Source organism: Pagrus major, chromosome 4, assembly GCF_040436345.1.
Source record: "Pagrus major chromosome 4, Pma_NU_1.0".
Taxonomy (NCBI): Eukaryota; Metazoa; Chordata; class Actinopteri; order Spariformes; family Sparidae; genus Pagrus; species Pagrus major.
Window position 1 is genome coordinate 2,171,149 of NC_133218.1, and position 144,179 is coordinate 2,315,327.

At 40.2% G+C, this 144,179-nt stretch overlaps 8 protein-coding genes and 1 long non-coding RNA gene across 10 annotated transcripts; 4 read left to right on the top strand and 5 right to left on the bottom strand.

Moving 5' to 3' along the window:
- Positions 1-8,397: 8,397 nt before the first annotated feature.
- LOC140994648 (uncharacterized) lies at positions 8,398-12,525 on the top strand. Its single transcript, XR_012178741.1, has 2 exons — positions 8,398-8,524; positions 10,157-12,525. It is a non-coding gene; the product is annotated as an uncharacterized lncRNA (long non-coding RNA).
- Positions 12,526-14,286: 1,761 nt separating this feature from the next.
- On the top strand, positions 14,287-17,934 carry LOC140994641 (zinc finger protein 414-like). Of its 2 annotated transcripts, none has more exons than XM_073464374.1 (5): positions 14,287-14,372; positions 14,611-14,721; positions 15,182-15,287; positions 15,366-15,898; positions 17,538-17,934. In XM_073464374.1, the coding sequence occupies exons 1-5, from the start codon at positions 14,321-14,323 to the stop codon at positions 17,705-17,707; spliced, it is 972 nt and encodes a 323-aa protein (XP_073320475.1). In that variant the 5' UTR covers positions 14,287-14,320; the 3' UTR covers positions 17,708-17,934. The 2 variants fall into 2 exon arrangements, with proteins under 2 accessions (XP_073320475.1, XP_073320476.1); XM_073464375.1 differs by having other exon boundaries at positions 14,287-14,369.
- A 528-nt stretch (positions 17,935-18,462) lies between these two features.
- On the bottom strand, positions 18,463-37,252 carry LOC140994642 (mitochondrial carrier homolog 2-like). The gene is made up of 13 exons (XM_073464376.1): positions 37,134-37,252; positions 35,823-35,907; positions 29,826-29,932; positions 28,677-28,703; positions 26,682-26,738; positions 25,502-25,559; positions 25,281-25,332; positions 25,129-25,188; positions 24,008-24,101; positions 21,199-21,246; positions 21,039-21,106; positions 20,878-20,953; positions 18,463-19,312 (listed from the first exon to the last, which is right to left on the bottom strand). Exons 1-13 carry the CDS (start codon positions 37,218-37,220, stop codon positions 19,226-19,228), a joined length of 906 nt encoding a protein of 301 aa, XP_073320477.1. The 5' UTR covers positions 37,221-37,252; the 3' UTR covers positions 18,463-19,225.
- Positions 37,253-40,259: 3,007 nt separating this feature from the next.
- LOC140994647 (hatching enzyme 1.2-like) lies at positions 40,260-43,613 on the bottom strand. Its single transcript, XM_073464382.1, has 7 exons — positions 43,511-43,613; positions 43,242-43,397; positions 42,273-42,393; positions 41,994-42,172; positions 40,772-40,853; positions 40,543-40,667; positions 40,260-40,399 (listed from the first exon to the last, which is right to left on the bottom strand). Coding segments are annotated over exons 2-7 (570 nt in total). The 5' UTR covers positions 43,303-43,397; positions 43,511-43,613; the 3' UTR covers positions 40,260-40,397.
- Positions 43,614-49,969: 6,356 nt separating this feature from the next.
- On the bottom strand, positions 49,970-54,573 carry LOC140994643 (low choriolytic enzyme-like). Its single transcript, XM_073464378.1, has 10 exons — positions 54,480-54,573; positions 54,015-54,045; positions 53,859-53,924; positions 53,531-53,683; positions 53,223-53,340; positions 52,387-52,565; positions 51,876-51,957; positions 51,438-51,562; positions 50,602-50,667; positions 49,970-50,218 (listed from the first exon to the last, which is right to left on the bottom strand). The coding sequence occupies exons 1-9, from the start codon at positions 54,540-54,542 to the stop codon at positions 50,612-50,614; spliced, it is 873 nt and encodes a 290-aa protein (XP_073320479.1). The 5' UTR covers positions 54,543-54,573; the 3' UTR covers positions 49,970-50,218; positions 50,602-50,611.
- An 8,863-nt stretch (positions 54,574-63,436) lies between these two features.
- LOC140994772 (high choriolytic enzyme 1-like) lies at positions 63,437-69,928 on the top strand. The gene is made up of 8 exons (XM_073464548.1): positions 63,437-63,455; positions 64,898-64,906; positions 65,145-65,222; positions 65,752-65,907; positions 66,435-66,555; positions 67,052-67,230; positions 68,671-68,752; positions 69,796-69,928. The coding sequence occupies exons 1-8, from the start codon at positions 63,437-63,439 to the stop codon at positions 69,926-69,928; spliced, it is 777 nt and encodes a 258-aa protein (XP_073320649.1).
- A 689-nt stretch (positions 69,929-70,617) lies between these two features.
- On the bottom strand, positions 70,618-75,781 carry fadd (Fas (tnfrsf6)-associated via death domain). The gene is made up of 2 exons (XM_073464066.1): positions 75,484-75,781; positions 70,618-72,174 (listed from the first exon to the last, which is right to left on the bottom strand). The coding sequence occupies exons 1-2, from the start codon at positions 75,779-75,781 to the stop codon at positions 71,897-71,899; spliced, it is 576 nt and encodes a 191-aa protein (XP_073320167.1). The 3' UTR covers positions 70,618-71,896.
- Positions 75,782-92,827: 17,046 nt separating this feature from the next.
- On the top strand, positions 92,828-109,707 carry ubap1lb (ubiquitin associated protein 1-like b). Its single transcript, XM_073463727.1, has 5 exons — positions 92,828-92,947; positions 96,576-97,178; positions 99,375-99,554; positions 109,298-109,399; positions 109,573-109,707. The coding sequence occupies exons 1-5, from the start codon at positions 92,843-92,845 to the stop codon at positions 109,705-109,707; spliced, it is 1,125 nt and encodes a 374-aa protein (XP_073319828.1). The 5' UTR covers positions 92,828-92,842.
- Positions 109,708-111,831: 2,124 nt separating this feature from the next.
- On the bottom strand, positions 111,832-113,310 carry kbtbd13a (kelch repeat and BTB domain containing 13a). Its single transcript, XM_073464549.1, has one exon. It carries the CDS (start codon positions 113,308-113,310, stop codon positions 111,832-111,834), a length of 1,479 nt encoding a protein of 492 aa, XP_073320650.1.
- Positions 113,311-144,179: the final 30,869 nt, after the last annotated feature.

Sequence of the window (144,179 nt, forward strand, 5' to 3'; positions counted from 1 at the left end):
GTGTAGCCTATACTTGAACACCTTGTACCACTCTGCAGGGTATCTTTCAACACCTGGTGAGTTATCATTCATTAATGCATTTATTGCATCTTTCATCTCTTCTACTGTAACATTGGCTGTTAGCGTCTAATTTTGTAGATAGCCAGTTAATAGCAAATCCAGTGAATTTAGAAACGCTCCATTTAGCAAGTTAGAAATGTTGTCTTCGTCCGCGGATGGGGGTTGTGTACATAGTTTCTTCGTAGTACCTGTGAAAGATTTTCTTTATGTTCTCTGGTATATATATGTTAATTCAGTTGTATGAGGGTTCCTGATTTTATGTATATTATTGATTACTTGTTGTTTACGTACATTTTGCTAACAATTTCGTGGCCCTTGAGCCTGCTTCACAATAATTTTGTTTCAGAAATGAATTCCTTTTTCAACTTCATCTATTAGTATGTAATTTATCTTTTTTTTAATTGACTTTAATTTGTTGATATACCTTTGGATCATTTGTATTCTGATGCGCCTTCTCTAATTCCTTCAGTCTCACAGTACAGTAGTTCTATATGACTCTTGTTGAATCAATTTTCCCCTAATGACCACCTTCATGGCATCCCAAAATATTGTTGGTCTACCATCAGTTTCTGCTTTTACCTTCTCTTTTCTTTGTTGATTATCACTATCCCCACATTCAGTCTCTATACAGTATGTAATTTTCTGTTGCTTACACTGTGGCTATCACCTACATTTATAAAAAAAAGTATTCGATCCTTGAATAGACTTTATGTGCAGCTGAATAATGTGTAAAGATGTAGGTTTTGCCATACATTCATCATCTCTGTGCAGGCAAGACAGCCCATCTGTGATTTTCATCTGAAGTGTTACGTTGTATGTAACTGACGTTTTACGTCACGAATGTGCCAGAAACAGTTGTAACAGAAGAGAAAACAACGACCCATTACGAAAAAACTGTCTGTAAAACGGTGGATAAATTCTTTTGAGTGTCACAACCCCTGTGAAATGACTCGTTTAACTATCATAATTTGAGCCATTTGGTCCAATAACAGCTGGAAAGTCTAGAAGGCACGATTAAATTATTTTATCTCAATTTAAGTTAGCTGGGCACTAAACCGTGCTGGATTTGGTGGTGCTGCTGCTGCTTGTTGCCTGACCTGCAGCTGTATTCAATCATACAGTACATCCATACTGTTACACCACTGCATTATGTCTGTTGTGTCTTCATATAAAGTAGGCACTGTACAAATATGCTTTATTTAATTTGACAGCATTTATTTGTAGCAAGGTAACCTGGTAAGACCACAAATCATTTTCTGAACTTACATGCTTCAGAGAGTGGTATACATGGCAGATTAGCCCTTCTCTAGCAGCTGTCAGAGGCTTCTGCAAAAATGTCCTGAGTGCATTTAGACAGTTATAGAGAAGATTAGCCTGACTATTACTGTACAAGCAAAAACATGCTTCTTGCACCAGTGGGTCAACATAACACATTATAACCAATTGGCTGGAACTCTGTTGAATTAGGTCAGTCACTTTAAGGGGGTGAATACTTATTTTACATTATATATTTTTAAATAATTGACATTACTTTGTAGAAATGTGTTTTCACTTTGACATTAAAGAGTTTTAGAGAGTTTTTTTTCACTTATATTTATTTATTTTTTGTCAAAAAAGCCAAATTATATTGACCATGACTCCATTTATAAAAGCAATAAAAGGGGGAAACATCCAAGGGGATAAATACTGTGTATAGGCACTGAATATACAGTATATATTTAACACATTTGTAAACAGTTCACACACTGCTGTACACTTACTTATATATTTTTTACTTAAATGTATTTGCTTATTTTTACTTTTTGTGTTTATTGTGTTAGCATCATGGCTATCAGTGGCAGCCTGGCTACTGTCCAAAGCAAATAAAACAACTGTAAGAATCACAATTTGAGTAGAAAGAATGTCAGTTTTGATGTTCTGGTGGTAAGGGGGGACACTTATCAGTGGGGTTCTTTTTCTTTTGCAATCATAGTTATTCCATTTGTTCCACCGTTATCTGGAGATAGCGACCTGGGAAAACAATGCCTTTTTCTGTTTGGGTTGGGCTATGGCAGACTTGCTTACTGTATGCCAAAATGCGACCTTCATTTTTGCAGGAAATATCAAGTCTGGTGGGCAAGCCTAGACGCATTGTGAAAGCGAGGTTCATAGGGAACAAATCCATATATAATAAACGATTAACAACAAATTTGTCGGACTTACTCTTTTATTTATTTTCACTTCAGTTTCACTAACAGTGGGCATGGGTTCGGTTAGTCGCTGATTAAATTTAGAGAAGTGAAAGTGAAAATAATCCATGTTTTAATTCAAAAAGTTGAAAAAATACAGTCAACTCTGTGCTCTCCACGCCTCTAGTTGATTATTGCTCCAGAAGCTCCTGGCTCTGACCTCGGCGGTCTGTTCCAGAGCTTGCCAGCTCTAGCAGCTGTCTGCTGTGAAGGGTCAAAGTAGCAAAAATGAATTGATAAAAATGGAGGCATGTGAAATAAAAAAATGCAGTGATCAATCATCAAGTGATTTGATTCATTTTTAAAGCTGATTTGATTCAAATGGTTGTGATGCAATGAAATCAGAGCCATGTTTAATTTTTTTCCCCAATCTTACATTCATCATTTATCATTCATCATTCACAGCACAAAAAAGATCATTTAAGGCCTAAAAAAACTAATTGAAAGAAAAATATTTACAAAAATGGGAGTGATGAAAATGCTTGCAAATATTATAGTTTATAGTATATTATACATTATTAGTATTTGAATTGAAACAGATAAATAAACTGCCAATTAAATAAAATTGATTGACATTATATTTATATAACAGTGTTGCTCTGATGATCAACTGGCTGTTACTGTCTACTATTTATCATTCTCAACACCTAACCAACATTTATCATGTACAGCACAGCAAGCAATTTTTGTTACTTCTGCCCTATCAACGAAAAAAAAAAGAAAAATACCGATCACGCCATACCCTGCCTCTGATTGGTGGTTTTCCACAATGCATTGGTCTGCTGGACAACAAGAAGAAGGGAGATCAGTGGGGCCCATGCCCGTGGCCAAGTGCTTATTCTTGGCTATCATCCTGTGTCCACACAAACCCTGTAGTGCTTTGTAAGTCCGCTGGACAACCAGAAGGGGGCAAGGAGAAGGGTCAGTGAGACATGAATTTACTATTAAAACAGGCCAAAACTGAAGAAGAATTAGCTTGCTAGAGTGCTATTTTCTAACTGTATGTCCAGTGGTTGTCTGGTGCTGATGGGTTATGTCTGTGTTTTTCTTGCAGTTGGTTTGTAAAACAACAGCCAGTGGTGGAGCTGATATAGTGGATTGTGAGCTGTAGTTTTCCCAGTAAACACAATTACCTGTACATGTTGATGAAGGTTTTCAGTCATCTAGGTCATGGTAATTCTAAGTGCTGTATCGTAGGCAACTGGACTTGTTTCAGTTTCTTGAAGACGTTTCACCTCTCATCCAAGAGAGTTCTAACTAACTGGAGGGGAGTTGCAGGCTCTTAAACTATGTGTGGGAGTGTCCTTACAGAGTCGTTAAGGACACGTGTGAGCTCTGAGTTTCAGAGTCGTGAGGGCCACTTGTGGGTTGTTGACCCAACCGGCCTTCGTGTGGGGTGCTAGGGCTAGGTGAGCCCAAGTGTGAATGGTTGTTAAGCTGTCTGGGGAGGGAACTCAGTACTACATTGTAGGTGGGTGATAACTCTGCACCAGAGACATTGAGCTACTAGCTGTTAGCATTCGGCCATACTATCTTCCGAGGGAGTTTTCACATGTAATCATCACAACTGTTTACATCCCTCCCTCGACGGATGCTGCTGCAGCCTGTGAGCTCCTCCACACTGTTGTTTCTCAACTTCAGACTCAGCACCCACAGTCCCTCCTCCTCATCTCCGGAGACTTTAACCATGCTCCCCTGTCCTCTACTCTCCTTTCCTTCACCCAGTATGTGAAATGTCACACTAGGGACAATAACACCTTGGATCTCCTGTATGCAAACTTGAAGGAAGCATACACATCCACCCCCCTCCCCCCGCTAGGTCGCTCAGATCACAACCTGGTCCATCTGCTACCTGACTACATACCTGTGGTGAATAAATATCCGCCACAGGAAAAAGTCAGTGAAGGTTTGGTCTGAGGAGGCCAGGAAAAGGCTGAGAGACTGCTTTGACACCACAGACTGGGAAGCACTCTGCAGCCCACATGGGGAGGACATCAACAGCCTGACAGACTGCATCACAGACTACATACATTTCTGTGTGGAGAACACTGTACCCTCCAGGAAAGTACGGTGTTTCCCCAAAAACAAACCCTGGGTGAACTCTGGGATCAAAACCCTACTGGATGAAAAGAGGAGGGTTTTCAGATCAGGAGACAAAGAGGAACTGAGGAGAGTCCAGAAGGAGCTCAGGCAGGAAATTAGGAAGGGGAAAAACAGCTACAAGAGGAAGCTGGAGCAGCAGCTGGAGCAGAACAACACCAGAGATGTCTGGAGAGGACTGAAGAAGATATCTGGTCATGGAAAAGGTGGAGGGAGAGAGCAAGACATCGAAGACCAGGACTGGGCAAATACTCTAAATTACTTTTTTTGCCGTTTTGAGTCCAACCCCTCTCCCCCCTCCACTCACCCTGACCCCCCTTCACACCTCTCCAGAACAACCCCCGCTCTCCCCCCTAACCTGTCTTCTTCATTGACACCCCCCTCCCATGACTCCACACCATCCCCCACTCCCCCCAGCCTTCCATCACTCCCTCCCCCCATCTCCCCCATCTCCTTGACAACTGAGCAGGTGAGAATGGAAATGAGGAGGATCAAGGCGATAAAAGTCACAGGCCCTGAATGCATCAGTTCCAGAGCATTAAAGGACTGTGCAGACCAGCTCTGTGAGCCTTATTCTGGAGAGAGTCCCTGTCCTGTGGAAGACTTCCTGTGTGGTGCCAGTTCCGAAGTCTGTGCATTCCAAGGAGCCTGACCACTTTCTCACCTGATGAAGACCATGGAGAGGATTATTCTCAGGCACATCCGTCCCCAGGTGAGCATGACACTGGACCCCCTTCAGTTTGCTTACCGTCCTGCAATTGGGGTGGATGACGCAGTCATCTACATACTGCACAGAACACTTTCAAACCTGGAGTACACTGAACGCACTGTGAGGGTCATGTTTTTTGACTTCTCCAGTGCTTTCAACACAATACAGCCGGCACTTCTGAGGGGGAAACTGGAAGGGCCGGGAGTTGACCAACACCTGGCTGCACGGACCATAGACTTTCTCACCAACAGACAGTTCTATGCAGTACGGGGGCCCCTCAGGGTACGGTGCTCTCTCCCGTCCTTTTCACCCTCTACGCATCGAACTTCACGCACAAACACCATGAACTGTCACCTCCAAAAGATGATACAGCCATTGTTGGATATGTGTCTGAGGGGAACGAACAGGAATATAGGGGGGTCATCAACGACTTTGTTAACTGGTGTGAATACAACCACCTGCATATAAACACCAGTAAAACAAAGGAGATGGTGATCAACTTCCAGAGGAAGACACCACAGATCACACCAGTGAACATCCAGGATTTGGACATAGAGATGGTGGCAAAATACAGATACCTGGGTGTTCACCTAGACAATAAACTGGACTGGACTGACAACACGGATGCCCTGTACAAGACGGGCCAAAGTCGCCTCCATCTGCTGAGGAGACTGAGGTCCTTTGAGGTGCAGAGGACATTACTTCGTACATTTTATGACACTGTGGTGCCATCAGCGCTCCTTTATGCAGTGGTCTGCTGGGGAGGTAGCAGCACGGACAGGGACAGAAAGAGACTGAACAAACTGGTCAGGAGGGCCAGCTCTGTCCTGGACTGTCTGCTGGACTCCATAGAGGTGGTGGGTGAGAGGAGGATGTCAGCCAATCTGACGTCAATCATGGACAACTCCTCTCACCCCCTGCACCAGACTGTGGAAGCATTGAGCAGCTCTTTCAGCAGCAGACTCTTACATGCACTGTGTAAGAAGGAGCACTACCACAGATCATTCATCCCCACAGCCATCAGACTGTTCAACTCAAGCACTACATGAACAGCCACTTTCCACCCACTTGTTTGCATTTGTAAATATTTTATTGTTTTTTGTAAATATCTTGTGTTTTTCTATTTATTTTCTATTTAATATTTAATATTTCTATGCATATTTTTCTGATTCTACTTGTACTGTTGCACCTCGAGCTATTTGTAACATGTGAATTTCCCCGTTGTGGGATAAATATAGATAATCTTAATCTTAATCTTAATAAACATCATTTCCCGGTTCACTTCAAATCTACGAACACACTGAGGCAGAAACTTGTCCATCCTAAAGACAAAACTCCCAGGCATAAACAGAATAATGTAGTTTATGCTGTTCAGTGCAGCCAGGACTGCACCATAAACCTCTCCATAAACAAATGGCACAACACAGGAGGGCCAACTCCTCAGGTCAAGGCTCCTGCTGTCCACTTACATCTGAAGGAGAAAAATCATTCCTTTGAGGACAACAATGTAAACATCTTCCAGAAAAGACAGATGGTTTGAAAGAGGAGTAAAAGAAGCCATCTATGTCAAACTGGAACGACCGTCTTTGAACAGAGGAGGTGGCCTACGACATTACATATCACCCACCTACAATGCTGTACTGAGTTCCCTCCACAGACAGCTTAACAACAATTCACACCTGGGCTCACCTAGCCCTAGCAACCCACATGAAGGCCGGTTGGGTCCACGACACAAAGTGGCCCTAACGACTCTGAAACTCAGAGCTCACACGTGTCCTTAACAACTCTGTAAGGACACTCCCACACATAGTTTAAAGCCTGCAACTCCCCTCCAGTTAGTTAGAACTGAAGAAGCCTCTTGGATGAGAGGTGAAACATCTTAAAAAACTGAAACATGTCCAGTTGCCTACGACACAGCACTAAGAAATAGGACAATCTGGTCATGGGTCACCTCTCCTGCCCGCGTCCTGGTGCTATCTCACTCCCTCTTCCTTTCCTTCAACGGGCTACCACAGTAAAATGTTACCAGAGGGGACACTGCGGATTAGGCATCAGTTCGGGGACCCTTCAGACTTGGTGTCAGGTGGAACCATGATGTAAAAATAATCAATAGCTCAATTCAAAGTGAACTTTGTTTTTTTTTATGTCTCACAATTTCTCTTGTTCCCATGCAAGGAATGTGGGAGCAGGACAGGGCTCAGTCTCACACATGCACACACACAGACATATACACATACAGCTGGGTGAAACGTTAAAGGAATAGTTCAGCATTTTGGGAAACATGCTAATTCACTTTCTTTAGTGCTAGATGAGAACAATGTCATCAATCTCGTACTTGTGTCTGGAGCTGGAAATACAAAGATATTGGCCTAGCTTAGCATAAAGACTGGATCTATTTGTTTAATCACAAGCAAGCACAAGAAAATATTTATGTCATACAGTCCTCCCAAAGATGTTAGATTCTCGAGAATATACATAAAATATGTTTATAGGCTGTAGTTGGTGGTATTTTTTTTTTACCTGGCCTGCTGAATGTCTGTGAAAATGTTTAGTCGCACTTGACAGATTTTTGGACAGATATGCGACCAAATGGTTGCAACCTGGAGCCCTGACTTTCAGCAGGATTCTTCTGACATCCACTGTGGATACTGCTGGTGGCGGGCCCTCTGGAGGTGAAGCAGAGCTCACAGCAGACTCTTTGTTGAGGAGATCAAAGCAAGCATAACATGTTTTCAGCATGGCCTCACACAAGATGGGGGTGCTCCTGCTTTTGTAGTCTGTGATGCCCTGGTTTGCCTACCACATATCTTTAGCGCTGTTGGTGTTGAGGTCCTTCTCCAGTCTCTGCTGATGTCTCCTCTTTGCCTCCTTGATCCCAGCTTTCACTCTTGCTCTGGTGGTGCTCCCTTGTCACCTGACCGAAAGGCAGCTTTTTGGCTCTGGATACAGCCCTCACCTCTCCTTCCATCGAGGCCTTCTGGTTGGGGAATGATCTTCCTGTCTCTGTGATCACCACGTCATCAACACTTTTACCAGTCTTTGCACTCAGAACAGTCCTGTAGGGATGCTGTAGCTTCATCTGTCCACACTTAATCAGTTTTTCTGATGGTTTGACCCTTTTTATCAGCTGAGAGTAAGCAGGCAGAAAAAGCAGGGAAATATGGTCTGATAGGCCAAAATGGGGGTGGGTTATGTAAAGCATGAAGGAGCTACAAATGAAATTTCACAAATTGTAAAATCACAATAACTTTAACTTGATACCTTGATGTATTCTTATTCTGAATTAAAACTCTAGATATGAAAAGCTTCAAAGAGCATGGTCACCGAATGCTGTTAATCTGGCTTCATGGAGTCGTGGTGGCGGGGGAGAACCCAATCAAAGGCCTCTATGAAGGCCTGGTGGAAATCTCACGGACAGACTTGGCAGGTGAGCCCATTAAACTGCACTGTGGTTTGTAGTCATGTTTAACTGTCCATAGTGGTATATGGACCCTCTGAAGGCTCAGGATGGTTACCAAACTCAGTACAAATTATGTCCGAAAAAGAGGTTGAAGCCTCCTGCATGAACAATGAGGCATCAACATCTTCATGGACATCTCTATAATAATTAGCTAGTTGGAGAAGTTGTTGTTGGAAATAACTTGGCTTTTTTCTCTTTCTTGGTTGACATTATCTTGTCATTTGTACTAGTGTTAGCCAAACCTCAGCCCCTGGCTGCCTACAAAATTCAACCTTTTGTTTAGTACACTAAAACAGTATTTAGGTACTTCAATATGTCCGAAACCTTCATATAAAAGTGATAGTATATGAATTGCATTCTATTTATGGGGAAATAGTACAGTATGCAAACACTGCTGTAGTGACAATAACATAACAAATCTCCAGTGTTCCTTCTTCTTTTCTGGATCAGGCAAACTAGACACTGCAACGACATATTGCTGCCCTCTACTGTTTGTTATTAATGCTCCTTTTTTCAGTAATTTATATTTAGTCCAATACTGTGCTGATATTCCATCAGTTTCTACATTTAAGTCCAGTTATCCAGGTCAAGTAAAGTGCACAGTGTAAAAACAGCTTCCTCCTTTGAAACAATGCAGGTTGATTTGGTGACTTATTTTTTACAACTGAAATTATATTTTTCTCATTAAACAGAGAGTAAAGTATTGGCAAAATACTGAAAGTACCAAATTCCAGGTGCCGGAACCAGTATCGTTTCAAATGTGAACAGTATCCAACTCTATCTTTTCTACTAATAACATGTAGGGATTGCATGGGCTGCTGATTGACATTGTTGTGCTGGCTCAGTGTTATATTGAGGGCGCACTCATACTTGGCCCAATGCTCTGTACCGTGCTGGTACGATTGTCCCTCCTCCCCAGTCTGCACTCACATTGCTCCAGCAGCAACCGGGCCTGAGCACAGTTAGCTCTTGTACATACATCATCTCGTTGTAGCACGGGCATGGCACAATGGAGAGCAACACAGAGAATATGTCACTTTACTGACTTTTTTGTGCCTATTTTGTGTCATTTTGGTCACTGACAGCCCTCTCACATTCCTGGATTTCTTGATTATGCAAGGCGGCGTAATACGCATGATTATACTTCATATCCACGTTGTGCTACCTTGCTTGTGCTTGTGCATGAGCAACCATACCGTACCGAAGCACGACTGGGCGCTCACACTAGTTAAACAATCTGGACTTTGGGGGTCAAACGTGCTTGGGTACGGTACATATGGCCTAGTGTGAGTGCGCCCTGAGACTACTGTTTGAACTTCTGTGGTGTATTGTATTGTATGTAAAAATTCCCATTGTGATCCTTCACTCCAAAGTGCTATGACAAATGTATTTATAGTTTTATATATAGTTGTGTGCCAGTGATTATGATTTGGACAAACTTCATACAAAGACCAAGAATGCCCAGTAATGTAGCATCTGGGATGTTGTTTTCGCTTGTCCGTTCCTAGTTTGTCACTGTCTTTGAGGTAGTAAGTGTGGAGTGTCAATGTTGGGAATGTGTTGGTGCATGATGTCTCCTTGTTGTTTTGATTCATCCAGAGTGCATCCGGCAGAAGGCAAACGCAGAGACCAGCTCTCCCAAAATGTGCTCTGCAATGTGATCACCACTTTGAGGGATTGGGAAAGCAACACAACAAATCCGAGATTTCACTTCACATCTGAACTTAAGTTAACTGTAAATATCCAGAACTGAGCCCAAGAAAAAACTTTGTATGGCATGCCTTGTTTACATATTCCACATAATATATTCTGTGATTGTTTTAAATTGAATTCACAGAGCTTTTATTTTCTCTTAGGGGGGGAAAATGATGGGGAAATGATGTGTGTAACCTTTAAAATACCTGGTGTAAATGTAAAATAACACTTTTTTATGCATGGAGTGAACACTTGCTGACATCAGTCATACTGTACTGGATCTCTACAAAGGGCTTTTTTCTAGCACATTATGACTACCTGCTAATCAGTGTGATATAATAAATGGTGCTAATTCAGAACAGGGAGAAAGAAAACACACAAATGGAAAAGGATACATCAGAATGCTGTTTGCTTTTCAGCTCAGCATTCAACATAATCCTCCCCATGAAACTGATTGGAAAACTGGAGTAAGTAAGCTTGAGTAAAGCACTCTTAGACTTTGATCACAAACCGACCCCAGACAGGGGCACTCACACCTCCTACGCTCTAAAATCTGAGCCCCTCCAGGGCTGTGTGCTCAGCCCCCTCTTATTCTTTCTGTACACCCATGACTGCACTCCCAGACATGGAATAAACTCTATTATCGTTTTAGGTACCTGGGAATGAGCATATAGTGAACCTGTCACGATCATTCTGGTTAAAAAAAAGCCCACAAATAGCTTTATTTCTTAATGACACAATAAAACAATATGCCTGTGCCAAATTATTGTTAGTTTTTACAAAGGAGTGATAGAAAGCATCTTGACCGGATTAACATCACAAATGGGCATGGCACAGGACAGGAAGACTCTGTTCTGATTACAGAACATTATTGCTACCATCTACAGAGCATCAGTGACATCAGTGAAGTGAGATGTCTGCACAGAGCCCAAAGATACTAAAAGACAACACCCACCCAGCCACAGTCTGTTCACCCTGCTGCCACCTGACAACAGATACAGAAGTATCTGCTGCTGTACCACCAGACTACAGAGCAGCTTCACTCCTCACGCTGTGAGACTCCTGAAGTCATCCTACCCACTCAAATATAAAAACACGTTTATTTTTATGACTTAATTATTATTGATCCATTTATATAATTCCCTTTTTTAACAGTAGCATAAAGGTACTACAAACTACATGTCCTTATACAACCTTGTGTTATAATATAAAATAAATTAATCTTGTGTCTTGCATCTTCTCAGCTGTCATAATTATTACAGAATTTTCAACAGAATATTAAGCACTTTGGTTTGTTACAAATGGAAGACACAATTTAATTAATAGGGAACACCCAAATACTTTGTCTTAACTAGATAATATTACCATAAGATAATACTTCAGATTAACTTACACTACTTTCTTACTGTACATAATTACAACAAATACTAAAGTTTTACAATATAGTGACATTTTAAGTCACATATTAGAGACACATTTTACAAATGTAAGTGGCATCTGTGGCATATATTGTAGATACTCTGTGTCTGTGGAGTGACTGTGTTTATAGACCGAAGGACCGATTTGTTACCAATGCAGTTTTTAGAAGTTGCTTAACATTTAATCTGAACACGTACAAGGGGGTTAGTGAGAGCTGCTGGGAAGCAACCACAGTAAATATAGACTAGAAACCTAGGAGCTAAAAGTTGAGTGTCAACCATTCATATTCCTAACTTCATTATTTAACTGTGGCTCAAGATGCTGTAATCACTTTAAGACCTCTGCATAATCAGGCTTCCAGCAACTTTATATATAGTATAGTACTGTTGTATATACTGAAGTCAGTTACTGATGTGTTCTGATCAGGGCTTGTGCTGTTACCTCGCTTAACACTAAAATATACTGTGGCACCTAAGCTATGGAGCTCCAAAGTGTTCAACATGACATTAATAAAACAGTATACAGGACAGGAATATTTTAAGAAATGAAGGAAGTTTTGCCTAAACGACGACAACACTTACAGCAGCTTTAAGTTTGTTTAAATATTCCACTGTTCTATTATGTCTGTCTGTTGTGTTTGTCTTTCATTGTGAAGCACTTTGTGATGTTTGCTCTAGAGTGGTGCTATATAAATACACTTGAATCACTCACTTTTGCTTGGAGAGTGACAACACTAGCCATGTAATGCAGCAGCTCTCACAAACATAAAATACACTGTTGCAGCTATAATTTTACATATAACCACAGAAGCACATGGGAATATACAGATAAACCCACCAGCATATTTATAATTATTCTTGTTGATGTGTTTGCATTGATGTCAAGTTGTTAAGTGTTGCAGTTAAACTACTCGTCTTCTCTTCAGGCTATGCACTGCCACTGTCTTTGTGGCCTTAAAAAAAACGATCTTTTTTCTATATGTATTACATTGTGTTTTGGTGGTGTAATGACTACATCATTCACTTAGGACTAGCAACATGAGCAGACCAGTTTAGTTCTAAGTTTAACCCAGTTATCTAAAGCACAATTGGGAGGGAAACGACAGCTTGTGTTTAAAACTATTACTCAAATTGTCTGCTGATAACATCCATTAGATCATGCAGTGCTGGGCTTCAGTTCAACTCTTATCAATTGTCCTTACCACAACTGTGCATGCATGCTATAGAATGAAAAAATTGTGAAATGTTGCACAGAGTTTAAGAGAGAAAAAAGACAGAGCATGTTGACCTTTGTTTTCACTATTCCGATTAAGTGTTCACAGCCCGAAAGTCAGACCACCTTATGGAGTCATAACATAAATTTGAGGTTTTGTATGTTGATTAACAGGACAGCAAAGCAGGAATCAGACTTGTGTATAGTAATACTGCACCATCAATTCCTTGTTTTCTTATGTATTATTGTTGTCTATGTTTTGCTCTGATCAAAACAAACTGAATGACAGTTTCTGGGGGCACAGTGTTTTGGGAGGGCTGTAGAGATGTATACTGTGTATTTCCATTTTTACTTAACTGTTTTTTTTGGGGGAACCTCTTATGATGCATTTTAATGCCAGGTGTATTTAAGGTTAATGGTTTTATATAATAATTGCTATTTTTGCATGAATACATATCTCTTCCTGAGTACTTTTACAAAATAATGACACTAGTTGTTGTAATGATTTGTATAAGGGTTTTATAGTACTCTACTCTATTGTGCCAGTGTACTGCTGAATTTCAACATGAATGAAGGACACCTTGTTGAATAATCATTACTGGTTTACAAAATCTGAACTATCAGGAGCAGAGTGAGCATGCAATGAGTTTGTTGTCAAGTAGCTGAGTTCTCCATCTTAAATATGGGTAGGGTGTGCCTATAAGCTGTGTGTTTGCATGAGTTGGAGGAATTTCCTGTGCAGAGCATCAGCTTTCAAATTGCCTGGCTAGTCCTCAAACTCACTCATTAGACATATTATGAAGATAACTTTATTCAAAATCAATCATTTTTTCCTGCTCCAATACAATTTCTTTTTAATTTTCTTTTGTATAATTAATGTATGAACTTTAAATGCAGCTGTGTACAAGTTCATTAGATCAATAAAAAATCTTTAAAAACAAATGTTCACATTGCATTTACTACAAATCTGGACCATCAGCTACACTCACTGATGACAAGCAATAAGTGACAGATAGAAGATTAAAAAACACTTTTGATGGTATTTTTGTTAAGGTGGGGGGTTTTCTTAGGACCCAAATGCAGATATCGGAGACAGGAAGTTAGTGAGTAAGGATTTTTTTTTTCATGGGCGCAACCCACATACTCAGCTCTGCTGCTCATCCCACAAATGCATGTTCCTTACTAATGTGGCACCATTTAAAAGTGAAATAAACAGGCTTTCCAACGGTATACGATTTATTGCCGAGAAGCATCGTTACAATAAAGAAATACTCTACCAAACACATTTTCCTTATTTTTTGTATTATGTTTATATAAACCAAACTTTATTTAAAAACACGCAAATAAACTTGTTTGCCGCATTGCATTATGGTACTTGTAGTTAATTTCTGCGCTTCCTTTGTTGTCGTTTCTGCAGCGCTCAACTACTCCGCCATTATGATGTGTGCAGACAGAACGGTGTCGCAGACAGCAGAACATGGAAACGGTGGTTTGTAATTTCACTCAAACATTGCAGACAGAGGACAGTTCAGTACTTTTGTTTTATCGCATTATACGCCACAACACCAGCTAACTCATGACACTAAGCTAGCCAGTCAGCTAGCTAACATCAGCATGCTAACCTGCTCGAGTTGTGTTGCCATGTTAATGACGTCATTTACGCTGTTGGTGTCACAAAACAAAATAGTTTAAGTGACATTTTATAAAGTTGTGTTTGTCAATTTCAGGAAACAAGAGGACACCGTGTCCGTTACACGGCTGTAAACGGGTGTACGCAGACTTGGCCGCTCTGGAAAACCACATCAAGGCGCATGAGATCTCAGCTCAGTCCCTTCCTGGTGAGCTCCCGGCTGTGCATGTTGGCAGTAAATGAGATAACTGAGCAGTCACTGGCCTGTTGCTGTGTGGCATTAACGTACACAGCCCGTCAGAGCAGCTGCCACCATGTTCCCCACACAGCAAGAAAAATTCGTCTGATTAAGAGAAGACCTGACGCCTCTAACTCAGTTCTGAGCTCACACCATGTCACTGCTCATTCTGATGCTAGGCCTGTCTGACCCTGACAGTTAGAACATGCCAATAGCATGCTCATAACATTCTAATAACACGCTAATAAAGGGCAGGTTTGGATTTTTTCAAGATGCTAAAAGAGAAATTATTAATTAGAATAATTTTTCCTGTCCAAACTGATACACTGGTATCACTGCACTTTTTTGGTGTACACAGAGCAACACTGAATAAGCCATGGCAGGATAGGATAGGACAGGATGGCTAAACTACTTTGTGTCCTCTCCACAGGAAAGGTCTTGCTGTGCTCCACTGTTGGCTGCGATGGTTCCTTCCCAGACATGCAGAAACTGATGGAACATATGAGGCATCATCACAAGCCCAACATATTCTTCCTGTGAGTTAATTTCCTTTATTTTTTAGTAAAATTAGTAAAAATGGTTTGAATAATGTGACGTTGCTTCTTTTTCTGTAGGTGTGAGAGCTGTCGCACAAAGTTGCGATCCTACCGTGGCCTCCTGACTCACCTGCACACCTGTTCCAAAGTGCCACGGGGCAAAACAAAGTCAACTGAACCTATGCCCCCTCTGGCTACTGCTGTGACCAACCCAAACATGACTCCCATGGCCATAGACCAGAACCCCCCTCTGCTGGACTCGGTGTCTACACCCCAGGAACTACCCTTCCAAATCCCAAACCCAGAAGGTTCCTTCCCTGCTGCTGTCCCTCAGTCAGACACTGCTGAACCGCCTCACCTCGGTCCCCCCTTCTTGTCTAACCCAGAGATCTCCCCTCCCCAGCTTGCTCCTCAGCAGCTCACAGAGGTAGCTCCCCAGCCTCAGCTCAAGAAAGATGCCTCTGCTCTGCCTCATTCTCTAAATGTAGCTGGCCTGTCAGCAGCTCCTGATCCTGCGGATAACCAGGGTCAGCACCAGACACAGACCAGGTCTCCTGGATCAGCTCCTCACTCTCCTCCTGGGTCTTCAGCTGTCTGGAAAAAGAATCAAGGTGAAGCATCTCTTAGCCTAAAGCACAAAGCTGTAACCTGCCAGATGTGGGGACATGTTTACTTGGTTCATAATGAAATCATTCCAGGTGCCAAAAGTCATCTAAGCTATACAAAGCTGGACACAAGCAACCCACCTCTGATTTTCTCAGTGTAGGCAGCTGTGTGAAAGAATGTCTATGTAGTTTTGTATAATACGTACATACAAATCTACATTGACATTTGAGGCTGATCTATTAAGAAATGAAATAAGTATTCTGACAATCAAATTTCAGCTGATGATTATGCCCAAAATGTGGACCCTTGGGGACACCACTCTGGTCCGGAATGTAGCTTTTTTTTCTCTCAGAACAGAGAGAATTAAATTAACTTTAAGTTTTGATTAGATTTGACAACAACTCTGCTGATTATCTGTCAGTGCAACAAAATCCACAGGCAAGGGAGACAGTATAAACAATTTATAACCATGCAGAACATTAACCCCCTCAAATGTAATGTCTTTGACTACAGTCCTCGCTGTCAACTCAATGTCCGCAGCAGTTATGTGTTACACAGCCATACTGACCTTGGTATGCCGATGGAGAAATGCTATGAAGAAGCTAAAAATGGACGATAATTGTATATAATGGCTAACTTGTGTTGCACTCGCTTTTCTAGTCTACTGACAGCTCAAAGCACTTTACAATATTTGTAATATTCACCCATTCACACACACATTCATACACTAATGGCAGAGGCCACCATGCAAGGTGCCAACCTGCTCATCAGGAGCAATGTGGGTTCAGTATCTTGTTCGTTCTGCCTGATAAGCCAAAATGAGCCCAGTAGTGAGGTGTTCACATCAGCAGCAGAGGGGGGAGGAGAGAAGGCGCATCATGACACAGGACTGTTGTTGTTCTAAACAGTGGAGTCCAGGAACCAGATGCTTAAAACCGCTTAGATTCATGAAAACTGTGTACACATAAAGACAGAAATATGCATACATTCAGATTTATAAAGCTGTGTGTATGCCTGATTCTGTTTTATAAATCTCAACCATTAAGGAAATGAGTGACATGTACAAGCTTCAATTCCACGCCGACAGTTATTCATCAATGGATGTAGAAACACTGTTTAACAACTGTTTGCATATCAGTACTTGTGCCCTCTCCACCACTGATTACACCTGTCAATGATGGGAACAACACAGAAGAAAAAAAGTCACACTGATTGTGTCGTATCATTGAGGTTTAACAGTATCAGAACAGCTGCCAGTACATGTTCCTGTTAACCTCAGCTGTGGCTATTTATAGCACCCACACTTGTACATGTAAACCATCTTCCCACCATTATCTTGGTCATTATTTTTATACATCAGAAGAATGATCAGTGATTAATGTCTAGAGCGCCTATTGAAACAGACGTTACAACGATACTTCCAGACGGCAGCAGGGTCTTTAAGCATCATCTTCTAGGTTGTGTTGATACCTTTCTGTAGCTGGGGTCTGTAGGGTGATGTGAATGTTCTCTGGGCCAGAATGCAATATCTCCATTGTTTTGTGATTATGAGTCAGTTTGATGACTGAGAAACAACTTTTTGAATTGGAAAGTGTTACATGCAGTTCCTTTATTCAGACATAAATTTGTCCTTTCACCCATTAGGTATGGCCTGCAACAGACGAATCCTCTGGGAGCACACTAAAGGCCGTTACACATGTGTGCAGTGTGGCCACTCAGTAACCAACCGTAAGGAAATGACTCTACACATCAACACTCATCACAGCGGTAACAAACCTGCAGAAGACACAGGGAACTCTGCCACTAGCACATAGTGTGGAACCAGGATGACTCATTTAATTTGGGAAGCAAATGCTGTCTTTTTGATGTCCTCTCGAACTTATCTTTCTGTTGATGGAACGTTCTTTCAAGAGTTTAACCAAGGAGTATCCATATTGTCTACACATTTGAAAACACTTACAGATAGGTCCTTACCACTATGTTTTTATGGCATGTTGTAATAATAAATAATATTTTAAATAATAAAAAATAATGTCATTCATTCTAGTTTATTCATTCAATGTAAACAAGTTGTTGGAAGTTGATGCTGTCAGGCCTGCAAATTCCAGATGAACTGAATTTGGGTTTAAAGGCTCAAATGCACTGAAAGAGACTACTGTGCATGTTTTGAAGTACACCCACTGTTTAAAATGGCCAAAAGCACGGTAGATTATTTTCACCAAAGTCTTACTAGAGTGTTGTACTGGGTGACATGTTCAGTGTGGCGCACTGATGTTTGTAATAGTTTTTGAAAAACAGTGCAGCTCTGCAGCACAGCAGATCAAGCTTTGATACACACACAAGTTTATAGATACATTCACTGTCTGTCACTGAATGTAATAGACTTGGTCTAGTGACAGTTACATCAAACTTGCCACCAGTGCCAGCCAGTCATTGAACTCTGAGCTGCTCTTAGATGCCATACTTTGCTTTTGTGCAGGATCCTTTTTCCTAGGTGCATGTACCATCAACATGTACTTTTCAAATTATAAACCAAGCCCCTTAATAAGAAAGACAAGGTAAAAAAAAAAACAAAAAAACAAAGCAGTTTTTATTTGGGTCAGTCAGAATGAGTTGATACAAGCACTTGCCTGTTCAGTGCCAAGGGATTTTGGTCAGCTCAGGCTTTTCACCATGCCTCAGTTCATCTAAACATGCCCCTGATTAACCACCATCTCTAACTCTATTCTTTCCATTTGATTAGCATTACATGCCCACCAGGCAGTGAGCTTTACAATAATTAACACATCAAGACAATACCACATGACAAGAGGTCCCACTTGATCATTAACATGTGTATTATAAGACATTACCACATGCAGACTGAAGTGCTGTTTTCAGCAAACAAATTCCATCACATGGATGAAGGACAGTCACTGTCAACAAATAATCTATGTATGTATTTGTTAAAAAGCATGGGGGCAGGGGGCTTTCTCATTGGTCTGTCATAACATTTTTCAGACAGTTTGTTTGACAGCACGTCCTCCCATCAATTTTTGTACATGTGGGTTTTAAAAAGAAGCAATGCATTTATACTCCATCTTATATTGGCTCTTGATCCTGTAGTTTCATTCTGTAAATTTCTGTTAATAAATCAAAACCTGCTAGAAATCAACTGGAAACTAATGCGCTTTTATTTCACGTGATGGCAGGTTAAGAGAAAAAGAAATAAACTTAGTAAACAAGTGAATACAAAAAAGATTAAGTGCCAACTGTCCAACCCCCAGATCAGGCAATGTTGATTCTTTCTGTTTTATTACCACAACTTTGTTCAGCTCAGTTCTCTTGAGGCTTTAAAAAAATCTCTTCTCCTCAATTGCGTACATCTTTCCTGCTGGAAGCTTCCGGAAAAATAAACTGTTGCCTCTGCTCATGTTGCCCTGAAATGAAGAGAGAAGTGTTTAGTAGTTGCTGGTGTTGCAGTATACATGTAACCAAAAGGCCAACTCTTTTTTGTCCATTTGAATTTTGACACAACTAATATGACACCCAGTGGTTGTATGTCTCCACAACTCATGTTGCAGTTTACATCCATGTCCAGACTCATAATATATGTAGTGAAGATTTTAAAGTAATTTAATATAAAAGGTATTAAGTGTATCTGGGTGCTAAATGGATGCATCAGTGTATTGACATGTATAATTCTAGTGAGAAACATGCAGTCCTCACTTGGAGACTTTTATACTGTCATGTTGGTCTATGTGCAACATCTACTGCACATCTGTCAGCCCTGGAAGAGGGACCCCTCCTCTAGGGTTGAGTATGTTTCCAGTTTTGCCAGTCCGATCCAGTGTACAAGCTTAAATCAGTCTGATTTTTTTTCAGTGAACCAACTGAGCCAGCATTTATCCGGTGTAGGGGGAGAGAGCTGGCAAAATGCGGCTCGTTAGCAGGAGCCCTGGGATAGCCAAAAAAAGCAGCCCTTTTTATTTTTATTTTATTTTTTTTACATTTGCAGGGATTTATTGTGGAAAACTCATATGCACTTGAAATGTAGCTACTGCCATCCTTTCTCAAGTTGCACTGAGCAGTCTTGGTGGAACGGTTGGTGTGAGATTTATGCAGATAATGTGTCACAGTTGTCCTGAGTTGTGGTGCATTTATAATGAGCACTGGTTACAGTGTCGGAGGAGGAGCCCCATTCATCACCTCGAGCCCAGCATACTCCAGAAGATGTACAGGTAAAGTTTTAATAGGTAGGATCTGAGGAGTTTGTTCTCATACGGCTGGACAGTTTATAATTGTGGTCGGTTGACCCTACTCCTGGTGTGGGGGAAGCTGGGCTGGAGATGAAGCCGTTTGACTCGGTCGAGTGGTCTCCTGGTTCAAAGGTAGATGCCCAGATAAAGCTCAGGATAGCCTGTTGCTCTACAGCAGGAGAGGAGGGAGGAACAAGAGTTTCAGCTCCGGAGGGAGTTGGAACTTAGGCAATTGGAGGTGGAGGCAGAGACTGCCATTAAGATGCACCAGCTGATGCTGCGAAAGGCTATGGTCTGTTCTCCTGTCGGTGCCCGGTCTTCTGAAAACACTTTCGACGTAATTAAAAATAGTTCTCTGGTTCCCCCGTTTCTTGTGTGGATTAATAGAATTAAAAAACATTAAAAACATTTTTAATAACTACCAAGATGCCCAAAGTTGGCACGAAAGTTAACCAGCACTATGGTAGTAATTTATTAAATAGATGACAGAAATGAGAGGTTCTGTTTTTATCTCCCGGTCTTGTTTGATGAGCCTAAATTTAAACGGTAAAAGGAATAAATATATATATATATATTAAGAAATTAATTATGTGAACTGTCAATGTTTACATGTTGTGATCCATGTGATGGTGACTGATTACAAAACAGTGCACAGTAGCGCACCCTCTGCATCCTACAAACGCAGTGCTTTACATGACATCTGCATTTCTCCAGTGTCTGTGGCACAGGTGTTTGGATGTACTTACCTCTTTGCTTAGATGCCTCCAGCAGTCCACCCAGGTGGGATATACTGATGCATAGGGTGGCAGGCCTCCAGCAAGCCTGTGGAGACAGTGTAAGTATGACTGCTTGATTTTACTCTTGGAGGAGGATTCACAACAGCAAATAATCTGCCAAGTCAACTCACCCGCAGTTATTGACGGCCATGAGGTTCGACACCAAAACAAAAGGGTACGTGAGCATACTGGCAAAGAACTGGAAGAAAAAAGCAGAGGAGGAACATGAGGACTACAAGCTAAGGACAGACTGGTGTGCTGCTGTTGTAGACGGCCATGTTTGTCACTCACCCCCGTCACAGCCTGAGAGCAGTTCTTGATTTCTCCTGTGTGACTCATCTGGACACAAGAACAGATGAACAGTGTTAATTCTATATTTTAGCTTGAACTGAAGACGGCTAAACACAAGCCCTCAACCCTCAACGCACTTTTACATTATTTTTTGGTGCACCGTGACTTTTTGTCGCAATTGTCTCAAGCTGCTGGTGCTCTTTTCTGCACATATCAAGTTCTCAAGGAGATTCTTAATGGTCTTTGATAAACTGCATTACCATGCGGCACTACATAACAATTACGTTTACGTACTCACCTGCCTACACTTCTCCATCGGGCTGACTGTTGCTTTGTTTGTGTGACACACTACAAGTAGAGACAGTGTCCAAGGATGCACAGGCCAACAGTCAGACTGGCTAGCAGTAGCACACTACAAGTAGTAGTGTGGGAAAATCCTGGCGTTCCTGATGTCCATTCTAACACTCAAGTGGGCAGCTCTGAGAGCCGCTTGTAGCGCTGAGAGTATGTGAATATGGACTTTAAGCAGTGATGGTTGAAGGAAAGGCTACAGCGTTCGAGAAATAAAGCTCCACACTGCACATGCGCAATTCTATCGCAACACTTCTTGACGTTGTAGAACAGTCTACTACGGGAGAACGCCTGGTGTGCCGTACTCAGGAGTATGTCAAAAAGTGTTTTAAGGTAGTGTTACAGCCCTAGTGTTGTGGGCGTGTTTGTGTTGTATTTTTGTGTTGTGTTTCCACTCAGGTGTCGCCCTCATTCCCCCCCTCCTCCTTGCCCGTGTGTGGGGGTCCACACCTGATCCTACTTGCAACTTCGGCCGGGTAATATAAAGTGCTGCTGGTGCCAGTGGGCTGGGCAGCTGTGGTTTTCAGGAGCCAGAGTGACTGAGCCACAGACTGCACATTTTCTTTTGGAGACAAATCTATCTTTGTTGACCAGTGTTACTTTTTTGTAAATAAACTCTTTTCTAGTTTAACAACCACATCATGTTTCTTTTCCCTCCTTTATGCTCGGTTTTATTTTACTATGTTACTCCCCTCATCCCCTGGCCTTACAGGGACGTAACATATTTGGGGACTCATCCGGGATCGTAAAAGGAGCCAGAGAAACTGTTGGTGGAAGTTGTCCATCTGCGGTAGCTACCGTGGTAAGTACTGATTGTCCGGTTAGCCAGTGTCTAGCCGTTGCTACCTTGTGTGAGAGACTGCTTCTCAGGTAAGATAGGCGAGTGTCCAGCTGGGTTTTTAATCAGCCTTTCCTTTGGGCACTCTTTTGTTATTTGGCCTTTTTTGTTTTCGGAGTAATCCTGGGCAGGGATAAAGTTCCCCGTCGGAGGCAGGCGTTTCAGGGCCTCGGCCGCTGATAGTAGCCTTTCAAGTCGCCTGGAGCCCAGCATACTCCAGAAGATTGTCCTCCCAAGGAGCCAAAAACCAAGCTACCTGCACCTGCAGACCCCTTGCCGCTGATGCAAAAAGCTCTGGTCAGCACCCAGAAAGGTGACCCATCCTTAGCAAAGTCTTTTACTGCAGCGAAGAATAACACTGGCGAGTGTGATGGGAAGCAATCATTTTTTGTTGACAAGGGTGTGGGTAGTACAGTGTACCAAATAGGCGTTCCTCTTGAGTGTCCTTGAGCATGTATTGGAGCTAGCGCATGAACACTTGTGGTCTGGTCATTTGGGTGTTACCAAAACATATAATCGCATCCTCAGACATTTCTTTTAGCCAGGTATGAAGGCAGAGGTAGCGTGTTATTGTACAACTTGCCGCACCTGTCAGATTGTGGGAAAGCCGAACCAGGTTGTGCCTCCAACCCCTCTGCACTCCATTCCAGCTTTTGGTGAGCCACATGTAATTGTTGACTGAGTCGGGTAATGAATTCATGTTGATGTGTGTTGCCACTCATTTTCCTGAGGCCATTTCTTTAAGAAGAATCACGGCCCCAGCTATTACCAGGGATTTGACCAAGTTCTTTACTACTTTTGGTTTGCCTAAAGTAGTACAGACTGACCAAGGGACTAACTTCCTCTCCAACCTGTTCAAGCAGACCTTGCAATCATTAAGTGTTTCACTCTCTGTTTCGTTGGCTTGTGTGGGTTTCCTGAGTGATGATGGTTTGGAGGAGCACAGTGATGGTGAGCAGTCTGGTAGAGAACCGTGTGAGTTTTAGTTTGTATCAAGCAGCAAGAAAGTTGGAGCAGGGCGTGCATCAAATGCCACCATTCCGTGTTGCCCTACATGACATTCACGTGCTGAAACAGCCCTACCATTTTATCTATTCATTTCTTATCATAATTAACACATTAGTCATTGCGCGCGCGCACACACACACACACACACACACACACACACACACACACACACACACACACACACACACACACACACACACACAGTAATGATCTGCCTCATCCTGGTTGTTTACAATTATTTTTAATCCATCGATGAGGATAAACAATCACTAGAAAGACCAGCATGCCAGTAGCATATCAACATAGCAGCTTCGTCTTTCGGCAAACTAATCAGCGGGTGTTCAGAACACGTCACACACACGGACCATGGAGTGACACTCCCAAACCGCCGCACCAACCTGTGCTGTTTTGCCGCAACATTGGATTTGATGGAAATGCAGCCTAAGGCTGCAATATAACAAAACGTGAAAAAAGTGAAGGGGTCTGAATACTGTCTGAATGCACTGTGAATGTTTACTGACTGGTGTATTTCAGGCAAATTTTTAAACCAAACCTCTATTAAACAATACAGAACCTTTAATTGGACTGATAGGTATGATACACTTGGCTTACCGAGTCATCTATGGCGTATGTATTGATGAGGTGAGCCAGCAGGTTACAGATCCACAGAGACAAGACGTCTCCAAGCAGGCGAGGGATCAAACCACTAAAAAGAAACAAATACATTTCTGATTACAACATCTTTAATATGAAGAAAAGAATCAGCATACTGGGTATAAAAAAAAACAAACAAACAAAAAAAAAACACTGCAAGACAACAGACATAGCACATGCCATTTACGAACGATGCCATTACAAGTCAGAAAGCACAATTAACGTGGCAGGCCATCACACTAGGCAATCTGCCAACTTCTTGCTCTCACTCCAACAGTAAGGAAAAGTTTAAATGCTATTCCCTTAAAAAGGCGCTCTGTGGAACTTCTGTGTGGTACTGGAAGCCGGTCGTTAGTTTATGTTGGCGGACTCCATTTCTAAACTAATGTTAGCTACTGTTGTTTGTTGTGTTGCTTTTGTTTTGTTCACTGAAAATCTGACCCGACTCCTTCACGAAGAACTCCACAGTCCAGTAGCATTAAACAACTTCAACAAATCCTCCACAAGCTTGTGTAGGCAACGAACGGAGGCAGGGAAGGACTCGCATATGGCAATTAAAAAGGTAATAAAATGCCATAGTCTTAAACTAATAATGGTGACAAGCAGAAAAAAAAATTGTTTTGTCTGTGAACCTTGACAGTTATTATTGAGCCAAATGTTATACTTTTGTTAAATGTTTTTGTTGTTAAGCCATGTTCACAATTACTTGTGTGTCTTTTGTTGTCACAGCCAAAAGCAGAAAAAAAGGGTGGCATCTTCTTCTGTCACTGATTGTGATAAATGATCATATGATACTGTCTCAAATCAGTCGCAAGCCCCTGAATTAAATCTAATTGAAATCATATTGTGGCAGACCTTTTGTCCCATTATCATGACAAAACCCACTAAAGTTGAAAGTGCATTGGACAAAAATCTGGTAATATGTGTCATTTTATGGCAAAGTTTGATTTTTGTTAAGCATTTATGTAGTTATGAAGGCAGCACTTCATCCTGCTGGAAATATGAGTTGTTTGTCCCTATGGGTGTGTGGTTTTGTGAATTGTTATGTGTGTGAGAAAAAGATAAGGAGTCAAACTTACGCAAAGAAGCCCAGTATGCCTTCTTCTCTGTAGACTGTGATGATAGAGTCAAACACCCCACTGAGAACAGAAGAAAATATATTTTTTAAGTTTTAATCATTTTCATGGCTCTACTCAGTAAAGTTTAAATCTAAAACATAAAAAAAATGTACCTGTATTTTGTTTCTCTCCCAATAAACTGGACCATACATCGCAATGTAATCACTGAAAAACAAGTTGAGGAAGATATCCAAACTAAAAATTGAATTGCATCACAACTGAGACCACTTCAAAGCTATAAGACAATCTCTGAAAGTATCACATGCATAATGTTTTGGTAGGTCAGTTAAGGCTATCTGAAAGATTCAAACTGTTGCAGACATTCCTGACATACCATGAAAGGGATGTGTGACAATGGTGGCACAGGAACGAGCTATCATCTCCTTGGTTGTCTGCGGAAAAGGTAGAAAACAAGCAAATGAGATGTAGGTAAAAAACATCACACGAGGTGTAGATGCCAATACATATACATGTGTATGCAACAGAATGCATTTTTATTTCACAAAGATTAACTCACAAAATTAAAGAAGCTAATTTTATTCCCATTTTTTTTTTAATTGGGAAGGGAAGGAGTCAGAAAGTATACATAAGGTGTAAGTGTTTGGTGAGGATGAGGAAACCGCAGAGCAGCTTCCCAAGACCAAAAGTCTTGTCTATTGTTTCCCCAACTGCTGGAAAAGTGAACAGGGTTAGCCCTAAAGTAAGGGAAGACAACTCCCCTTTGCTTCCCAACTACAGTCAGGAATTTCAGCAAGAAAAGTTAACACGTGCAGACATCACTGAAAAAAAAGAAAGAAAAGCCCATTCATTTTCATTTTGTGGGAAAACGAGATGGATTCTAATCCAAACAGTACATCTTCCTTATGCACTCTCCTAAACACTCTCCTGGCTGATTATTTGATTGGATATCTCCCACCTTTCTATTGTTTCCTTGAACCATCATCAGTTAATCGCTGCTTTTCTTTTTGAAGCTGTGGAGAGGGTCTCTGATTGGTTGAGGTGACAGGAAGGGCAGAACTTTCATGCTGCAGTATATATTTGTTGCAAGTATCAGACAGACAGAATAAAAGGTAGGTATATAAAATCAATGATGATTTTGAAACATTTCTCTTTCTTTCAGAAACTGATTGAAACTTAATCAAACAGGGCAGCCTTTTTGGAGTCTGAAATTATTTAACAAAGTCCAGTCAACTGGAGGAAAGGTGACTGTTGAACAGAGCTGTTGTTGATCCGTCGTAAAGCCTAAATATAAAAATGACGAACCTTGAGATGTGAAAGTTGTTGGGGGACTTGTTTGAGCTACATTATATTCAGATAGGCAGCTGAGGGGTTAAAACCTTTTTAAAAACACTATGGGTTGAAAATGCATTTAAAAAGGTAAAATCAAAGGATAAATAATGTGATGAAGTGTTGTGTTATAAAAGTTACAGGCACTTCAAACAGACGGCCCGAGTTTGCTCTTGTTTGGTGTGTTGCTTTCTAGCCATATCTCATAACTTGTACATGTGTCTTACCTCGTTGACAACGTGCTGTAGGGAGCCCTCCACAGCCTTCTGCTGACCGCCCACTACCTGGTTAACAGCAACAAACCTCAACATCATACATCTTTACAGATTCTTCTGGCCATTTAATGCCAAAACATCCCCCAAAACAAGGGGAGAGAGAGTTGGGGGATGACATGTAGCAAGGGCAAGGACAAGGTCCATGGCCAGACACTGCAGTTCAAGTCCGGTGCCATAATCCCTAGGCCACCAGAGGAAATGGGGATCATCTATCTTGTGTCCATTTTAGGGTTAAAACCCCAGGCACTATTGAGTTTGTGCTAGTTTATAATTATCATTATCTGACAGTTGTGCCGTGGCTCAAATTGCCGTGAGATGGAACAAGCTAGAAAATGGAACTGGGAATTATGTGCAAATGCTTCCCAAGAAAATATGACCACAATCAGCTAGATAGTGGAGCTATAATAAATGCCCAAAAGGGCATATTTGAAAAGGCCACGCCCCCTCTCATATCTCATACCCAAATCAATTTGCTCTAAAAAGAAGCCATAAAGGCCCACCATGATGGATTTTTCCCCATTTGTATAATGTTGAAAAACCAGTCATGTGACTCTACTTTTTGATTTTGCTCATAAACATTGCAAGATATCCTCATCCCATATCCTAACTTTACAAATACTGAACTGGTGCTTGTTTTCAGTTTGAGTAAATGCTACACATGTTTGACCAAGCAGTAACATTCAGCACTCTAGCCTTAACCCTGATACCTGATAACTTTAGGAAGTGTAATGTGTTGTTGATGAAATTCCTAAAAGGCAGTTAGAAAAGAACATTGGACAGGCCAATCAGTCACACGAAAGCAGGTTTGAACTTTACACATAGTAGCTCCAGCCACCAACAACACAAACATTTTCAGGATCGAAACGTAACACTCACAAAAATTCAAGTAATGTGACTACTGCTAATAGCATACACACTATTCTTTCACAACAAACCCATGAGACTGAGTCACCAGTTTTGTGCAAGTTCAGTTCACCTTTATAGTTCAAAATTTGGAACTTGGAACGAAGTTCACATTTCCAAAAAATTAATTTAGTACCCTTTTGTAATGAGCTGCTCCAAGCTTTTTGACACCAATGGGATTTTTTTTCTTCAAGTAACATCTTGTCACCCAACCTCATTGTCTGGGGATGTTGTATATGACATACTAAATATCTCTGAAAAGCTGCCATTATTTATTTGTTGTCCAGAAGGATAGTATTGTGCCAATGAGGCCTCTAGTGTGATTGTATCCCTTTGAGCAGCTTTGTAATCCAGCCTTGAACTGCTGTGTCTTTTTGGAGACTTGGTAAAATAAATCCCTATTTGATAAATCCAACACTGTATGTCTTCTGTGATTATTTATCAATTTTCCAAGTTTAAAACATCTATTGTTGTTTTAGCAATTTCCATGATGCCTTAGGTTGAGTCTGTCAACCAATCAGAGGCTGTGTTTCTGACAGAGAGCGTCCATTAAAGCTATACAATATCGCCCACTTCTGGATTTGTGATGAACTGTAATAAACTTGATTGACCTGCTTTGATTACCCAATATTAAACACTATGACCCTTTTCCATTTTAAAGCCTGAGAGAGGGGACATGGATTAGACATAGGGATGGAAGAGAACAGGTCAACTCAGGGAGGAACAGATGAGGAGTGAGCAGAGAGGAGGCAAGTCAAGGACTTCCCATATCAAAGGGTCGTGGAAATGTTCACCAAACACTTCACAATAACAGACAAAAATCAAGTTGATGAGGTAAAACATTAAATACAGTATATTGTTTTCAATTTAACATATGTTAAAAAGGATAAACAAATGATCACATTCTGTTTTATTTATGTCTTAGTCAACTTTTTTGGCATTGGGGTTGTATTTACCGTTTTTGAAAATAACAATTGAACTGTGTCAATGTACATAACATCTAATTTATAAAAGTTTAAACAATAAATCAGAAAGAAAGCTTACCTGAGCTGTGCCTTGTTCCTGACATTTCTGTAAGACAGCAGAGGTTAACATTATACAACTGTAGTAACAATAACATATATTGAATGAATATCAACACTTTCACATACAAGAGAAGGAAATTAAATATTTAACAAGATCTGTGGCACTCAGTTTTTTATGCAAGACCAAATAACTTGTAGATGTGACAGAACTACATTAATACTACACAGAACCAAAATTTGTGTAGCTTCAAACTGAATCTCTTCAATTTCTCTCGTCCTGATATCACTTTCAAACATCTACAGGATTCATGTTTAGTGACTGCTGGTGACCAACATTTCCTGTAATGCTGCTTCATAAAAAAAGCTTTTAAATGACTAAATAAAAGGGTTAATATTGTGAAGAAGTTCTAGGAATTGAAATGTGTTTGTAAATGCATTAGCGGAGCCACTTTGTTAGCGGTGATTGTTCGATAGTAATGCAGGGATTGAGACAAGCACGTCATTGGTTTAAATCACACCTTCAAGCAGGTAGCCCAGTTGTGATGGAAATGCTGAGCCAAGTCAAACTGAGTAGAGTACATTTATCAGTGAGTCCAGCTTCTTATGCCATAAAATAGCAACGCCTCCTGGAATTCTACCTCTATTCCCATCCCAAGGTCAGTTGTAGACTCCCCAGCCCCAAGAAAATTATCATTAGAAGAGTTCCGTTTCTCCCAAGTTTTGCTTTGCTAAAAATGTCTCTTGCATACATATTATTTCACAGTTCTCCAAAAGGCTGTCAACAACCATGTGGCAAGCTTTATCCCCTGCACTCTGGCCCATATGCAGGCCTCGACAGTTGTTTAACGCCACCTGAATGGACATTTGGTGACATTAATGAGTGTCCATAGCACCAACAGGCACACTCATTATCATGATAGGGCCAGACAAATACACCTTCTGGCCAGAGGTCCGGATTGTACATTTCACCGAAGGAGCTGAATGTACTGCATGCAGTGTACATTTTTTGACAGATAACCTGACAGTTTTTCTTTAAGATGCCCAGGTAAAGTTTCAGCATCTAGGTCTGTTGAAAACTTAAAACTTATAATCATTACATCCTCACTTTTATCTGAAGAACAAGCTGAAGGTATAATGGTAATGGTGGACTGGATCTATTCAGACCTACCTGCACAACTTTGCTGTGTACAACGGTGCCAATGGTGCCAGCACAAAGCCTTGGACCAAGCCCTTTGAAGAGACCCACTTTTCCATCAATCTTGATGATGTGTTTTGCTGAAACATTCACACAAAACAAAGCAGGACACATTATAAATGGAATTTTAAAACAAAGCTATATGATGTAGATGTAAAATAGATGGAAACCCCAATCCTGTAATTTGAAAAAAATCAGATCCCACAATCAGATCATCACATTTAAGTCAAGCTACAGTCATAGTTACATTAAGCCATTTAATTGGACTACTGCCATTTTCCCAGTATACAAGTACCGGGGTGAATCGATTTATTGATGGAAGTCTGTCTGACTCTATCATGGTAGGTGGTCTGTGTATCTGTTATTTTATTCTCAGCTATATCAATGAAACAACTATTACCTATGACCAAAATACATTCATCAGCATTTGAGAAAGAAGTACAGGTTTGAGATTAATAGCAGTGGACTTTGAGACGATCACGCCTCAGGAAGGAGAGATCCAGGATTGGAACCATACTAACCTCTCATTTTCCTGTGATGGAATGAGTGGAACGCATACTATGAAAAAAAACATTCATGGAGTTTGGTTCAATAAACTTCATGAATTAAACTTCTTCTGACTGATTCTGATTGATAACAGCTAGTCTTTTCTCGGCCCATCTTAATAGGTTTTGTTTGATACACCCATTAGACTCAGCCACAAACACTACAATGGGAAAGTATAAGGCGCTCAGCATAGCACAATATTGATTTGAACAAGTCAGGAAAGTCACTCGCAGCCATTTAAATGCACTTACAGGTCCCAAGATCAACTGTGCAAACAATTATTTGTAGCTATAAAGTGCATGACACAGTTGTGTCACTGCCACAATCAGGGACACAAACTATCACCTGCTGCTGAGAGAAAACTGGTCAGGATGGTCAACCTAAAACCAGACTTGAACCCCATCGAGAACATGTGGACTATGCTGAAGAAACACGTTTGTGCCACAAAACTCACAAATTTTTTTAAACTTCACTGATTCTGTCAACAGGAGTGGTTAAAAATTCTGCCACAGCACTACCAGAAGCTTGTGGATGGCTATCCAAAGCAACTAATTGAGGTGAAAATGGCCAAAGGACATTTAACCAAATATCAGAATTACTGTATGTATATTTTTGATCAGCAGATTTGGTCACATTTTCAGAAGACCTGTAATAAATTCATTATTGAACCAAACTTCATGAATGTTTTTGTGACAAAGTAGTATGTGTTCCACTTATTCCATCACAGAAAATGAAAGTTGTAGAAAATATTGGAACTGAAGTCTGCCATGGTATACATGTTCTTTACAAGTGTATGTAAACTTTTGACCATGACTGTATGTATATAAATAACTATGTATGCCATATGTTGGAGTATGGCATAAGGAGTTACAAGCTTTCATTTCATTTTGCAACCTTGTGTTGTATAATGACAGATAAATCAAACTGAACCTTGAACTATCAGATAGCACCGAAGGTTATTGATGATCTCCTGAGAGATTTGAAAAAGTAGAGGTGGAGGCTTCAGCTCTGACAAAGATCACATTTTCCTTCATTTTCACAGCCTTAGAAAAAAGCAAAACACTTCTTTCCTGGGCTGTACTAGTGCTTTTGCACAATTAGCCCAGTAAAATACTATGTGCTAAGAACTTACATTACTGGCCACCATAGTCTGGTTCATGCAGTTTTGCTCATTTTTAAACGCGTTTTCCAACATATCACAAGCCCACTGTATTCAGGGTATTTTAGAACACTATTAAAATGAACTCCTAGAGCCTTGAAACTAGAGCCCGACCAATATATTGCTTATCAGCCGATGTTGGCCTATCTCATATATATATTTATATAATATATATATATATATATATATATATATATATATATATATATATATATATATATATATATATATATATATATATATATATATATATATTGGCATATTCATATGTTGTCTAATATGAGCTGATATTTTTTGATGCAATTTATAATTTCCCAGTGAAATTTACTGTTTCAGTACCCTGTCATTTTAGACATTAACGTTTATTGTTAAACTGTAAAATATCCAGCTTCCATTACATGTCTTTGTCACAAATGTTTGACAACCATTTGACAGATTGCGCAAATAATGTGTGTATATCTGCCAATATATCAATATCGAAAGTTTTTGCTCCCCGGTATCAGTATCCGCATCGACCGGGCTCCACTTGAAACACTGCTGAACATAGCAAATGCATCATAATGAAACACACATCAGCAATGTTTTTTTTGTTTTTTTTTAGAACAACACAACAGCACATAAACGTACCATTCCTCTAAATCCAAACTCAGATGTGCACTCTAATTGTATGATCAGGGCCGGAAGATTCATATACTAGTTATCAACCAAAGAGCAGTTAGTGTAAATAACTTGTTTTCAGAAGAAAATATCACGCAGCAAAGATGACGATGAGGAGCCAGGGCTCCAGACTGCGACCAAATGGTCGCAGTTTGCGACCAAAATTTGAGACAGCGCAACTAAATTTTACATTTAGTTGTTCCGAGCGCGGAAGCAGAAGGTGTCACTTTCAGCGAACAATGGTGAAACGAACTCTTGACGCTTATTTTCTCCCCGATAAGCCTAGTAGTGTGCCAGAGTCAAATCCTAACTTAGTGGATGAGTCCGAGTCTGAAGACACAAGTGTGGCGAAAAAGGGCAGAAAATACCGTCTTCGTGAAGGATGGCTGCGCGAATTTGACTGGTTAAGGTATTTCAGAGACGAATTCCATGAACTGCAAATTTTGCAGTTGAAACCTGCAACATGCGGGGAACACGAAATTTGCAGGGAATGCTGGCACTACACAGTTAAAACATAACACATTGGTCAAACACAGTGCTAGTCTAAGGCATAAAATATGCCGTGACCTGTACTCCAATGAAAATGCAACTCCCCTGTCAGTTGCATTTAGAAGGCAAGAGGCTGTTAATCAGTGCACTGAGGTGGCCGAATTAATATTTTTACGTTTAACACAGCCTTTTTCATTGCCAAGGAAGAACTACCCTTTTTTACCATTGTTTAGGCCTACTTGTTCTGTAGTGGCATTAAAGTTATTGACCAGTGCCCCAAATGTTTACATACATTTAAAGTATTTGCTAAGTTGTGGTCTGTGAAAGGATAGGAAGGTTACTGAGCACATACTTTGTTTAAATTTCTGAACGTAGCTTTGCATTTATGATTTCTGAATGTATGTTTGTTAATATTGAACTGTAATGACAGTAATGGTACTGTCTGTATACCTTATTTCTCTTATGTTGCTTCTTCAAAAGTTCACAATAAAATGTGACAGAATTTAAAACAAGGCATTGTAATTTCTGCATTTGTTATCAAAGTATTTATCAGTAATACAGTACAAATAAGAGGAAATGTGAATATTTGTTTTGCATGTTGAAATTTTGTGATTGTGCTCCTAAAATTTTCAGTTAGGGGCCACTGTGCTCCTAGTAAAAAAGGTAAGTCTGGAGCCCTGGGAGCTCTGATGAAAAGACTATTACTGTTCCTTCAGAACCACTGTTGTTTGAGCCAGAGTATAGGAGGAAATAGTGCTGAAAAGAGCAGGAGTCAGACATCCCACTATCAGGACTCTCAGTTAAGCTATCAAAGTTGTGCATTACTCTTGATGTTCACACTAGAGGTGTGAATCTTCACTGGCCTCACGATTCGATTACGATTCAGCTGTCAACGATTCAAATGTAAAACTATTCTCGATGCATTGTGAATGTGTATGGCTTCCTCAACAATCTATATTACTGAACATGCCTACTTTTACATCATTTAAATTCCCCTTTTATTCAGAAAGTCCTTCCAACAGTCAGACTACAACAGTCTACAAAATAAAAGCTGTATCTTTTCAAAACATAAACATTACAAAAACTAAACATGTATCCATCTGCAGTGCCTTAGACGTTTGTTGTAATCTACAACAATATTGTTTTCACAAAGCAGCTTTAAGATAAGGCATTTATTGACTCTGCTGCACGCACCTCTCAGAGTTGGATGGCAAAGTTGACAGTGTTTCCTCAGATCTTGGCTGATTAGCTGGGCTTGCTGTAACAGTTATTATTTATGACTGCAGACATTAGCTTCAGGTGAAAATGGCTAACGTGATTATTAACCGTTGTGAGGCAGAAGGCACGCTCAGCGTGGGTCTCATTCGGTTCGTGCTTCCCAGCAAGTTCTAAAAATCTGACATGTGCCCTGAGATGTCTGTTTTAAAAGATACACCGCAAGTTTTTTTTTTTTTTTTTTTAAATCATGCGCAGATGATCTCTGCCTCCCTCTAACATACCTCCTACATAAGAAACGTTAGCCTAACCATCCGCCCACAATTCAAAGCATGGGAGCAACTTAACTTTAATGTCCAGCTGAGGCCGGACAATCAACAATCAACATAAACTGCAGACTCTGATTATGCTCTGTCTCTGCATCGATGCAGAATCTCCCACGTTCGCATCGCGATGCATCTTATAATCAAGAAATTTCCACACCTCTAGTTGACGCTATAAGATTTTGGCACAGATTTTTTTAGAGATCGCCATCAAAACGCCCCAAATCAAAGGCAGGTCAATGCTGGCTCTGACGAGCAACAAACGGCATGTGTGAACTGTTCAAAGAAGTGCTTGCAGAGTTAACATACATCTCCCTAAGATTCTTTTCTTTTTCTTCCTTGTTTTTTGCTGCAAATCAGCGCTCAAACAACTTAGACTGCTTGGACAGCATCATTCCTGTGTCATGTCTGACATGTGTGATCTTGGAATGCGTCACCCCCTGTCGCTTATCAGTCATGTAGTGTGGAAACCACAACAACTGTAAGACTTCAGATTACAAGACAGAAACAGCACAGCAATCTGATGACCTTAAAAGTCATGTAGTGTGGCCAAGGCATTAGTTACGATGGACTGGTCAGAAAAGGTGTGCGTAACAGAGCAGAGACTGTTCAATCATCTTTGAAAATGATGTATGAGCACTAAGGGTGTTCCATTCAGGATTTGCTGGAAGCAGAATTGGCTGATCACTGATCACCTATCAAAAGGACGTTTATTTACTTTGTCATCCATAGTTGTTGAGTAATAGAGGCACAGAAGAATCACCATTAAAATGTTGAGGAAATAAATAATTGTATTTATTTTATAGTGATTTTAAGAAATAGGTTTAAACTAAAATAAATTGCTATCTGTAAACTGTAACAAAAAAAACAAACAAACAAACAAAAAAACAGAATTAAGGGAAAGTAAATTGGACACAGAATTTAGAAACACAGAATTTGGGGGAAATGTCTCAGTCTTTGTACTGAGGTCTTTGTGCCCTGAAGCCTCCACTCCACCACCTGGTCCCTGCTTGTACCTTTTTACTTTAATCGCTGACAGAAGATGTACACTGATGTAAAGTGTCTGTAACTCCAAACTCAAAGTACTTTCACCTCTAAACTGTACTCAGCTAAAGTACTTCAGCACATTTACAAATTGTAAACGTGTTGTGTTGTCACATTAAACTGCAGTTCACTGTTTAACACTTCATGTTCCTCTGAACAGAAATGCTCAAGTCCTGCTGTGGTCCAGCTCGCTGTAAGCTGTTAGCGCGTTCAGTATTTTTGTGGTTATGACTCGTGTGGGATAATTTTCCCAAAACCACAATAACTTGCAGCCTCTGGTATGATAGTTTAACATTTCCTATCTGACAACCCTGGATGTGCACCTTATTCCGTAAATGAGCTCGCAAATTTACAACTTGTTCTCATAACATTTCCACAGTACCACTACCACTCAAGCATATTGTAATGTTACATTATAGTAAAAGCCACAGTAACAGAGACATTTAAAGCACATCTCTTTCTGCCCTCTTCAGACCACTGTAACAAATATCACAGATTTAATTCTGAAAAGGACTTCATCTGGACAATAAGACTCACCATAAGCAAACAGTCCAGGAAGCTGGTAGACTTGTCTGCCAAACAGGTTCCTGCCCAGGGTTGGAGGGAGCGGCTCATGTCCTACCTAACAATACACACAACAATAATTAGGCAAAGTTATGACTAATATTCATTCTAACTGCTATCCAAAAGCACTTTCATTGTGCCACCACAGCAGAAACGGAGGCTTTCCCACACTTCCTGATTTCTTCTTGACCCGTTTTATCAACTTGTTGCCATATCCGTCTTAATGTTTTGTTCGCTTTGTCAGTTAAATTTATTTTAGTCTTTACACGATACAAACTTTTGTATGTGTGCTAATTAACCGACCTTTAAGATGTTGGCTAAATAATTAACTATAACGTTGACGTTAGCTAGTTAGCAACCGCTAGTATTAGCTTACAAGCTATGTTAGTGGGCAAAAGGGCACCAGTCAGTAAATAACAGGCTCACGAATACTGTGCTCGCGACGCAGTAATGTAAATAATTTGTCATTTGAAAGATACATTACGATAGTAAGCTAACAGTACCATCTGCTGTAAAACAAACTATAAAATAAAACAGCATGTTAGCGCCAAGAAAGGAAAACTGGTCCCTGACCTTTTACTGCTACACGGGTCAACAAGGCCACTGTGCTTTAATCTGACAGGAGTGGAAACTAGAAATCACCCTGTCATCTCAAGAAATAATGCTACAACATAGAGCGCAGCAACAGAGCTGCTCGGCTGACAGCTAAGCTACCTAGCTGTTCTGTAAAGCAGTTAAATGTAACGCAACCTACCTTATATGCCTTATCTTGTTAACGTTAGAAAACATAACTCGTGCATTTGTGAATACGTCTCAGGACGAATGTACATTCTGCCTACATCACATTTAACAAACAAACGACAAATTAATACAGTATGTATGTATGTATGTATGTATGTAGTACAATTGGTTCACACACTCGCTTCCGCCCACTACAGAGTATTTTGGAAACAGAAGGTCATGGGGACAACAGTCGGACCAGTTCTTTAGCTGATATTGTCGCCGGAGCGATTACTGCCATGTGTATTATATGCATGCTGAATTAAAGAGCCCATGACAGTGATTCGTGAAAGTGCTTAAGTCTTCTCTACACTGTACATTCATTTACTGATAAGCGAGGTAACATTAAACTGCGCTATTTTCAATGGACTTTGACAGTTTCGTCTTCAGGCTACTACCTACTTGAGTTCCACTGTCACGCTATACGGCTAACAAACCATGAGTAAAGCTGCTCCTGCACCAGCAGCATCTTCCCAGCCTCTATACAAACACTTCCCCTCTTACCTGGATCAGGACTTTAATGTACATCAGGGGGTGGGAGAGGACGGTCAGCCCTGATCCCAGCAACACTTGACCACACGTGTCCGCCATTTTTGGAGAGACAGGGGAGACAGGAAGTTGTTCTCATCGCTCTTGCGTCATGTAGCTCCCATATTTATTGTCATTATAACTGTACTGCCATCTAGGGTTTACAGTCGGCACGGGCTCTTTAGTTGACCTTGCTGAAAAAAACCCCATAAAAGTAAGTAATAGAAGAAAAACTCTAACAACGGCAGCTAAAAAAAATGACAAATTGATAATAAAAATAATAAGTTAGATTAATTTTCTAGAAAAAGAAAAGAAACACGTATAAGACAACAACAATGCAAAACATCATAGTTCATGTAATTTGTCTAAAATTTGGGAAAACTACTGAAAGTTACCAAAAATATTTATTCGGTTTGATTTGTGAATGTTTAACTTTTCATGAAGGTGCAAAAGTTTAATTGAATCTAATAAAAGGTCCCCAGTGTTAGGTTACGAAATCAGACAAAAAAACAGACATCTGATTATGTAATTTCTATAATTTCTATTTCTAAGTAGAGATATCTCTCTCTCCAGAAGTCAGCAGAGCAGTTCCCAAATGTTCCTCCCACTCCACATTGCCCTGTTTATGGCAGGTGATGTGTACCACGACAGCCAGTCCAAATTGCCTGCATAAGCGGGCAATGTGGACTTAAAGTAAATAATCAGCACAGATCACATCTGTGTATCACCTTGTAAATGTTTCTTCAACTTCAACTTCTTCAAATATTTGATTGAAAAAAGTCTGAAGGAAAATTGCATTAGACAGACCTTTTTTACTGTCAGTACTTAGTGTCTGCATGTATTATTATTTTTCTAAACAGAATGTATTTTATCTCTAATGGCGAGGCTTGGGACCATAGGAGAGGTGAAAGGAGAGGTCTGTGAGTGAATTCATTTAAGAGGTAAGTAAGTGTTTTTACAAGAAATATCTTTCCTAGATCCCATGTTATTGGTTGGTGGTATATTTAATAGTTGAAAATTCACATTGAAATTCAATACATGACTCCAAATAAACTGAATTTCTATTGAATAAAAGACATTGTTTTCAAGCATTGGTTTGATTTGCAGCTGCCTGCTCTGTCTGGTTGATGATCCAGCTTGTTACCCGCTGGCTACATCTCATACTGCTTGCCTTTTTATTCATGTTTTATTGGACATGCTTTCTTACATGTCATCCCAGATTTTATTTGTGGAAGGAAAGACGGGTTGGGAAGCTTACCCGGTCCTTCCTGCACTGACACACCTAAGAGAGCTGCCTTTGTTTGATGTTTGATATAAGAAAAATATGAAATGTGTTTAAAAGCATGACTTTAGTAATAGATATATGTATAAATAGATATATGTATTATACTTTGCATGTTTTGCAAAATGTGTGTTTTTTTAGGTACATTTTATCCCATCCTTCCTGTATTTAGGCCTTGTATTAGATTCCCTCATTGACACCTAGTGCAGACAAGACAAGATTCTTCTTCTTCAAGATTTTGATTTTAGAATAAAATGGTCTGGTTCCAGTTTAATATGAGTCTTATGCATTGCCTATTCCCTTATTATATTCATACTTTTTCACACTACATGCACACCAATACATTTTCATTTTAAAAGAGTTTTTATTTTTTTAAAGCGTCGTTGAGTCGTCTTAAAGCAACTCTATAAAACTAACCCTATAACTGCAAAACGGCCACTAGCATAGACAACAAAGTCAGCAACAACTGTAATTTGTTATCCATGTTGAATTAGCCACTGGTAGTCGAGTCGGCTAATGTAGCATGTTTTCTTTCAGAAAAGGGTCACATGATACAGGCATGACAAATCAGGGAAGGACATGTACTGACTTATCAGAATCAGAATCAATAATACTTTATTGATCCCCACGGGGAAATTGCTTATGTTACAGCTGCTCCCATTCAAAGTTCAGAATATGTAGAAAATAATAATAATAATTATAATAATAATAATAATAATAATAATATCTATATATAAACAAGAACAACAAAAACAAAACAAAAATACAAGAAATGTACACTCCACTAGAATAAATATACATATATACAGAGCAATAAATAATGCCAAAGTTGAAAACACATTTGCCATTGCACACTGTTTGTCTTAATTTGCAAATTAGAGAGAAACAAAGCGTCCAGAGACCTCCTATTGACTCAGAGTGTCTGACACTCAGAGCGAGGAGTTGAACAGTTTGATGGCCACAGGCAGGAATGATTTCCTGTGGCGCTCTGTGGTGCATCTTGGTGGGATCAGTCTAGTGCTGAATGTACTCCTGTGGCTGACCACCACGTCATGGAGTGGATGGGAGCCATTGTCAAAGATGACATGTAACTTGGACAGCATCCTCCTCTCTGACACCACCGTCAGAGAGTCACGCTCCACTCCCACAACATCACTGGCCTTGTGGATCAATCTGTTCAGTCTGTTTGCGTCCGATGTTGAATGACCTCAATAGTCTCAGAAAATAGAGACAACTCTGTCCCTTCCTGTAGAGGGCGTTAGTGTTCTTAACCCAGTCCAGTTTATTATCAATGTAGACCCCCAGATACTTATAATCCTCCACAATGTCCACACTGACCCCCTGGATGGAAACAGGGGTCAACGGCACCTTGGTCCTCCTCAGGTGCCACATATTATAGGACATTAATATATATATGTGTATATATATATATATATATATATATATATATATATATATATATATATATATATATATATATATATATATATTATATTATAGGACCCAATTGGGAAACAAAAGTCATTTTTTCCAAAAGTCTCAGTTGTCAGGGTCGTAGTGTGGACACCATGTGTAAACACAGCAAAAGTTATTAGTGTGGATATAGCATAACTCAAGTTCCTCAAAGTTTTTCTCAATATCCAGTCTATGACGTATATGTAGTGTACTTGTTATCATACTAGAAAAGCAAATAGTTACTTGTTGTGAAAAAATAAATGAATATTTAATATATATTTTATAATAATATTAATAATATTTTTTGTTACCTTTGGAGAAAAACAAACCAGGATCTGGTAAAAGAATGAAAAGAGACTGCTGTGTTTCAGTCAAAGAAACTTTATTGTATGATCATTGACTGTCAGGCTGATAAGTTCAGGCCTGCAGCTCCTGTTGTTCAGTGAGCACAAGGTAGACAATCTTCCTGTTGACCTGTCTGTCAGCACATCTGTACAGGCTTCCTCTGTAATGGTGAAGTGAGCAAAGGTGGATTAGGAAAAAGCAAACAAACAGTGTAATAAAAGAGTGCTGGCAGTGTGTGTATGCCTGTGCCTGTGTGTGTGTGTGTACAGTATATGTTCCTAACGTGCTCATTTTGACACTCACAACACTTGTAGAGGGTGTTGAGCCTGGCAATGTCATTGCGACTCATCTCCTTAGCGTTGCCAAAGGACACGTTGGAGTTAGGGATGGGGACCATGGTGGGTTGGTTGTTTCTAGAGAAGGCATACCTACAACAGGAAACAGAGATGTTAGAATGAACCACAGCACATCCTGCACACACAAACCACACATGCGTCTTAACACACAGCAGAGCTGAAGAGAAGCCCCTCACCTGTGGTACTGCATGACAGAGTTGTAATCGTAGGGAGTACCCTGGTTGAGGGTGGCAATCTTTCTGAAGTTGTGCTCCATTCCTTAAAACACAGGATAAAGGGAACATTGTTTGGTTTCAATTCACAGTGGCTTTTGATGGAAAGAACTCAGCTGCAGGAGAAAGAGCCCAAAAGGCTGCAGGGCTCTGTGATTTGGCACTTATGGTTTTATATTCAGAAAATATTGTGTTCCTGGACCTGTGATGATAGAGCTCTTTTTGTCCACTGGTCCACTTTTTACATTTTCAGCCATGAGGAGAAGTAGGGTTGTGGAAACATGATCTTTCAAAGGTCTAAAGATTCTTAACATTAGTTTGAACGGTATCAGTATGTCACATGTCTAATTTTCCTGCTTTTTTGCTCTCAGAATGGATCTCTGTCCCAAACAAAGTTGAAGCACATATCACAGTGTAAAAATACTCCAACACAAGTAAATTCTTGTAGTCAAAATAAACAAGACCAAGAGGCTCTCTGAAAGTACACAACAATCTTACAATGACAATGCTCACCTACCAGTGTGGAGCAGCTATTATATTTACCATGTTCACTATCTTAGTTTAGCAATAGGTAATTATCTGTGTTTTTGTTTACAGAAGCCATGAAGTCCAGTGCAGCGTGTAAGTGAAAACAAATCTTTCTGAATGCACTGCAGTGTACTGGATCCACTTTGTAATGCCGCTTTTCCTCCGGTCAAAAATCCCACTTAAACCTGCTAAGATCGGGCTTTTGTGTGCAATGGGAATGTCTAAACTCTGCAGACCTGGGTTTTTATCACCTCGGCTCGGTTTTGATCTCAACATAAGACCCGGGTGAACAGGCTAAATCCCACCGCACAAAGTGATGACGCTTTATCACCATCCGGAGGTGGCACATAAATAAAGAAGGAATTTGGGATGCATCTATCTAAGGACGTTTTATTACTGGACACAGTGTTGGAGGTGGAGCCCTGTTCATTCCTATGAAAGCTGCTCAGTGGTGTTTTAAAGCCAAAAAAGCTTGACTTCCCGGCTATGAAAATTCCTGGATCACTGACCGATCACCTAACTTGAATCAGAATAAAATAATTTAATGGTGCTGCTCTTCTAGACCTTCCAAATGCGTTTAAAAAACCTGTGTAGACCTGCTAATTTTGGTGGAAAAGTGGTATAATATGCCATTCTGAATAATAAACAGCTCCATTACCAGACACAACATTCTGCAGCAGGACTCTGATGTGGTTGTCCCGGTCAGAACGGGTCTGTTCATGGTTGAATCCCAGAGCATGGAGCAGCTCATGCTGGACGGTGCCATGATAAAGGCATCCACTGCGGGCCAGGGACACCACCTGCTTACCACCGCTACGGCCAACATAGGAGTAACAGCTGGACAGGATCAGAGGTGAGTTAAAGAACACTGAAGACTGAGAAAAGCTTTCAACTCAAACTTAAGTTGTAAGTGTAAGCAGCTTTTTAAAAATTTTACCCATTCCTGGACTCAATGCTCAGCCAGTCGCGGTCATCACTTCTGCTGGGCCTGAAGCGGATGCAGGAGAAGGAGGAGAAGGACTCCAGTCCACGGGTGATGATGGCCTTCTCACGGGAGGCTGGCAGGACAATTCCACAACATTTAGCCCATTTAGCTCTAATATACGTATGACTGCCTTTCTTTTCTGGGAATTCTTAGAGAAAGTAGGGGTCGTATTATATTCCAGATGATTATGTATTCACAACAGCAAATGGAGATTGACACTACTCCATAGAGTATATATTTTACATTATAGAATAAAACTGAGTATTCATAGTTTATAGACTAGAGAATATAATCAATCCAGGACAAAACTGACAGATGGATGGGACTGAGAAAAAATTACAGATCATCAGAGATCCGTGATCAATACACAGCACACTCAGACTAATGATATTTCAGAGCCATGAGTGGGATCTTACAAAAAGGGATTAATGAGTAAGACAGACTAGACATATTCAACACTGAACCCCTGTGTCTCTGCTTTGTCTGCTGCAAGGGGATAAAGAGGGGGATGACAAGGAGGAAGCATTTTGGTCATTTTGCTAACGAGGGGGATGGCATCCCCACCCATCCCCCCCAAATCACCTACTGGTTGTTTGAAGGCTTAATCTTACTTGGCTAATGAGTATCTTCAAGTCTGTTTAAATAGTAAGCCAGGCCTATGCAAGAGATGCAAATTGGATGATCGACTTAATAGTTTCTAATTTACTGGTTTTGTGAATCCTTATTGTGTTCAATTTGACCTCTTACTGACCGCTGCTTCTTTTTGTCTTTCATGTCATGACTACCAAGGACCGGGCTGCTGCTAACAATGAATTTACTGTTAACAGTGAGCAACAAACATGCCCTTGTCTGGTTGATTTTGGTGTATGATCCGGTAGATCTCTGCTCTGTCTCACTCCTAGGCTTGTGTGAGACACTTACAGAAGTGACTGGCGATGTAATATGGGATGTAGACCTTCCCATCAGTCCACTTCCCCCACATGCAGCCTCGGCTGGTGCAAGGGTCTGCGTTTTTCTCTGCCTCACTGTCAACGGCAATGTCTCCTCCAGTCAGGATGGGATCATCTTCGGAATGGACTGAAACATATCATACAGACAAACTTGAAATCCTGTTAAACTGTGACTGTGAATAGGATAAGAAAATGAACTGAACCATCAACAGCTGCCTTGAGGAACATGGTGACACTCACTCAGATTACTGTTGGCTCTCTCCAGAAGTTCAGAGACAGAGAGATCTCCTGAGTCCTCCTCTGCAATGTTCTCTGCTTAATATCAACAACAACACAATTTCACTTTGTGTAACAATGCGCCTGTCACAATGCTCTGCTTATCAGTACAATCGGTCTGATCATTAGAATAGATTACATACCTGTCTGGAGGTGCAGTGTGGATTAGGTGTAAAACAAACAAACAAAAACAGACAGATTAGAAATAAATAGAGCCAAAGGAATAGAAATTACATTTTTATGGTTACAGAATTTATCTGCCAAATGTCTGAATACTGTGACTTAATGTGTCATTTTCACATTACAGCTGTTAGAGGCAGCCGATCTTTAACATGCATTGCTTGTAGATGTGATAAACATCTACAAGTGATGTGATGCAGCTCAACAAATGGCCTGATATCACAGTGTGCTGTCAGCATCAATTGTTCCTCTGTGATCCTACCGCACTGTCAGCCCAACAGCAGGCAGACAGCAGCAGCAGAGCCAGAGTGGATAACCTTAAAACAGACGTGCAAGCCATCCCAGCAGACCTGCAGGACACAGACACAAATCAGCTACAGCTTCCACCCAGACAAAAGAGAACCAAGAAACTCTGACTGAAAGAAAGTGCACCATTCTCCATCACATTCTGCTGCAGACATTCACAGCTGAACTCACCTTGGATCCTCGGTGTGGATGAGCTGAGGTGTCACTCCAGGTTTTTATAACTGCTTCACTGTGTCTGTAAGCCCAAATATAGTAAATTGAAAGAATCAGCAAAACTCACAGGTTTATCAGTCATGTGATGCACATACTCACATACACATACAGTAAGACCCCCATACCACTATGGGTGTGAAAAAGGACACGTGTTGCAGTTGCACCCTCTGTGACAATCTATTACAGAGTGAATACAAGTTGATTTAAATCTATTCCTCTTTTCACAAATGTAAGTTATGGAATGCTATGAAAGGGCTTAGGAAATAAGACTTGGTGCATTGTAACAACAAGTCCAATGAGCTCAACTGCAATAATATAATACTACATATTAACATTAATATGTTTGATATTTTGTCCACAATCACCGTGCTGGCTCTGTATTCAGAGCAAGGTCAGATAACAGACTTATCAAATACAGTAGGTGCAGCATTTGATCAGCTGTGTATGTTTATCGAGCAGCTTCACTTGGCCCTGTACATGAAGGCCAACATGTGAGAATGACAGAAAGTGTGACTACTGCTGATCACCTGCGCAGGTTTACATAGGTCTGTTTCAATAATAAATGTTCGACTTGTTTTTGATTGAAAAACGCTTTTGAGCATCACAACCCCCACGAAATGACTCGTTTCAATAGCCCTTTTCACACAGAGACGCCGCATTATCGCCGCAGCAGCGGTTCGCCAATTCTCTGCCATTGTTTGTTCACACAGAACCAAGCAGCTCCGGCGTAAAGACGCACCAGAGTAGAATTCACACAGAGAGCCGGTGTCGTGCCAAAAAGTGATTGTCTGCCAGAATCTGACTTCCGGCCGCGGGAGCGCGCACAGCAGCCCGTTGAGCGGTAGCGCAAAACCGTCTGCTTTTCTCTGGATTAAACAGTCATAATATGCAGAAACACACAACTGCATTATAATGTAGGCCTAATTATAGCTTCGAAAGCTTAACGTTTATCACGTAACGGCAATTACGTGATAGACATGTCTCTGTGCTTGGTATGTCTGATGACTTTGTGTAGCCCTGTCTTTGGAAATTAGACTGTAATGAATATGATTAAGGCTATTGGTGGGTTTTCAATAAAGATATGATAACTTTTGCAACGATCCTCGTGACTGCATTGTTTTTTATCTGATCTGGGCCCTTCATAGTATTTGCTTCCCATGTTTGGATGTGTTTTGCAGTTTTCAATCAGTTTTCACCTGTCAAAAACTGATTGAAGGCATAGTATAGTTACTGAGAGGTGATTTCTGCCTAAATATGACTTGATCTCATTCATAAGCTTCATAATATAAACACTAGAGCTCACAGGACAACTTGGAATTCTTTTAAAGGACCATTACAACACAAAATGTGCATTTTCACCTGCCAAAAATTGATTGAAGGCCAAATACAGTTACTCAAAGGTGATTTCTGTCTAAATATGACTTGATCTCATTCATAAGCTTCATAATATAAACACTAGAGCTCACAGGACAACTTGGAATTCTTTTAAAGGACCATTACAACAGAAAATGTGCATTTTCACCTGCCAAAAATTGATTGAAGGCCAAATACAGTTAATGAAAGGTGATTTCTGCCTAAATATGACTTGATCTCATTCATAAGCTTCATAATATAAAGATCTGAGCTCACAGGACAACTTGGAATTCTTTTAAAGGACCATTACAACAGAAAATGTGCATTTTCACCTGCCAAAAATTGATTGAAGGCCAAATACAGTTAATGAAAGGTGTTTTCTGCCTAAATATGACTTGATCTCATTCATAAGCTTCATAATATAAAGATCTGAGCTCACAGGACAACTTGGAATTCTTTTAAAGGACCATTACAACAGAAAATGTGCATTTTCACCTGCCAAAAACTGATTGAAGGCCAAATACAGTTAATGAAAGGTGTTTTCTGCCTAAAAATGACTTGACCTCATTCATAAGCTTCATAATATAAAGATCTGAGCTCACAGGACAACTTGGAATTCTTTTAAAGGACCATTACAACAGAAAATGTGCATTTTCACCTGCCAAAAATTGATTGAAGGCCAAATACAGTTAATGAAAGGTGTTTTCTGCCTAAATATGACTTGATCTCATTCATAAGCTTCATAATATAAACACTAGCGCTCACAGGACAACTTGGAATTCTTTTAAAGGATCATTACAACAGAAAATGTGCATTTTTACCTGCCAAAAACTGATTGAAGGCCAAATACAGTTACTCAAAGGTGATTTCTGTCTAAATATGACTTGATCTCATTCATAAGCTTCATAATATAAACACTAGAGCTCACAGGACAACTTGGAATTCTTTTAAAGGACCATTACAACACAAAACGGGCTTTTTGACCTGCCAAAAAATGATTGAAGGCCTAATACAGTTAATGAAAGGTGTTTTCTGCCTAAAAATGACTTGACCTCATTCATAAGCTTCATAATATAAAGATCTGAGCTCACAGGACAACTTGGAATTCTTTTAAAGGACCATTACAACAGAAAATGTGCATTTTCACCTGCCAAAAATTGATTGAAGGCCAAATACAGTTACTCAAAGGTGATTTCTGTCTAAATATGACTTGATCTCATTCATAAGCTTCATAATATAAACACTAGAGCTCACAGGACAACTTGGAATTCTTTTAAAGGACCGTTAGAAGCGATAAAATCTCAATATCCTAATTCATTTTCTCAATTCACTGTCATGTTTTAAAAGAGTGCTGATATGACAAATTAACGTTTGGTAACATTAACATTATCGTGAATACTACGGCCAGTAAGCCCAACGTTGACAACTTCACGTTAGTTCAGCCTCATATTTACATCGACGGTTAGGGTTAGCGTTAGCATTAGCGTTAGCTCATGTGCTAAATGACCAAAGTAACACAAACTACACTGTTTTTTAAATACTTACAGCTCCATCATTGACAGTGGGTATGGATCCATCTTTTAAGGGACAATCTTGTTGCCAGTCCAGCGTCCAGTCCTGACCTGGTTGCTGAAGCAGTCCAGCGTGAAGTGACTGGCACAGACCATAACGCTTTAGCTCACTGAAGCTGGGACGTTTCCCTGATAAATAAAATGTAGCCGCTTCGCTCTGATATCCTCTTTGATAGTGAGGCCATGTAGCGAAACAGGAGGATCCGTGCATCCGACGACAGAGCAGCAGTGCTCGGCTGTCAGGTTGTACATGGTAGCGGTCAGGCTGCCACTACAAATTAAGCGAGAACGAGAAAATGGCGGATCCTCGTCCAGGTAGCTGGCGTAGTGTGGGAGGAGATAGCCAGCGCGAGGGCTGGAGTATGCAAAAGACCGGATTGTGACGTCACAATCCGGTCGAAATCCAAACGGCTGGTTTAGAGACCCAATCCCTGACTCCAGTAGTTTACGAAATATTAACTTAGTTGTCGAAAAATCATGCTTAAGGGGTGGGGAGGCACTCCGGATACGCAAATATACATACTAAAGCAAGGAAAAAGTGAGTTTTGCATAATATGTCCCCTTTAAGTCAGATATCCCTTTCCTTAAACTGAAACACACAGGCTAGGTATCATGCAATTATATCATCCTCTAATGACATGTTACAGCAACCCCAAGCTGTCTTGTTTGCACGTGTATGAAATAAATCTTTTGAAGACTAAAAACAAGCTAACGCTAAATGGCTATCCTCCACACTTGTATTTTATGAAGCAGCTTGTAACTTTTGTTTGAAAGGCGACACACACACACACACACACATACACACACAGTATGTGCACACAGTGTGTCTTTATAGTCCGTTAGTCTAGCTTGGGGTTGCTGTGACGTTTGTTTTATTTCGACCTTTGCCGGCGCAGGCTAATGTTTCCCATAGACTTCAATTCATTATGCTAAGCTAGCGCACTGTGCTAACGACTTATACGACTTACTCGTCAACTTAATTTAAACATCTGTAAATCCTTTAACACTACCCATTGTGAGCGACTGTTAACTTACTCTTGTTTTCTCCTTTTTAGATGAAAGTCTGCATGAGAGCTGAAGTGCAAAGAGAGTAGTGCATCCCGTATATTTGTTGAATCTCGATCCAGACAAACTGATTGGCAGCTCTGGTGGGCAGGCAGGGTGGCCAATCATATTCCAGGGGTAGCCGGTGCCACCCCCAGCCACCCCGGTGGCCACGCCACAGCTGATACTACCTCTGGAGGCGCATCAGAAGCCCCATTCACACTGCCGTTTGCATGCGGGGATCCTGCGCCAATTCTCAGCATCCTGCTCTGTGTGAAAGTTTCAGATGCGGTGAGGGGTGAAATTTCGCAGCGCCTCTGATGCGCCTCCAGAGGTAGTATCAGAGGCACAGTATTGGTGAACCGAACCAGTGTGAACGGATAAGCCAGCGGCGCGGAGCGAGGGTGTGTCGGTCTGATGGTGTTCACAGTCTGATAACTAAACAGGTCCTTCACTCAACAAAATATAGAGAAATGTCCCACAAAGCAACGTTACAGGACCAAACAACAGTAACATAGTAACTGGTCGTGTCTTTGGCAACTGTGAGTAAAAAAAAATAACGCAGTTATATGTGGAGAAGTGTCTGTCATCCTGTCGGTCCTACCGACTCTTCCTCACATTTCTGCACCAAAAACAGTGTCTGTCTGTCTGTTTGCAGTCAGCCCTCCACCGAGACTTCAGTCCCAGAAAGAGTGAGAGAGTCAGACAGCCTCCTGTTGACTGATGGTGATTATGTAATTATCTAATTTAGAGAAAAACGTAACTTTGTCACTTTCCAGGATGTTTGGTGGGTCAGGATCTCAATCACAACACATTATAACAGCATCCATATGATTATAAACAGTCAGCGGGTACATGTTTAGATTAACAGGTAAACACTGGGGAAACACTTTGAAAAAACCACACGTCATCACCATGACGTGTACCGTCACGCCTCTTTTGGAGCCGCAGCGCCGGCTTGCTGTGTGAATTATACTCTGGTTCATCTTTTACACCGGAGCTGTTTGGTTCTGTGTGAACAAACAACGGAATTAGCGAGAATTAGCGAACCGCCGCTGCGGTGATAATGCCGCCTCTCTGTGTGAAAAGGGCTAGAGGCGCATCGAAATTTCACCCCTTGCTGCATCTGAAACGCAGGATCCCCGCATGCAAACGGCAGTGTGAATGGGGCTAGTATCATAATTTGAGCCATTTGGTTGAATTACAGTTGGAAAGTCTAGAAGAGCCGCACGATTAAATTAATTTATCTCCCTTCAAGTTAGCCAGGCGCTAAACTGGAAGTTAGCCAGCTCGGTTGGTGATCAAGGTATTTTCTAGCCGGGAAGTCAAGCTTTGTTGGCTTTAAAACACCACTGAGCAGCTTTCATAGGAATGAACAGGCCCCACCATCCAACACTGTGTGCAGTAATAAAACAACCTTGGAAAGACGCATCCCAAATTACTTCTTTATTAAGGCGCCACCACCAGATGTTGATAACGCGTCATCACTTCGGGTGGCGCAATTTAGTGTGTTCACCGGGGTCTCACGTTTAGATCAGAGCCGAGCCGTGGTGATAAAAAACCCGGGTCTACTGCAGGGTCAACTGTCCCGCGTGTGAATGCAGAGTTTACACATTCCAATTGCACTCAAAAGCCTGATCTTGGCAGGTTTAAGTGGGATTTTTGACCAGTGGAAAAGGGGTTTTAGTCACCTATCTTGACAGGTCAGAATATGTACAGTATGTGCTTTTGCAAACAGAAACAGGCTGACTTCAAGTTGAGGTATCTGGATGTACATTTTTATTCATTATTAGTATTCAATCAAACTTGCAAGCAGTTATTAAACAGTTATATGAAAGAGTACATTTATGATGATGTCACTTTTCATTTCTCATTAGGTCAGCACAAAAGCAATTTTATTCAAATTCTGAATTTCATGAAAGCACACTCATTAAGCCCAAGATGCCTCTCTGGTTTTGTTGAAGATAAAAACTTGGAACAATCTGCCTCTTTTCCTCTTGAGTCCCTGTTGGAAAAAGAGGGAATATGTTAAAAATATTAAATGAATGTGCATGTGTTTGGGTACACACACACACACACACACACACACACACACACACACACACACACACATTTCTTTTTGTTTTTGTAAAATGATTTGTTTATATCATGTCTCCCAACAGCTATTTCATAATGCCTTCATGTACAAATTAATACTATATGTTGATGTTTGGCTACATCAGGAAACATGGATGCACATTAATGTCCATTCACACAAAAAATACAAAGGATAGGAATAAATCAACAAGGTTCAGCCAGGTTCAACTAATACCAGACTTCCTCTATAGCACATTCATGATAGTGTGTGGGTTAGCAAGTTTAAAAAAAAAAGCATCCAAACCCACTTACTTTCGTTTTTTTAAGGGAAATGGGCTCCACGCACAGGTTCCAGGTTAGATCTGGAGGCAGTTGAATCTGAAATGAATAACAAAAGAAAGCAAAACCTGTAAAGGCTGCTCAGTTTCTTTATGGTACTGCTACAATGTACATGAACACACAGGTCACCAATAACCGGTAATTTCAATTACCACAATATTCAAAAAAATAAATATTGATATCTTGTTAATAATAGAAATATGATAATCTGTAAATAATCCAGCGCCTCTTGAATTGTTTCTGTTTCTTTCTGTTCTCATTTTGTCACATTAGGTTGTGGTAATGCGCCTTAGAAAAAGCTGCAGTAACAGTTAACTGTCAGCTGGCTAGTGTGTGGCTGCTACTCACTGGTTTACTACTGCTGATCAAAATCATGTTGAAACAACAGACATTTATGGTTACATAGACTCTCTCCACCTCCCTACACTTGTTTAACGAATGTTTAATTTTTTTCTTTTACAAAAAAACAGACAAAACACACAATAAACAAAGTTGAGATGAATTTGACTGACGACTGCTTTTTTCTCTCAAAATTTCTGTATACGGGATATATCCTTATTGTGAATTCTTTTGGCAACGATAATCATCCAGTGAAAATCTGATGTTGTGACAGCCTTAGCAGGAATATAGTATAGGCCTATTGAGTAGTACAGGTGGGTATGCTAGTATGAAATCAGGAGGGTAGGCGGTAAGACAGGTGAGAATGTTGGCTCTGTAGAAAGATACTGTAGATAGATACAGAAACAGGTAGGGATTTATGTAGTTGGGGAGGAAGTATGCTTCTTCATCGGTTAATAGGTACTACATACTGCAGCGATATAGGCGGTTCACCCGAAGGATGTCAGTAGGACTCATCTGGGTGGCCCGGCCAATGGCTACATTGCTGTTGGGGGTGGGAATGATCGTTGGCTGCCTGTTCCTGGAGAAGGCAAACCTACAATGCAAACACACAGTATTAACGAGCAGTTTAAATCGCATCCCTGCATGTACTCTTTTCTAAACTGCTCTGATCACATTCAGCAAGACACAATAATTCATTCCTGCATAGCTGCATTACACATACAGTATATTACTATATATTACATTTAGTGTGACGCTAATGTTTTGGGTTTCTCAACTTATCAAATACTGATGCGGGTTGGCCGCTATCAGATAGCGTCTGTACTCCACGAGTTGGGAATGACACTCAAAAATCGACCATCTTTCAAATTGGAGGTTTAAGTTCAATTATTCCATCGAGATGCTACCTTCCATAGTGCATGACAGAGTTGTAGTCATAGGGAGTGCCAAGGTTCCTTGTTTGGATCCTCCTGAAATTAAACTCCATTCCTGCAGGGCACACATAGCTCAATCAATTATGGTCTGTTTTATCACAGTTTGCCGATCAAAATAGCAGAGAAGCGCTCTAGGTGAAACCAGTGAATCTATCTACATAACAATGTGTCTGTCTGGTTCCTTCTGTAACTTCCTAATGGTTTTATGGTTACTCATTCTAGAGATCTCGATAAGCACATCACTAACACCCCAAGCTACTATACCTGCTGAAATCATATGATAAAGTGAAGTGAAGTCACGATTTTGTTTATTTATGTGTACATTGCAGTTTTCACTTGTGTTCCTAAAAGTGACAAAGGTCAATTACCCTAATTGTAACACAACGTTTTTGGTTATTTATAAGTTTTACAAAGTTGCATCTATATTCTGCAAAATGGAATGCTTTTCAAATTGTTGGTCAGTATTGTCAATAAAGCAACCCACCAGGTATGACATTCTGTAGCAGGATGCGAACATGCTGGTCCCTGTCAGACCGGGTCTGTTCATGGTCGAAGCCAAGGGCATGGAGCAGCTCGTGTTGGATAATCTGCTGGAAAACACAGCCCTGGCGATTCAAAGACACTATCTGGGCATTACCACGACGCCCGACAAATGAAAAACACCTGAAAGAAAACAGTACATGTTTAAAAATGTTTTATTGTCCATTTTCAGCTGTATTTTAGCTAACATATTTAACATTTAATTGAAATTACCCCCAGATTACCACAATAATTACATCAAATGTATTGAAAATCACCCCCTTATTATTTGCTAATAATATTCAACCATTTACCAATAAGGAGTAAATAAATAGCTGGAAATTTATTTAATACATCTCCAGGAAACTGTTTTCTGTTTACCTGCTGCTGACAGGCATTTAAATTTTCTACCAGTTTCTGTCTACCTTCCCCTCAGCAGGCCACAAAATTTTTCAACCATTTGAAATATGTTACTTGACATGAAATTTGTGGACCTGTAAAATGTGTTACCCCATTGTTTTATGTTTGGGTGTTGTGGCTGCAACCATAGGATTCTGATGATGTTTTTTTTGGCAATTGAACGTAGTGTTCTTAATAAATACATTTTCTTTTTCATAATCTGATATCTGATCTGATATGGTCTTAGCTTATTCCTTATTGTAAACTATTTTGCCTATTTTCTCTACTGGGAGTAAATTAAACTACCAATCAGTAGGGCCTTGGCTCCTCTTGACCTCTTTAACAGGGTCTATAACAGATTGCATTCATGCATATGTGGGATGTGTATTGTGTGGTCCATACCCTGAGCGAGACTGGATGTCCACGAAGTCCCTCTGGCGATTCAAGGGGGTGAAGCGGATGCAGGTGGACGCAGCAAATGACCGCAGACCTTGGACGATGGCATTTCTCTCTCTTTGGGCTTGACAGGAAAAAAAGTTTAGAAGATATTGTTCCTGCCATCGTAATCTTCTAACTACTACTGCTAGTTAGTAGTTAATGCCACTGTTAAGTGTGCATGTGATATTGATTAATCATGAGTTATATTTACTGTATAACAGAGCCAACATAAACGTCCTGTCTACAGAAAGGGACTGCTTGTTGAGACTTACAGTACTGGTTGGAGATGCGGTAGGGTACATAGACATTGCCATCAGTGGCTTTAGGCCACAGGCATCCTCGCTGTGTACAGGGATCAGCGTTCTGCAGACCTGTTGGCATTGCTATGTCTCCAAACATCACTAGAGGTTCATCAAAGTTCTTTCCTGGAGAATGACATAAGGATAGCTGAAAATGATTTTGTTTTTTTCATAGTACAACATTTACTTTACTGTTCCACTCTTGGCATGAGGGTAGGTCACATCTCTGTTACTGTACACTGTAACATATCATCAAAGGAAATGAACAGTTGTAAAGTAGTTGCAGTTGAGATGAACATACCAACATTCCTATTGGCTTTCTCTAACAATGTGGACACACTGAAATCATCATCCTCAATGGTGTTGCCTGCAGAGTAAAAGAGTTGCATGTATCAGTTGCACTATGTAAGACTATATAGTTACAGAATGTTACTGTTCAAAAGTATCCACGTCTTACCAGAGTACTCCTCACTCTTTTCCAAAGAAGCCTAACACAAAAAAGTAAAAGGTAAAAGAAGACAGTTGAATGAATACAGAGCCACAGTAGTCTTGTATGAATGAAACATGTGAATGTTCTCTCTTATATGAAGTTCACATAGACAGTTTAGTTCCAGCAGAGCTTTGACATCAATTTTAGAATCCTGTGGGAAGTGCAAGTCCTAGAGGTAAAAATGGTGGGCATGGTGGAAACCTTAAAAACTAGTATTTCTTTTTCTAAAATTCAATGAACATCTTTGAAAGGTAGAAAATGCTAAATGGATTCATTCACAGAATTAAAACTGAATTGCAATTCAAAATTACAAAGCATAGCATGAAATACAAAATCACATTATCCTTTTTGCAATTTACCAAATGATCAGTCTTGGTGAATGATGAAGCATCTGTCTGTGCATATAAATGCAAAGTATCTGCTGATACTTACCTGTACAGTAAAACTGTAGACTGAGCAGAGGAGGACACTGAGCACAGCAGCCTGCAGGATCATGGCTGATTGTGAGACAGCAGCAGAACAAGGAAATGTTGGGGAAGCAGAAGTGTTTGAACTTATATAGGTGGGAATGTCACCCAACTTTCATCCTAATATGGCATACTGCTCACAAAAGGCATGTTGACAAATTTTGCTCAGTTGGAAGTGGCAGTTATTACTTAAAATGGACTGTGGCTTGTGTAACATATGGGCCTGTCTCCACACAGGAGCAGACTGCTGATTTTAGCAATCAATGGCACACTATAAAAGACAAAGGTGAAGCTGATCAGTTAATCCACACCTGATTTTAAAAAGTTGAGACACAGCACTGTTTCCTTGAAATTATGTTTAGGCCCTGGCAGCACTGTTAAGGTCAGGAAAAGTGTGAAAATCTGTTGTCTGTCTAGTGAAAAAGTCAGCATTGACTTGAGACTAATACTTTTGATTAACATAGACTGATATCACAATCTTTCCCTAAACCTTAACCAAAGTGCTTTTGTTGCCAAGACTCAACTGGTCAGGACTCAAAGTGTTGTTTTTACACTGTTCCCAAGTCCATGTAGCAATATCCTTAACACAGCCATGTGTTTAACAAAATGGCCCCTTTCATACCCAATCACCTGATACCAATGAACCTGTTTACCTGGGGAATGTTCCAGAGAAGTGTATTTGGTGCCCCTGAATATATTTACAAAAAACATTGAAGTTGATGAGGCTCTTTAAATATAATGAAATATTCTATATGCCCTGTGCATCACTGTATACACTTACCCCCAATTTAAGCCACAGGAAGGTCTGAACTAACTGAAGGTCTGAAAGAACTCATAAGGCCCCTATCATTTATGTTTTGATTGTATTATTTTTAAAAATATGATTTGATCACTTTAGATGATCACAAGTGAAATATTACTTACTCACCTGGAAGCTAAACAACAGCACTGCTTGAGCTGGTGTGTTTATCACTTACTAAAGGAGACATTTTAGTTTTTCAGTCTAACAATGTGAAATTTAAGCTAATGAATACTCCTAAAATAGGTGATGATTAAAAATCATGAAATGCTACTGATGCAGCATATCTTTCATATAATGTTCTACTGAATGCATATTCAACACATTATGGAGATATAAGAAGGAAACAACACTAAAGACAACTAGAATATTTTCATTTAAAGGATGGTGAATAAAAACCTGGGTCTGAATATTTCATTGTAAATATCATATCACTTTAATTTATGAAGGAAACAAGCTGTTAAAGTACATGTGATAACAACGTTATAAGATGAGCTTTTAATCCTTTAGGGAAATTAAAGGCGAAAACGAATCGATGGTTTTAGAAAATCTTCAGTATGTTACAAGCAGACCTGCCACATTTAATGATCACAGGGGTCCCTTGGAGAAGTTTCTGGTGAATGGATATATAGGCTTATTTCTTGCTTTATTAATAAATCATTTAGAAATACTTTATGGATCAGTTATGACACATAAATAGATTTTTTTTAGGAAAATGCCTTCAGCTGCTGTTTATCCTCCTCCAAAATGACAGTGGCTTTGTCTTAACTCTTTAGTTAATCAGAGTCCCCTCCAATAGACTGGTCGGCCACTTACTTTCTGGAAAAAAATTGAATTAATGTTTGCACATTTGCACAACCCCTCTGTTTGGTTAAGATCAGGCATGAGGAGTTGCAAAAGCCTTTCTTAGCCATATGACTTCTCTAAATTGTGGGCACTGTTGCAGTATGGATCTGGTTTACACACAGTCTCGCAACGTCTTGAAAAAACAGGAACAATGACAAAGCAAAAAGCTCAGATTGGATACTGATTTGCATTAAAGTTTTGCTTTCAGAAAATCATTGATATCATATCTTTTATTTGACAACATAACTTGTTTAAATATTGTCAGAGACTGCCTCAATGACAGCAGCAATATCAAAACCTGTCATGAGTGTTTTTATTTCCAGCTTTAATCTGACCAGTTCCTCAACAAAAAGACTACATTTGACACAGACTATGTCGTTTAAAAACAGTTTAACATATTTGCTGTTACCTCAGACATTTTGCAATAACTAATAGTACATACATCAGTACATATGTAAACAAAATACATGCATCATTTTTTATTTTAACAAATAGACAAGAAACAAGTGTACATCAAATTAACTCAAAACAACTATGAACTACATTAAAAGTCAGTGAAAGAAAATAAATTGTAAAATTGCTTGTAAAATTATGTTTTAATTCACAGGAACCAATTAAATGTATGCATATAAAAGGAATAATAAACTGTAATGTAATGGCCTTCGCACTGTCAGTGCTCGGGCCCTAATAATCCTTACAGATACAACAGGGCCTAAATATTTCTGCATGTAAATATTGAAATCATGGCAAATAAATGTCATCATTTTACATCACAAAGCAGACTTCTGTAGGCAGTGCATCAGTTGTACAGTGCTGAGATTATGTGATCCAGTCTGCTGCAACAACTTGTCATCACATCACAGTCGCAAGAATGAGACTGAGACATTTCTAAATAGAGCTAATGTGGCTTTGTGTCTTGTAACATGTCTACTGATGTAAGAACAGTTGAGAAACTGTCTCAGTATCTCATGTTTGATCACTGTAATCCACATACTGAATTGTATAATTTTCTACCTGTTTGAGAGAGACTAGAGCCTTTTCAAATTAATAGTTCTGTATATTTCCTTGATTGATATGTATAGTCAGAGGCACTACAGCATCACACTTATGAGCAGGATAAGGAATAGAAGAGCAACGATTTCAAAAAAATGATGGATTGACAGATTTAAGAGGTATGTGAGAGGGTATCTCACATAGAGTATTACAATTTCCTTGTATCCTTTCAGCTGCTTGACATTTTCAGTTTTATATCCCTTCTATCATCTACAAAAAATAAGTTTGTGCTTATTGTCAGAGAATACAAGACAATGCTATTTAGAGGTGTAAAACATTCATTATACTCTATACTCACTACTCACTAGTCCACTATATAGTCAGTTCAACATTTTGTAGTGTGTGCGAACGTATAGTGAGAAGTATTATAACCTAGTTGACTCAAAGTATCCTATGATGCATTGTGAAAAGTAGAGCTCAACTTGCCCAATTTGATCCTTCTTTATTAAACAAAGAGGAATTCATCAATCCTCCTTCAAGACTCCTCTCAAAAGAAGACTTTTCAGTGGCTCAATGACCAGACAAGATCGATCAGATGGGACTGCAGAAAAGAAGCTCTCTAATGGACAGACAGAGAGACTGGTTTCACATCTCCATGACATTTACAAAGTACACATGGTACAAGGTATATTTAAAAGGTATTTATTTGAAGGTTTAGTTGTTGAGTCCTGCTACATCTATTTAGATTGTTGAGGATGAGTTCAAGAGTCTCATGGCCTGAGGAATGAAGCTGCTCCATAGTCTGGTGGTATGGCAGCGGATGCTTCTTTTGACAGATGGCAATATCTTACAAACAAATATCTTACAAACAAATATCTTACAAACAAATATCTTACAAACAAATATCTTACAAACAAATATCTTACAAACAAATATCTTACAAACATCTTACAAACATCTTTTGACAAAATACCAACTCTCTGTTAAAATTGCAGGGGCAAGATTTTTTCTATGGTTATTGAGAACAGAGCCAGAGTCTTACGCAGCACTGACTCTGTTATAAACCTTCCCCCAAAAATCCTTCTCTTCCTCTGATATGGTGATTTTAAATCCACTTCAGAGTCCACCAGCAGTTGATATTTTTCTGCCCATCTCCTATCCCCAACTTGACAAAAATTATTTCTGCCATCTGTTTAAGTTTGTGTCTGTGCACACCATGTATTTTTGTATTTTAAGACTTACATCTCTTTTTGCCTTGTTAATCTATTTGGCCAGTTATGTTTGCTGTAAAACACTTTGTGACAAACTTTATTTTTTTAAAACACTCCATAAATACATGTTGACCTTGACAACCGACTGTCATTAACCAAGCATTTTTCCTGTTGATGATATGTTAGATGATCAGGTTTATCCATATCAGAAATCTAACTATATATCATTTTGTATTGATATCAGCGTTATCACTGGTGCTGTATGGGGAGAGTTGTAGTTAATGGCTGAGTCCTTTGGAGGGCATCACTTTACAAATGATTAGTCATGATATTTTCTCTATGAGTCTTCTTCCACATTAATATTGAGCACAAATTTTTGTCTTGAAGATATCGTTAATGGTGTAAGTGTTAAACCATAATCATTTGAGCAATATTAATAAAAATATGTTAGACCAGAGTAAAGAAGACTCGTGCACATTCTAATGATGTCTCTGGACTGACCAGCTCACTATGGGCACATTCAGAAATCACGACTGTCCTCCATTGGACACAGTCAGAAACTACACTGACTACACTGAATATAGGGCCAATACATTTGGAGAACAATCTTAATGTGCACAAGAATTTCCAAATGATATTGACTTCAAGAGTCAAAGAGTTTGAGTTTCTGAACTTGCAAAATTATGTTTGGTTGTGTAGTTGTAGACAAAGTGCGTAAAAAAGATATTTTGTTGTTTCTAACGCATGGCTTGGAAATAAGAGAAACATTAAATGTGTAAGTCAGAATGGGGAATAGTTAAAGTTAAATTGAAATTTCTTAAATCAAAGGGAAATAATCGTTACCTCTCAGCAATACAATTTTTTTAGGCTACAGCTGTCTCACTAATAGGTATATATACACCGATCAGGCATAACATTATGACCACCTGCCTAATATTGTGAAGGTTCCCCTTGTGCAGCCAAAACAGCTCTGACCTGTCAAGACATGAACTTAAGACCTCTGAGGGAGTCCTGTGGTGTCTGGCACCAGGGCGTCCCTTTGTCCTCCCTCATGTCTTCGTCAGTTTGTTTCGTTTCCCCTCCGTGATGTTCCGTGATTTCCTGTTCCCGACTTTCTCAGTGTTAGCCTGTGTTAGCCTGTGTCCGTCTTGGTCTGTGTTCGTCCATGTTTCCCCGTGATGTCACCCTGTGTTCTCCACCAGCTTCTTCCCCAGTGTTTCCTCCAGTGACTCTTCGTGTCTACCGTTTTGATATGTTTGTAGTTTTGGTGTCTGGTTTCTCTTTTGATTTGTACTTTGCTTTTGTTTGCACTTTGTTTTAGCTTTTAGTTGTTACTTTGTTTTTGTCCTTGTGACGCATTTTAGTTGTTCTGTATTCCTCATTTTTTGTATTCAGCTTTGTTTATTAAAAGCTCGCCTTTTGTTTTCCCTTATCCTGCCTCCTGTGTGTGTGCCTGTGTGTCTGCACTTGGGTCCTCCATTTAGTGTAACCTTAATCCTTGACATGGTGTTTGGATGGGTGGTGCGTGTCAAGTGGCATTCACATGAATGCCAGCACCTAAGGCTTCCCAGCAGAACATCACATTGTGATGAGATGATCAATGTTATTCATGTCACCTGGTGACGTTTTGTGGTTATATATACATATATATGTGTGTGTGTGTGTGTGTATATGTATCGATCAGCCATATGTATATGAGATAGAAATATAAGAGATATGAAATCAATGAATGTCACTAGTGAAACAACTCAACTCATTCCTAAGTTATCACATGTAAACTACCCCAGTAACAAATTGGCCACATTTTCATACTCTGACTCTGACTATGTCAGTCACATATAGGTTTTGACCTAGCTCACTTGTTTCCCCCTGTTTGCACTCTCTAGGTGTGCTAGGGTTGACGAGTTGACGAGTTGCCAGCTCATCACAGGGCCCTTTCTGATGGCAGAGGCTGCCACTTAAGGTGCCATTTGCACATCAGGGGCAATTTTGGGGTTCAGTATCTTGCTCAAGGATACTTCGACATGTAGCTCAGTTCCACCGAGGGGAAGGATTCGAACCAGCGACCTTCTGATTGTTGGTCCTCGAAGCAGCTTTGCTACATATTTGTATGCCTGGCCATTTCACAGTGGTTGTTTCGTGCTGTGGGTATTGACAACAGTCTGTTGAATGTCCCACACTGATAAGAGCAGAGGAGTGTATTTTTTTTTCTCTCTGACCGAGTGACAGATGTTTCAGACTCAGACTCAGTTTGAGTTCTATCTAATATATATATATATATACATACATACATATATATATATATATATATATATATATATATATATATATATATATATATATATATATATATATATATATATACGGTAACACTTTAGATTAGGGAACACATATTAACCATGAACTAGTTTCTTGTTAGCATGCATATTAGTAGCATATTGGCTGTGATTAAGCCATTATAAATCACTTACTAATGCCTTATTCTGCATGATCATATTCTGCAACTACTAGGCCATTAACTACTGTGAGAGTTTTCCCTCAATAACTTCCTAATCACTGCTTATTGATAGTGAGTTAGGGAGTTGTTGTAAACCACTTAATAAGAATAAGCTAATAAGAAACTAGTTCATGGTTAATATGTGTTCCCTAATCTAAAGTGTTACCATATATATATATATATATATGTGTGTGTGTGTGTGTGCGTATGTATGTACATGTACGTCAGCGTGAGACAAGGAGCAGCTGACAAACAGTCCTCCCTCACAAAGGTCCGTTTAGTAGCTGCTATGTAGCTTTCTGTCATATCACATGATCTTTTTTGAACTGGACATACTCTGATAAGGCGCATGTGATAAACCCAATTTTAATTCTAACCCACATTAAGTTTGGTGCTGTTATTTATGGGCCAAAATGTTTAAATATATGATTATATTAATTATGTTAAATAAAGGTAGTTCATTCTTTCTTTGGTTCAGTCCTCAAAGCAGCTTTGCTACATATTTGTATGCCTGGCCATTTCTCAGTGGTTGTTTCGTGCTGTGGGTATTGACAACAGTCTGTTGAATGTCCCACACTGATAAGAGCAGAGGAGTGTATTTTTTTTTTGTCTTTCTCTCTGACCGAGTGACAGATGTTTCAGACTCAGACTCTGGCAGCTCTCCAACACAGTATTTAGATGTTGGGAAGGATGCAGTGAAATATGTTGTTCAGACAATCAGAACAATTGCGGGATTCCTGAAACACACAATAGACCTTCCAAGCCTCGGAGAAATACAAGAGCTCTTGACCAGTATATACTGTATGTAAAAGACTCAGACCTCACATGTGTAACTGTATTGTGTAAACTTGTAATTAAATGTAAAAATGCATTCCATTACAAAATGTGGTGTTTTTTTATTGGCTGATTCCACAGTTTTACATCTCACTATATTTTTTATAAGTACATACAAATGAATACGTACGAACAGTATTTCCCCAGCACAGTACCTACTGAACAGTGTCGGGGAAGCTGCTTTGAAACTACCTACACTTTTGTTGAAAGTGGCAGTCACACTTAAACCTACTCAACATACTAATGCTATTTCACATCTAATGTGACAAGAAACATTTACTTTTATTTCATATAATAAACAAAATACCAGAAGTATGGTCACACATTAATTAATGATACATTTATAGATAATTGCATTTTAGTCAACTGTTATTTAACAGTTAACAATAATTAAACACATTCTAAACCATTTATTAAGCAATAATAAAATGTAATAAACATCAGTTGTTACTTTACAATAAAGAATTGCTTAATACATCGTTTCTAAAGCATTTCGTTGTTTATTTACAAATAACTAAAGCGTAGTTAGCTGTAACGTTACCATTTTTTTTAAATGATGATTATTATACAGTGTTACCATTTATTGTTATATCACTGTTAAGTAGGCTACTTTATTAAACATATGCATTACTATTATATTGCTTTTAAGTAATTTCTTTGACAAATGCATTATTATTCCAAGGTGTAATGAATTACACGACAAAACAAGTTTATCCTAGTTGTCAGAACTCCAGTCTGCAGTAATATTTTCATACACTTCAATGATAAATGAAGGCCCCTTCATTATGGACAGGTGTCACTCTGCCCTGTACCATTAAACTAGCCTGTTTCATTGATTTTCTTCTGCATCAGAAGACGGAGAGGTGCAGGTGTGTCCGTGCAGGAGCTGGAGTTCAATTCTAATCTTTTAAACCTTTATTATAAAATAAACTGTATCAGTGGAAGTGTTTCATTGTAGTGACCCACTGTTTAGTGGAAAACATAGCTCGCTACTGAAATAAAAAAAACATGATTGTGTAAATAGCTGCACCACCCAACTCCAAAACTCCCAAACATTGCTGTTCTTTAACTTGTTTAAATACCTCTTAAAAACAGGTGAGTCATATAATTAACTGTTGTGAGAAGCAGCTAAGTGAACAAATGTATATGTTTTAGTTTTATATTTTAAACACATTTATTATATTTATATATTTATTATATATATATATATATACATACACACACATATATATATATATATGTACATGTATATACTGTATGTCAGCGTGAGACAAAGAGCAGCTGACAAACAGTCCTCCCTCACAAAGGTCCGTTTAGTAGCTGTTATGTAGCTTTCTGTCATATCACATGATCTTTTTTGAACTGGACAGACTCCTATAAGGCACATGTGATAAACCCAATCTAAGAAAAAATAACGTAAGAAATTAAAACCAAAAGCTCCATTAAAATGAACATTGTATGGCCAAAAGTATGTGGACATCCCTGCTCACATATTTTAATCCTAACCCACATTAAGTTTGGCGCTGTTATTCATGGGCGAGGGCTCTGTAGTTCAGCACAGCAGTCAGTGATATTTTATATTTTCAAATTGTTTTCAGGTTGTTAAAAGTAATTTCCTGTTTCAACATGATAATATCCCCATGCACAAAGCCAGTTCCATAAATAAATGTTTTTCCCATTTTAGTGTGGAGGAAATTGATCTGCACATACCTCTGACCTCAACCCCATCCAACACATTCACGATGAACCAGAACGACAACTGTGAGTTAGACCTGATCAGCCAACATTAATGTTGGACCTCACTGGCACTATAAGAAACCTTTTTATTGCTGCATAGAGAAATGCAATACTGTACTCCAATGCACGCACACACCTGTGAACAGATGTAATTTTTCACACATGTTGCAACGGCTCAGAAGTTTCCATTTACAGTGATAAAGGTGTGCTGCTATGTTTGCACATTCTGATATATCATGTTGTTGATTAGCTCTTGGAGTACATGGACAGCATAAAAACTCTCACTGAATAACAATGAGACACTTGCTCTCTCTGCAGGAGTTAAGGTAAGATCCCCGTCCTATTTTACCACTATAACTTTCAGTGTTCTTATACAGTGTCATTGATTTAGCTGACAGCCTGGCATGTTACATTAATATTTTGACATGCAGAGTATTATATCCTCCCCCTCCTCATCTTCTTCACCCTCTTTCTCTCTGGTTATTACAGGTCCGTTTCAACCATGTTGGTTTTCTCTTGGTCTCTTGTAACTCTGCTGCTGGTGTCCTCTTCCTGGGCCAAGGTAGAACATTCCAGAAATCATCTCACTGTCATGACATGAAGGCCTGCATGTAGGGTGCTAACACAGGCCAATCATTAATTAGATATTATAAAGGTTAATGGAAATATAGAGACACCTCAGAAACTCCATAAACAAGATACAAAGCGTTCATTCTATAGGACAAATTCATCCAGAAGGAAAATTAATAGATTAATAGAAAGAATGTTAAATGAATGTTTCATTGTTGGAAGTGTATGCTTAACTGCATTGCTGACTTTAATTTGTATGAAGGAGCAGCTGCAGGATTATGAAGAGCTGGGAGAACACAAATATCAAACTGTTTTCTTTTCTGCTTTCTGTAGTCTCATTATTTAATTTCTAAAAATATCTTTCTGGAACCATTTTGAGTTATTTAAATTTCTATAGTAATCTCTCCTCTATATTGAGCTGGTGAAGGAACTCCTGGAATCCCCCAAGTTAGCAAGGTTACTTAAATATCCCCAGAGTTTCTTGAGGCACTCCTAATTCTGATGGTGGAGGAGTTATCTAGCTGACAGAATGTGCATTTGGTTAGTGACAACTCTCCATTAAAGGGACATTATGAAATAAAAACTTTTAATTTGATGTATTATAACAATAAATTGAGTTTAGATTCATGTTTTGCATGTATTTACTTATGTCATTATTTATTTCCTATTTTAACATCTCAGGGATCCATACAGAAAAATTTAACCTTATTTGCATTGACCACATCCTAAGCACCAAACATTTTAAGAGTCTTTTTAGCTAATTTGCCTGCAGTTTAAGATTTCTGTAAAACCGGACATTTCAGTAAGTTTCAGAGTTCAGAGTTGTTTTATAACCTGTCTTTGTGAATGATTTTCCATAACATTTTACTCTTCTTTACCATGTCACTGCGGGCGAGTACAGGAAGGTAAGAAAAAAAACAACCCCTCTTTATTCAAGTTTAAATAAAAACTGAGCTGTAAAACAGATGTATTTTGATCTAGAATTTCATTTTTCTGTTATTACAAATGTAATGAATAATTGTATATGAGCAATCAAGATGATTTTCCTGCACTTACAGTTGAAGTGATTCTGATGTCAAGCTCATATTTTCAAAATAATGATGTGTACAGTTCATTCAGTATCATACGCAATGTGTTCCGCAGAGGTTGCTACCACTGAGGAGGACACATCCAGGGAGCTTTCTGTTGGTGAGCTGCTGGAAAGAGCCAACAGAGACCGAAGTGAGTAGAGCGTTTCCTTACCTCAACTAGTCTGTTTTAGTCCCCTAACCTTATTCAGGCCTTAACCATGCTGTAGTGGCCATACTGGAGAAAAAATGAATTAAAAAAATCAAAATGTAACAATTTGTTTTACAAGCGTGGGTCTCAAAACCAACACACTTTAAGGTGGGACTAAAATGTTCCTTACGCATCAATAATAGAAGTGGACTGTTACTTTGTGAATGTTGGTGACAGAGCAGACAAATCTGCCTACAGTTTTGGTTATCCATTTGAAACAAGTAATCATACAGCATAAGTTATATTTGGCAAACCACAGCGGTGGCGCTATCACGCCTCTGTAGAGCTTTAGTGTCCAATGATGTTCTGGCTGTTCCACTGTGATAATAAAAGAAAGATTTTAGCAGCCTCTGATCCAAAAATAATCAGTCACTATTGGCCTGTGACACCTTACTGGATAAGTCATATGGTGGTGTTAAAATGTGCTCCAACCTGAATGCAACAACAATACACACCTGTGTTGGTCTTGCAGCCCCTGACTTTGATGAACCCACCCTGATCGGAGGAGACATTGCTATCAAGTCGGAGGCCGACAGAAACGCTGACCCCTGCACCTCCAGAGGCTGCCTGTGGCAAAAGTGGAGCGATGGGAAAGTCTACATCCCCTACTTTATCGCCAACCACTACTGTAAGCATTGATTGTTTTACTTAGATTTAGTTTTATAGGGACTAATGCATTTTACTCACAGAAGATTGCCACATATGATAACAGCTATAGTCACAGTTAATTTAGATGGATATCCCCATAAATGTTTACATCTTTATACACATGACACTTTGTATAAGCTACAATAAGGAACTTTCCTTTTTTGTTAATTCTGGGGACTTGTTTGATACATGTTGCTGCCATTAAATTCAGAATAAGCTTATATTTACAAAAATTAATGAAGTTGATGTGGTAAAACATTAAAGCAGTGAAATAACACCACTGATATTCTACACTTTGTCTAATAATAAAATAATAACTACTGCTGCAGTAATAATATAATTACAGTAATTTTGCCAACAGTCCAAAATAATAATATTGGAATTGTTCCTACTAAAAGTTCACAGTGGACACAGCTGACTTACACAACATTAATGAGTATGGTAAGAGTAAGACAGTGTTCAACTACAGCTACCTATATTCTCAACATGCCATATTTGTCCTGCCAGCCTCTCGTGAGATATCCATCATCACTCGTGGCCTGGAGTCTTTCTCTTCCATTTCCTGCATCCGTTTCAGACCCTACCAGAACGGTGATTATGAGTGGCTGAGCATTGAGTCCAGGGACGGGTAAGACTCAGGCTGTAGTTTCACAACTCACCAGCATGATGTCAGCCATAACCTCCAACAATTTAAACCTTCAAGCAGTCTTGTGTCTCAGTCATACATGAATAAAAACCTTTGTATCAGGACTTTCAAGAAATTGTAAGTTGCTCATTGTCACTTTAAAGCACCTCAGCCCTCCCTTTGATTTACTTTCATACATGTTCATGAAACACAAATGAATTTACATTTCATTAACCACAGAATATTAGTTATTAGTTGACTATTTTCCCCAGGACTTAATGACAAATACTGAAGAAAACATTTGAAGCTGCCACTGATGGTGGTCAGTGGTTATTAGTAGAATAGTGAGGAAATACAGAATAATGTTTGAATAGACACGATCTGACAGACTTGTTACACTGCTGTAACCAAATAGGACCAAATAGCAACACTTCCCTTTACAATTCTTCATGGTAATATTTTGTATGATTTCTGAGAAACTGTGTTCATGTGTCGACAGCTGCTATTCCTACGTGGGTCGTCAGGGTGGTGGTCAGACTGTGTCTCTGAGCCGTCAGGGCTGTCTGTACCACAGCACCGTCCAGCATGAGCTGCTCCATGCCCTTGGCTTCAACCATGAACAGACCCGCTCTGACAGGGACAACCACATCAGGGTGTACTGGGAAAACATCATTGATGGTAAGACTGTTTCGTTCCATGACTTCTTATATGAATTGCTGTAGAGGCACAAATAGCCTCTGAATGAACAGAGAAAATAATCAGTTTTCTGGCTGTTACATTAGCCAGAAATCAAGTAAAAAAATCAAACACTGGTTCATAGGTGTGGCATTCTGAAAGGCAGTGACAGTGACATGAGGAAGTGACATGTTAGATTTCTGTCTGATGTAGAGAAGTGTGTGTAGTGTTTTGCAAAAGCTGTATAAAGCATGTTCAAGTTTGTTAACACAGTTGCCCGTTGGCTCTTATCAAACGTTATAAAAACTTGTATTTCTCTCTTACTTCTGTCAGGGACAAAGTCACAGAACACAGAGAGCAGATGCACTGCCCAGTCCAGCTAACGTTAGCAAGACAGACAGAGAGATGCACTGGCTCTGCAAGCTAGCACACATCAACTTAATATTACTGTTGATTGCTGATATTACACTTGGAGAGAGGGAAAAAAAGGTTTTCCTGACTGCTGTTTCCACAATTCACGTCATTCATGTTGTTTTTCTTCCTCTTCTCGTGACCAGAGTGATAGTTACGCTTCACACTCTCATCTCTCAGTTGTAAACATTGACCCCGCACACAGATTTAATTTTTTGTTACTTATTATTTAAGTAACAATAACTAGAAAGTATTTTTCTAGTTATTGTATTGGCGTTTAGTTTATACCATTGTCTTCTTTGATTTTTTTGTATGTTTGAAAGCTGTTTGTTGGTTTTTAACCTGGTCTTGTAAGGTGTCCTTGAGTGCTCTGAACGGCGCCTGTAAATAAAATGTATTGTATTGTTATTATAAAATACCTCTCAAGATATACGAGCCAAATCAGCCAGATGGAATTCATTTTTTGAAGCTCCTCCCCCCTAACATCATAACTTCAACTGATGTGAAATTTGTCACAAGTCCAACTCAATATGCTCTACAACAAATCATCCTGGGCCATAAAAGTCTGTCCAAATAATTGTCCACCATTTTGATTGCTTTTTTTTTTTGTTTTTTTAAATGTTTTTCACATCCTCTCCTAATAGCACCAACAGCATCACAATTTCTGTGGACCATAATTGGACCAAGAGTCGGGGCTTAGCAGTAATTTCAAAAATTGTCCAGCCATCATTAATTTTATGTACGTACATATCTCCATGCCCTGTTTGTGTAGCTGTGGCTTATTAAAGTGAAACCAAATTTCTACAAATTTCCCATTCCAAACTTCAAAACAAACAAACAAGAAAAGAATACCCCAGTTTTTGTGCATTCAGTAAGTCACCTTCTCTGGGGGATACAAAGGTTGCTGGGTCAAATCCCCTACTGGCCAACAATTGGCAAACCATTCCTGAAACCATGTTTGTTGTATTGAATTGAAATGCAAATCCTCTCACAGTAAATGTCTGTGACATGTATTTTCTCTCACCTCTGCAGGTATGGCGTACAACTTCGATAAGATTAACACTCTGAACCAGGGAACTCCTTATGACTACAACTCTGTCATGCAATATGAGAGGTATGGATACCCCATCTTTGTTTCATTTACTTAATTTAATACATTATCATTATACCACCCTTGTAAGTGCATTTAAGTACTTGCTATTAGGGTCTTTGAAGATTTTCAAATTTTTCAGAATCAGAATCAGTTTTATTGCTGAGTAGGTTTTCATATACCAGGAATTTGCCATGGTATTTTGGTGCGTAAGAATACCATAGTAAAAAATATAAAGAAAGACAAAAATACTGCACGTGGCGAAACATGAAGAAAAATTAAAAAAATAACATATGACAGAAATACTATAAAAACAGTATGTGCAATATAAATGTTACTTGTTATGATTAGACCTATGTTCTTTATTTTGTTGATTTGTGTACTTACATTATCCCAAAAGCTTCCAACAATGTTCAAACCAGAGAAATCCACAATTTACTCAAAGTAAGGTGCATTTTGTTTGGTCGGTTCATACCTCTGGGGTATGGAAGTCAGCCTAAAAGACAACATTTAAGGAGAATAAAACTTTAAAACATGACCACGTTCGTTAAAATTTGTGCCAGCGTCATGTCAGGTAGATTTTCATCAGCAGTGGCGGTTGTTTAATGGTGTGCTCACCACCAGTGAAGCAAGTTTAACTGCAGGATCTTTTGTGTTTATTCCCGTTACTCATGTAGTGTTTATCCTCCCCAAACAGCCAGCTTACTTTACTGGACACTAGCTGTAAGCATTAGCAACGTTATTAGCCACAGGCATTGTGTCTGTGAGTTTAAATTCAGGCCAACTCTAACTGAACTCAGAAGTAAAGTGCGTTTCCCTCCAGTAAGCAGTCCACATTACAGTACATAAACATCTGGCAAAGGAAGTCACCTCCGCAGATCACTGCTGCTGCAGTACTGCAGTGCAGTGAGTCAGGTGTGTAGACACTACATTGACATAACTTGCAGAGGGTTGAGGGGGTGTTAGAGTCGGTGTCAGTGAGGGGTACCTGGTCTTATTAATTAGGCCAGCTGCACATGATTTCCAAGCTCACCCAGCTTTGTATTGTGCCGTCTGTTATTCTCCAGGTACGCCTTCTCCAAGAACAACCGTCCCACTATGGTGCCCATTCCTGACAGCAATGTATCATTTGGCCAGGCCACCCAGATGAGCAGGAATGACATTGATAGGCTTAACAGGCTGTACAATTGCTGTAAGTAGTCTGTGGAGTCACAGTGAAGGAAATTCTCTGCAGTCCCTCAGAACTGTGTCTGAAAAATGTGAAGTGGGCCTTTACACTTCAACAATTATTCATGTCTGTCTTAAATCAATACCCAGGTGTCCATATGAACATGGAAAGTTTTTGCTTGATGTAGTCATCACTGTACCTATTAGCCCTTTTACCGTTATGGCTGATGTATGGGCATATGAGTGTTGTTTTAAAACGGACTTAGTGAAATGAGAACCTGTCATTTAATGTTACAGTCAACATTGGAATATTCATACAGCTATCACCTATCAATCCCACTTTTACACTGTCCCTTCAAAAAGGCTCCACTAATAACATGCATTTCCTCTGCAGAAACTTCACCTGACCTTGCCCCCCTGCCCTGATGTCAACAGAGCGAGGGAAGAAGATGAGGGTTTTGGGTTGTCCTGTAAAAATACATCTTAACATTTTAAAGCATAAAAAGCGGATTGCTGCCTGACAATTTCATTAAATTGCAAAGAATATACACACTTTGTAGATTCTGGATATATTAATGAGACACTGGATTTCATGTCACATGAAAAAAAAAATCATCAACCGTTGGATAGCTTCTGATCAGTAAGCTGTTTTCCTTATATTATTACAATGACTTCCAATTTGTTTCATTTTAGACAACATAATATTAAAAGGAATAGTTCGATAAATTGGAAAATATGCTTTTATTCATTTTCTGGCATCGGGGTTGTTGATGCCACCATATGTGTCTATTACATGCACAATATGAATTTCTAATGAATGTTGCTCACTGGTTTACGTCAGTACAGTACATGTACAGTAAAATTATCTGGCTGTTTGGGGCGAATAAAAACTCATGATCCCCGGTCAAATTCGTTGGCTAGAGATGAGCACACCATTATTTAATGAAAATCTATTTGATGTGATTCGGGCACATTTGTTCATGGAGGAGGTAACGTTTTAGTGTTGTTCACATTATGTTTAGTGTTCTTCGCCAACTGCCATCCTCATTCTCTGACTGTATCCCACAAGTGCGACAGCAAAAGCCCACTAAATGAAACGCCCACCAAATGTTCTTAAGAGCACTTGTAAGTATAACTCAACAAAATTTATAACAAAGGTCTAGTTGTTTTTAGACATTCTAATGCAGAATTCTTACATATATCATATCAAATCTTTAAATATGAAGCTACACCAACAATCTGGTTGGCTTAGCAAAGCACAAAGCCTGGAGACGTGGTAAACAACTAGCCTGGTTAGTCCATTGGTCAGTCTTCTGAACAGCCCCTCTAAAGCTCACTAATCAACAGGTTGCAACTTGTTTGTTTAATACATACACAAACCAATGTGCAGAAACAGCAGTTTGCTGTCGGTGTGGCCTTATATTTGATAAACAGATATGAAAGTTGTATTGATCTCACCAGATGAAGAAAAAGTGGGTTTTGCAAAATGTCTTACTATTTCCATCTAATCGCCTATATATTCACATATCTAGTGACTGCATGCTAATATAAGTCACAGGACATTTAGAAGGTCCCTGTATTACCTTGTTCCATTGAAAAGACAAAAGTAACTTATTTCACAATAGCAGAAACTGAAAAACAGCATATTCCATTCAATAATGTCTACCACCACCTCCATAAGTCAGTAGAGTAATCAATATTTAATAAATCAGAATGTTACCGAGTTCATTCTTTTGTTTTCAGATTCAGATAAAAACATGAAAACTGAGCAATATCATTATCATTAACAGACCTCTGATCAGCCCTTTAAACACACTTACTCTTGCTCTGCTGCATGATTCAATCAGGAAGTCATGTAATTCACCTCAACAAAGATGTCTGGTCTTGATTTTTGGCATAATTTAATATATCTGTGTGTAACTCTCTTGAAACTTAATTTCTTTAAATCAGAGCTTTCATTTCTTTTCCAAAGTTCGCTCTTATCTGATCCGTAAAACTCTATCAATTTTCGAGGGTTGCAAGTCTGTACTCCACTTTATCAGCAGTCAGGTTGAACTGGCAGGCTCTCAGGGTTTTTATCAGATCCTCTGCTCGGGCCTCGGCTCCTCGATTCTTCCTCCACTCATTTAGCAGCTCCACAGCCGTCTCCTCCAGTTCTGTGGGATGCCTCTTGGAGATGGACTCCAGTTTGACATCAGTCAAACCCAGTTTGCGGCCCAGTTTACGCCAATTCCTTCCCAGATTCTCGGAAATCACCTCTGTGGCAATGTCCAGTTTGGCTGAAGGAGCAGGAGGAGGAGACATTGAGGGTTAGAAAAGAAACATTTCATAATTATGAGAAACAACAACAACAATAATAATAATGGCATTCCTACAATATATTGTACTGTACTCGTTGCTTGGATTAAAATGCAAATATATAACTAATGTCTTATAAATAAGGGAGTGATTGAAGTCTTTTTACTGTAAGTGTTGAAATATAGGAGCATTTGTTTGTTTTGCACACAAACACCTTTATGTTTTATCTCTCCCTATTCTATGTAATTCACTGAAACACTGAAAAAGTGCCCCTACAATTTTAAAATAACTAGCCTATTATCAAAATTCTTTTCTTACATTCCCACCCCCCTGAAAGAAACAGAATATATGCATTTATGTAGTTTACCTCATTAATGTGCACTCATTTCAGCACAGTGCAAGTCTTTACTGCGTTTTGTTGTAATTTACCAAAGCAATAGTATCTCTCCTCCTCTGTCTGTTTATCGCGGGCGTACAGCTGACACGTTGTGGAGGTAGGTATGGCTATGTGAGACTTGTGCTGGCTGGGCTCCACTATGGAGCAGAGTGGACTGGTCCCTCGGAGAGACAGGGGAAATTAAGATGACTCAAGTTGACAACTCACTATGTTACGCCTTGTGATGTCTGTCTTTGTTTTGTTCTGTATGATGCAACATGAATTTGAAAGCGGTGAAGACGTTGACTGTACTTCATACTTCATATGGCTCCAAAGAAATGTCTGTTTTTACATAGATGGATATAAAAATAGGCTATGATTTTTTCTCTGCAAAACAAGAGCGAGAGTAGAAAGAACCAGATGAGAAAGTGGACAAGTAGTGAAGATTATTATGGTAGAACTAACTGTTTAGCTGAGGGGAAGAAAAAAAAAATTGACAGAATTTGAAATGTATGGGAGCTGAGCACCCCTAAAGGTCTGACCCAAGAATCGCCCCTGCACTGAAATGTTATCATGAATTATCAATTTAAGGGAAAGAGTTTTTTCATCTTTTGGTTGGCAAGCCTGTGAAAAAAACAAGGGACCAGTAAAACTCTACTTGCTCTAAAGTGGGCTACTGGGGAAAAAATGTTCACGTAAATTACGTAACAGCAGAGGGAGAGACGTGAGATTAAGATACTATGCAAGGTGAAAGGCATGCACAACAGGAAGTTATTGTCGTTTGGCTGCTGATCATCACAGACACAGTGGATGTGATAGAAGGAGATAGAAACATTTTGTGTCCATTTGCTGCAGTTTGTGTCAGAAATCTTACATCTTCTTCACAGAACACACAGACATGAAACTTACACAATCCAAGGATATAGGCTTATTTAGGATATCATATTATATATGATTTCCATCATAAATAAAGGCCCATACATCTGCTTAGAAAGAAAAAATAAAACTCTTGACAACTTCATTTTAACTATCCTTATGATCAACAATATTACCTGCAAAGCATCATGGGAACTGTAGTTCTAACAGTATTATCCAAAATAACATGTGAATACAATATCTTTACTTTTTACTCAGGTTTGACTTCTGGTACTTTTTACAACACTGCTAAACTGTCCACATGTAAGATTTTGTCCTGTTGATCAAAGTTTTGTTTTTTAGTTTTTTTTTAACCAGCCTTAAGTCAGTCAGTCAGTCAGTCAGTCAGTCAGTCAGACAGTCAGTCAGATAGTAAGTCAGTCAGTCAGTCAGTCAGTCAGGTAGTGCGTCAGTCAGTCACTCAGTCAGTCAGACAGTAAGTCAGACGGTAAACAGTCAGTCAGTCAGTCAAGTACATAGTCAATCAGTCAGAGTGCTTTCTCACTGGGCGTTCCCAATGAGCACATGCCATGGCAAGTTCAGAGACAACTAATAGACGGCATATAACAGCTAATGGTTGCCTCACACTAAGTTGGACTAGGCATTCATCATTCTCACAGTGAGTTATAGCAAATTATGACATATAACAGCATATAAAGAGATCACATCTGTCAGAGCAATGTGAAACTACAAATTCAGAAGAACTGTCGGATTATGAAATGTGAGGGCTCCGTATTTGCTCATTGCACTGTGGACTTCCCTGAGCTAAAGTTTTAAAACAACACGTTATTAGAGTTATTGAATATTAAATCATCAATTTATACTCACTACATCTGAGCCTTTCTTACCCTCATATGTGAATGAACTACAGGTTAGGCACTTCTTTTTTCAATACATACATTTATATTATCATTTATCTTATTGGTATCTGCCATAAGAAGCAGGTAATTATCAGTTATCGACTGAAAAAAATCAATATTGTGCACCTCGACTATCAAAGTGCATTGTGGGTAATGTAGGATGTGTTTTTGGAGCTTGGCCCATTCTAGGACAAAATGTCTAAGTAAGAGTAAAATTGTAATAAAAGCAGGTCAATCCCATTGTCATGATGCTGATCATACTTTAAGCAGATTTAAGAGGTCAATCACACTAAGTGTCAAGTTTATTCGGTACCACTAGAAAACTAATGTAGTACAGCATGCAGTAGAATAAATCCTCCTTCATGAAGGTTCTGATGTTCAGTTTGTCGAGCTGTTGAACTGTATTGTGTTATACTGACTGGTGCCTGACCTGTCAGTCGAACACAATACAGTTCAGTAGCAGCACAAACTGAGCAGCCTCATGAATCACATTTACTGCAGGACTGTTGACTACATTTGTTTTAGTAGTAGTAGTAGTAGTAGCAGCACTAGAAGTAGTAGTAGTAGTAGTAGTAGTAGTAGCAGCAGCAGTACAAGTAGTAGTAGTAGTAGTAGTAGTAGTAGCAGCAGTACAAGTAGTAGTAGTAGTAGCAGTAGCAGTAGCAGCAATAGAAGTAGTAGTAGTAGTAGTAGTAGCAGCAGCAGCAGTAGAAGTAGTAGTAGTAGTAGCAGTAGCAGTAGCAGCAGTAGAAGAAGTAGTAGTAGTAGTAGCAGTAGCAGCAGCAGCAGTAGAAGTAGTAGTACTACTTCTACTGCTGCTGCTGCTACTGCTACTACTACTACTACTACTTCTTCTACTGCTGCTACTGCTGCTGCTACTACTACTACTACTACTACTACTTCTTCTACTGCTGCTACTGCTACTGCTACTACTACTACTACTACTAGTAGTAGTAGTAGTAGTAGCAGCAGTAGTAGTAGTAGTAGTAGTAGTAGTAGTAGTAGCAGTAGCAGCAGCAGCAGTAGAAGTAGTAGTAGTAGTAGCAGCAGTAGAAGTAGTAGTAGTGGCAGAAATAGTAGTCCTTCCTTGAACCTGCTGCTGTCTGAACACAGTGACTCTACAGCGCCGCTCACTGTACCTTTCTCCGTCTCGGGCGGTTCGTAGCTCGTTGACCCAGACTTCCTTATTAAACCTTTTAATTTGTCTGAGAGGTCCTCTCGACAGATTTCTGTGAGAAGCTGACACAGATACGCAGTGTTGTCGTGGTCCAGCTTGCGTCTCTCCTTCAAAACCCGGAACAGTTTTGTTCCAGTGTCGATCTTTTCCAGCTCTTTTTTCCCGATGTCCTCGCACAGAAACTTCATTTTTTCCAGCTGTTCAGGGGACAAGTCGTTAGAAATCTCCAGTAAAACGGGGTTCAACTGTGAGGAGCTCATATTTTGTACACACACAGCACCTCACTGACGGCAGGAAGTGTCTGAACTAGGAAATAACTTTTACTTTCACTTCCGTTAAAATAAAATATGTTACATTAAAGTGTTTCATGCGCCCATGATGAATAAAAAACACTTTTTTTACTGCACCAATTGGAGAAATGCCAAAATAAAAGTCCCATATTTATACCTGCAGATTCTTATATTTGACGTACTGTAAAAACACATTACTCAATAACTCCTGGCTATGGGTGGTATATTTGACTTCTACACATAGAAGACTACAAGTGTCCTTTATATCAAGCATTTTTACTGCACCAATGTGGAGAAATTCAACAATAAAATTCCATATTTGTGTCTCCAAGTGGCATATTTTCATATATTTGAGCTACTGTAAAAACACATTGCTCAATAATTGACTTCTACACATCTAAGACTACAACTATACTTGATATCAAGCATTTTTACTGCACCAATGTGGAGAAATTCAAGTATAAAAGTCCCATATTTATACCTGCAGATAGCATATTTGACCATATTTGAGGTGCTGTAAAAACACATTGCTCAATATTTCCTGGCTATGGCTATGTGTAGAAATCAGATACAGTATATCACCCATAGCCAGGAAATATTGAGCAATGTGTTTTTACAGCACAAGGGACTTTTATACTTGAATTTCTCCACATTGGTGCAGTAACAATGCTTAATATTAAGTATGCTTGTAGTCTTCTATGTGAAAAAATGAGATATACCATCCATAGCCAGGAATTATTGAGCAAAGTGTTTTTACAGTAGCTTAAATATGGTCAAATATGCAATCTGCAGGTATAAATATGGGACTTTTATACTGGAATTTCTCCACATTGGTGCAGTAAAAATACTTGATATCAAGTATAGTTGTAGTTTTAGATGTGTAGAAGTCAAATATAGCATCCATAGCCAGGAATTATTAAGCAGTGTGTTTTTACAGTAGCTCAAATATATGAAAATATGGAATCTGCAGGTATAAATATGGGACTTTTATACTTGAATTTCTCCACATTGGTGCGGTAAAAATGCTTGATAATAAACATAGGCTGCAGTTTTTTTGCAGCGGCTGCAGTTTTTAGAGCCAGGCGCTGCAGTTGCTCTCCACCGACTGCAAGACCTCAGGGCATGATGGGAAACCCCTGGCTGTCGCCTGATCAAAGAGCTGATTGGCTCTTAGTTAGGACTACAAACACTACATTTTGTCGAAAATCCTAATTTTCTGTGTAATTGTTATATTTAATGCTAGATTATATGAATCTCATGTTGTAAATTAAAGGTTTAATCTGTTAACAAACATTTTGTGTGGTTGATAATAACAATAATAATAATAATAATAATAAAAGTTATTTATATAACACTTATCAAAACGAGCAATCAGTGTTTTACAAGGCAGACAAAAAGAACAAAGAATAGAATACAATGCCAGATACACACATATTCCCACATATATACTGTATATAATTACAAATATAAATACATCAATAAATAAAGATTATAAGAAACCTTTGCTGCTCGTCCTCCCCATGTGTAGCCTATATATGTAGCTGTGAGAACATTTGGACTGTTAATTCAGTAGTTCAATTTCTTAAATTTAGGGATTGTATGATTTATAAATGACAGTGCCTTTACATAAATCTACTTTGTAGGCAATTCTTATTCAGAAAATATGACTTCCAAGGGCTAACATCTGCCCAGTCGTTCTGATTCTCACCTCAATCGTAACAGTGGCATCATTAAACAAATAAAAAGTTATGATTGACAAATTTAGACCACAGTGAAAAGTAGTTATCATTTTAGAAAAATCCACTTTGTATAACCTCAAAACCGTGAACCTAAAAAATATGATCAATTCATTGGTACAAAGTTTGTATTTCTATTTGTTACATTTGTGAGATTAAATAGTAAAAATCACACCACATCCCATATGCCCACTAAGATGATTAACACAGTGGAATTTATGTACAAAGTGACCATTATTCTCTGGCTACATATCACGTAACAGCAACTGCTAAAGAAAAAATATTCACACTGAGTCAAACTTCAGTTCTGATAAATATATTGGTTATTTATTGGACAGTTGCAGTAAAGCGTAAGAAATACATTCTTGAATGACATCATTAGCAAAATCATCAAAACACACAACAGCAATCAGTGTGATGGGCACAATCTGTTCACAATTATAAGGGTTCCCATACAATGGATCTGCTCCATTTCAAGCAGTTGTGTGGTAAGAAGGTCTTGTAATGCAGCTGGGTATATAAGGCACCTGCAGAACCCGGTTTTGACCAACAACAATGGATAAGGTCATAATTACCATGAGAGACGACAAAGGTGCCATTCAGTTACGAGTGAGCAGAGAAACTGCTGAAAGACTGAGAACTGATGAGTAAAAAAGAAAAGTATGATACCTTAATACCATTAGAAATTTGGATGGCATTTATTAAATGAGATCTGTTTTTCCAGATAACAAGTATGCCACTGACATACTGAAGCAAATAAGAGCTGCAGAACACAATCAAGGTAAGTTTTCTTTTTTTATTATGCCAAACATGAATATTTAAATACATATGGATGAGTCTTTTCAATTTTCTGGCTTTCTTTCTCTGCAGTAAACCCAAGCAGTGTTGTCACCCAACCTCCTGTCTTTCCCACTCCTCAACCTCCAACATTCACCCAGTGCCCCACTCTTATTCCCCAGCCTACAGTTTCCACCACCCCCACTCAGGTTCGGACCCAGCCTGCAACTACATTCACCCAGTGCCCCACTCCTGAAACACACGTTACCACAGCAGTCATCCTCTTCAGACAACTTGGTCCCATTTCCATCCTTCCAGCCAGAATGCCACGAATCCCAGACAGGTACAGTGGATTAGAATACAATATGAATGTTTTTAACAATACTACAGTGTTTTTACAGAATTCAAACACAGACCGATCTCAGGCAACAGGAGAAGGCAAGATTACTTGGGAATATTACTTGGTAAGTGCTTGCTCTGTATGTACATCTTACATTTTAGTGGGACTTTCTGAAGAGTATCAATCTCCCTTTTGTCCTGTTCAGTATTTTGCCACCCACAATTTAACTATGGGGCTTCATCAGTGCCTCATAGTTGCAACACTGGTGAAGGGGGGGAAATTATCACAGCAAACTAGTGTGAAAATACCACTTTGTACCTGTCTGATTTTTACTGAAATTCTGTTGTGTCCTTACAGCAAATGAATGAAATATTTGGTGGCTCCGGGGTGGGGAGTGCACCACCGGGTACCATTATTTCCACACCACTCTTGCCCAGTCAAGTCAAGTTACTTAAAGAAAGCAACACAAACTTAAAATGTTAAAACGATATTTGTGTCTGTCTTTTTGATACAACTCATCAAGAAATCATTGCTGACCGATGAAAACCATGTATCTCCACAATGTCATCTTTATATGGGATAATAAAAATACAACCTTGTTTTAAACTTCGTGAGAGTAAAATTCCTAGGTTATTCAAATGTTTTGTTAGAGTGTTTTAATTTGCCTGAGATGTAGGAGAATTTCTAAACCCATTATTAACTGATAACTTGAGAATCATCACACATGAAGATACGTGGTTTTCACTGGACGGCGATCAGAGAAAAATACAAAGCACTGGACTAAATGAACTGTAAAAGTGGCCATATGCTCTGGTTCATTTTCAATATCTACATAACACATATCATCTTCTCCGTTCCAGTCCATCTTCATGGAAAAGTAGGGGGATCTCTTCTGCTTTAATTTCATCAGCGATCAAGAACGCATACGCAATTTCTTCAGCCATAGCTATCTGAACGTGTTCTGCAAACTACAGGTAGCCTACAGATGGATCTAACAGGATGTAAATATTTCTCTGACTTCCTGTATATTCTTTGATGGCGGCTGGAAACTGTCCGACTTGACTGCAGCTTTTTGTCACCGCCCCCTGCTGCTGCCGCCTGGTCTCGTCCACCTTCCAGGCGAGGCGCAGTTCATCTCGAATGAGCCTAATGACTGACTAGGATAATAATTCAGGCCGGGGATCTGACGTCGGCCCACTCTTCTATTATTTGATTAGTTTTCTGTTTATGCCAAAAACACATATTTTACTAGCAGTTTAAATGTATTTAGTTTCAGTAGTTAGTTAATTGCACTTCTATAATAAAGGCAATACATTTTCATAGGCCTGTAATCTTTTATTTATTATTTATTTGTATGCACTTTTGGAGTGTTCTGGGGTTTTGTATGAAGCTTTTTTGGTGGTTAAGTTTGGGGTAAGGGTTAGGGGTGGACTGATTATCGGTGCCGATATCCGGTGTGACAGTTTAACTGGTGTTCATTTTAACTGGCGAGGGTCCCAGATGTGCTGGAGGTGTGGTTAGAGAATCCCGTCTCGAGAGGGGTCCTCGGCCCTGTCCGCCAACCAGGAAAAACATTCCGATCACCCTGCTCATCGATCCAAGTCATGTATATGAATATTAATGTTGACTTGGCTTGAACACCACTATTCCACACGGAAATGCCGGGGTCCGCGATCTGCAAGCCACTTCACAACGAACGCTACAGAGCGCACAATGACAGTGTAGGTGACTGTTTCGATGCCTGTCCAAAAAAACGCAACTGTCAATAAATCGTCCAAAAGTGCATGTTGTCGGTCTCATATCTGTGTCGCGGATGTCTGTACTTACAGACAGCTGGTGGGTGGAACAGTCTGAGGCATTTGTTCACGCCGAGCGGCTCGAGAGCAGCGTGCAGAGCGCTGTTAGCTGTGGCGTTGAGTGCGCAGCGTCCAGGTCAACTTGTGACACTTGTTACCATCGCGTATTTCTTTCATCTCACACTCCGTTCAAATGGTCACTTAAAGTCATCGGTCCCAGCCGTATACATCGCTATTAAGCTGGCGCCAAGTCGATGTGAAAACTGTACACTGTCATTCAGCCTGCTGGTGAAACAGTCTGCAGAGTATGTTGACACCCAGCCCGAACTCAGCGTGAGGTCAGTCAGCTGTGGCAGAGCGTGAGACGCCCAGATCAATCTGTGATACAAACACCTGTATCGACCGTCGATCGTGATTTATAGCAAAGCCCAGACATGTATCTCACACTGCTCAAAGTGCAGAGATGAATATCAGAAGGGATAGGAATCCTATCAGCATTTTGCTGATTATCTGTATCAGGGTTTTATTTACCCCGCCAATAAGAGTTGTTTATTAAAAATCGGGTAAAAAGGAAATAAGGCGTTCTCCAAGAATTAGCTGGGTTTAGAGCGGCAAAGTGTATGGTGTGTGTCCCTGTTAAAAAACACGGATACAGATGTCCAGTTTAGTGGTGGATTTATTTGACTGTGGTTCTATAATAAAGATACAAAGCAACAATCAGTGCAGAACACACCATACATAACACACATATAATAACACAACTCTGGATATAAAGGACTGAATTCAGCAATCAATCATATGATATTAATCATATATTGTAAACAAATCGCCTCCCAAGACACACACAGCACCCACGGTGAGAATTACCTTATTAGCTGAACATCACAGCAGCATGAGATAGCATTAGCCATATTCACAGGTAAATAATACAAATAACACAATACAGCATCCAACTTGGACAGTGAAACGCCATCAAACTCACCTTCTAGCATTTACACACAATAAACCCAAGATGTACAGGTGAATGTTGGGAAAAAAACAGGCAAAAGGAAAATCGCGAGCTATCCACTGCTGTATCAGGAGGAAAACTAACTTTCACAGGACGGCATCTCACACACAGGTGTGGTGCGTTCAATAGCGTCGAAACGACTGTGGTGCGTTCCTGAGCGTCGAACATATGAAAACTCACCGAGAAACACAATAACTGAACGGTATTTAGATGAAAACACATAAACAACATGGGCTTTCTAACAGTGGGCTACTTCCGCTTTGCTGCAGCTGCCCCTCTGTCTGCATTCACCTCTCTGGGGCACGGATGAAGTCTCACGTAATGTCCCGCCCACAACACTGTTTGATTGGTTACAAGTCACAGAGTAATAGCCAATCAACACTGAAGGCTTTGTGCCGCTGACAGACGCAGACACACGGCAGATATAGGGGAAAAGCTCCTGTGAGCTGGCGGAGCAGCATTAAGAAGGTAAGACAGCAGGTATTTGAGATAAAACATCACAATCCTTTACACCAGGGGTTGGCACCCATTTTGATATGAAGTCCGATTTTAAAATGTTATCAGTTAATCAGTGTGCCGTATCAACCTTAAGGATCAGGTTAAGTTTGATAACGACACCACATCAAAAGGTAAGTCCAACGGACCTGTAATTTTATCTAATCGATATGGCAATTTAAAATCACATTTTTCTCCCATAAATAGGACACTGTAATTATTTAATAATAATAATTATAATAATCATAAACTTTATTTATATAGCACTTTTCTTCACAAAGTTACAAAGTGCTTCACAAATGAAAAGAAAACATAACAAACAAATATATGACATATAGCCTCTGTATAATCAAACTGCCAAACAGGCTGCACAACTGGCAATAGCTGTGAGAGGGATAACTTCAAGTTTTCCCAGAAAATTATTTTGCTGACCTAACGCTAGTGTGCCACTGGTTAGTCAGCCAAGGCAAAGCTGACTGTTTGCGTAAAACTCGTAAGGAGGCCTTCGATCTATCTATGTTAGCAGACTTAGTGTCTGTCACCTATTTACCTCCTATTCCTCTGGCTAGAGGTGAGAAACTCTGCATTCACCCCCCTTGCTATGTTGTTAAACAGATAACCATGTATGGGAGGGATGCTTCCTGAAGCTGTAGATATAATTTGAGCATTTGGGAAGACTTGTTAGGATAAACATGATATTGCTCTGTGCAGACAGATGTACTGTTATGTTGTTCCTCCTTGATCAAGTTTGTATAAACTACTTCAACTTAAGTCATTGGTATCTCTGAGTCTTCTTCATCTCTCCTGAATGGTCAAGCGAGCCGAAATTCCACAACAGTTATACGAGTGATAACGTTAGCCTATAGAGATACCAATAACAAGATAATACAGAGTATATTTCTGCACCAACAGCTAATGTTATAGTTTTGAGTAACATTGGGGCCAGTAACAACTGGAACTTATTTAAAATTCCACGCTGCAGATGTAACATTACACGCCTGTATGAGTCGGTGTTTTAACATGCTGTATGTAGCGTTAGCAAATAACGTATGCTCATGGCAGCGTTAGTGAAATTCAACAACTTCATTGACTGGCCCACTATTTAGCCAGCCAGTCATACTGTACCAACATTACTGAAGTGTCTCCTGAAGCTGTCTCTGACTGTTGCTTGGAACAGTGGTGCAGAATATTATGTGTTGTTCAGACCAAACGCAGAGAAAATATTTGCGTCGCTCACATGAGTTTGATCGCAGGGTTATACATTTTTAATCGTGTCTATTCGCAAGAGTAACGCAAATTAAAATAACTGTGAACCACATAAGTATGAACCCAAACAAGGAGATTTCTCTGTGATCTGACTGCAATAAATGGATCAGAAGGACGCTGAAATAACAACATCATAATGGCGCCTTGTAAAAAACCTGAATTCATGCTTCGTCAGGTCTGTCGGCCAGATGACAAGCAAACAACTTTTACAATGCTTGTTCTCTAAATGGAGTTTGATCAATCTGGGCTATGCTGTGCTGAGACGTATTTCCAAAATTTACCAGGTAGTCTTACTTTCTAGCTCACTTCCCTCAATGGCAGCTCCTTATTTGTCCTGTCTCGGTACGAGTAGATGTGCTATCGTACAGCTCTGGGTGTCCGCAAACTGCGTTGATTAGTGATTATTATCCTCTACTCCATTGTTGTTCATGAATGTCCGGACATCACCGAAGTGGACGTCATGATGTCAGTGTGAACGTCAATGCCCATTGGCTTTCGTGACACAGCATCACATGAACATTTTGCTTGAATTCAATATTTTGAACTCACGCGAATGCTCACTTGATGCAAGTTTTGGTGTCAAAAGCAAAAGCAGGAAATTGCGTTGCTTTATTCTTGCCAACTGGGGCGATTAGACGCAAAGAAGAAGACGCGAATAATTAGCATTGCGTTTGGTCTGAACACAGCATTATTGTTAGTTACTATAGACATAACATTACTGCATGTAAGGCCTCTGTTAAACCCAGTGGTGGATTAAAGTACTTATACTCAAATACAGTACAAGTACAGCTTTGAGGTACTTGAGTAACCCCACTTTGAATATTTCCATTTTCTGCTACTTTATACTTCTATTTGCTACATTATGGAGGCAAATGTTGTACTTTTTACTTCACTAAATTTATTTAATAACTAGTTACTAGTTACTGTGCCGATTCAGATTAATATTAAATAAAAATCAACCAATAAATTGCTGTACTGTTACTGTATAGATTAAGCTATCCAGCTATCTTAACCTGTTGCAACATTAAAATGATGAACACATTAATCTATTATTAATTATAATCCAATAGTATAATATAATATTCTGAAAGGCAGTTTTATTTTTCAGAACACTTTTAATCAAACAAATGCTTAAAGGATTATCAGTTCAGCTTTGTGTTGGAGTTTGTGGTATCTCAAATTCTACGTTTTTTGTATTTACTGTAAATGCATATTGGTTCCAAATATCGGTATTGGCCATGAAAAAAATACATCATGTCAATGAGTGTCCTCACAAAAATAGCTTACAGACGTGTGTGTGTGTGTGTGAGGACAGTAAATCAGCTGATGCGGGTTACTGTGGGTCAGTAGATTAGTGCTCCAAGTGGCTATCCTCTAATTTAAACTGCAGTCTCAGTCTCTTCTTCACACGCATACGAGAGAGGATACACCTGGCAGTCTGTCTGTACCTTCAATACAGCATAGGTAGGTTGCTATTTGTTTTATTACAACATTCAAATTTAGAGTTTCAGTAGTACAATTAATTGTACAATTTACCTGTAACACAACAGTAATTGAAAGATTAGTCTATGGCATATATTGCATGGCCTTTTATCCACCAAATACCACCCATTACTCCAAATTTTTGAAAATATTACTAGTAAGATACTATTGCTTAAAGCTGGAGGGTTAGTAATCATCATAATAAGAATAATAACATGTTTGACACATTTTAAAATGTTATATAGTAGCATTAACATGTAATAAAGCATTTGGGTTTGCACATCTGAGACTAAGAGCTTAAGGACCATGTGTCCTCTCTGCTGTTGTTAGTTCTGGACCATCTGGCTTGTTGGTGTTTTGTCGTTAAGAACAGAGCAGATTTACCTCATCACGTCTATACACAGTATGTCTCAAAGGCAAGTGTTTGTGTGCTTCTAACATGAAATGTCTTGTTTAGGAAACAGTATTTGTATAATCTCTGATCCTTTACCTGCACATGATTCACTATTTATTGTGTAACACACATGTATCATTGTGTAACTTACCTGGGAAGATAAATCTGATTTCTAGCTTTCCAAATGGAGATAGATTTGTCTATGTTATATGTGTGAACAGATAGACGGTGAGTGCACTTCTCTGAGTGGTGATTAGCACTGGTATGAGCCTCGTGCATACCCCTTGTTTGCAAGCACGTAGGAGTGCATTTCCCACTCATTATCAATAAAATGGGCAGTGAGGACTCTTTGGCCCATGAAGTCCATCCATCGCAGGTGAGCACAATTCTCTCTGCAGACTGATCCTCCACCTTTCCTCTTGTCTCATCATAAAGAGCTGCAATAGCTTTGTGAAATATTTTCTTCTTGGTATTTCATACCTTGGTTCCAGTAAAACATATGCATGGTAGTGAACAGAGAGACGCATTTTTTGATCCTGCCATGAATTACGCATTTGATGCTTGTGTCAATTTAAAAGATATTTTTACATCTTGATAAAGTCACAGTTTGTTATAAAATATAACTTAAACATTGTAGAGGGTGTAAATTATATTAGCTTGCTTATTGAACTACCCTTTAACATTATTGCAGTTGTCAATATGGGCAGTTTTATTGTGAGTTTATAAAATTATCTTTTTAATTCACAAACATCATGTGTGTAATTCATGGCACAATTCTAATGGGATCAAAAATGTATTCGTCTCTCTACATGACTGCTGTAGAAATGCTCTTTGACTCTCTATTCACCTTATTTTCAATGGAAATAAGGAGCCAGAGACCAGTGCAACCAGTTTCCGTTTTTGTGTGAGGCTTCCTGTCTAGCACTTCTGCACCCACTTCTGGCTAGCTATTAGCTAACTGACTTTTAACCACCATAGCTGTTCAAAAATAACATATTTATGTACTGCCTACTGCATACTCAATCAGTATACTGTCAATCGCAAGATGGACGAAGCAATGTTTGCAGCTACTGTTGGTATGCTTTAACAAGAAGCAGAAGAGCAGATGCTGAGTTGTGGATACATCTGCAAAGAAAAAGAGCCAGGAGGATGAGGGGGATTTGTCTGGCTATTTACATTATCTCATTAAGTTTACCTGAAGCAGTGCTTAACTTCAATAATGGAAAATAAACTGAATAAATATGATACAGTAGACAGATATGTTGCTGAAGTCATCTACTGTGTTGGCTGCGGTTGTTATACTCAAGCAGTATTCAAAAACTGGACCCACAATGCAGACACCAGAGACAGTTTTAGAAGAAAAGTTTAGAAGAAAACTATTTTAATGAACGAGTTCAAAAAATGAGGCAGCAGCAGTTCCCAGAAAGTCCAAAGCTGAAAGTCCAGAGCAGGGGTTCAGACAAGACAACAAGCAAGGCTGGGCGTGACTGGACGGGCTGGTGAGTGTGGCAGGTCTGCAGCACAGAGGAAAAAAAGGCAGGTTTTAGGCAGGCGAAAAAACAGAGCTGAATTGCACAAAATATACTCAAAGCGAGGCCTTGGTGTTACCATGGAAGGTTTCACAACAAAGTGGCGAAGACTGGAGGGGAAAGACCGGCTTAAGACAGGTAACTGTTGATCAGTGTAGATGGACCGCAGGTGTGTGGAGCAGCAGGTGAGAGGAGTCTGGCTGATGAGCAGAATGTAGGTCAGCCACACCCAGCCAGAGACAAACACTGACAGACAGAGGGAGACAAACATACAACAAGAAGGGAGGGGGAAAAACACAGGAGAAACAAGGGGGAATAGACAAAGCTCTGCAGATCCTAACAGCAGTGGTCTGTGTGACCGGGGAAAGGGGGGTCTGTAAGCCAACCCCTCGGGGCAGTTAGCTGGCTGGCTAGTTAGCTTCCCCTGCAGGCACTTGTGCAGCTACACAACTCCAAAAAACGTTGGAGGACATTTTCCATTCGCCATCAATTTTCGTGAAACTGCCTAGATTTCAAATCTACACAGTTGATTTCTCACATAAAATATTGTCAGAAGTGAAGTTATATTAATATTTATGATTATATATGATTTTAAGAAACAGCATACAAAATTGTAAATGAAACTCCAGTGTGGTGCTTGAACTGTCTGCCTGGCAGCCTACCATCAGACAGCCTGAAGAGAATGGTGTTGAGAGATTTTTTTTTATCGCGAAATTCAAAATATTGTTACATTCCTAGCAATAACTGCTCACTCCTCACTTGTCCCTCCAATGTATGTATCACCATGGATTACATCTGTTCAGCAAATATAGATTAAAGTGTTTTTTTCATACATAAACTTGCAGTGGAGCAGAGGTTAAAAGATCAGTTCTTGCAAAAGTGGCATTATGACCTCCAGAGTATGTCATCATGTGCTCTTTATTGTGAATTTAAGGTGGACATTAATTTTGAAAAGCATCTATTTTGTGAAAGCAGGAGGTACGCTTGGCAGCAGGGCTGAAGCTAATACAGATCATATTCCTTCTCTAATGTCTGAGGTGGTGAAGTATTTGGTTTAGAAGCTGTTTCTGTGGTGACATTCACTGTAGAATTGCTGCAAAAAAGCTACTTAAAGCTAAAAATGCCCTTTGTGAGCTGACCAATCATAGCAGACTTGGGTTTTCGGAAGGGGGGGCCTTAAAGAGACAGGAGCTAAAACAGCTTTTTAGACAGAGAGTTAATGCATTTCTGCAGCACTGGACAATATAAGAAAACTGATGAGTTTTTTGAACATCAGCATAACCTATTCTAGTAGTAACCAAAAATAGAAGTATGAACCTGAAAACGAGCATAACTCATTTAAATCCAAACCCAAAACAAATAAGGCTGCAATTGTTGATTAATCTATCAATTATTTTCTTGATTAATCATTTAGTTGTTGGGTCTGTTAGAAAATAGTGAAAATTATCATCCAATGATATGATTACCCAGTCAGCACAATAAACCATAAGCAAACCCTTTCCCGTAATGATCAGTCAAAGGGGGTCTAAAACACACATTGTTGATGAGACCAGCTGCAGATGAGAATGAAGTGCAGGGTGGTAATTCATAACTGGGGGTTACTGGACTGGAATTCTGGTGCTTAAAATGACACAGGTGTGGCAGCGCAATTAGTTTAGTTCAGACACATTGTTTTTATTAGAGCATGTTAGCACCGTGTTAATTATACTATGTTCATATCGGGAGGAAATCAACGATCTTGCGGAGTGGTGCACAGAGAACAATCTACGGCTCAATGTCAGCAAACCAAGAAGCTGATTATTGATTTTAGAAAAAAGGAGACAAAGACACACACCCCCGTCTGTGTGAAACGTAAAAGGCTCCTTGGAATTACCATCACTGAGAACCTATCTTGGTCATCACATATTACCACCCTGGTTGAAGTAGTAGAGAAAAGGCTCTACTTCCCAAGGAAACTTAGACAGGCAAAATTCCAGAGCAAGGTTCTGGTTACAGAGGAGAAAGCATCCTTACTGGAAACATCACAAACTGCCTTGGTGCATGCAGTGCCCAGGAGAGTAAGGCTCTACAGCGGGTGATTAAAACTGCTGAAGAAGTCACCAGTCACCTGAAGAATCACATTAGAAATTTTATGGAACAACAAATTTGGAAAAAAAATCCTCTACTTGCAAAAAAGTTTGTACACTCCCTTGAGTTGGTTTTGTGTCTTTTGCGGATCAAAGTCAATGCACAAAATGTTTGATGGACTCTTCAGGAGCTTGCCCAGACGGTGTCGGGAGTGCTAGGGTTGGATCACCCTGTGATTTCAGTTTTTTACTTGGATTTTTGATGTGATTTTGAATCCAGATTTGATTTGAATTTGGTTTCCATTGACCATTGTTATGTCATTTTGTTCTCAACAAATTATACAATGTACACCAGTAAAGATTTTCAACTTGAATAATTCGTTCAACAATATCTGATGTGTGATGTGTTCCCTTGATTTTTTTTTTGAGCAGTGTATAATAGTCACAGCACAACTGTCAAAACAGTCACAGGGGACATTTTTTGCATGGAGAACCTTCTGTAATTCAAGTACATTTTCTTACTGCGTAAGATGAAAAAACTCTTTTAAATCCGTGTTGGATTAACTGGAAAATGCATCGTCACAAAACCTGAAAACAGGCTGCTTTTCTGGTACCATAAGAAGATGACTTTTTACAGATAAGTGGTTCTCGCAGGACAGCCATATGGTATAAGTAATGGTAACACTTAAAGTATTAGTACTTTTACTGAAGTAACTCATATGAATACTTCTTCCACCACTGTCTGCCAGAGCATTGTTCATGACGGAGAAACACTGTTCCACCAGGGCTGTGCTGCTAGGTAAATAGGCAAACTGTATTATGGTTGGGCTTTAATGTGAGTGTTTATGCTGGTGTGTGAATCAGTAGAGACTAGCTAATGTTAGGGATTAGGCAGCTATCTTTAGCAAACAGTAATGTGAGGCCTGTGGCAAACTTTGCAAGGTGATGTTAGCTTTTCTACCATCAAATCTTTAGCTGGTATTAGTCAATACCTTGAAACAATATTAAAATCGGATCTCTGAATTATGTTAACATTAATGTAAGACTTGCTTGTCCTGACATGATGAGCCCATGAAATGGCTGTTGTCCCAGGCAGCTGTCAATCAGAGTGACCAATCAAAGGAGAAAAGATATCAGCCACTGTCCTGCCTCCACTGTCAAAAATCAACTTCTCAAGCAAGCAGAGACTCTGCAGGCCAGCGAGAGTGGGATCAGAAGAGTGTGCGTAGAGAGGACCAAGCGCGTGCTCCTCACAGCTGCATGCTCATGGATCAGATATGCTCCCTCGCGAGGATGGAGTCTCGGTTGCAGATACTGTTCTGTCAGCTTGTGGAGCAGAAATCCTCACTGCGAGGATGGTTGCTCGCAGATACTATTCTTTAATGTGCGCAATTTCTTGCAGTATATAGTCGCCATAGGGTTATTTTTGCATTTCCATTGTAAAAAAATGTGGATGGTACCAAAAGAACTGTTCTGTGCTGCCCTGTTTTGTTGTTTTTTTGAGGTACCTAGCACACTGATCCAAAACTAAAAGGTGGAGCTAAAACACTGCAGACTGGTCAGTCTGAACAACCACACTCGCCTCGGCCTCTGTGCTCTGATGTACTATCAACAATCTGTTTCTTTGCTGCCTGCAGCAATCACAGCAAAGCTAGTTAGCTTGAAATAAACACGTGCGTGCTGCGTGTAGAGAATGCGGTCAAGTAAAAGAGAGAGAGAGAGCAGATAGTGTAAGGCTGCATTTAGACCAAATCCAGCTTTGTGGCGAATATGCAGGTCCTTCAATTCATTTGAATGAGGGTAGTGTGTTCAGGCTGTGGCGGTGTCGACTGCAGCGGGTGTCAAAAAAAAAGAAAATGCAGCCTGTTGGTGGCCAATCATGTACATAAACTGACCGGACTAACGGAATGACTGAAACCACAATGGAGTGTAACGTAATGTGTCATGTGTATAAACTCATTTCGGCATTGTGCACCAATTTAAAACACTGTATTTCATATGTGGATACAGACAATCACTTTAGGGTCAGCATGTTTAACCTACTCTGGCAGAGGCGTGACCCGCAGATCGGAGGCAGAGTAGAATAAACTGGGTGCAGCAGGTGATTTAAACCACCCAGAACATAATTGGTACTAATCTACAAAGCATCAGTGATATCAACAAAATGAGATGTCTGCACAGAGCCCAAAGATACTAAAAGACAACACATGATAAAGGTTGGCAAAAGGTTGCTTAGCAAATTACAACAGAAATGCCATTATACAATCTTGTGTTGCATAGTGACAATAAAATGATTATTGATTCTTGAAAACAGTGGGTCAGTGAGCCCAAGGTGACGTCCTCAAATGCCTTGTTTTGTCCACAACCAAAAGATTTTCACGTTGCTGTCATAGAGGAGGAAAGAAATCAGAAAATTATTCACATTTAACTTCTCTATTTTTTTTCCATTTCACTTTTCTTTAAATCACTAAGACCGATTTATTTGATATGAAAATAGTTGGTGATTATTAACTTGTTGACAACTCGTCAAATAATTGTTGCAGCTCTAGAAGCAAAGAAAGTCCTCTTCTACATCTCCACACTGTCATTAAATGCAGACTCAGGACATTAGATATGTAAAGTTGCTTAGGTGCTGGGTTTTTTTTATCAGTGGAAGAGCAGCAAAAATGTTACTGGGGAGATGAGTCTCAACTTACAAGAGGCCAGAATTAGAAACAACAGACAGAGACACCACCTGTTTAGGTTAGGACATCCACAAGCTGTGTAAAATGTAATCTGTTTACTTTATCCAATCACCCTCACTGGCAATAATAGCTGCCATTTCATGACGTTCCCCAGTGCATCTTTCGGCACCTTAAAGGCATGGTTCACCCAGTCTTTCTTTTCAAAATCATCGTCAAGGAATTTTGAGTAATCCATTTGGCCTATTCTCCTCTTGCCTGCCCTCAGAATTTCAATAATGGAGTTTCTCCAGAGAAAGGGGAGAAATTATTTCATAAAAGACGTGATGTATGAGATTTGAAAAATGGGTAATTTCACCTAATCTCTCTATGTTTTAGAGATTTTTATTATAGAGGAGGAGCAACCTCCTCTGCCTCAATGGACGAGCCTCCTCTGAGGTTCTATATTGGTCCCCCAGCCCTCACTTCATTATTTCCGCCAGGTCCAAGCCAGGAGGGGATCATGTGTCAAGTTGTGTGTGTATCCAGCTGTTTGTGTGTGTATCTGTCAACAGCTAATCCCTCATACTACTTTTTTTTTTTACTACATACATTTTGGCAGGAAAGTTAAGACAATCTTGATTAAATGTTAGTATTTCAACATCGAAAACTTTACCCTTATACAATATTCATTCAATGGCATTTTTCCCAACATTGAAACCTTGACTCCTGTTTAAAACAAACAAACAAACAAACTAACAAAAAAAAACTTACCATATAGCAACCTTTCTGGATGAAATTCAATGTTGAATTAACGACAAAGCTGTCAGTCAGATTGTCCTGTGCACGATGACACTATACTGTGAATAAGGAGTGTTCTAAGTGTAGTTATTCACAGTTCCTCTTTGCAGTATACCCATGGATGTACAGACACCTTCATACTTTGATAGTGAGACCTGATGATCCTCAGGCAAGTTATAAAGGGCATTTTTTCTAGGATTTCTAATCTAATCTTATGTTATCTAAAAGGATAATATAATGGTATCTTTGGGAAGTGTGAGTCAGACTGAAATCTAAATATGTGCATCATGTCTTTGTGTTCAGATTTTCGTCAAAAGTTGGCGTGCAATTTCTGATGCAAACTGTGGCTCATGTGTGTCTGTCCATGCCCTCATGGGGAGGCATGTCTCACAGTTTGGAAACCTCTGCTATAGCTGAATGAGAAGATGTTTCAATCAGGTCAAGCAATGGGAAATGAGCAAATATGTTAAGTGTACAGTAACATGATCATTTTTAAAATTTTGCATTCTTAAATATGTGCAGTTTCCATTTGTGCATGTATTTATGTATGGATGTGATACAGTAATTACACTGATTGGTTTTAAGAATAGATCAAATCAATAATCAAACTGTGTGTGTGTGTGTGTGTGTGTGTGTGTGTGTGTGTGTGTGTGTGTGTGTGTCTAAGTAAACTTAGCAGTATGGATGGTGTCCCTCTGAAGATGCCACAGGGTGCCTCACAAGAAGTCAATGAAGACATCAAAGTCATTGTCCCCGATTATCTCACCATACTGCGGGAGACAGAGGTGAGTACAAACACACTTTACAGGCAGAAACCCTAACATATAAATGACATTGCTTGTCAAATTCATTTGTGTATATATGATTAGCCAACATTTTTATTTGACATGGTGTAATAAACAAAAATTAAGAGCTGCAGACTTCAGACAGGCGATTTTTTTGGACATGAATCTTTAAAGGTGCTGAAATAATTATATTTATATAAACAATCTTTATGTATATTGCCCTCGAGGGTTGGTAGAGACCAAAAACAGAACTAAAAGAGAGTGAATGTTGGACTTATTGGAATAATGAACTGAATATAATGACTATAATGCGTGCACCATCAAATCAGTCCGATTAAATATGATTTTAATGCTCTTTCTGTAAAGTTGACAGTAGCTTTGACCTGAGATGCAGCACCACTGACAAGGCAATTTCAATAAACACCTGTCATGAACATGAAGAAGTCTTTATGATTGATGGTGACTGTTGTCATTAGGCATCATTTAGTCAGGTATGTTGCTTTTAATGCAAAGCCGACATTTATTATGGTTTTATCATGACGAACCAACATGTCATTGTCAAACTAGGTGTTTGTAAGTTTAATGACATCTTAACGACAAGCCCAAATTTAACTACTTTCGTGGCAGTTCAAGAAAATTATCCATGCCACCATTGCAAAAGCAATTAACAGTGTAACAACACTTACTGATACTGATACTGTATTTTTCGCTACACTGACAAACTATAATTTGGAAATCCAAATTATAGTTTGTCAGTGTAGTGAAAAATATTCCTGGCATAATTATAATGGTCTCATGACAGCCAGTGCCAAAACCAACCACAGGACAGTAAATGTTATGTTAAAACATAAAGCTAAAAAGTGCCATTATGTTTGATAATTAGGCCTGCTATGACATCATTAGGACATGGCAGATTATGTTGTCATGATTGATATCAGGTTGAAAAAACAAAAACATTTTGTCAATTAAGTCAATATTTAATTTATTCGGTTATTGACCGAATGATACTTGACTTGACAATAGTTTTGTAAAGACTCAATGTTCTTGATAGTCATGTCATAGTTATGACCGTGTCATGTCAGTCTTATTTACACCCCTTCAAATAATGTGTAGATGATACTTTCCACTTCAACCTTCTAATCTAGATGAACCTCTTATAACCTGGCTTTAGGAAGCAAACGTTACACTATATTTTTGTGTGCAGATTCCTGAAAACATGTTGTGAATGTGATCTGAAAAAAAAAAAAAAACTGACATGGTTAGGATAAATTTCCTCTTCTAGCTAACACAGTGCTTACGTTTATAAATTAGAAATAAAAGGCATTTTAAAAAACGAGTTATAGTAGGGCTCTGGGAAAGGTAATGCCCTGAGCTTTTAGGCTTTATTCATAGTCTGCCTCTGCAGAGAGGGCTATGTATACTCCAGAGCATTAGCCTTCCTTCAGCCACACTCTAAACTCTCACTTATTAGGCCACATGGACGACATAACACAAGGCTATATTGTTAAAAAAGCACAGGATCTAAAGGCTTGTCATTAAAACATTAGGTCATATCCCATATTACAATATAGTAGAATGTTTATTAGTTGTTGTTTTATACAGTGCAGTCAGCAATAAAAGGACTGTGACTTTTTTCATTGTGTCCAACACAATGGATTTCAAACAAAACAAGGGCCGAAACTTCATCTAATTAAAGAAAATGCATACAGAGCCAGAGTGTGCAAGACCTTTTTGAGACATCCTAAAACTGCTCTGTAAAGCTGAGTGGACTAATTGGTTAGGTGTGTGGATTCATCAATACAAAGCAGTTCAAATTACAAATTAATTATTTCGTCCATTGTAAATAGTACAATATCAATTAGCACAGCTTTAATACTGAAAACCAGCACCTCAAACGGATACGTGTCCGCTGCGTTATGGCTCCGTCACGGCAGCGGAGCTGATCGGTTTCACTCTAGTCTATGTGTTAACTTCCACCAGGTCCGCTGCGCTGCGTGTCTGCTGCGTCCCAGCTCCGGCAGCCCTCCGGAGCAGATACGCAGGACTTCTATTTCTGGCGGATGCCGCAGCACAACGCAGCAATTCAGCCAAATTCAGCACAGAGCAGACAGGAAGTCAGACACGAAACAACAACATGACATCCAGTTAGTTTTCAAAATAAAACACTCCGTGTTGATGCCAGCACAAAAACCTCAAAAAAGAGACAAATACAAGCTCTTCTTCTAATCCTTCGGTCGGGAAAACTTCATGTTGTTGTGTTTATAACACATACGTATAACTGCGGTCGTGCGTGATTGGGGTGGTGAGTGGGGAAATATTCTGGGCAGATGTTTTGCAGAACTTTGATGAAGAGCAGTTAAATTTTGGGTCTCTGTAAATGAATTAATTAAGAGTATGGTCTAGACCTGCTCAAGCAAGGAGTCATGAGCTGACTTTTGTTGTGATTTAGCACTATACAAATAAAGACTGATTGGTTGATTGATTACACATTGTCGACACGCCACCTCGCTCACTGTGAATTCACTCCAGACAATTGACTTCTCTAGTCACACATGTGGCTCACCCAGACTTATGACTACGGAGCTGGCAGGGTAAAGTCTGAGGCAAATAACCTAGCCATTTGTGTTCACACATACAGCTCTTCCAGGTAAACAGTGCATGTGTGAAAGGGGCTTTATTCTCCAGGTGTGTGAAGGGCAGTAGATATGGCATCCTCTGTGGATCTGTTGGTTCTGAAAGCACACTGTTGAGGGTCCAGGCTGGCAGGGATATTATCTTGTGCTGGAGAACCAGTTTCTCAAAGCACTTAATCAAGATAGGAGTGAGAGCCACAGGACGGTAGTCATTAAGACTAGACACAGCAGATTTTTTAGGTACAGGAATGATGATGGCTGTCTTGAAGCAAAAGGGAACAGCCTCCTGTGAGAGTGAGATGTTAAAAATGTCAGTAATGACATGAGCTAGCTTTCAGTACACAGCCAGGCTTATGATCTGGATCAGCAGCCTTATTTATATTCACTCTGAGCAGGATTTTTCTCATTCGATGTCGTTACTGACAGCGGCCAGCCGTAGACATTACAGCAGAGTCTTTGTTGAGGAGATCAAAGCAAGCATAAAAAGTGGCCTCACACATGATGGGGGCACTCCTGCTTTTGTAGCCTGTGACATTTTGAATCTCCTGCCACATATCTTTAGTGCTGTTGGTGGTGAAGTTTCCTCTCCAGTCCCTGCTGATGTCTCCTCTTTGCCTCCTTGATAATAGCTATCATGCAATCAATGCTAACACACAAAACCAGACTAGACTAGCTAGACCAAGAAATGCAAGCTGAAAAAAAGACAAAAAAAGAAATCGCAGTCTGCTAGCTTGACTGTTGTAAATTTAAAGCTGGCTGAGATGAAAAGTCCAGGGATCAGCAAAGTGAAGTGTCATGGTGATTCATGCAACAGGTATTGAGATATTTAATTTCAGACAATCACTTGATCAACAGACTTCCATTGACATTCCTGGAAAGAAGCCGCCATGCTAATGTTGCTAAGAGTGTTGAAATAATTACAGAAAATTAGATAAAAGAGAAAGCTACGTAGTTGGCTGGGTAGAACACTAACAGTTTGTTCGTCCATGTGACAGTATGAGTTCAGTCTGGAGAACTGGGTGCTAACTGGCCTGCAGAGTCGGTTCACCATTCAGCATCAGCCTCAGCTGTCATCATCTCCATCAGGACTCCTACCATCCTGTCCACCTTACTGGATGGTGTTCAGCAGCCCACAGCAGAGCCGCCTGGCCAGCCGCCACTGCTCAGACTTTTGGGAGCCCAATCCTCGGCAGCGCTCCAACAGCCTCAACCCCGCAGTCCTGCGCACCAAGTTTATGGTCTCCGATTCTGAGGATGAAGGGGACAGTGCTAAGACATGTTTGTCAGTCAAAGCCAGCTCAGGTGGTGGGTGTCCTGTTGCTTCATGTCAACGTGGTCAGAGGAAAGCACAGAGAGCCTTCGTCCCAGACCTTCTGAACCCTCCAACCTGCCTTAGCAGCCTACCACACCAGCGCAGGAAGAACCTACGACAGTGCTCTGTCTCAGTGCTGGACAATGCCAAACAACATGATCCTAACACAGACAGCCTATCCAAGATCCCATCCTCACACAGGACCCCTGACACCAGAGCCTCCAACACTAGAGCAAGTACAGTCGACATGCTCCCCAGCATCAACAACCACAACACAACACATGCGGTAAGAGATGGACATTTTAATATAACGGAACATGTTGTAATGTAAGCTCAATTTTGATTCACAGCAATCATTTTAAATTGCAGTCAGTTATTTTGAAGAAAATGACCTAGCTCTAGGATGTGTTTAACCCATTGGTGGATCCAGGGGCAGAGCCACAGGGGGCAGTGGCCCCAACTGAAATCTAACTGACCTCAGAAGTGCCTCTCTTCACTTCAGAGCACCGAATTGGCTGAATTTTAAAAGGATAAACAATAGATGAATAAATAATGAGTTTAATGTTCACCTTTCAAGGAAAATTCCACACCATGTTGAGTTACTGTGAGATGTGGTTTTGTGGTTATTTGTACATGAATAAAACAACTACCGGAATGCAAATTAGAAATTAAATGTCTAGTACTAATACTGTATATAATAATATTTTACTTGGGGAGGTCCCCCAGACCCCGTGCCACTGTTCAAACATAACTCCTTTAAGGCCCCTGATTTTATCCACCCCTGGTTGAACCTAACCTAGAAATGAGCACTGACATGCTCAAGTCCACCTCACTCATAGTTTGTATGTTTTCAAGCTGTATTATCCCACACAGACAATACCACTAATCATTATACTGTACATTATTTATCTTTTTCAACGAAAATACAAAGCCAGAGATGGAGCACAGCCAGTTTCTGTTTTTTTGTGCAAGATTACCTGTCAAGCCCTTCCGCACACTGGATAGCTATTAGCCAATTCCGCTTTCACCACAGCAGCTAACACAACTAGTCTTTGTGTTTGAAATCACATACTAATGCAATGCCTACTACATACTCGATCAGTATATACTCCATTCTGCCTACTGTAATTAAACATGTTATTACTAGCAGACCGTTCACACTTAAGTAAACTGAAGCAATACGTCTTCTCTGCATCACTGGACTGTATCGAACACATTACCGGTCTTCTCCATACATCCATGTGCCAGCTACTATTGAATGAAAATTGTTTATTTGACATATAAATCAAAATTATGTCTGCCACTCAATGTAATATTTCCCAGTATAACTTTAGGGCAAACTAGTGAAAAGTGTATCTTCCATTCGTGCATATATTTGAAATCTACACAGTTGATTTCTTGCATAAAATATTCTCAGAAGTGAATAAGTGATGAAATAGTAGAGGTGGGTAAAAAAAATCGAGTCACATAAGAATCAAGATTTTTATCTACTGTGATTCAAAATCCATTCACAAATGTCAAAAAACAATTTTCTAAATGTTGTGCACACAGTCTTGACATTCATCTTCATAAAAGGCATCAGTGGTGTGTTTCCTGGGGCAACTATGGCTCACAGTTGCTCAACCCAGAGGGAAATCTAATGTGTCACTGTGAATTTATCTCACATTTTAATTATCCAGTTTCAGCTAAAGAATATGGCATTGTAATAAAAGCAGTCCTATTCGGTTCTGTGGCTTTATATAAAGGTGTTGCTCTTCCTACTGATGTCTCATAACTTCACCCTGGTGACACTCTAAAGCTAACAATAATAATAGAGCTGTGCATTCCTTATTTTAACAAGAGAGTATTTGTATTCCTTACTGTATGTCACCAGTAACTGGAATAACTATGGTTGGCTGCTGCCTGATAAGTGAGAGGAAAAGCTAATAATCTGGAGTATAGATAGCCGTCTCTGGTCTGCAGGAATAGACTATGAATATAGTCTAAAGCTCAGGGCATTACGTATTCCTGAGCCCTACTATAAATCACCACACATAAGCCAGGAACAGATGGGCTAACTCTGGTATCACATATACCCTGAATGCCCGACACTGCAGAATTAGTTTACTGTATTTTGAAGTTGGCAATAAGGCAGTCTTGAAGTGTCTTTTAATTCTTTGTATGAATATTAACCATGTGTTAGCTAGAAGAGAAAATCAATCCTAACCATGTCAGTTTTTGTTTTTTTTCAAAAATGTTTACCAGGATCTGCACAGTAAAAATAGTGCAAGTGCTCCCTGAAAAAGCCAGGTTATAAAAGTAAATCAGGATTAGCAAGTACAAGTCTTCTGAAAATGTCTTTCTCAGCAGAGCTGCATCCTGGATCAAACCTGCTGAAAGCATTACAAAAAGAACCTTAAAATCAGATTCCATCTGACCCAGCAGTGCTGGCCTCTCTGACCATGTAAACAGACACTCATTACAGTCTTTTGTTCCCAAGAAGTCTGAAAGCCCAGACTTCTGTAGAAGTCTCAACTCTTCTGGTTTGGACTCGTCAGCAGACCTACTATCAGCTCTGAGCCCAGAGGAGAGAGAGCTTCTGGGGGCCATCACTGCCCGGGGTTACCCCCTCCGTACTGCTATCATCGCCCTGCAGAAGACGGGCCAGAAAACCCCGGATCAGGTAAGCCAGTGTCACTCACATAAGACATAAGTAAGAACCTGGACCTTTCTTTCCACATTGACCCTGGTACACACACATATATACACTGCATATACTGGAAATACTGTATATATATGTATTTCAGATTTACAATTACATTACATTACTAATAACTGAAAATAAGTCCGTGATGGGGGTATTTTATTGTTGTGACGTGTCCAATTAAAAGAAGCTAGGAGTAGTGGTGTAGCCTATACTTGAACACCTTGTACCACTCTGCAGGGTATCTTTCAACACCTGGTGAGTTATCATTCATTAATGCATTTATTGCATCTTTCATCTCTTCTACTGTAACATTGGCTGTTAGCGTCTAATTTTGTAGATAGCCAGTTAATAGCAAATCCAGTGAATTTAGAAACGCTCCATTTAGCAAGTTAGAAATGTTGTCTTCGTCCGCGGATGGGGGTTGTGTACATAGTTTCTTCGTAGTACCTGTGAAAGATTTTCTTTATGTTCTCTGGTATATATATGTTAATTCAGTTGTATGAGGGTTCCTGATTTTATGTATATTATTGATTACTTGTTGTTTACGTACATTTTGCTAACAATTTCGTGGCCCTTGAGCCTGCTTCACAATAATTTTGTTTCAGAAATGAATTCCTTTTTCAACTTCATCTATTAGTATGTAATTTATCTTTTTTTTAATTGACTTTAATTTGTTGATATACCTTTGGATCATTTGTATTCTGATGCGCCTTCTCTAATTCCTTCAGTCTCACAGTACAGTAGTTCTATATGACTCTTGTTGAATCAATTTTCCCCTAATGACCACCTTCATGGCATCCCAAAATATTGTTGGTCTACCATCAGTTTCTGCTTTTACCTTCTCTTTTCTTTGTTGATTATCACTATCCCCACATTCAGTCTCTATACAGTATGTAATTTTCTGTTGCTTACACTGTGGCTATCACCTACATTTATAAAAAAAAGTATTCGATCCTTGAATAGACTTTATGTGCAGCTGAATAATGTGTAAAGATGTAGGTTTTGCCATACATTCATCATCTCTGTGCAGGCAAGACAGCCCATCTGTGATTTTCATCTGAAGTGTTACGTTGTATGTAACTGACGTTTTACGTCACGAATGTGCCAGAAACAGTTGTAACAGAAGAGAAAACAACGACCCATTACGAAAAAACTGTCTGTAAAACGGTGGATAAATTCTTTTGAGTGTCACAACCCCTGTGAAATGACTCGTTTAACTATCATAATTTGAGCCATTTGGTCCAATAACAGCTGGAAAGTCTAGAAGGCACGATTAAATTATTTTATCTCAATTTAAGTTAGCTGGGCACTAAACCGTGCTGGATTTGGTGGTGCTGCTGCTGCTTGTTGCCTGACCTGCAGCTGTATTCAATCATACAGTACATCCATACTGTTACACCACTGCATTATGTCTGTTGTGTCTTCATATAAAGTAGGCACTGTACAAATATGCTTTATTTAATTTGACAGCATTTATTTGTAGCAAGGTAACCTGGTAAGACCACAAATCATTTTCTGAACTTACATGCTTCAGAGAGTGGTATACATGGCAGATTAGCCCTTCTCTAGCAGCTGTCAGAGGCTTCTGCAAAAATGTCCTGAGTGCATTTAGACAGTTATAGAGAAGATTAGCCTGACTATTACTGTACAAGCAAAAACATGCTTCTTGCACCAGTGGGTCAACATAACACATTATAACCAATTGGCTGGAACTCTGTTGAATTAGGTCAGTCACTTTAAGGGGGTGAATACTTATTTTACATTATATATTTTTAAATAATTGACATTACTTTGTAGAAATGTGTTTTCACTTTGACATTAAAGAGTTTTAGAGAGTTTTTTTTCACTTATATTTATTTATTTATTGTCAAAAAAGCCAAATTATATTGACCATGACTCCATTTATAAAAGCAATAAAAGGGGGAAACATCCAAGGGGATAAATACTGTGTATAGGCACTGAATATACAGTATATATTTAACACATTTGTAAACAGTTCACACACTGCTGTACACTTACTTATATATTTTTTACTTAAATGTATTTGCTTATTTTTACTTTTTGTGTTTATTGTGTTAGCATCATGGCTATCAGTGGCAGCCTGGCTACTGTCCAAAGCAAATAAAACAACTGTAAGAATCACAATTTGAGTAGAAAGAATGTCAGTTTTGATGTTCTGGTGGTAAGGGGGGACACTTATCAGTGGGGTTCTTTTTCTTTTGCAATCATAGTTATTCCATTTGTTCCACCGTTATCTGGAGATAGCGACCTGGGAAAACAATGCCTTTTTCTGTTTGGGTTGGGCTATGGCAGACTTGCTTACTGTATGCCAAAATGCGACCTTCATTTTTGCAGGAAATATCAAGTCTGGTGGGCAAGCCTAGACGCATTGTGAAAGCGAGGTTCATAGGGAACAAATCCATATATAATAAACGATTAACAACAAATTTGTCGGACTTACTCTTTTATTTATTTTCACTTCAGTTTCACTAACAGTGGGCATGGGTTCGGTTAGTCGCTGACTAAATTTAGAGAAGTGAAAGTGAAAATAATCCATGTTTTAATTCAAAAAGTTGAAAAAATACAGTCAACTCTGTGCTCTCCACGCCTCTAGTTGATTATTGCTCCAGAAGCTCCTGGCTCTGACCTCGGCGGTCTGTTCCAGAGCTTGCCAGCTCTAGCAGCTGTCTGCTGTGAAGGGTCAAAGTAGCAAAAATGAATTGATAAAAATGGAGGCATGTGAAATAAAAAAATGCAGTGATCAATCATCAAGTGATTTGATTCATTTTTAAAGCTGATTTGATTCAAATGGTTGTGATGCAATGAAATCAGAGCCATGTTTAATTTTTTTCCCCAATCTTACATTCATCATTTATCATTCATCATTCACAGCACAAAAAAGATCATTTAAGGCCTAAAAAAACTAATTGAAAGAAAAATATTTACAAAAATGGGAGTGATGAAAATGCTTGCAAATATTATAGTTTATAGTATATTATACATTATTAGTATTTGAATTGAAACAGATAAATAAACTGCCAATTAAATAAAATTGATTGACATTATATTTATATAACAGTGTTGCTCTGATGATCAACTGGCTGTTACTGTCTACTATTTATCATTCTCAACACCTAACCAACATTTATCATGTACAGCACAGCAAGCAATTTTTGTTACTTCTGCCCTATCAACGAAAAAAAAAAGAAAAATACCGATCACGCCATACCCTGCCTCTGATTGGTGGTTTTCCACAATGCATTGGTCTGCTGGACAACAAGAAGAAGGGAGATCAGTGGGGCCCATGCCCGTGGCCAAGTGCTTATTCTTGGCTATCATCCTGTGTCCACACAAACCCTGTAGTGCTTTGTAAGTCCGCTGGACAACCAGAAGGGGGCAAGGAGAAGGGTCAGTGAGACATGAATTTACTATTAAAACAGGCCAAAACTGAAGAAGAATTAGCTTGCTAGAGTGCTATTTTCTAACTGTATGTCCAGTGGTTGTCTGGTGCTGATGGGTTATGTCTGTGTTTTTCTTGCAGTTGGTTTGTAAAACAACAGCCAGTGGTGGAGCTGATATAGTGGATTGTGAGCTGTAGTTTTCCCAGTAAACACAATTACCTGTACATGTTGATGAAGGTTTTCAGTCATCTAGGTCATGGTAATTCTAAGTGCTGTATCGTAGGCAACTGGACTTGTTTCAGTTTCTTGAAGACGTTTCACCTCTCATCCAAGAGAGTTCTAACTAACTGGAGGGGAGTTGCAGGCTCTTAAACTATGTGTGGGAGTGTCCTTACAGAGTCGTTAAGGACACGTGTGAGCTCTGAGTTTCAGAGTCGTGAGGGCCACTTGTGGGTTGTTGACCCAACCGGCCTTCGTGTGGGGTGCTAGGGCTAGGTGAGCCCAAGTGTGAATGGTTGTTAAGCTGTCTGGGGAGGGAACTCAGTACTACATTGTAGGTGGGTGATAACTCTGCACCAGAGACATTGAGCTACTAGCTGTTAGCATTCGGCCATACTATCTTCCGAGGGAGTTTTCACATGTAATCATCACAACTGTTTACATCCCTCCCTCGACGGATGCTGCTGCAGCCTGTGAGCTCCTCCACACTGTTGTTTCTCAACTTCAGACTCAGCACCCACAGTCCCTCCTCCTCATCTCCGGAGACTTTAACCATGCTCCCCTGTCCTCTACTCTCCTTTCCTTCACCCAGTATGTGAAATGTCACACTAGGGACAATAACACCTTGGATCTCCTGTATGCAAACTTGAAGGAAGCATACACATCCACCCCCCTCCCCCCGCTAGGTCGCTCAGATCACAACCTGGTCCATCTGCTACCTGACTACATACCTGTGGTGAATAAATATCCGCCACAGGAAAAAGTCAGTGAAGGTTTGGTCTGAGGAGGCCAGGAAAAGGCTGAGAGACTGCTTTGACACCACAGACTGGGAAGCACTCTGCAGCCCACATGGGGAGGACATCAACAGCCTGACAGACTGCATCACAGACTACATACATTTCTGTGTGGAGAACACTGTACCCTCCAGGAAAGTACGGTGTTTCCCCAAAAACAAACCCTGGGTGAACTCTGGGATCAAAACCCTACTGGATGAAAAGAGGAGGGTTTTCAGATCAGGAGACAAAGAGGAACTGAGGAGAGTCCAGAAGGAGCTCAGGCAGGAAATTAGGAAGGGGAAAAACAGCTACAAGAGGAAGCTGGAGCAGCAGCTGGAGCAGAACAACACCAGAGATGTCTGGAGAGGACTGAAGAAGATATCTGGTCATGGAAAAGGTGGAGGGAGAGAGCAAGACATCGAAGACCAGGACTGGGCAAATACTCTAAATGACTTTTTTTGCCGTTTTGAGTCCAACCCCTCTCCCCCCTCCACTCACCCTGACCCCCCTTCACACCTCTCCAGAACAACCCCCGCTCTCCCCCCTAACCTGTCTTCTTCATTGACACCCCCCTCCCATGACTCCACACCATCCCCCACTCCCCCCAGCCTTCCATCACTCCCTCCCCCCATCTCCCCCATCTCCTTGACAACTGAGCAGGTGAGAATGGAAATGAGGAGGATCAAGGCGATAAAAGTCACAGGCCCTGAATGCATCAGTTCCAGAGCATTAAAGGACTGTGCAGACCAGCTCTGTGAGCCTTATTCTGGAGAGAGTCCCTGTCCTGTGGAAGACTTCCTGTGTGGTGCCAGTTCCGAAGTCTGTGCATTCCAAGGAGCCTGACCACTTTCTCACCTGATGAAGACCATGGAGAGGATTATTCTCAGGCACATCCGTCCCCAGGTGAGCATGACACTGGACCCCCTTCAGTTTGCTTACCGTCCTGCAATTGGGGTGGATGACGCAGTCATCTACATACTGCACAGAACACTTTCAAACCTGGAGTACACTGAACGCACTGTGAGGGTCATGTTTTTTGACTTCTCCAGTGCTTTCAACACAATACAGCCGGCACTTCTGAGGGGGAAACTGGAAGGGCCGGGAGTTGACCAACACCTGGCTGCACGGACCATAGACTTTCTCACCAACAGACAGTTCTATGCAGTACGGGGGCCCCTCAGGGTACGGTGCTCTCTCCCGTCCTTTTCACCCTCTACGCATCGAACTTCACGCACAAACACCATGAACTGTCACCTCCAAAAGATGATACAGCCATTGTTGGATATGTGTCTGAGGGGAACGAACAGGAATATAGGGGGGTCATCAACGACTTTGTTAACTGGTGTGAATACAACCACCTGCATATAAACACCAGTAAAACAAAGGAGATGGTGATCAACTTCCAGAGGAAGACACCACAGATCACACCAGTGAACATCCAGGATTTGGACATAGAGATGGTGGCAAAATACAGATACCTGGGTGTTCACCTAGACAATAAACTGGACTGGACTGACAACACGGATGCCCTGTACAAGACGGGCCAAAGTCGCCTCCATCTGCTGAGGAGACTGAGGTCCTTTGAGGTGCAGAGGACATTACTTCGTACATTTTATGACACTGTGGTGCCATCAGCGCTCCTTTATGCAGTGGTCTGCTGGGGAGGTAGCAGCACGGACAGGGACAGAAAGAGACTGAACAAACTGGTCAGGAGGGCCAGCTCTGTCCTGGACTGTCTGCTGGACTCCATAGAGGTGGTGGGTGAGAGGAGGATGTCAGCCAATCTGACGTCAATCATGGACAACTCCTCTCACCCCCTGCACCAGACTGTGGAAGCATTGAGCAGCTCTTTCAGCAGCAGACTCTTACATGCACTGTGTAAGAAGGAGCACTACCACAGATCATTCATCCCCACAGCCATCAGACTGTTCAACTCAAGCACTACATGAACAGCCACTTTCCACCCACTTGTTTGCATTTGTAAATATTTTATTGTTTTTTGTAAATATCTTGTGTTTTTCTATTTATTTTCTATTTAATATTTAATATTTCTATGCATATTTTTCTGATTCTACTTGTACTGTTGCACCTCGAGCTATTGTAACATGTGAATTTCCCCATTGTGGGATAAATAAAGACAATCTTAATCTTAATCTCAAATGTTGAGGCTTCTGTCTTCAATATGTACTGCACAGTCCAAGAAGGGCAGACTGTCACCTCTGACATCTTCCCATGTGAACTTGATGTTATCGGCCACAGCATTTATACGGTAAATGGACTTGCATTTCTATAGCGCTTTTCCAGTCTACTGACCGCTCAAAGCGCTTTACAACACTTGTCATATTCACCCATTCACACACACATTCATACACTGATGTTCTGTGAAGGCTTCCACTTCCCTTGCTCTGATTTTGACCCAGGTGTCGTCCACATATCTGAACCAGTGGCTAGGAGAAGTTCCTGTGAAGGTAATCAAGGCTCTGTCCTCAACTTCTTCCATGTGGAGGTTGGCCACTATTGGCGACACCAGTGAGCCCATAGCACAGCCATGCTTCTGTCTGTGGAAAACTTCACTGTACTGGAAGTAGGTGGTCATCGGACAGAGGTCAAGTAAGGCACAAATGTAGTCTGGGGTGATGTTGGTTCTGCTGCACAGAGTGTTCTCCTGTAGCAGTTTTTTCACCATCTTTACCACTTGTTGAGTAGGAACGCATGTAAAAAGTGAGGTAACATCATAAGAAACCATTTTTTTTGTCTGAGTCCAGGGTTATTTCTCTCACTGAGTTTTTGATGTGGTGTCGAGTATTACCAACCAAAGGAGCTAGGATGCTGGCTAAATGCTTGGATATGTTATAGGTAACTGAGTTGATGCTGCTGATGATGGGTTTGAGTGGTGCTCCTTCCTTATGTATCTTGGGGAGTCCATAGATACATGGGATGGCTTCCCCCAGGTACAGTCGGTAATATAATGGCCCTAGCCCTAACCCTAACCCTTTTCCAGTTTTTGCAGATATTCTCTACCTTCTTTTTGTAGCTACTGGTAGGATCTTGCCTCAGAGTGTGTTTAGCACTACAGTGCATCTCCCTTTGTCTGCCGGCAAGATGGTGATGTTCTGGCCTCTTTTGAGTGATGCCAGGGCCTTCCTTTCCTCAGTAGTGAGGTTGGAGGGGGGTGCTTTTGCATTAGTGGCTGATACCTTCAATCATAGATGTTCTGCCTCTGTGTCGGCCAGCTTGTTGTTTCTGATGGCTGACTCTGTTGCTGTGATGAGATCTACAACCGGTATCTGTTCTGGAGCTACTGCAAAATTCAGTCCTTTGGCAAGGACATCCTTCTCTGGTTGGGTGAGCTCTCTGTTGGACATGTTTTTCACCCACTTCTCTTGTATGTCCGGATGTGCTGTGTTGTTGATGTTGATGAGGTATAGCAGATAACCCTACCACTGTTCCTAGACACAGCAACGAAGAGCAGCTCTGAGTGATATGGGGGTGAATAAAGTATTAAAATACATGTGCACCAGTTCCTCTAATGCCTCACTAGCGCCTGACAAGACCTCTGTGATCTAACTGACCTCTGACATCTGCATTTTATGATAATATTCAGAGGGTCGCCTCCCCATCACTTAATCACTTAACGAGGCAGTGGTAGGAGGAGTTGGGAATTATTATATCAGATATAATATGGCAGGCCATGAATACATTGGTACATTCATCATCTATATGCATCAGACATGGGTTGTTGAAGTTTAAGGTTTTGCATAGGTTACATCTATTGGGGAGTAAGCTGCCCAAACTCTACCCTGGTTTAGATTCAACCTGTATCAGGCGCAGTCGAGTCCCAGTTTGCCTCAGTCACATGCTTTGGTTATTTTCCAAATTGACCCAGTTTTGGACAGATATATTTAATACCTTTTCATGTATGTGTAATATGGTTATTGATCCTAACCCATTGACTGCATTGTTTGGTGTAGTCCTGCAAGAGACCCCAATAACAACCTACCAGGCTGAAGCTATAGCATTCTCCACCTTACTTGTTAGACGTCTGATACTCTTAAGTTGGAAGAAAACTATGCCTCCATTGCGATGGGTCGAGGAGGTAATGTCCCATCTTAAACTTTAACACATTAAATACACTGCCTGAGGCTCCACACAGAAGTATTATAGGGTCTGGCAACCATTCCTGTCCTTTTTTGAGATTGAGTTCCTTTCCATTAATACAAGGTAGCTAACCCCTGCATGTCTCTGGCTCTCTATCTCCCCTCTAAGTACATTACTAAGTACTAAGTATATTTACTTAAATGTACACTAAGTACATTTAAGTAAATATACTAATTTGTAAAATTTGTATCTACCAAAATTGTAGGTACAAGTACCTACAATTTTGAGGTACTTGTACTTTATGTGAGTATTTTCAGTTCTACATTTTTTATACTTTAAGGCACTATGCTTATTTGACCGATGGAGTTAAATAGATTTTTGCATAAAAACATATCAAGAACTTATAAAATCTGATGTTATGTTATAAATTAAATGAGCCAACAGTTTGTACAAGTACCGATAAAATTATTAGTTCATTAATAAATCAGTCTATTGAAATAAAACCAATTGGCAACTATTTAATTATCGTTTGTCATTTTTCATGCAAAAACATTTCATGGTTCCAGCCTCATAAATGTGAGGATTTTCATTGTAATTATTTAAATTATTTTGTAATATTTTTGGACTATGGGTTGGAAAAAAACAAACAACTTGAAGGTGCCACTCTAGGTAATTGTAATAACATTTCCCACTATCTTCTAAAGATTTACATACCAAGTAATCAATTGATTTATGAAGAAACTAACTAGCATTTTATTTATTAAAAATACAGTTAAACATATAAAGATACATGAGCTCCACCTCGAGCAGCTATAACAGTATAATACTGCCGACACATGAATGCATGAGCAGTGATAATTTAATTTTATATAATAATATATGTGTATATGATATATACTATGAAAACAGTCAAACAACAAATGTTCTGTACTTTTGATTTTTACATTATCCTTATTATGCTTTTACTGCAATAATGTTTTTAGTGTAGAAATGTTTCTTGTAATTAGTAATTTTTTATTGTGTTGTTAGGACATTTAATTTGAATGAATTTAATACTTCCTCCATCACTGCTAGAGGGATTGTGGTCCAGTTATTATTATAAGCCTTATAAAGTTTTGTTAAGTTATTGTTAAGCCTTGTTAAGTTATTAATTGTTAAGTCTTTTCCTTCCGGTTTTGGAGCCTGTGTGTCTCACATTAATAAATATTTCTCTGTATGTTTGCAGATCTTGAGTTACGTGGTGGCATGTGACCATCTGTGTCAGCTGGGTTATGATATAGCCGAGGTGGAAGAGGCTTTGGAGATGTTTCAAAACTGTGAAACAAAGGTAAGATATGCAGAGAGCTACAACATTACACGTCTTCAATTTTACTAGAAGCAACAAGACCACACTCTTCCTTTGAGGGAGCAAGTTGTATTGCAGAACAACACTGTAAACATTGTAAACAAACATTGTATTAAAAAACATAATAATGTCTCTCATAATGTCTTCCTCTTGAGGCGAAGGAGTTCCTTCATCTGCTTCGTCAGTTCAATGAGATGGGCTTTCAGCAGCACACCATCAAAGAAGTGCTTCTGGTCCACGAAAACCACCGAGAACGGGCGCTGGAGGAGCTGATGATGCGTGTGGCGTGACAGCAGATCAGCACACACACACGCACTTACATAAATCAACTACTGAAGATTTGTTACTCACTCTAAAAATGGGAAATTCATGTTGATAAAGGCACAGAGAGAACAACTTAGTACACATTGGCATAGCTGCAGATGGACGGTGGCCTTCAAAAATATATTGTTGATATATTGCAAATATATGGTTGATGATTCTGATGGTGATGATAATGATGATTGTGATGGTAATATTAATGATGAATGATGATGTTAATATTGATGATGATGATGGTGGTTGTTGTGATGGTGATATGCCTATATTGCGCATTTTAATTTCTGTGTTAAAGCGGCTGTAAGTAAAGCTGTAACTAGCTCTATACTCCAACAGTAAACACTGTTATAGAGTGTTTGGTCAGTAACCTATGTCTCTCATCCCCCTGCTCATGCAATAAAAGAGAAAATACATTTTCTGGTATCCCTGTCCAATCAATCAAGACAGAGAACTCAATAAAAAGATGGTCCTGTTTGCTCATGAACACGCAGAGAGCAGGATCCTACTGTTTATCGGCATAGGGTGAGCTACCAATTCCAGCACTCTTGGTGACCGCTTAACTACCAAACATGCCAAGCTAAGAAAAACGCTTGAAGAAAAGAAAGAGGCAAAGAGAGCTGCCTTGAAACAAAGAAAGGAGATGTGCAAGTTTGGTGACGTGGAGACAAGAGAGAAGATTGCTAATTGCAAAATGTACATTAATGACACCAATACAGCAGTTTTAATTATCATTTTATTTGACTTGGCTGAAAGTGTTTATTACGTTCATTCTTATTTTTGGTGTGAAAGCTGCACTGACAGAAGTGATTTAAGTTGTTGTAATTGTGACAGATTTATTAAAGATGTTTTATGAAATTACACCAAGGCAGTGTTCTATTTTTATTTTACTCTTTTTTTCTCCTCTGTGTTCTGGCCTAATTTTGTTTCCTCAAATGAATCCTTATAGGAACCAGTATAGGAGCAGTTATCACCAGGGACTGTTCCCATAAACAGAGAGCATAGATAAACATCAACAGTACAGATTTTCATTTATTGTTTGATTGGGGGCAGCACATTTATTTTTGAACAGCCATCTATGGAAATCACATAAAATCATTAATCATTAATATCTATAACGTCTATAAACTAGACGTGCTAAAGTAATCATTCCTGGTACTAAGGGGGTACATACTGTATTAAAGGATGTTATTTGCCAACAGGTGGTCAGTTATATCTGATATAGGCCACACCCATTTGGACCTGGTAAAATATATTTTCGATATTATGTGACAAATTCACAATATAGAATTATGTGACAAATTTACCACTTACAGGACATCAATTATTCCATACATCGGGAGGCCCCAAGTGAAGGCACTGATGCTGCAATCACACAGACATCATTATATTTGACAACAAAAATGTATTGGCTCGCCACACAATCATACAGGTTTTAAGCAAGCCAGCAGTTCAGCTAGATTACATAAATTCTCTCTGGAGGTCAAACTGAAAGGTTCAAGGTTCAGCTTTACTGTCAGTATACAATACCAAATTCACACACTTGAAATGCAGTTGTAGGCCCCTCTAGCCTACACATACAGACAACAGACAAATGTTCAAATATTCTAAATTAGAATAGAATAAAACATCAAAATAGGCAGCAAAAAGAGAACAAAGTTTTTAATAATGATGGCATTAATGCTCTACTTAAAATGCAATTTCTATATGAAACCTTGCATCCTGGTATTCAATTGGATGCCACTTGACACACACCACTCAAACACTGGTGCAGACCAAGTACACGCCCTTATGGCAATGACACCCCCCATTGGCTCATTCATGTGCCTCATATGTACAGTCTGTGTAAAAGTAAATACAGGTCAACAGATGTATAGTAGGTCAAAGGTGAAGCAGGAAGCAAACTTGTAAACTGTGATGGATGTTTACAAAAGAAAGTTTGGGTTTAATTGGGTTTTGGGTGTAATTTGTTTTGACTCTTCCAAAAACATTTTGACTAATCTAATAAGATGTGTGTGGTAATAAATCAAAATGGTCTTTTAAAGGAACAACTCTGTCAGCAGCACATCAGGTGATTTGTCAGACCATTGTGGGGAGAATCAGGGACACTCACCAAGGTCTCTGAAGAATTGATCCTGAGTCAGATCAAGAGAGTTTTCCATGAGGGAGCTACTGTCTTTAGGCAGCCTCATCATAAATGTATATATGGATCCAATCCTTCCAAAACCTTTCATCTCACGCCTTACTCTCCATGTATAATCCTCTACAGTGTACTCTGTGGTCACCTGTCGGCTGAGCGTGAATACAGAGTCTCCTCTGACCACAGCAGTGAACAGAGAGCCTTTACTGTTCGTGTACTGGCCCAACATGGCTGTCCACTGGCCTGAGCTCAGGTTATAGCAATCCATCACACACAGTAAAAAGTCATCACAGGGTCCATTGCGCATCACATACAAATTATCTTTATGGGCCACCATATAAAGACCATAACTGTGTTGGCGAATGAGTGTGGTGACCAGAAGCCACTGGTCCTGTTCAGGCACATACTCGTGTATTTCTGTGGCCCCCTTACCTTTCCAGAGACAGACAAAGATCCTGTTCATTGCTATGGCAGACACTGCCGAGACTGCAGAGTAGGGGAGGGGAGAGACAAAGCTCCAGCTTCCATTAGACACCCTGTATCTCTCCATAGATGACAGGGCCTTCTTGTTGTACTCGCCTCCTATGGCATAGAGGCAGCTCTCATGGCCTATCAAAGTGAAGTTGTAGCGTAGCTGCTGGGGGCCACAGATGGTGGACCATGTATTAGTTGCTGGGTTATAACAGAAACCAGTCTTTACTACCTTCTTGCTGACATCATGTACACCTCCGATGATGTAAAGTTTGTTCTCCAGGACAGCTACACCTGCCATGGTGGTGCTTGTGCTCATGGGTAGGTGTGTCAGGACCTTCCACTCTCTCTTTTCTTCATCCAGGTAGAAGATCGTCCTCTGGAGATCCTGCAGCAGCTTAGTGGAGGGCGAGTGGCTGCAAACCGCCATGTAGCTACTCGGGAGAAGAGACTTGATGTAATCTACCAGCTTGTTGGGTAAAGTGTGAACATCCTCCTTCAAGTCTGTGTAAATATCTCGGATGAACAAGGCTGAACTGTGGTAGAGCTCCCACACACCATAGGTGGCAGCTGTGTGGTACATGAGGAGGCAGTTTTCAGAGTTGACAATATTAATCAAGTGCTTGGTGAGAGCTGGCACCTGCAGAAAAGCAGTACACTCGATGGCCTCCACAATCTGGTCACTGTTTAGCATGGGTCGCTCTCCGTTCAGGACCTGCAGCAGGACCAGAAAGCCCAAAACCCCCACACATCGCAAGATGGTCTCTTCCTGTTGGCACTCTCTCATCCCTGACCGGAACAATGCTCTAAAGTACTCACAGTTCTCAGCCAGAAGGGTTTTAGTCACAGTGAAAGAGCTGTGGTCAATATTTACCCTAAGGCTGTCCAGTGGCTTACACTGTCCTGGCTGTTGGCTTAGGTGTTGACAGCTGCTGGACTCCATCACCTCCCCGCTATGGGTCTTCATGACATCCCAGCTCACCTGCACGCTCAGAAGAAATGGTTGATACACATCAAAACACTGTGCACATCCGTAGTGTTTTACCAGATACTGCCTTCTAGCTAGAGCAAATGCTAGCTCATAGTCTGTTCTCTATTTGTTTTCACAGCTCTGACAACAGGCTCTATACATAGCACAGCTCAAGTACATTAGGATGACATGCAGCCAGAGGAGAAACAGGAACCGGGCAATGGCAGGGTAGCTGTGAATGAGCTGATGATTCATATTGCCCTTTGTTTGTGACAGTTGTGGAACAGCTGAAGGTTTGTCCTCTGGCAGCAGAAAGAGTCACACTGTAACAAAAGTGTGTTCCCCTCAGTCATTATTGTGCATGCCAGTATTTCAGCAGTCATTCAAAAATCTTTGTGCAGGACATGCAGTACTCCAACTTTTAACGGAGTACTTTTCCACTGTGGCACCGCTACTTTTACTGGAGTATAATATTTAGAAATATTTTCCACTCTTTTAATCTGATAGTTCCTATAAAATGACTGAAACTTACATTCAATCTGCTTTCATTCATTCATTCATTCATTCATTCATTCATTCAATCCAGAACCCCCACTACAATATGATTGAAACAAAAACCCACTTATGACTTTATCCATGGTCCTTAAATCCTGGCACAGAAGAAATAAAAGTAAATAAAAGTGAAAACTACAATCCATTTCAGCATCATTTAACTGCCATACATCATCATGCTGTGGTGGTCTTTTTTTCCCAAATGTTTCTAAAAGGTGATGCCTTAACACTACCAAAACAATAGTCCCATTATGTATTTTGTCCAAACAATGTTTATTTGGCAATAATTTCAATATTTTAGGTACAAAATAAAAGCCCTATAAATATAAGGGGCAGTCAAAATGAAACACATCACTTCACATTTTCCGCTTTTTCCACTCAAAGCCACGTTGGGTCAAGTTTGAAACTACAGAAGCTGTATGTAGTAGACAGTACTCCGTCTGTCAGACAACATCCCTTGTTGCAGGTAACTGTGGTGATGTGCTGGCCTGTATGCAGGAAACATATTTATTGGCTTGGCAATATTGTATAACTTTAATTAGCACCCAGCAGGTAGCTTGCTAATACACCAGGGCTTTACGTTATGTAGAAGCTTTTGGTATGTCAAAACACAAGTTATGTTTTGTGTAATTGGTTTATACTCTCTAATAATTAATTGGATAAATCATTTGATATAATTATACAGCAACATCATCTCTTTTAAGAACTGTTGTTTCACACATGTAACTATATCATTAGTACATAAGGCATTTTTTAATAAGTAAATGTGCATACTGTAGAAACACAGCACCACCCACTGGTGAGGATCAATGGTGAGGTCTTCCAATGAAAATCGCAGAGTCGGGTGGGTCTTGCAAGAAAGGCAGTGGGATCCTTTAGAAAGCATAAAGGTGTTACACTTACGAGAGAAGGGGAGGACCCAAATGCAGAAACACTCGGGAGACAGACAGGATTCAGGAACCAAGGGCGAGGTTTATTAAAGAAAAGCTGAATGATACAAAACCAAGGTTCCAGGAAAACCAAAAACCGGAGGTACCATGGGTGAAATCAAAGGAAAACACAGAACAAACTGACAAAGACAAGAGGGAGCACATAGACTATATATACACACACACACTAACGAGGGGATGAGGTGCAGGTGGAGTGAGACTGGGAGCCATTAGCAGGAGTCGGCCGTGCCAAGGCACTGACTGGTGTCGGCCGTTCCCGACAGAGGGACGGAAACAGGAGTCTGCCGGGCTGCCGACAGAGGAACTGGAACTGGTGTCGGCCGGGCCTCCGATGGAGAGCCACTGGCAGGTGTCAGCCGTGCCGCCACTGGGGAGCCACTGGCAGGTGTCGGCCGGGCCACCACCGGGGAGCCACTGGCAGGTGTCGGCTGGGCTGCTGACGGAGAACCAGTGGCTAGTGTCGGCCAGGCCACTGACGCTGGAGCTAGGGCGCTGAGCAGGCACTGGAAATTACACTGGAGGCACCACAGGTGGGAAACACAGGGTGGCATCACAGGAGAACATGAAACGAACTGACAAAGACAAGAGGGAGCACAAAGACTATATACACACACACACTTACAAGAGGATGAGGTACAGGTGGACTTAGGCGGGGAAAGGACAGTTGAGGGAAAGGAATAGAAAAACACTGGAAGGAGGGAAAATTTTCAAAAGAAAACAGGAAATAAGAGAACACAAAAACTGGGATGATGACAAGATGTTTTCTATCCTCTACAATGTATGAATAATAGCAAACTTTGGGCTTGACTACCACACTGCAAGTGGATATTGGACTTTCTCACAAGCAGACCCCAGAGAGTTCTGATTGGCAGTCACATCTCCTCTACGTTAATGCTCAACAGCGGAGCCCCCCAGGGCTGTGTGCTCAGCCCCCTTCCTCTTCACACTGGAGGGTTTTGAAGGTTCAGGCTATTCTATTAACAGAAACATGCTGTGTGGCCGATGTAGAGACTAAATAGCCCACATTCATATAACAAACAGCACAGAATAAATCGTTGTTTTCTACATTAACATTGTATTTCGGCCTGTTGAAGAATCACCAATACAAAAACTTGTTGTGGGATGTGAAGATGGAGATGTAAGCCCCAACAGTATAAATATCTGACAGATCAATAATGAATACTATTGTCTTGTATTTCTTTCCTTTGTGTTTTACTATTAATGTTTTCAGTATTTATGTAGTTTGAGTGGGACAGGTCTGCTCAGATCATTAATAAGCTGACTTACATGAGAATTCCTGTAAAATAGGTTTTGATCCTTGAGCAGTAATCCATATAAAAAAAATCACATGCACGTGCAATCGCGTGCACGCGAGTCTCCCTCACAGCCGCTTGCACTACGGAAGCCGTGCCAGACAAGATCAACGAGAACTCACGATAGATACACACTGGTATTTACATCTAGCTGTGAGCGACCAGGACACCAAAACACAAGAGGGATCTGCCTGCACTAGTGATTTGAAACTTTGAAATTCCTCAAAGTGCAGCTGGAGACCCGCGGGGGTACCCTCCTGCAGCAATAATCCATATAACGGGTGTCAATGGTGTCCGCGACGAAAAGGTCCATAAAACTACACAAAAACTTTGTAATATTCTTCCATTCTGCTTGTCCGCTGCAATCCAAGTGTCCTGAAGTGACGACATCCAGAGTTTACTCGAAACGACGTCATTTAGTACATTTTTCTAGCTTAAACAGTCACTATACTATATTTGCCTGGAGGCATGCTCCCGCGTGCACGCGAGTCTCCCTCACAGCCGCTTGCACTACGGAAGCCGCGCCGGACAAGATCAACGAGAACTCACGATAGATACACACCGGTATTTACATCTAGCTGTGAGCGACCAGCACACCAAAACACAAGAGGGATCTGCCTGCACTAGTGATTTGAAACTTTGAAAGAAACATGGATGTAAATCGCGGACACCGTTGACACCCGTTATATGGATTATTGCTGCAGGAGGGTACCCCCGCGGGTCTCCAGCTGCACTTTGAGGAATAAGAAACTACACCAGACTTCTCATCAGCATGAGGGTTAATCGATAATGACTGAATTTCGTTCTAGAGTGAACTATTCCTTTAAGTCGTACATACCGTGATGTGTTCACTGTCAATCACATCAAGTCTGCGAGTGAGTGAGACCACGAGGTAAATATACCTGAGCGACAGCCCTAAAGACTACAAGAATAGCCTCCATAACCTTTACATCTAAATATTTCTGTATCATGATGTGGTTAAATATTATTTCTGGCCCAGACATTTCAAGTTATGTTTCAATAAAGTAATTGTTTTACACAATAAGCTCTACAACGTCACGTCCAATGAATTGTAGACAATAGGCTCGTTGGAGATGAACTGCGCCTCAGATGGAAAGTGGACGAGATCAGGCGGAAGCAGCAGGGGGCAGAGCCGAAAAAGCTGCGATTATATTGGACAGTTTTCCAGCAGCCTTCAGCCTGTACAGGAAGTCACAGAAGCACTCACATCCTGATAGATCTGATTCCGGTTGATATAAATCTTATCAGACACATTTATCAGTTTGTACACAGTCTTCATTTGTTGTTAATTATGACACCACAGCCTATCAAAACTCTACACAGGCGATCTGTTATTTCTGTTCATGGATCAACCTCCATTTGACATACATTTTTATGTAAATCAGCATCATATCAGTTTGCTGCTGTTTATAAATCATCTGAGCAGACCTGTCCCTCTCAGACTACATTAATAAATGGAATATATTAATAGTCAAACACTAAGGAACAAAATACAAGACAATAGTTTTCATTATTGATCTGTCAGATATTTGTACTGTTGGGCTACATCTGAAACTTCACTTCCCACTTACCACAATTATTTATCATGTGCTGTTTATAATATGAATGTGGGCTATTTAGTCTCCACACCGGCCACACAGTATGTCTTCTACTGACAGAATGGCCTAAGCCCTCAAAATCAGACAAATAAGATCAAAATCTCTCCAATTCAGCAAAAATAAAAAGTTTCTAGAAAACGTCATATAGTTGAGTCAACATCTAAGCCAATAAGCTGTTATATCAGGCAACAGCCAGGTGTTTGCAGTCGGTGGAGAGCAAATGCAGCACCTGGTTCCAAAAACTGCAGCCGCCTCGATCCTGTGAGATTACCGTTGCCCATGTGTGCATGAAGCCAGAGCAAGTCGAGATCAAGTCAGACACAAATCTAAACAGGCGGCAATCACTGCTGATCGTTTCTCCGCAGGACTGGCTGATCTCGAAAGGGCCTAAATAAATCACTGAAGTCCGTTGAAGTCCGCTCCCCAAGTGGACTCTCTGGACGGGCTCTGGGTGACTGACTTGGTGACTCAAGTGACTTTCAAACTCGACTCTCTCTGGTGAATGAGTCATACAAACCCAAGTCAGGAAAAACAGTTTACCATCTCTACCTGGCTCCAAAAAACTGCAGCCGCCTGGATGAGATTATTGTTGCCCACTTGTGCATGATGTCAGAGCAAGTCGGGATCAAGTTGGACACAAATCTAACATTGAAAGTGAAATTGAAAGTTTGGGTAACGATTCGTGAAGGTTGCCTGAAGGGTAGGAGAATGTTCCCTGGACCCCCTCAGCATACGTTTCCTGACCGTTATTTTGGAAAGTTTTCTTTTGCGGAATGTTCTGCCAACATTGTCTTTTTACTGTTGCATGAACATTCGCGCAAAGGGAGAAAAACAACGTTGGCAGAACGTTCCCCATATGGAAAATTATTTGATGGGTTAGAGGCACCAGCTTCGACTCTGCCAAATATCTTCATCTGCGAAGCTATACACAATCCTCATCTTGTTTCATCCACTGTCTGTCATGGTGGCAACAGGGTCATCTGACCCCAATGGGCATCCCTTCCCCTGTGTCAACTTATTCCAGCTCGGCCGGTGACCTCCGAGCAGGGGTAGTAGTAATTGCTCCTGCAAATAATGGTAACAAAGAGTCGTAAAAGAGATCTAAATGTATTGAAATAATGTGATATAGCTATTATAAAATAATATATCTAACTCTAGGTGCTGTATTGTAGGCAACTGGACTTGTTTCAGTTTCTTGAAGACGTTTCACCTCTCATCCAAGAGGCTTCTTCAGTTCTAACTAACTGGAGAGGAGTTGGCTTTTAAACTCTGTGTGGGTGTGTTCTTACAGAGTTGTTAATTTTTAATTAAGTTAACAGATTAATACAGTGAATAGCCCTATTTGACTACTGTTCTAATCCCTTTTATGGCAAGAACCACTCAGCTAAGTAAAGAGAAATGACAGTCCATCATTACTTTAAGACATTAAGGTCAGTCAATCCGGAAAATATCAAGAACTTTGTATCCTCAAGTGCAGTCAAGAAAACCATCAAACACATGATGAAACTGGCTCTCATGAGGACCACCCCAGGAAAGCAAGACCGAGTGCTCTCTGCTGCAGAGGATAAGTTCATTAGAGTTACCAGACTCAGAAACCACAAATTTACAGCACCTCAGATTAGAGCCCACATAAATTCTTCACAGAGTTCAAGTAGCAGACATCAACATCAACTGTTCAGAGGACACTGCGTGAATCAGGCCTTCATGGTCGAATTGCTGCAAAGAAGCCACTACTGAGGAAGAACAACAAGAAGAAAGAGGTGTTTGGGCCAAGAAACACAAATTTGAGATTTTTGAATTCATCAATGGTTTCTACATGTGTGGTTCCCACCGTGAAGCATGGAGGAGGAGGTGTGATGGTATGGGGGTGCTTTGCTTATGACTGTTGGTGATTCTTTCAAAATTCAAGGCACACTTAACCAGCATGTCTACCACAGCATTCTGCAGCGACATGACATCCCATCTGGTTTGCGCTTAGTGGGACCATCATTTGTTTTTCAACAGGACAATGACCCCAAACACACCTCCAGGCTTTGTAATGGCTATCTGACCAAGAAGGAGAGTGACCGAGTGCTGCGTCAGATGACCTGGCCTCCACAATCACCCAACCTAAACCCAGTTGAGATGGTTTGGGATGTGTAGGACCGCAGAGTGAAGGCAAAGCAGTCAACAAGTGCTCAGCACTGGAAATGGAAAACCATTCCAGGTGACTCCCTCATGAAGCTGACTGAGAGAATGCCAAGAGTGTGCAAAGCTGTCATCAAAGCAAAAGGTGGCTACATTAAAGCATCTAAAATATAAAACATATTCTGGTTTGTTTAACACTTTTTGTTTACTGCATAATTCCATATGTGTTCTTTCATATATTTTCTAGTGGTGTTGTTCTCTCAGTACTTGGACAGAAGCCTCTCCAATATGATATTTTTGCTCTTTAAACTGTTTTCCTTACTACTGCGTGTGCCTTTTTACACTACAAATTATGCAGTGAGTGTCTTCTTTTTAATTCTTTAAAAATGATGTTTCTTTGCTTGATAGTTTCAGAGCATTCTTCAGTCCAACATGGTACCATCTTAGCTTTCATTTTACCCGAAATTTTTCACATCACTTGTGATACTCCCCTAACTAAAGCTGTGATAATACTTTCATTTATTTTATCTGTTTGCGGTGACATGACTATCTTGCTGAGCTCTGCATTACAGTAACTTGTGAATTTCCCTCAGTTTGCCTTAGCAAAGTTCCATCTTATTACTCCCTCTAGCTGAACTGTCAAATTCATATTGAATTTTATTGCAACTGGATAATGATCACTGCCAATAGCGTTATCTTTTAAAACCTTCCAACTACTAGACCCAGCTAATTTACTGGATACCAGAGTGAGATCAATAGCTGACTCTGTTCCATTGCTGTAATTAACCCTAGTGCCTTGACCATTATTTACTGTACAAACCAGTCCTTTTGCTTCTATCAGTTCTTCTATAATCTTCCCACTGTAGTCTGTTGCCCTCCGTCCCCATAATGTATTGTGGGCATTAAATTCCCACACAGTTGTTTGTTTCCCTGTTCAGTCCTATCTAGTTCATCACTCCTGATTTTCTTACATGGATTATGCAGATCTATAACAATTATCCTTCTTTTATTCACCCAAATTTCTGTAATCACCACCTCTAAATCAATATTTTGATTACTCATTATTCTTCCATAAGAGATTTCTTCTTTAATAAAGCCCACCGTCCCCTTGTCTGTTGCATAGTGACGTTCACAACTTTCCCAATAAAGGCCAAAAAGTAAAACTTGTTGACTATCAAAGTGTCTTCTTTCACTGCACACTTATGTGAACCGTTAATGGTGGTATGATTATGCACCTAAGGTAGTCTAGGCAAGTCACTTTTGGATTCAGTGTTTGGGGTGAATAGATATGGTTTTGCTATTACACGTTGCCTATGACACTCTATTTCGCACTTTAATCGGTAAATTGTTACAATTACGGTTAAACAAGGTGAGGACCCAAATGCAGACAACACACGGGAGGCAGGATTGGGGGAACAAAAGGTGAGCTTTAATTAAACAAAGCTGAATGATAAAAAAAAAAGAGAAATACAGATAAACCAAAACAACTCAAAAAGACAAAGACAAAGTAGCAACAAAAAGGGCTTCAACAAAGTGCAAACAAAATCAAAGTACAAATCAATGAAAACACAAGGAACAAAAAAACAGAAACATACCATGGGGAGACACTGGAGAAAACACTGGAGATCACACTGGCATTGACGCGGGTGGGAAACACGGGGGAAACACAGAGTGGCATCACAGGGAAACACAGAACTAATTGACGAAGACATGAGGGAAAACAAAGACTGTATACAGACACACTAAGGAGGGGATCAAGTACAGGTGGGGTGAGGCGGGAAAAGGACAGGTGAGGGAAAGGAACGGAAAAACACAGGAAGGAGGGAAAACCACAGAGAGGGAGGAACTGAAAAGTGACAAGCGACACATAAGGGTACAATTTCAAAATAAAGCAGGAAACTGTAACAGTCGAAGTTATTGAATGTAGTGGCGCCTCCTTTGTTTAGTGGGGAATGTGACCTGTACCAAGAAGAAGAGCAGGTGTACTTCCACTCCACCACAAGTAAAGATACCGTCCGCAGAGTGAAGACTGCCCTATTATTTTATTTTATTTTGTAATGTGTTTGGTGTAGGATCCTCGGCCTGTGTTCGTCCGTGCATGTATGCATGAGAATTATAATGCCGTAGAGACCTGGCATGGTATGGTCAGTATATTATAATAAACCCACATGTTGCCTGGCGTGTCTTTGAGCTAACCGGAGCTACCTGCACTAAAGCCGACCATAACCTTCCCCTTCACCAGCCCATGTTACAAAACACAAGAACAACAAGAACCAGGATCATGACATAAATATTTTTTTTTGCATTTTACATCCTTGATATGAAGCACTGTGCTGCCCCCACCAAATTACAACATTTCAGTTGAGTATCTGCTGCCCAACCACCATATTCATGTTAACCCGTACATTTAGCACATCTTGGTGTAGCCTTGTACTGATCTGCCACATGCCCAATTCTCTGGTATTTGAAGCATCGTAGTGGTTTGGGAATGTACTCTCTAACAGGTAAACTCATGCATCGAATCATTACTTTATCGAGCATGTTTCCTTCAATCTGCAGGAGAACAGACACGCTTTTAATTAGTTTACCCTGATAACTAGTCGGAAGCTGCTCTACTATTGTCATTTTCCCCCCCTTGATTTCTTTCCTCAGATAATCCAGACTGATTTCTAACGGGAGTCCACTAATCACTCCATGTATCTTTCGATTAGCACCAGAGATGTGACTTTTAATTCACGCTCCATTCAAGTCTTTATCTTCGATATCTTTTCTTATTTTTTCCTTCCTTTGCTCAGAAATCTATCAGACTAGTTGACTATCTGGTTGTGTAGTTTAGCACGGACAAATTGACTCAAGCAGCCTGCATTATACTGTAGTTGTGGCGTAGCTGTCAGGTAACATTTAGCTAGCTAATGCTAGCGTTACAGAATGCATTGTTCTTGAGTAAAGCCATATTATAAGGTTGACGGTAAATGTCATTTTTTGTGACTGGGTGTGACGAGGTAGAAATCAGAAATGCTTTGTTTGTGTGTCTTTAGTCAGACAGCTTCTAGCTTTCGCCACAGAACAAAAGTTCTATGGCTGCTTTCACATCATTTAGCCTATGCGTATAGCCATGATTTACAATCAGTATAAAGTAGGCTATAGAATTAGGCCTCAAGGTACACTGTAACTGTGATGGATAAGCAATGACAATTTTCTTATCACTTTGTTTCAGTTATGAACATCATGCTCAAGGTGTATCGACTCCAGTCAAGCGTGGTGATCAGTGTGTCTCTGCCCCATCAATATCCAGTATTGAAGCCAAATCTGAAAGGTTAGCCTCCATGTTGTTGAACTGCTGATAATAAATCTTTACACCCAACAAGCAGTGTTACTTTGTGAGACTACGCACTCTCCAAAAGTAATATGGCGATCTATCTCCTTCGTTCTCAGGATAAGGAAGAGGTGGATGTCAGGATTTTCTTCAGGATAAGGAAGAGGTGGATGTCTTGCAAGAAAGGTAAACAAAAAATGCATGCTGTTTTGCACAGTTTATTTTGCAATGCACTCAACAGTAGTACATTATGTAAGGTTTAGTACTATTGTGACAGTGATTCTCATTTGTATCTGTATTTACATACAGCATGCAGTCCATTGGGATTTACAAGGATGTGGAGGACACATTGATGAAGAAAAAAAATCAATGACCTCATGAACAGTGTGCATTTCCTTGTTGTGTTGTCAATTATTATTAAATATGGAATACATATAATTCTTATTTTCTGGATTGTATGTTTTCCAGAATTGATTGGGGAGGTGATTCTCAGGTTCCTTTTCATGACCAGAGAAGTTCACAAAAGACTGACAATCCTGCTTCCTGTTCACACTGACTTTTTACAAATAAACCAAGAGGAGTAAACATGAAGTTATACAGATTTACAGGTAACCTGTTGATTGGACAGTTTTGGTGATTCATTTATTCATAATATTTAATAAATATTGTTAATTTATTGATTAACCGTACTAACTGGGAAAACAGACCTTTGTTTGTTTTAACCAAATCAAACAGGTTAGGTGTGAAAGCACCCTTAAACTACTTCTGTTTGTAAATCAATATCCTATTTTAGAACTTGTTTGTGTGTTAATATATTGTGTATATTTATTTCTATATTTATATTTCTACAGAAAAAAGTTTGAAAATCAATATCCCCTCCATAAACAAATGGCACAACGCAGGAGGGCCAACTCCTCAGGTCAAGACTCTACTGTCCACTTAGATCTGAAGGGGAAAAATCATTCCTTTGAGGACAGCAATGTAAACATCTTGGCCAGAGAAGACAGATGGTTTGAAAGAGGAGTAAAGGACTCTATCTACACTGAACAAAAATATAAACGCAACACTTTTTTGCTCCCATTTTTCATGAGCTGAACTCAAAGATCTAAAACTTTTTCTATCCATTTCTCTCAAATATTGTTCACAAATCTGTCTAAATCTGTGTTAGTGAGCACTTCTCCTTTGCCGAGATAATCCATCCCACCTCACAGGTGTGGCATATCAAGATGCTGATTAGACAACAAGAATATTGCACAGGTGTGCCTTAGGCTGGCCACAATAAAAGGCCACTCTGAAATGTGCAGTTTTACTTTATTGGGGGGGTCTGGGGGGGGGGTCAGAAAACCAGTCAGTATCTGGTGTGACCACCATTTGCCTCACATCTCCTTCGCATAGAGTTAATCAGGTTGTTGATTGTGGCCTGTGGAATGTTGGTCCACTCCTCTTCAATGGCTGTGCAAAGTTGCTGGATATTGGCAGGAACTGGAACACGCTGTCGTATACATATCGTATACGTGTCATATCCAGAGACAATAAAAGGCCACTCTAAAATGTTCAGTTTTATCACACAGCACAATGCCACAGATGTTGCAAGTTTTGAGGAAGCGTGCAATTGGCATGCTGATGCAGGAATGTCCACCAGAGCTGTTGCCCATGAATTGAATGTTCATTTCTCTACCATAAGCCGTCTCCAATAAAGCAAAACTGCACATTTCAGAGTAGCCTTTTATTGTGGCCAGCCTAAGGCACACCTGTGCCTAACCCTAACCCAACAATCAACAACCTGATCAACTCTATGCGAAGGAGATGTGAGGCAAATGGTGGTCACACCAGATACTGACGTGTTTTCTGACCCCCCCAGACCCCCCCAATAAAGCAAAACTGCACATTTCAGAGTGGCCTTTTATTGTGGCCAGCCTAAGGCACATCTGTGCAATATTCATGCTGTCTAATCAGCATCTTGATATGCCACACCTGTGAGGTGGGATGGATTATCTCGGCAAAGGAGAAGTGCTCACTAACACAGATTTAGACAGATTTGTGAACAATATTTGAGAGAAATGGTTCTTTTGTGTATATAGAAAAAGTTTTAGATCTTTGAGTTCAGCTCATGAAAAATGGGAGCAAAAACAAAAGTGTTGCGTTTATATTTTTGTTCAGTGTATGTCAAACTAGAATGACCGTCTTTTAATAGAGGAGGTGGCCTACAACATTACTTATCACCCACCTACAATGCAGTACTGATGTAGTGACGGCAACAGTTAAAGGAACCTGGGGCAGGATCAAGAAATAAGACTCAATAGTGACACGATGGCCGTTATCTTTTGAGACATTGACAAAAAACAGCTGCACACAGTGTGGCCCTTAATGTGTCCCCAGATGTTATTTCAGCACAGCCAGGTACGCCATGGTCATCGTCAGCGGGCTCCATGATGACTTCCTCAACAATGTCACCATTGTCCAAACAGATGTTGTGAAGAATGACACAACAGGCAACAACCTCTGCAGCAAATGTGGGACTCACTTCAAGGGCCTTAAAGAAAATGGAGCGCCAACGGGTCTTCATCATTCCAAATGCCTGTTCGATGATGCACCGTGCCCTTGGGTGCTTCCGGTTGAACCGAGCCTGTGCAGGGTTCTGCATGGGCTCACGGTATGGTGTTACCAGATGCATAGGGGCAGCCAGACAGGGGTATCCTCCATCTCCTAAAATGCACTTCCCCTCTGGTGGGTAGAGCTGCCTCACGTATACTAGGCTGTTTTTCAGGACACGGGCGTCATGCACTGAGCCAGGGAAGCCAACAAAGATGTCCAGGAATCTGCCTCGATGGTCACAGATGGCCTGCAGCTGTATGGATGGAAACAGCTTCCTGTTAAAATAACACTGGGCATCGGCAGCTGGTGGCTTGGGGCGCAGGTCAACTGTTTCATCCAAATACTGCCGTATGATAGGCACTGTTGTGTTCAGCTGGCAGTACGTCATGGTGCTCACATTCTAAAACATGAACAAATTAAAGGATTAAAAGAAATTGTGTATGTTTGTCATTTTACACAAAAGCCAAATAAAACATGTATCTTAATATATCATTTTGTTAACAATCTTTTCACTTAAACACAAGCTGGCTCAAAAAGTACAAGTAGGAAGTTTCAGGATTAATTACATTAGCCTGCATCAGTTACTCAACTATACATTTAAATAGCCTAATGCCAGTGTAATGTCATGTCAGTTACAAGATGTTCAATACAAAGTTTTTTGTGTGTATGTAATATAGTGGCCACTTTATGAGGTACACCTGAACAATATAATGCAATCTAATACAGCTGCTCTGCTGTAAAGTCTACTTTTATGATGCCTTAACATTAATTGTTTGTTAATTGTCAGAGGTGTTAAATAACATGTTTTAGCATTGAGGTCATAGTTAGTGATGTTGTTGTACTGGACTGCATTATATTAACATTGTATTATATTATTATAGAGGTACAGTACAACAGCGCCTTTAACTGTGACCTTAGTAATAAACATATAACTGTTAGTTGTATTTATACATTTCTGACAATGTCACCAAAACCTGAACATTATAAACCTCGTAGAGTTTATAGCAGAGCTGTTGTATTGAACTGAATTAGATTGTAATGTGCAACAGTTAACGTTACCTAATAAAGTGGCCACTGACTGTATATAACTTACAGTATATATATAACGTTAAGTTACAGTACATATTATGTGTGTGTATTTATACACACACACACACACACACACACACACACACAGTATACTGTATATATTTAATAAACTTAACCATTAAATTGCACATAAACTTGCTGCTAATAGTTAAGGTTAAAATCCGTTGGAGTAACGTTAACGTTAGTCGCTTACCTTTTCCAGAAATGTCATGATTATCTGGTGACGAAGATGCCTGCGAGTTACAGAACGAGTTCGCCTGCGGTTCGCATTTATTATTGTGTGACTTCTTATTGGATGCATATCAATTATTATTATTATTAGATGTATTAAAGTAGTATTGCAGATTGCCGGTAGAGGTGAGGTTGGCACGGGTTACCACAATTACGCGTCTCCAATCCAACCGGCAAGGGTCTCAGGAAGCACTTCCGCACTAAGCAGTGCGTCGGAAAAGATGCATACTACTGTTACTCACTCAAAAGTATGTTGAACGATAGTACACATATTGAGTATGTAGTGTATAGTATGGAATTTCGGACGCAACCGTTGTGTCTCCTCTTCAGGGTGTTCTGGGCAAAAGAGTACCCAGGGCAACAAAGCACGAATTTAAAGGTTCCAGGAGATACCACCTGTTGATTGGTGTAGGGGTGTCTGGGACTTTAGTTTGTTTGTCGGGATTGCTAGGATTGACTGGTATGGTGTAAGATAAAATAAGATCAGGTAGAATAATTTATATTAGTATAATCTAGGTGTATTCTGATGTATTTGTGTTTGTTGTGTTAGTTTGCTGTCAGGTGTGGCGCAGATTCCCCTATACTGTGGGAGGGGTAGAAGTTAATGGCAGTGGCAGGCTATATAAGGCAGCCAGTTTCCAGCAAGCACTGCCACTGCCAGGACTCCATGTATCTCGTTGTAATGTTGTTCTGATGTATGTTAAATGTTGGTGAAAATTAGTGACGCGAGATGAAGATTCATGAAGCATTGAAGCTTTCCATCCAATTGGTTCACTCATGGGCCGAAGCTTTATGGTGCTTCATTTGCTCTACTGTGCCATCAAGTGGACAATAAATGTAAAACAGGCAGAGTGATTATAATGACACCATGGCTTCGGTGCGTGAAGCTTTGAATTGAATTGTGCTTAAATGATAATGCCAATAAACAAATAATATAGTCATTAATATAGTGTCTGTTTTTCTGATAGAATGAGGGCAGGGACAGAGGGGAAAGTTGAAACAAATTGGGGAGAGGGTTGTGATGTGAATGTGCTTGTGTTATTAGGGACAACATGATGGCAGGGACAGAGGGGAAAGTTGAAATAAATTTGGGAGAGGGTTGTGATGTGAATGTGCTTGTGTTACTAGGGACAAAATGTAACACGTAAAATGGGGATATTTTATTCATTTTTATTCAAAAACAACAACTTCTCCACAGTGCTGGGCCTCAGGCAGTTTCTTTTTTTTGATTTTTGGATTTTGCCTGCTTTCGAAAACACCCTTTCACAGGGCACAGATGAAGCTGGAGTACACATGAAAGCAACTGCAAGTTTGTACAAGTTCAGATATACATGTTTCTGTCGCTCCCAATACTCAAGGGGGTTCTCCAGTCTCTCAATGTTGGGTTCACCCAGGTAGGTTTGGACCTCCACTGTGGCATCCGCAGTGACATTTGAGGTCCTCGTCTGCAGGACGGTGCCGTCTAAACAATGCCACAGTTTGCTACCTAGGATAAAGAAACAGGCTGTAAGTGACTAAATACGCCTACAATAACACAATTAGGTATCTATTACCTTGAGTCACAGGCTGAGAAGCTTCTGATGTGTTTGGTTGTGATGATGATGATGATGAGGTGCTGTTTCGGATAACAGCTGCGCATTCGCAAGTGAGCCTCTTCTCTGCTTCTGCTGCTTTGTTTGGGCTAAAGAAGCCTATCTTCTTAAATCTTGGATCAAGCAGTGTTGACAGTGACATGATGCTCATCGATTGCATCGTGTAGAGTTTGTACTTCAATTGTCTCCTCAGACTCTCGGCCATTGCTGTGCCCTCAGGAGTTTGGACAATTCCCATGTCCTCCTCCTCCAGTGCGTGGTGTAGCATCGATAACAGGGGAATGACTTTTGATCCCAACACTCTCTTCTCCTCTGACAGCTCGACTGTGGCATCATTGAACGGGGACAGCACTTTTAGAGATTCTGCCACAATGTCATATTGTTCTGATGAGAGTGGGGCAATGTCAGTGCGTAGGCCTGCCAAAGCTGCTCCTACGGGTTCCCTAGGTCATACATACATTGGAGCATATGGTATGTGCTATTCCAGCGTGTATCCACCTCTTGAATTAGCTTCAGTGTTGGCCGGCTCATTTGCTCCTGCACCTGTGTCAGCCTCTCCTATAAAATTAGCCAATAAAAAGTGATTAATTCAAGTGTCACTGCAGCAGCAACTTAAACAAAACAGCTTCATTTAGAATATTGCACTGAAATAAAGGAACTCACCTTTGCAGTGGTGCTGCTCTTGAAATAGCCCACTATCCTCCTCGTTTTTGCCCTGATGTCAGACAACACAGAGTTTTGTCCAAGAGCCTTTTTAATTAGCAAATTTAATGTATGCGCCACACAAATTGCACAAATTGTGTGCGCAAGCGCAGCTCCTTGGCACAAGCACCCATATTTGCTGCGCCATCAGTCACAAGGCAAGTGACTTTCTGTGCAATACCCCACTCTAACAGAAGTGCTGCTTTGACCTTAGCCAAATTCTCTGCTGTATGTGCCTCAAGGAAATGCAGCACCCCTAAAACAACTGATTGCAAAGAGGTGCTTGCATCTATGAAGTGGCATGTGATCAGTATTGATTGACGTCCACATATCTGAATTCAAGCTCACTGCAGATGCCTTTGACACAAGGACTTTGGCTTTTTCCTTGGACTCCTTGTATCTGTTCTCCACCATAGCTTTCAAAGCCTTAAATGAAGGAAGAGAACACTCTTGGAATGGCAAATATGGGGAAATGGGGAAAAATGCTTCATTTGCTCACATACGCACCTGCCTTGTGGGGAGAACATAGGTAGGGTTCAAAGCTCTCACAAGCTTTCTGAACCCTTTGTCCTCCACAATACTGAAGGGCTGGGAATCCTCAATAACCATGTTAACCAAGGCCTCATCCACATCGGTCTTCTCTCTTCTCTCTGCAGTATTCAATTACAGATGTCATTAATTAGTCACATTTAAAATATAAATTAATGTTGTAATTTTATGTTTGTATACTGTCTTATCATTGCATCCTACAATGGCTTACCTAAGCTTGGTCCACCTTGGTTGGTCTCCTTGTTCTCATGCAGGGCTCTATAATGCCTCAGCATAGATGAAGTGTTATTGTTGTATCCAAGTTCTTTTGCACACAACAGACACTTCACCTTTTAAAATACCACAAATTAGAAGAAAGAAGTTAGAACAAGGGATACGCTGTGTTGTAACATTTATATTACGCTAGTAATTACTATGTGCATACCTTATTATGAGAGATCAGCTCAAAATGTTCCCACACAGGGGAAAATCTCCTCTTTCTGGTTGGTTCCATCGGAAAGTCAAAAGACGCTCGAATATATCCCAAACAAAATCCACAAACTCCACAAAATGTGAGGTGATGGGGGACCTCCATTGCATTTCGTTGCCCCTTATATTTCAAATTGCACGCCAAACTGGCGAACCATTTCCTGAATCAGTCACATGGTACGGCCGTCTCGCGAGGCTTCGAACGTCATCGCATACGTCATCGACACAAGCCTCGATACGCGCTTCACAAAAATCTTCCTGGACTACTCGACACACGCTTCGAAGCCTTAACACGGAAGACACATCACTAGTGAAAATAAATACCCGCTTTTGGTCTGCACCAAACCTCTGCCTCAGACTCCTGCTTCAAATATCCAGCCGTCACACGGCCATCCTAACTGTCAGGAAAAGTAAAAAATTCTATTTGGTCCCCCCCCCTCTTGCTCTCAGAATTGTTGAGGCCTGGTGGACTGGAGATTGGATAGGGCGGCTGTGGCTCAGCGGTAGAGCCAGCGGTAGAGCCAGCGTCTTGTTATCGGAAGGTTGCTGGTTCGATTCCCCTGGTCTGCATGTTGAAGTGTCCTCGGGCAAGATACTGAACCCCAAACTGCTCCTGATGTGCTGGTCAGCACCTTTTATGGCAGCCACCGCCATCAGTTTATGAATGAATTTGGCAACTAAACTGTTGCAACGTATCCAGAACACTGCAGCGCGCCTTGTTTTCAATCTACCCAAATTCTCCCATGTGACCCCCCTCCTCTGTGACCTCTACTGGCTTCCTGTTGTGGCCCGCATCAGTTTCAAGACCATGGTGCTGGCCTTCAACGGAACTGCACCCATCTACCTCCAAACACTGGTCAGACCACACGCCCCAGCACCAGCACTTTGCTCTAATACATCAGCTGGCCGGCTGGTACCACCATCACTAGGAGCAAACAAAACCGGCTCAGCGAAGTCACGACTCTTCTCTGTCCTGGCGCCCCAGTGGTGGAACGAACTCCCGACCAATGCCAGGACAGCAGAATCACTCGCCATCTTCTGGAAAAGACTCAAGACTCACTTGTTCAGACTTCACCTCGACCCTGCATAGCATGACTCCCTCCCCAACCCCCCACCCCAAAAAACAAACAAACAAACAAAATCTATCTTTTCTTTTCTACTTTATCGACGGTAATATGTTGTGGTTTCTTTCTTGTGACAAATGTACTTATTGTAAGTTGCTTTGGACAAAAGTGACTTGCTAAATGCCCTAAATGTAAATTTAAATGTAAATGTAGGTATCGACTGTACAATTCAGTTCTGCTCATTATACAAATTGCAAGTCTTGGCAACCAAGGTGATTTGCAAGGCAAAGTAGTATTTGGATGAAATAAGTCTTTAAAACCATAGTTACTTGGAAGAAAGTATTATTTGGGTGAAACCAACCTTTAAAACTATAAATAATGAATCAGAGTAGCCTATTATTTGGGTGGTATCACTCCCTCCAGGAAATACACGGGACCGCAGTTCTTCAATTACAGATGACTTTATTTTCTCCTTCCTCATAAACCACCGTCAAAGTCACCGTCGAACTGTTCAAATATACAGTGTGCAAAATTAAGACATCATTTGTATACAGAACTTAAACACATACGATACAACACAACAGAATAAACGTACCTCGCTGGCTGCACACAACCGAGAGGGAATGAGTTTGTTTGACAAATCTTTCAAAACCAAAAATGTCCACAAAATATCCTTCAACCGAACATTATTCTTCAAATGCGCAGTAAAATGTCTTAACTTGTTTACGGAGGTTCGCACACTTCTCCTGCTTCATCACTTTCTTTACCCTCTTCCGTCTTTTTGAGTGTTACACTTAAATTTGTCCCGCTTGCAACACAGAATAAAAATAAATTCCTCCTCAGTGTTGCACAAAGAAAATAATTATCCATAAAAATAAATAGTATAAAAATAAAGTATGTAACAAAACATTAAATTACATAAATAATATTTGTGGCAGTTAAACTCCCACCAAATCACAATTGTTGTGATTTCAATTCACTCCCTTTTAACACCTTTGTTTCAAATTCACATAATGAACTTAACAAGTCAACCATTACACTTATTCTGCTTCAAGCAGTAGGACAGTCTTTTGCACAGGCTGGTCAAGATACACTGGCTTAGTAGTGTGCTTTCCCTGTTTGTCCAAGGTTGAGTCACTTACTAACAGTTTCACCCTTCTGACTCTTCCATCAGCGCTGGGATACACCTCTGTTACTCTTGCCAATTTCCATTGATTTCGTGGAGAACTGTCCTCACGAAGGATAACAATGTCATTAACCTTCGTATCTCTTTTATCCGTTTGCCATACTTGTCTTTGCTGAAGATTAAGGAGGTACTCCTTCCTCCACCTTGTCCAGAATTCGTTTGACAGAAACTGCACCTGATGCCATCTCTTACGCAAATACAGATCCTGACTCACAAATTGACCAGGAGGAGGCGATACTATGCTGGACTTCATCATGAGAATGTGGTTGGGAGTTAAAGGATCCAGGCTTGTTGGATCATTTAAGTGCTCGATTGTCAGAGGTCTGCTATTTATAATAGCCATCACCTCATACAGAAAGGTTCGAAGTGAAGCAGTGTCGAGTCTCTTAGCAGACTGATCAAGGATGGCAGTTAGAACACTTCTGATAGTTCTTATTTGTCTCTCCCATACACCTCCCATGTGGCTTGATGATGGGGTGTTCATTTTGAACTCACATCCATATTCTTTCAACTGTTCATGATCCAGATCCTTCATTGCATTCATGAACTCTCTCTTTGCACCTACAAAGTTGGTGCCTTGATCACATCTCAGCTGTCTTACATTACCACGTATTGCAATGAATGCACGCAATGCATTGATAAAGGCGTCTGTAGTGAGATCATCAAGCATTTCTATATGTACGGCTCGTGAACACATACATGTGAACAGAAGACCATACTTCTTCAGCTCCTTTCTTGCTTCCTTCACATAGAACGGTCCAAAGCAGTCTAGTCCACAATATGTGAATGGAGGTGTCATTTCCATTCTGTCCTCTGGCAAATCTGCCATCTTTGGATCTTGTGTGCTCCTTCTGTACTTCCTGCACATCGTGCACCTGTAGATGTGTGAAGCAACTGCACTGCTGCATCCTACGACCCATATTCCATTGGACCTCAATAAATTTATAGTTATGCCTCTTCCTTGATGATGCACCTTCTGGTGGTAGTGCTTGATAAGCAAAGAAGACACATGACTTGTCTTTGGTAGAATGGCAGGATGCTTGACATGTGGGTGAAGACTAGATCTTGCCAAACGACCTCCAACCCTGAGCACACCATACTCATCTACAAACGGACTTAGTTTGTATAGCTTGCTTGCTTTGTCTTTAGGTCTTACTTCCTTGTTTTGTTTTATACCTTTGATTTCACTGCTGAATGATTCCTCTTGAACCAGTTTGATAATGAAAAGCTCTGCTTCCTGTCTTTCCTCAACACTTGTGGCTTTGCTTGTTTTAGACTTCAGACCCTTCCTTTGCTTTACATGGCGCTTGAGACAGGCAATGGCTTTGACAGCTCTTTTCCATTCAGAAAACTTGGACAGGCGGTCTAGCAACGTCCTCTCTTCCTTTGCCTTGGTGTTAAGCACCTGAGCCTTTCGCAGTTCTGGATCATCATCACTGACTTCTCCCACCTTGATATTTCCTGCAGGTAGGTCCTTTTCCCATTGAAAATCTGGGCCAGTGAACTCAATTAGAACTGACAAGCTGCTGTGCCATTGGGCCCCTTGAGGCATGATCTGCAGGGTTATCTTCAGACTTCACATACTGCCATTGCTCTGGCTCTGCAGTGGACTTAATTCTTTGGATTCTGTTAGCAACAAACACATGAAACCGTTTGGCATTATTATTTATATATCCAAGAACGACCTTCGAGTCCGTCCAAAAATACTCTTGAAGACTGTCTATCTCAAGCTCATGTCTGAGCATGACACTCTATGTCCTTGCTGCTACTACTGCTGCAGATAACTCAAGGCGTGGTATTGTAGTTACCTTGGTCGGGGCCACACGTGCTTTCCCCATGACTAGTGAGCAATGGACTTCTCCATTGGCGTTGACTGATCTGAGATAACTACACTCACCATAACCAGTAACACTAGTGTCTAAGAAGTGGTGTAGCTCATACTGCTTGACATCTGTGAAGTTTGCTGGAATATAACATCTTTTGATCTTTACATTACACAAGTTCTGAAGATCTTGAAGTCATGACTCCCACCGTGTTCTGAGCTCTTCAGAGAGTGGCTCGTCCCAGCCAACTTTGTCTCGACACATTTGTTGTAAAATCTGTTTTCCTAGGAGGATGAATGGTGCAACAAACCCCAACGGGTCGTAGATAGAGGCTACAATGGACAACACTCCTCTTCTGGTCAGTGGGCGTTCCTTGACGGTAACTCTGAATTGAAAGTCATCAGAGAACACACACCACTGAACGCCAAGTGCTCGCTCCATCAGCGGCTCTCCCAAAGCCATATCTAGGTCTTTCACACTTTCCGCACACTCTTCCTTTGGTATTGATTTCAATACGTTGTTGCTGTTGGAGATGAACTTGTGTAGCCTCAACTTGCCTGCACTGCAGAGCTCTCTGGCTTCCTTGACGAGCTGGATTGCCTCAGCATCAGACGTTACACTACCAAGTCCATCATCAACATAAAAATTCTCCTGTACAAATTTCACAGTATCTTGGCTAACTTGGTCTTGACCTTCAACTGCTATATGTTTAAGACCGAAATTGGCACAACCTGGTGAGGAGGCTGCCCCAAACAAATGGACTTTCATCCGAAAAATTGATGGCGGAGACCCAAGATCACCATTCTCCCACCACAAGAACCTCAAGTAGTCTTGGTCTTCAGGCCTTACATGGAACTGATGAAACATTCGTTCCACATCACACATAACAGCGACAGGCCCCTTGCGAATCTGCAAAGAACTCCCACCAAGCTGTTTGTGAGATCTGGTCCAGTAAGAAGGTGATCATTTAACGATGTGTCTTGGAACCTCGCTGAGCAATCAAAGACTACACGTATCTTCCCAGGCTTTTGAGGGTGGTATACCCCGTGGTGGGGAATATACCAAACTGGTTGATTGTTGAGTTCCTCTTCTGGGACCCTTTCTGCATCACCACGTGTGATGATGTCTTCCATGAAGTTAATATAGTCTGAGCAGTATTGCTGGTCTCTCTTGAGCCTTCGTTCCAAGCACTTCAAACGTTGAACAGCACATGACATGTTATTGGGAAGGTTTGGTTTGTCCTGTTTAAAAGGTAAGGGCATTTCATAATGACCATCTTGTTTGTGTTTGATTCCATCCTTTAGCTTTTTCAAGAAATGGAGATCTTCTTGAGAGATAGTTGCTTCTTCTCCAACTCGTTCACTGAAATCGGATTCAAGTACCCTGATTACATCATCTGGAGTGACAACTTCTTTGATACGAGTGTTACAAACGTAGTGAACTTCACTCTTGAGCTTGACTGTTGGCTTTGGGTTCTGGTGCCACTTGCCTTACAATGATGCGATGACTTACACCAATTGCGTCACCTTCATGCTCTCTTGGTTCACCATAACTCACTATGCTCCAACCTAGATCGGTTTTCTGTGCAAAGGGTTGGTTCTCCTCCCCAACTACAACTTCTCTAGGCATTAGAGCTTGTGGGCAATTGTAACCAATCAGCAGCCCAATTTCGCACTCCATTTGTGGAGCAACATGTTCTGCAAGATGCTCCAGATGAGGCCATGCCTTGGCAGTCTCTGGAGTCGGGATGTGTGTGCGATTAGCAGGAATGAATTCACGAGTGTAAGTTGTTGGCACTGTGATTTTCTTAGAAGAGAATAGCCCTCTTATTTGTAGGTCTTTGAGCCTTTTACAGGCTACAACTGTCTTCTTTGATGACATTGTAGATAGTTTCAATTTCACTTGCTCTGTGTCCATATCTAGAACATCTGCTACTTCCTCAAGAATGAATGAAGAGTCACTTTGTGAATGGAGCAGAGCATAGACAAGAACTTCCTTGCTTGAATCACTTGATGCTGATACATAAACAGGTATGATTGTTGAAGTCTGGGTGTTATTGCCGTCTTGCACAACTCTGTTGGATGTAGTCTCTTTGATTACATTTTGCGGTTGTGTTAACTGTGGCTTTCTTTCCTTAGTGTTACTTATTTCTTCAGATTGTTCTCTCTTTGGTTCTTGTTTTAAGCGATCTTCGTGAAGACACGTGGGGTGACGTTTTGAGCAGGTGTCACAGACCATCCGCTTATTGCAGCTCTTAGATTGATGGCCAGGACTAAGGCAGCCAAAGCACAGTTTCTCAACTTGAATAAACTTTACTCTGTCAGCAACTGGCTTTTCACTGAATCTTCAACACTTGTATAAGCTATGCCCTGTTTTGTTACAAAACACACATGTGACTATGTTCCTTTCACTACTGTTAGTTGTGAAGGTCTTAGCACCCACAGTTCTATTCTTGGAAACCACTGTGATTTGGTTCTTGACTTTTGCTTTATCAGATTCACTCTGCTGTAAAGCATGGCAGGAAGTTATGGGATTGCATACAATGCTGACTTCCATTGATAGGAAAGTCACAAAATAATCAAAGCTTGGGAACCTTCTGTGTTCTAGTTGATATTGAGTGGCCTTTCGGTTCCATCTGGTACTTAACCAGTCAGGTAGTTTGGCAGTGAGTTTCTGATTCTCAATTCCATCATTGAGAACAGTTAGACTCTCATTGTGAGCCATGGCAGATTTACAGCTGCGTAAAAAGTCCACAAACCTTCTCAGCTCAGCACTATCTCTTGAGGCTATTTTTGGCCAAGTGTGTAGTTTATCTTGAAAGGCTTTGGCAATTACAAAGGGTTCGCCGTATTGTTCATTGAGCAAGTCCCATGCTGCGTTGTATGAATCTTCCGAATCAGTCAGAAAATGTCCTTCTAAGGCCTCTTTAGCTGCTCCTCCTACATATTTCTGAAGGAAGAAGATTTTCTCTGTAGTTGGAATATTCTTCCTCTCAATTAGTGTATGAAAGGATGACTTCCAGTGATTAAACTTGAGTGGGTCACCACTAAAGATGGTAGGCTCTGGAATAGGTAGCCTATTTGCTGATATGGCCTCAGCCAAAACTTTGACAAGCTGTCCTGAATCATCTTGAACATGTCTTGGAGTTGCATCCTTTAATGTTTGTGTGTGTTGATACACAGGGTTCACCTGATTGGTCACTTGCATAACTGTAGACAGTTCGTGCTCTGGATAAAACTCACCCTCATCATAAACTTGCAGCTTTGCTCTGGCTGAGTTTAGTCTTTTCAGCTCCTCCAAACGCTCAAGCTCTCTTTTTAAGTATTCTACAGACTCTTTTCTTGATGCATTTTCTTCTTGTTGTTTCTTTGAAAGAGCAGCCTCTTGTCTCTCCTTTTCTATCTTACGTTCAGTTTCTTCCTTTTCTGCCTCTAGACGGCGAGTTAACACAGCTGCTTCTTGGTCTGCGACTATCAGCTTATCCTCAGCTTCAAGTCTCTGCAGTTTCTCTTGATGGTACACTCTTGCTCAGACATAATCTTCAATACAGCTTGTGTAGCGGCATATTCTGCTGCGGCTTCTTGTCTTTTGACTGATGACACACTAGAGAGAATGGAATTGGCCTTAGAGCACTTAGGGGCTGAGAGCGATACACTGGAGACTGAAGATGCAAATACAGAGCCAGCATCAGGCCAAATCATCTCTTCCACTGTTCCTTGAATTTGAGACTGAGCATTTTGCACAACAATCCTTGTGACTGATATACAGTTGTCCAGCTTACGGCGCATTTCATTTACTGGGATGTCAATCCTTCGGTATTCATCATAAACAATATTCAGTTCAGATAACTCCTTTTGAATAGTGTTGATATGTTCTTCTAGGATGTTTTTGGGATCCTGTTTTATTACAGACTTTTTAGCAACCTTGGTGAGAACTTTCCAGCATTCATAAATGCTGTCAAAACGAAGAAGTAGCCCTTCTAGCTTTTCTTTCTGAAATTCCTTTCCTTTTTCTGTTAATGTGTGGGCTCTTTCACTTCTACGATGCTCTTCAGACTGACCTGCTTGTTGTGCACCAGCAGACTCATTTGTCTGGACTGACTCTGCCATTTGTTATATGACAGCTTCCTTATAGTGACCTCTCTTTACTTGTTTCTGACAATTGAATTATGACTGTATGCCATTAGCTTGTCTCACATAAGCAGTGTAGATAACACCAAACATTTTCACAAAATAGTCAAGTGAAAACACTTAATACCTTAGATTACTTTGCTTAAAATCAACCTTTAAGGATAGCAAGCATTACAAAAGCTATATTAGTATTAAGTACAGTAGGCAAATGTCCTCATGGCAACACTTAATTGAAATTGCATAGAAAATATTGAACCTTAAATGGAAATTGCACTTTGAATTTCAACTTACTTAAATGCACTTAAAATATTTCTAACTCTCCAGAGTATATGAATTACCCTTTTTTTAACAAATATAAACAAAATATCAATAATAAATCACATCAATTGCTCCTTAATATCTTGTGAACACTGTTATTGTTATTAGGCTACATAGTCCCTTGTTGTTTTCCAGATCTTGTGTCACCTTTCAGAACACAACTTAGTGTCTGACTTATGGACGTTTCATGAAAAACTGATGAACATGTGTCCTTAACGCTAAACAGTGGCTTATCTGCTTTTCCGTCTTGACGAGCTGTCTGCGTCTCCTTGTTGATCGCAAGCAGGTAAGGCGGAGCTCACGCAGGTCCGAGTTCGACTATCACTCCCTCCAGGAAATACACGGGACCGCAGTTCTTCAATTACAGATGACTTTATTTTCTCCTTCCTCATAAACCACCATCAAAGTCACCGTCGAACTGTTCAAATATACAGTGTGCAAAATTAAGACATCATTTGTATACAGAACTTAAACACATACGATACAACACAACAGAATAAATGTACCTCGCTGGCTGCACACAACCGAGAGGGAATGAGTCCGTTTGACAAATCTTTCAAAACCAAAAATGTCCACAAAATATCCTTCAACCGAACATTATTCTTCAAATGCGCAGTAAAATGTCTTAACTTGTTTGCGGAGGTTCGCACACTTCTCCTGCTTCATCACTTTCTTTACCCTCTTCCGTCTTTTTGAGTGTTACACTTAAATTCGTCCCGCTTGCAACACAGAATAAAAATAAATTCCTCCTCAGTGTTGCACAAAGAAAATAATTATCCATAAAAATAAATAGTATAAAAATAAAGTGTGTAACAAAACATTAAATTACATAAATAATATTTGTGGCAGTTAAAGGTGGAATAAACCTCCAAAACTATAAATAGTGACTCAAAGTATTATTTCGGTGGAATCAACCATTAAAACTATAAATACCAGATCAGAAAGTACTATCTGGGTGGAATCAACCTTTAACATTATACATAATGAGTTGCAAAGTATTATTTGGGTGGAATAAACCTTCAAAACTATAACAGAAAGTATTTGAATACAAAATTGTCTTGTTTGCACTTTTGCAATCATTCAAATCGGTAGGTGGCACTGTGGCGAAAAAAGGGGGTCCTACAATTGTGGTCACAAACGTGGGTTTCTAGAACTGTGGTCCTGAAACTGCAGCCTCATTCAGTAGGTGGCGCTGTGGCAAAAAACTAGGGTCCTAGATCTGCGGTCCTGAAACTGCAGCCCGTAGTAATAGGTCCATGGTGCAGCCTCCTCTACTGCAGGAACGTAGTTCAAGATGAACTGCGCCTCGCCTGGAAGGTGGACGAGACCAGGCGGCAGCAGCAGGGGGCGGTGACAAAAAGCTGCAGTCAAGTCGGACAGTTTCCAGCCGCCATCAAAGAATATACAGGAAGTCACAGAAACATTTACATCCTGTTAGATCCACCTGTAGGCTACCTGTAGTTTGCAGAACACGTTCGGATAGCTATGGCTGAAGAAATTGCGTATGCACTGTCATTTATAAATCATACAATCCCTAAATTTAAGAAATTGAACTACTGAATTAACAGTCCCAACGTTCTCACAGCTACATATATAGGCTACACATGGGGAGGACGAGCAGCAAAGGTTTCTTATAATCTTTATTGATGTATTTATATTTGTAATTATATACAGTATATATGTGGGAATATGTGTGTATCTGGCATTGTATTCTATCCTTTGTTCTTTTTGTCTGCCTTGTAAAGCACTGATTGCTCATTTTGATAAGTGTTATAATCTTTATTATTATTATTATTATTATTTTATTATTATCAACCACACAAAATATGTTTGTTAACAGATTAAACCTTCATTGCACAACATGAGATTCATAAAATCTAGAATTAAATATAACAATTACACAGAAAATTAGGATTTTCGACAAAACGTGGTGTTTGTAGTCCTAACTAAGAGCCAATCAGGCGACAGCCAGGCGTTTCCCATCATGCCCTGCGGTCTTGCAGTCGGTGGAGAGCAACTGCAGCGCCTGGCTCTAAAAACTGCGGCCGCCTTGATCTCGTGAGGTTATCGTTGCCGGCGTGTGCATGACGTCAGAGCAAGTCGGGATCAAGTCGGACATAAATCTAACCGGAGAACACGTTCGGAGAGCTATGAGTTGACGGGCAGCTTCCTCTGCTGTGTGGGAGGCATGCCGTCTTAAGATAGTGGTCCAAGTGGCACTACACTGCATTATGATCAGAAGAATTTAAAAAAGGACATTTACCTCTCTGGAAAAAGGTCACGACACTGAGGTCTCAATTAACCTGCTCAGGTAGGCTACTGAAAGGAGAAACTTTAAGGAAGCCGCGAGTCAAAGCACTACCGCGGAGGGACGCCTCCTCCACGTGCGTTACAAACTTTTCTGCTTTGAATTGGAATACTGGAGTCAAGACTCATCACGCTGAAGGGTATGGACAAAGGAAACTTTATTAATACGATGCACTCCTATGCACGGAATCGTCTAATTGACCAACTTGAAGTTATGGACAATCTTATTGCCGAGGGAAGTGAACCCACTTCGGAGCAGACACCTGAAGCTCCAAAATCTAAGAAGAGTAAAAAACCCATGAGTGATGAGGTGGAGGAGTCTGACCAGATGTCGTTAAGCATCCTTGAGAGAATTGAAAAGAGACAAATTGAGTCTCTTAAACGTCTCCAAACGCTGGAAGATGCAGTAAAAGAAAACACTAAAACAACGAAAAGTGTCACAGACTCCCTGGAAGCCCTGTGGGGACGGATGGAAGACATGTCTGGCCAGGTGAGCACCCTCCAGGCTCAAGCCTCAACCCTGGGGAAAGCGAGCACGGAGCTCCGGGATAAATACAACGACATGGATGCCTATTCGAGACGGTGGAACCTTCGTGTAGCCGGCTTACCTGAGAGGACCGGGGAGGATTTAAAGAAAACCATCATCGACCTGTTCGGCCAAATCTCCCCTGACATCGCGGACCAACTGGCCCTCACGGTGGACATCGTGTACAGAGTGGGACCTCGCTCCGGACACGAGCACTCCAGCCGTCGCGTCATAGTACGCTTTCTGTCACGATCACATCGAGAGAAGATCTGGAAGGACGCCAGGACATCGGAGCTTCTTAAAACAAGAAGAATAAAGATTCTGGAGGACCTGACACAAGCAGCCAAGGAGTCCAGAAACCAGCTGTGGCCGCAAGTGGAACAGGCGAGGAAGGAAGGAAAGAAAGCTGGCTTCAGAGGAGCACACGCATATATTGATGGCGTACGAATGGCAGCAAAAGTCATGTAAGTTACAGATTCAAGTTGTCACAGAGCCGTGAGACTACATAGTTTTTTTTTGTTTTTTTTTTCAATGTCTCTGACCCGCTCTGACCGACACCAGAGTTAAATTACTTGTTTATGCAAAGACTCGATGCTCCCGGCCTCTCCCTTTTTTCTTTTTTTTCCCCCCTCTTTTTTTTACGTGGCTGAAATGCTCAAATGCTCTTTTGACTTTCATCGATTTTTCTTTGTTTATTTCCCACTTTTTTCAAATTAGCCTAATAATATTTTTCCCCCTCAATATTATATTATTTACCTTCTTTTCTTTTGCTACAGCTCCTTTGTGCTAAAATAATGAACCCAAATGCCGCTTCTTTTTGTTTTGTCTTGTTTTGTTTTGTTTTTGTTTCAATGGAGCGATGGAGCGCAAATGAAGAGGGGTAGATTATTTCAAGTTTGAATGTGGTCTGATCTGGTGCAGTGGCCAATCTTGCAGTATCCGCTCTCAACCCAGTGAGGTTTTTGAGTGGGTGCTTGTGTATTTGTGTGTGTGGTTGTGTGTGTGTGTGTGTGTGTGTGCGACTATGGCAACTTCTGTTCTTTCTGTCAATGTCAGAGGTATTAAGAATGAAGTGAAAAGGAAAAGTTTGTTTTTATTTCTTCAGAATAAAGGTGCAGATTTTTTATTTCATTCAAGAAACCCACTCTTCTGAGGCTGATGTTTCACATTGGAAAAGTCAATGGGGAAGAAATGTATGGTTTTCTCATGGCAGTAATCGCTCAGCAGGGGTAGCCATCCTACAAGGGAAATTTGGTGGGAAAGTTATAAAGTATGATGCAGATAAAGATGGTAGATGGATCATTCTGTTGGCAGATATCAACCAATCGCCTGTTATTTTGATTAACATATATGGCTCAAACAGTAAACTCCTCAATAACATAATTTTTTCAACAATAGAAAATAGGGTAAATCAGTGGCTGACGTTGTTTCCCTCAGCAGAGCTCTTATGGGGCGGAGATTTCAACACGGTGTTTGATGATAGAGTGGACAGATGGCCTCCAAAAGCCAAACAGACAACCGAGTTAGAAAACATTTGCCACAGAATGAACCTGATTGATATATGGAGACACAGATACCCACAGGATAAAGTATTCACATGGAGCAATAAGGATAGATCTCACCAATCTCGCATAGATTTTTGATTAATCTCAGCTGATTTAGAAAATAAAGTAGACTTAATCAAAATAGAACCCACAATACTGACAGATCACAAAGCTATATTAATTCAATTCCATCTTGGATCTGATAGGCAGAAGGTGAATAGAGATTATTGGAAATTAAACAAAATGCTGCTGCAAAATAAGGAATTTGTAAAGGAAAGCCAAATATACTGGGAACTATTGAAATTTGAAATAAGAAAGTTAGCTATGAAATTAAGCAAAAAGATCAATAGCTATAACAAAGAAAAAGAACTTCAACTTGTCACCCAAATTATTCCGCTCTCTGAGAAAACGGATCCAACTAGTGCCGAAATAGAACAATTGGCTTATTTACAAACCGAATTAGATAAATTTTATGAAGGAAGGGCTAGAGGTGCCTTCATCAGATCCAGGAGGAAATGGCTTGAGCAGGGGGAAAAATGTACCAAATACTTCTTTAATTTAGAGAAAAGGAATTATGAAATATCTTCTTTATGCAAACTTAAAATTAATGATACTGTGTGTGAAAATGGAAAACTAATTTCACAATATGTCGCCAATTTTTATGGAACGCTGTATCAGGCTGACCTGTTGAATGAAGATAAAATGTCATTATTCCTTCAAAACATACAACCAAATATTAGAAGAATAGATGATGACTTCCAAGTAATATGTGATCAGAAAATAACTATAACAGAGGTGCAAAATTGTATTGATTCCCTCAAGGACAATAAAGCCCTAGGGAATGATGGGTTAACAGGGGAATTTT

Coding starts and splice junctions, on each gene's coding strand:
- fadd (XM_073464066.1), bottom strand. CDS start 75,781: ATGAGCTCCTCACAGTTGAACCCCGTTTTACTGGAGATTTCTAACGAC. Junction 72,175..75,483: donor ACCGCCCGAGACGGAGAAAG/GTACAGTGAGCG, acceptor CTGCTCCTTCAG/CCAAACTGGACATTGCCACA.
- LOC140994641 (XM_073464374.1), top strand. CDS start 14,321: ATGATGTGTGCAGACAGAACGGTGTCGCAGACAGCAGAACATGGAAAC. Junction 14,722..15,181: donor CTCAGCTCAGTCCCTTCCTG/GTGAGCTCCCGG, acceptor TCCTCTCCACAG/GAAAGGTCTTGCTGTGCTCC. Junction 15,288..15,365: donor AAGCCCAACATATTCTTCCT/GTGAGTTAATTT, acceptor CTTTTTCTGTAG/GTGTGAGAGCTGTCGCACAA.
- LOC140994772 (XM_073464548.1), top strand. Junction 65,908..66,434: donor CTTTATCGCCAACCACTACT/GTAAGCATTGAT, acceptor TTGTCCTGCCAG/CCTCTCGTGAGATATCCATC. Junction 67,231..68,670: donor CTGGGAAAACATCATTGATG/GTAAGACTGTTT, acceptor TCACCTCTGCAG/GTATGGCGTACAACTTCGAT.
- ubap1lb (XM_073463727.1), top strand. CDS start 92,843: ATGGATGGTGTCCCTCTGAAGATGCCACAGGGTGCCTCACAAGAAGTC. Junction 92,948..96,575: donor CCATACTGCGGGAGACAGAG/GTGAGTACAAAC, acceptor TCCATGTGACAG/TATGAGTTCAGTCTGGAGAA. Junction 109,400..109,572: donor TTCAAAACTGTGAAACAAAG/GTAAGATATGCA, acceptor CTTCCTCTTGAG/GCGAAGGAGTTCCTTCATCT.
- kbtbd13a (XM_073464549.1), bottom strand. CDS start 113,310: ATGAAGACCCATAGCGGGGAGGTGATGGAGTCCAGCAGCTGTCAACAC.
- LOC140994647 (XM_073464382.1), bottom strand. CDS start 43,302: ATGTGGGGGAAGTGGACTGATGGGAAGGTCTACATCCCATATTACATC. Junction 42,173..42,272: donor AGCATTGAGTCCAGGAATGG/GTAAAATTTTTA, acceptor GATCCTGTCCAG/CTGTTACTCCTATGTTGGCC. Junction 40,854..41,993: donor GCTGCAGAATGTTGTGTCTG/GTAATGGAGCTG, acceptor CTGTGTTTTAAG/GAATGGAGCACAACTTCAGA.
- LOC140994642 (XM_073464376.1), bottom strand. CDS start 37,220: ATGGCGGACACGTGTGGTCAAGTGTTGCTGGGATCAGGGCTGACCGTC. Junction 29,933..35,822: donor TCCTGGACTGTTTGCTTATG/GTGAGTCTTATT, acceptor TGAATGTTTCAG/CAAAACACATCATCAAGATT. Junction 25,560..26,681: donor TACAGCACGTTGTCAACGAG/GTAAGACACATG, acceptor CCTTTTCCGCAG/ACAACCAAGGAGATGATAGC.
- LOC140994643 (XM_073464378.1), bottom strand. CDS start 54,542: ATGATCCTGCAGGCTGCTGTGCTCAGTGTCCTCCTCTGCTCAGTCTAC. Junction 51,958..52,386: donor GCTACAGAATGTCATACCTG/GTGGGTTGCTTT, acceptor TGTGCCCTGCAG/GAATGGAGTTTAATTTCAGG. Junction 50,668..51,437: donor GAACCGCCTATATCGCTGCA/GTATGTAGTACC, acceptor TATTCATTTCAG/ATTCAACTGCCTCCAGATCT.